Source organism: Leptosomus discolor, chromosome 1, assembly GCF_034619465.1.
Source record: "Leptosomus discolor isolate bLepDis1 chromosome 1, bLepDis1.hap2, whole genome shotgun sequence".
In the NCBI taxonomy this organism is placed as follows: domain Eukaryota; kingdom Metazoa; phylum Chordata; class Aves; order Leptosomiformes; family Leptosomidae; genus Leptosomus; species Leptosomus discolor.
The window spans coordinates 17,643,107-17,767,293 of record NC_141391.1 but is presented as its reverse complement, the minus strand read 5'-3'; the positions used below and the strand labels follow the sequence as shown (position 1 = coordinate 17,767,293).

General features: G+C 40.1%; 1 protein-coding gene across 2 annotated transcripts; it reads left to right on the top strand.

The window, feature by feature from the left end:
• Positions 1–33,775: 33,775 nt before the first annotated feature.
• Positions 33,776–100,560, top strand: CWF19L2 (CWF19 like cell cycle control factor 2). Of its 2 annotated transcripts, none has more exons than XM_086481778.1 (17): positions 33,776–33,852; positions 34,584–34,688; positions 36,096–36,203; positions 37,966–38,085; positions 39,258–39,351; positions 40,486–40,601; positions 42,148–42,866; positions 48,031–48,127; positions 51,057–51,146; positions 71,721–71,846; positions 73,116–73,253; positions 89,203–89,415; positions 90,504–90,620; positions 94,797–94,952; positions 96,298–96,378; positions 99,010–99,111; positions 99,981–100,560. In XM_086481778.1, the coding sequence occupies exons 1-17, from the start codon at positions 33,811–33,813 to the stop codon at positions 100,119–100,121; spliced, it is 2,565 nt and encodes an 854-aa protein (XP_086337904.1). In that variant the 5' UTR covers positions 33,776–33,810; the 3' UTR covers positions 100,122–100,560. The 2 variants fall into 2 exon arrangements, with proteins under 2 accessions (XP_086337904.1, XP_009955586.1); XM_009957284.2 differs by having other exon boundaries at positions 34,569–34,688.
• Positions 100,561–124,187: the final 23,627 nt, after the last annotated feature.

The following is a 124,187-nucleotide window of genomic DNA, read 5'->3' as shown; positions in this document are numbered from 1 at the left end:
TGGAGATGCTTTGCTTTGATGTTTTCTGATCAAGCACCGATGAGGGGCATGACCTGCAGGAACGTTTGTGGAGAGCTGTGCTCCTCAGAGCTCGCTGGGGAGCTGCCTGGTCTGTGTGGTGCCGTGGGGGAGATCACTGTGCTGGTGTGTGCACAGAGATGCAGAAACATAGTCGTTACTCTTGTGGTGCTTCTGTCTCTGCTCAGAGTCAGGTGGTTGAGAGGGGTGTTTGCGTGCTTTCTAGGTGTGCTGGGATGCAATGTGAGAGAAAAGGCAGGACTGGTGGGATGCCCTGAGAATGGAACAGCTTGTAGAGAGGGTCTCAGCAGGGTGTGTTAGCTCAGTGGTCTGAGAGTGGCTCTGATACAGGAGGACTTGCCTACAGGACTGCATCTTTGATTTTCCTGGAATATTTTAAAGGCTGAGCTTGCAACCCTAGCTGTCCAAGAAAGATGGTCAGGGAAGTGGTGTGATGCTATCAGTGGGAATCCTTTTCATATTTTGGGAAGGGGAGGACTTATCTTCAGGCATGGAAGGAAAATTACTTTTAGAGTAGGGGAATTTGGAAAGACGACCCTTGCTGCTGCTAGGTCGCCTGACTTCAGTACTTGAGTTGCTTTGTTCTCTGGTGTTTAAGGGGTCATGAACAGATGTCCCCAACAAGAACTGGTTAAGTTTGGCAAAGACAAATACAAAGCCCAGTTCCTGGGGTAGAACAACCCCATGCGTTGGCACAGATGATGGACTGACTGGCTAAGTGGCATTTCTATAGAAAAGAAGCTGGGTTGCTGGTTGACAACAATCTGGACATGTGTCAGCCCAGGGATGTGGCCCAGAGAGGTTGTGCAATCTCTGTCCTTGGAGATTTTGAAAAATCAGGTGGGCAAAGGCCTGAGCCACTTGATTGGACTTTAAAATTTGTTCCACTTTGAGTGTAGTTGGACTATGTGAGCTCCCGAGGCCCCTTCCAACCCAAATTGTTCTGTGACTGTGACCACAACTAATCTCCAATTTTATCTTGTTATTTTTCCCCTGACTCTTGTCAGCAAATTGCTCGCCTCTGTGGTTCCCTCACTGCTCCCACTGTGTCTCTATTTCCCTTGCCCCAGACTGATGCTCTTCCAGTGTCTGTGCTGCTGGCACGGCCACGCTGGCTGTTTGCTGCAGCAGGGAGGGGACAGTGCAGGGAGCAGCAGAAAGGGGCCATGAGCTTCTTGTGCTGTTCATGGTCTGATTCCCTGCAAAGATCCTTCCCTGCTGCAGGGGATAGGCACTGGCATAGGACCAGGGTTTGAAGGGGATTATTCTGAAGTCAAGAAAGAGAAATATTATGGAGCAATGGGAGGGAAGAGGTGACACCTTCTGTCTACTTCTCTCTCCCGATAGTCACCTGCTGTCACATCCCAAGCCTTTGGAACAGGCAGGCATGGGTGGCACGTACCATGCAAAGCGGCACAGCTTACTGCAATTTCATCCTGCCTCTCATCTTTGCACTTTTCTCATGGGGAAAGATACCCAGGCTTAAGAACTGTAGAAAGAAATGGCCACTTCTAATATTGCTAAATGCATCTTTCTCTGAAATATATTCACAAGGATAAAGCCAGCAACTTCTGGTTTTACCTGGATCTTTCTAATTTCCTATGGGTGTAAACACCTGTCATAGCCCTTGGTGCAGGGAATTTCACACAGTACTCTGTCTAAGTGCTTAGGGTCAGCTTGGATGCCACCAGGCTGGACCTGTGTGCCTCCAAGTTCCTCCTAGGCTGAGGAGATTGATTTGTGGTGGGGCTGTAAGCAAGCCTTCTGCTATCCCTAAAATCACCAAGATGAATCACCAGCTCTATGTTAGCGCAGCCATCATGTACACGAGGTGGACCAGCTTCCTGGGAAAGTGCAGGATCTCCCTCAGCCAGGCAGCTGCCACACTAATCCTTGTGCTAAATCAGGCAGGTAGGTTTGAGACCCAGCCTTGCACCGCCTTTTGCCTGATTTAACCCCAGGAGAGGGAAAATGGCCGAAAATCCTGGAGAGAGATGGCATTAAGTTAGATGTCTGTGTCTTGCAAAAGTCTGAATATAGCCCTCTGATGGCTCTTTAGGAAGCGTGGCCATTTGCCATGGCCACCAGGGTTGTGCTGTGTTTCAGGGGGCAGCTGAAGACCTGGTCTTCACAGTTTGTCTTTCTGCAGGGACATGTGGTAGTTCAGATAAGAGTTACAGGCTTTACAAAGGTTTCTTGATCCCTGTAGTGGGCTTGCGTGGCAAAATTTTGGTGGTGGGGTGTGTGTGTGTGTGTGTGTGACAGGGGTGGCTTCTGTGAGAAGCTGCTAGAAGTTTCACCTGTGTCCAATACAGCCAACGCCAGCCAGCTCCAAGATGGACCCACTGCTGGCCAAGGCTGAGCCCATCAGCGACAGTGGTAGCACCTCTGGGATAGCATGTTTAAGAGAGGGGAAAAAGTTACTGTGGAGGAGCAATTGCAGCCAGAGAGAGGAGTGAGAATATGTGAGAGAAACAACTCTGCAGACACCAAGGTCAGTGAAGAAGCGGGAGGGAGGAGGTGCTCCAGGTACTGGAGCAGCGATTCCCCTGCAACCTGTGGTGAAGACCATGGTGCGGCAGGTAATCTGCCTGCAGCCTGTGGAGGACCCCGCGGCAGAGTAGGTGGATACCTGAAGGAAGCTGTGACCCCGTGGGAAGCCTGCACTGGAGCAGGCTCCTGGCAGGACCTGTGGCCCGTGGAGAGAGAGAAGCCCACGCTGGAGCAGGTTTGCTGCCAGATACCCTGTGAGGGGGGGCTCACGCTGGAGCAGTCGGTTCCTGAAGGACTGCACACCATGGAGGAGACCCACGCTGGAGCAGTTCATGGAGGACTGAACCAGTGGGAAGACTCACGTTGGAGAAGTCATGGAGGACTGTCTGCTGTGAGAGGGACCCCACATTGGAGCAGGGGAAGCGTGTGAAGAGTCCTACCCTTGAGGAGGAAGGAGCAGCAGGGACAATGTGTGATGAATTGACCGCAACCCCCATTCCTTGTCCCCCTGCGCTGCTCTGGGGGAGAAGGTAGAGAAATTGTGAATAAAGTTAAGCCTGGGAAGAAGGGAGGGGTGGGGGAAGGTGTTTTAAGATTTGGTTTTATTTCTCATTACTCGTCTCTGAGTTATTTGATAATAAATTACATTTTTTTTCCCCAAGTCGAGTCTGTTTTGCCCATGACGGTAAATGCTGAGTGATCTCCCTGTCCTTATCTCAACCTATGAGCCTGTTGTTACATTTTTCTCTCCCCTGTCCAGCTGAGGAAGGAAGTGATAGAGTGGCTTTGGTGGGCACCTGGCATCCAGCCAGGGTCAGCCCACCATGATCCCCATATCATATGGAATTATGTGAGAAGCAGAAGGAAAAATACAGTTCTTTTTCTTGCAGCAGATCCTTTCACTGCTACAGCGCATTTTCAGAATTTACAGCGAAGTCCTCCAAAAGGTTCTGCTGGCAGGAAAAGTTTGTATGGCACTTTGCAGACAGACACAAGCCTGCTGTGCTGGACAAACACATCCCTCTCATTCCCTGTTCCTGATCTGAGACTGAATTGTGTTCAAGGCCAGGCTCGATGGGACTTTGAGCAACATGATCTAGTGAAAGATGTAATCCACCCCTGGCAGGGGGTTGAACTAGATCATCTTTGAAGGTCCCTTCCAACCCCAACCTTTCTATGATTATAGATTCTCCCATTACGACTTGATTCTTTGTTTTGCTCACGAGGCAACTGTGGTAGCAGGCAAGCTGGAATAAAATTGCTTTCCCTCTGTTTCATCCTGTTTGGCTGGGTCTGGTCTGTGTGCCAGCTGATGGCCATCACTTACTGCCCTCTTTAAACAGACACAGTGGTGCTGCTTTGCATAAAGAGTAAAGCCACCAGGATGATGGTTAACCATACAACCAGTTTATAAACTGAGATTAGAATCTGTATGGTGGTGTGTTCCCCAGACCCTCCCTGCTATTTACCAGAACAAATGAGGAGACAGCAAAGAACTTGGCATTTACCTCGTCTAATGCAGACTAGGGTTTTACAGACTAAGGTAAGAACAAACTTTCAGTGGGTGTTAGTGTGCATATCTTTTTCTTAAATGGTTAGAGAAAGCATCCCTGGCAACTCTTGCCAGTTATGTTTACAAGATGCTAACGTCGAAAGTTACTGCCATATCTGGATGCTGTAAACTGAAATAAGTTTAGCGCTTTGCTTTGCTGCTGCTTGTTTCAGTGGTGCCCCAGGTCTCACTGCCGTTTCAAGCGGATTCAAAAAATAAATGAAATAGCTCAACTACGTGCTTAGGTTTTGACTTAGGCATGTGGTTGTAGATCCTTTTTAAAAATTCTTCAGGCTGCTGCTGCTCACTTTCATGTACTAATCCCCACTGAGGGGATGTTTTTATTTTTTAAAGACGTCTTTGAGTAGAGACTGGGATAATAAGGAATGGGCAAAAACTCTGCTAGTCTGACTTAGTTTTAGTTTTTGAAATGCAGTAGAGGATTGTGTTGCTGCAACTTGAGGGTGAAAGAGGAAAAAGAACATATTTTTATGCCATATTCGCCCTTTTCGCCCCCCTTTCTTTGTTCTTATAGGGCTATTTTAATCGAATAATCACAAAGTTGCTATAAAGCCATCATCTCCAAATGTCACTGTCTTAGGGGCTGGAAAAATGAGTAAGTAATTTGTTGCAGGCAATACTGTACTTTGCTGCACTGACTCCCTGTCCAGCTTGGACTGCAGCGACCATGGGGTTTTGTGCCTGCCAACTGGTCTGCAGGATCCTGTGGCCAGCCTGTTCTGCCTGCAGAGCCACAGCTGGGGGGAGCTGGTGCTAAATGGTGCTGGTTAGCAGGAGTTCTGGTAATGCAAATATGCAACCTATCCCTCTAAACTCTCCCCCATCCCTGCCCTACAGAAACTGATAGGACCGCCAAGGACTTTCCTTTCCTGCTGATTAGTTCCTCTGGACTATTTATACAGTTAGGTTTTGGGATCTCTCAGTACCAGAACACTTCAATACAGGTTCAGTGGGAGCCAGAGATCTCTGCCACTTAACACAGAAAAGGTTCTTTCTGCCAGTGACATGTCCTGATGCTGTTCAGAACATGGACTAAGAGCGTGTCCACCACCGACACCTCTCCCACATGCCTGGACAGCTGGGTGTAGAGAAATCATGGTTTTTCTGGTCAAAAAAAGAGGGGATTTATTTTCAGCAGTTTGACTATGATAGATGATACAGCAGCATTGCTCACAGCTGACCGTCCCCTTAGATCCTTGGCATGTTGGAAGGCATGCCCAGTTCAGGCTGTTTCCTATATAATACAGTAAGCTTGTAAAAGTTGGGTGTTGCTTGATCAGCTGTCTACAGGGGACCCTAGAGAAATCAAAGAAAGGTGGGGAAGTGGGGCAGGCACTGACTGATAGACCCTATGGAAAAAAATACTTTCGAAGAGGAACCAGTGGAGAAATTGTTTCACATGCTGTTAGTAACGAGGGTCCTGTGCTGGGAGAATATGAAAAAGCCAAACAGGCTCAAGTAGGATGAATGATGACAAGAAGAAGGTTAAGAGTAGGCATGTGTGTTTAAAGAAAGTAGCTGCAGATGCTACATCAAAAATTAATGAGCAATGGACTGCTGAGGTGGGAAGATCTAAAATGTTGTCTGAAGTATAATGGGTACTTTGTGCTTGAAAAGCTGCAAGTCAGAGATTGGAAAGGAGGAAGCTGTTGGTCAGGGCGTGAAGAGCAGTGCCGAACATATGATACCACTCTTTTCTTGCCTGACATGGTGTGACAAAGGAGGGGAGGTAGGGGTCAAAAGGGAGATGGAGACGAAAACTCTGAGTCAGAGGCAGGAATGAAACTTGTGTAGCTGGGAAGGAAGAAATAGCAAAACAATACAAATGGCTGATGGGGGGTGTTACAAAGTGCCTGAGGGTCAGGCATAGGATCATAGAAAGGATCAGGTTGGAAGAGACCTCTGGAGCCGTGTAGTCCAACCTACTGCTCAAAACAGGCTTTAATTTCAAAGTTAGAGCATGATGCTCAGGGCTTTGTCCAAATAACTTGATTTTTTTTTCAAAAGTTGTGATACCATAACTTCTGTGGGCATTTCTCCATTAAGCTTGATGCAGGCCAAGGAGTTCTTTTTGCTAGTGCTGACTATCAGTAAAAAACTTCTTTTTATTACCAGTTCCTGAAGTAATCCATGCAGCTCAGAGGAAGCATGTTCTGTTACATTGCTATGTATCCTAAAGGGTGGCTAGTGTTGGGTGGCATGAAAATGTTCCTGTTCTCTTGTCTGAAGACTAGAATGGAGTGTAATAACTTGACGTTAGATATCTATGTTGAAGTCACCCTAAACTCAAACAGCATTAAGGGAAAAACAGATGTTAAGTGTTTATTTATAAAATCTAAACAATGAAGGTGTTAATGCCAGAAGGCAGAAACTGCATTTGATGTACTTTCACAAATTCAAACCTGAAAGGTTACTGTCCTTTTATCTCAGAAGTGTTTACCTCGCCCACGTGGCCATGGACCACTTGAGTTCTGAGTTTCCCTTTGGAGGAAAGAACCATGAAGAACAGCGCTAACTTTTATGCCTCGAATCTTATTTGGGACTTGCTTTGGTCCTCATTGAAATAATCTCCCTCCCATTACTCACTGGACTTTTACCTTTTTGATTTCCCCGACTTTTAGTATTTGTTCCTCTGTCTTTCTTCATTCCCTGGGAAATGGTGATACCCTGTTCTTATGCCAGGACTAGGCATCTCCTTCTCTTGACAGAACCATTATGAGTATGAAACTTTTCCATGTGCTGCACCTTCTAGTCCATATAAATACAAATACAGATGTGCTTCATATGTACAAGTAAGACTAAAGTGTGCATCTTGCTAGTGGCTTTTGACTGAGAGAGTTGATTTACATCACATCCATGTTGATACTGGATATAAGGTAACAGTTAGACTTGATGATCTTACAGGTCTTTTCCAACCTAAATGATTCTATGATTCTAACTAACTTGCATTTCAGTCTTTAAGAGGTATAAGGCAGTGTAGGAAGACAGGAAGTTGCTTTAACATACTAAGAGATGGAAAAGCAGAGTAACTGTAAGAACAGGTTGTAGAGAAGAGCTTGGTGAATAGAAACTACAACTTAATATCAACAGAGCATAAGAGCAGAGAGTGGAGACTAGGTGATCAGTTAAATGGCATGATCCCAGCGGGAAGAATGAAAGTAAATGTCTATCAGAGATATTAAATATAGGCTAGAAAAACAGCAATCAATCTGAGTAATAGCAAGGTGCTGGTGTGCATACAGGATGAGGAGAACTTCTGAAAACGATACGGAAAGTCAGCTGCGTAGGTCAGCCTCTCCAGAGCAGGGCTCAGTCATGCTCTGTATAAAGTGAACGGCAATGAGCACGTTTGGGGAACCACGTGCCAGAAATTAATGTCGTGCAGCTGTTGCTGCATACAGTAAATGTTCTGAACTGTACAAAGTATTCCCCTGGCAGTATGGGAAATACTGGGTGGATGGAGAGCCATCCCAAACACTTACATTGTGAGAGATTTATAGTGATAACATTTTCCATGCATTACAAGATTTTTCAGATTTACCAGAATCTGGATGAGTTTTAGTCTCAGAATTCCAGTTTGGATATGTTGTATCTGTAAATATCACAGAAACAGTTTCCATTTGTGAAGGGAAAACAGTAAAGATTTGTCTAGAAATACTAAATGTTAATAGTTACTATCTCCAGTGTGCTTTGTTTTGTGTATTCTTCTTGCTGCTACAATTAAGGATTTATTGTCATTATCACTTTCTGTGTGTCACTATGGTTTTGTATAATTTATTGGGGAGAAAAAAGGGACATTTCATTCATCATTGCAAATCTCTTTTGTGTAAGTTAATGTGCTTTATATGCAATGATTACACTGACAAAAGCAGCATTTGGACCCTAATTTATTATGCAAATAACTTGCCCTGCACTAACTAATATGTTTCCTCCTGGGGCAGAATCAGAATTGCATGGCTTTGTCCAAACTGCTCTGAAAGGCCATACCTGACATCTTAAGTGGCCACAAATGAATCATTTTCCTTCTCTTGCCTGCCTCCTGACCGGATATTTGCTCCAGAGATTCTCATTGAATGCAGACAGCTTGTTCCTGTGCCTGATGGTGCTCTCGTCCACGAGCTAGGCATAGATTTATGGGCTGAGCCACCCCACCTAACTTGAAATGACATCGCTGTTGATGCCTACATCTCAGGTCAACAGCAAGACTCTCTGAATACTTGTCAGAGACTAATAGGACTTTATAGTGTTCTTTATCTGACTGACTTAATTTTGTACAAAATATTCAATACGCCTCCTGTCAGATGGTTACAAAATTAAGACTTTTTATTAGCCAAGAATTTGAAGCCTCATCTTCACTGACATTCATTTTACCTTTGAGAATGTCAACTGTTCTTTTGAAACCTTGTTCTCCCCTTGCTCCTGTGATGCTTTTCCTTCCTGAGTTTCCTGCATTTCTAATCACTATGTGCATGTTCTTGAGTGTGCTTGCTTGCTTGCTTGCTTCCTTCTTTCCCTCCCTCCCTCCTTCCTTCCTTCCTTCCTTCCCTCCCTCCTTCCCTTGCTCTGACAAACTCCATAAGGCTCTGCCCTTGTTACTCTCTTTTCCTTATCTTGTTGCAGTCTTACCCACAAATACAAAATGAATTATCACTGGTATGCAGACAAGCTGAAAGTCAAATTCTCCATCCCAGGCTTGTTTCCTTATGACAGATTAAACTCATGGTTCTTTCCCTTGGCTATCTGGCAGACACAACTCACTGTGGCTAAAACAAAGCTTGTTAGCCTTTCTCCAGCTGTAGGTTTTTATGGCTTGCTTGCTGCAATATTTACTTTCCTTTGGCCTTAGCAATATAACCTTACAACATTCATATCTGCTATTTCCAGTGTGCTACTGCAGAGGTTACCTTCCTGGCTTCTCACTTTCACTGTCTTGCCACTTTCTACATGTTCCTCTACTGACCCTCTCTTTGTCACATCCTGTTTTTCCATTGTTTTAAAGGTCTTTGGGATGTATTGTGAACCAATGTTAAGTGAAAGATAAAGTAGGTCACAAAAAGTCCTCGAAGTGAAAAAAAAATAGTGAATGTGATGCAACAGCCATCAATACCAGCTTTCTGCATCTAAGACTTCCAGGGGTGCTCTTGTTCTGGCTCAGTGTGTGTGTCTGAGCATGCAGGACCCTAGATGAGAATGACAGGCTCCTCCAGGCTCATCTGATCCCTGCTTTACTCCAGATCACTTCTTATGTACTTGTCCTTTTTTGGGCACTGAAAGGAACCCTTCAGTACTGCTCTCCTTGAACTTCTTCCTTCACACCTTCTCAGGAGCTGCTCTTACACTGGCAAAATGCTATAGCTCACTTAACTTCCCAGTAAAGGGGGAGAGAGAGCTCTGCTCCTTAGCTTTTAGTGCTCTGATCCACCCACTCATGCAGAAGCAGCTCTCGTGATTTATAGCTGGGAGGGACCCCCCGCTGTTAAGAGCTCCTGTGCAGGGGCAGCATGTGTCAGTTCAGGGTGCTGTGCTCATATGTGCACTATCTGCACTTGGTGCAAGTGGTAAATAAGACTCTGAAAGGTTTTACTGATGGCTTTGAAGCTCTGGTGGAGATGAACCCCACTGTTCTCAAGGTAAGAGCTACCCCTGCATCAGCGTTAGTCCTTTCAGGGCTGAAATCAGAAGGAAAGACAAGCCTAGTTTTGAACTTTGAAATAAGCAGCTTGCCCTGTGATCACCCTCATTCACCAGATTATTCAACGTGCATGTGGGTAGTGTGAACGTATGGGCATAACCATGCCTGACCTATAGTGCAGTAGCAATATAATTTCTGTACACGTCATCTAAGCCCCACTTCTCTTACTCCAGTGAGTTGCACAGATTATAGTCATTCCTGTCAATGCATTTGGTCACTGAAACCTTCTGTTTGCTTTTATTTTAATGGGAAGTTTTTGCATGTGAATGGGTTGCTGTCATTAATAGATAGCTGAGCTAATGTAACCACGGATAAGTCATAAGTAAAATCATGGGATGCAAGGAAAATTAAGGCCTTTCACAAAATATCATTTGGTTTTCATTTGTTCAAAGGAAGAGGGTGTTTAAGCTTGCAGTATCCCTGTTGTACTTCCGTACTTGCAGCAAGCCACTACTGGGGTGTAAATACTGTAAAATTATTAGAAACTTTGCAGTGATTTTAAGCTATTTTAAAGGTAGCCTTGTTTAAATTAGTCTAACCTGTGACTTTGTCATAATATCAGATATCTGGTATTGTGTGTGCTGATGCTCCAAACTAGACATTTTTCTTGTTGACCATAGCTGTGGCTTTGAAAAGCCGAGAATAACACAAGGAGGAAGCTAGAGACAATCCAGTGGGATTCCTAGTCCTGCCTGTTTCTTCTTCCCTTTGCTACCAGTAAATAAAGTGGTCTAAACATTTTATTTTAGGACTTTACCTAAAACCTCCTAGGAACTGATGGAGAGTTCCCTTCTGACTTCTGCGAGCTCTGGATCAGGCTCTGAGAAATGTGGCTTAGCCAGCAGGGCTGGACATGCTGGGTCTGACCTAGCATAAGAGAGGAGTGGAGGTGCTCGTAGGTCTGAGGGCATCAGGACCTCACTGTAGGCAGCCTCTCCATATAGGCAGTTTTGTGGAGGTACATCTGGGCTCTGCCTGGACCAGGGGCACAGAGACAGCTCTCTGACATGAAACTTGCCTCTTCGCCTTAAGCGGGCTGTGCCTGTGCTTTACTATTACAAAACAGCAACCCCGATGACAGCAGTAGTTCTCCCTTTGATTTTACAAAAGCAAAGGCAAGAAATTTCCAATTCACAAGCAAATAAGGTGGAGACGTGTGTCACTGAAATTTTAGTAATTAAATTTCTCCTTCCAATGTGGAAACGCTCTGTGTTATCACTCTAATATAATGGCAAGCGTACCTTTGTTGTAAACCTAATGCCCTTTATCTAAAAAATAAAAAGAAAATCAATCTTCTGTCACAACAATCAATGATACAGATATATTTATTCTTAGCTATGTCTTTGTCTTATACTCCTACTGAAATTTAAATTAAAAGGAAAAGTACTGAACCAAAGCATAAGACAGTAGAATAAATTACTGTGAAATATATATTTTTGTAAATGATTTTGTGCTGCTTCATGCAACGTCTTGTTCAGAATCTAGATCAAAACTGAAACAGTGATTCCAAGGCCTAGACAGAGTTTAGAAATTATTAACATTAAAAATAGCTCATAGTCTGTTGCTGAGCCACCCTGTCTCCTCAGCTAGTTCATCTTTGATGCCTTGTGCAGAGCAGAAGATGGAGAAACACATTTCTCATCACATTCAACTGCTCAAACACATATCAGTTCTTAATGTCAGACTTCTCACACCCTTGGATGAGTTCAAAGTATAAACTTTCAACCAAGGAACTGCTAAAGCATTCATCTCAGGGAGGCAGAGTCCTGTATGCTGCAGCTCTCTTCGGCAATCATTCAAGTTGCAATCTGACAATATCTAAAGCTCTGTTGGAACAATTACAGTGAATCCTGAACTCCTGCTATTGGAAGGCAAATGTCTGCATTTAGTTTTCCATGTCAAAGCTCCCCAGCTTTTCACACTGCCTTATTTGTCTAGTTAAAGATGGCAAGGATGAGAAACAGAAGAGGTTGCTCATTCTATTTTTCCCCTTGCCTCTTGCTTAGTTTCCAAGAGTGATTTACAAATACATATTCTTGATACATCCTTTTGTCCTCTCTAAATCTAGCAATACAAATGTGCTGGTTTTCTTTCCTTTTTTCTGCTTTTTCCAAATCAATCTTCTATGTACAGCATCCCTTTCTGAGGCCTTGTTTGTGTGCTGTCCATTTTTTCACCTTCATTAGTGTACATGTTTCCTCTCTCTGGCCTCATGGCCTCTAAACTCTCATCCACATCAGATTTCCTAATATAGCAATACTGAAATCATTTCTTGGCTCACAAGTAATGCCATGCCTAAGTCCCTTCAAAATCCTTTGTTTCCCATTTAAATACTCTCCTCAGATTATTTGCTTACTGCAGGACATTATGCAATCTTTTGCATATCTGCATTTTTTTGCTTTTAACCACCTCCTTTTATGCCTCTTTCAAGTAAGCACTGGCTTTTGAAAGGATATTTGCCATCCCAGGGAGGGCTCCGTGTGAAGGAATTATGTGAGATGTGAACCCTCGAGGCTCAAAGAACAAGCTCTCTCATCATCAGGTCTGCAGTCCTCCAGGGGTGGATTACTCACAAGCCTTGGCACTGGCCAAATGCTGCTCACTTTTTGGATGAGTCCTTGAACCCTCTCTGTCTTAGGTATCCACAGAGGAGCAAGCATGACCAAAGACCTGACTTCCACAGAGCTTAAAGGAATTACTCTTAGAATTTAATGATTAAGCTTTAAAGACTACATGAATTTTCTGAGATCAGTTTTCGGTTCCCCAAAAATAATCCCTTTTAGGCATCTCAGCCTGGGAAATTTTGAAATAAAGCCCTTTAGTAAATAGCATGTTGGGTAACAGGCCTGATACTAGGTTTAATTTACCATAAGAACTGGGTTTAATTTACCGTAAGAAGTGGTTTCTAGCAGTTTCTAGCACGACCCTTTTCTTGAAGGGTCATGCCCTTCAAGAGAGCATGGTTTCTTTGAGGAATGCTTCCTATCTCTTTTTTTTTTTTTTTTTGTTGATATTGTAATGGATTCTGCTGCGTGTGTTCACTTTACATCTCATTTTCCTCTCTTTGCACCCTATATTCTGAGGAAAGATCAGGGGATGTTTTATTTAGAGTTCATCACTGCCTCTCACCAGGCCACCAGAATGAGAGGATATATTTCACCTGGCCCAACAGTTTGGTTCCCCATCTTCCTTCAGATTTCTTCCTCTCAAATTACCTTGAAGTTAAATTGCTGCAAAGACACTGGAAACTAGCATCCATATTCAGAGCATAAGAAATATTTTTGAGTCCTCCAACCAGTCTATTATCTTTTTTAATCAACAAGAAATGAATTAGACTCTCCTGTAGTATCAGTGCTCTCTACTCTGGCCTTTTTGGACTGGGATTTTCAGAGAGCCTCAGAGGGAGCATTAAAAGGCATCTGGTTCTGGCAGGTGATTTGGTTTAAGACCTTCTGTGGCACTGGCAAGAGAGGACTGTCACCCACAGCTTTTAATGCTGCAATAGGCAGTGCCTATTAAAAGACTCCATGGTGGAGGCCAGAGGAAGCCTGGTCACCGGGTGAGGTTCCTATCCAGCCGGCACTTCTGGCTATACCTAAGACGGGGAGGGATGCAGGAATCCTGCCCCTGGGCTCCACGTAGTTTCACAGTTATGCAGACCGGAGGAAAACTGTTACAGTACTTTCCTCTCTGCTTTATCATAGAGTAACATGGTCTCCTTCTGGGCTAGAATAACTTAAGCCTCAGACAAAGGAACAAAGTTTCTAAGGGAGTCAGAGCATCACATTGTCTATATTCAATTAAAATTAAATGAAAAGAGACTGAAATGCGTACTAAGATATCTCTAGCCCGTATCACCTTATTCTGCATTGCAAACATGTTCAGTAAATGCAGTGATTTACCACCCCATTCATTAAAGCTGAATGTTTCCTTGCATGAATGGTTCTCGTGTCAGTGTATAGGAGGCACATTTTTGAACATGGGCTTGAGCTTTGTTTCCTGTTTTTACCAGAAAATATCTCTAACCCTTTTTTCTCAGGGAGTGCTATTAAGAATACCCTTAAAAACATGCACTTTTTTTATAATGCACTTTTCTTGGGTCTCAGGCGAGGATGTAAATTAGAAGGTGACCTGCAGTGAAACACATTTGAACTGATTCCTTTTAATGAAGCAATGCTAATTATGAAGATTTAGTTTATCTGTATGCTTTGAGTTAGAGGAATTACTGTGATTAATCTGTCTTTCTCTAGATATCTCACAGATTAAATAAACCCAATTCTGTAATCTGTGGCCCTGTTCCTGTTCTCTCCCATTTCTGCTACAAAACCTGAAAGACATGGAGCCAGCTCGCAGGCCACAGTGACACCAGGGTCCCTAGCAGGACCATTGTTATGATGGCCAGAGCTCTTGCCTCACCTCTGCTCTTCCCAAATAATCCTCTCAGTTGAGTCAATCCGCTTGGCCAGGCTGACATGCCAGCTAGTCTCTTGGGGGAACAGGCAGGAGAAAATATAGGAGCAGAAATCAGTTATCACCCATCTACCCTGTCTAATATGTGCTCGGCTTTGTAAGGTGTAAAGGCCTTATAATAAGGCATTAGTCCTGTGTGACCAATCCCTTTCCGAACCCACCATCCAGGAAGGATACCCTGCAGGGTTGTGTGTATCTGCCTGAGCCAGTAGCTCCCTAGCATGCTTCTCACAGGCAGGGTGAGATCTTGAAACCACATCACAGAGAAATATTGAGTGGATCTTGACTAGGAAAGATACTATGTTTGGTCTTTCCCACCCTGAAACTCCCAGGACAGAAGAGACCAAAGCACACACTAAAAGAAATCCAAGGTCCTCCCACTGTATGGTCTCTGTTCTGACTCAATGGTATCCAGCATGGTGACATATGATTGAAGATGTGCTTGCTTGGCGTTGCCTGTGTGTTTGCAGTAACAGGGGCCTGGAGGGGCATTTGTGCTTGAAAATGGGGTGAGTGGCAAGACAAGCTGGTAGTGTTACACTCCTCAGAGGGTTTGCTGTCAAGAACAGTGACAAAGATGGTGGCTTGGGACGTCAGGCACATTACACAGTATTTACAGCTATTTCTGGGGCAAGGGTTGAGACAAGAATTGGATATGAAATTACCCTTCCTTCTTAACACAGTACTATAAAATAAAGCAAAATGAAAAGCAATTTCAGGAATTGTGGGGTGAAAACTGGAGAGAAGTAAATTGTTCAAGTTGCTGCCAAAAGAGACAATTATGGACACTCTCTGTGGCAGTCAAATTCTCTTTACAATTATCTTTAGAGTGCTGTAGTGCTTTGGAACCTTTTCCACAGAGCAAGACCTCACTGGTGTCAACAATTTTTTTCCATAAGTGTTCACCTTTCCATTAGAGCAAGACATGCTGCCATCTCCATGTGTTGTTATTGATTCTCTATCACGATGAAAGGAGGAGACTCTCCTACCCCACATGTGGAGTCCAGCTGGGAATGTTGCAGCAGCTTCCTTTAATTTGCTGGGTGCTGCCCACGTGCATGTGCATTGGACTGAGCAACAGCACTGCAGGAGGAAAGGGCGAAGATAGCCCCAAGGTCTCTGGAGCAGCCAAAGGCTGTGGTTTCTCTGTGCAGAGTGTCTGCAGTGTCAGCTTAAGATACTGCTGCTCTTGTAGCTAATGAGCTGATACAACTGTTTGTGGGACTAGGCTACAGCCTGGCTTCTGGAACTGATCTACCTTTAAAAAGCAAAAATATGCTTTAATCTCACTTTAAAACCAACCCATTGCACTGCATTGAAGCTCTGCCTAAGATTGCTCGAGTTATTATTATCGTGTAGGTCTGATGCATAACGACTGATAAACTAAAGCCCCAGGGTTTTAATTCCTGCCCCAGCCAGGTGATCTGAGACCGTATTCATGTCTCATTTTGAAAGAAGCTGATTTGAAGCTCCTTGACATGTGCAGCTCCGGACATCTCCAAGTTCAGCAGGCACAAGAAAAGACTTACCATTTTCTCTCACATAAATGATTTCTAAAAAAGTGTGTTACTAGACTCAGCAAATCAAGGACAGGATGGGTGTTATCACTGCTGTGAGCTTCCCCTCTGATGAAAGTCTTTGTTTTCAACTTCTCAGAGGAAAGAAAAAAGCATGTAAAACCCCCAGAAGAAATGAACTGAACGAGTTATCATTTCACATGTGTAACAGCTTCCTCACAAAACATTTATTAGCAGTAGTTGTCACCAGAGAATTTCTCAGATGAACAATTCTCTTTATTATAGTCAAGAAGCTGGGGTGGGAAGAGGGAAAATGGATGTTTCTATCCCCCATCCTCCTGGTTTGCTGAACTGCAGCTGAAGAGATCGCTTGTTTTCAAAGTAGCTGAGCAAATTAACAAAATAACTATCGCTCGGGGGCAGACAACACACAATTTGCTATTGAATATGGAACAATGTGAGAATCATTCTTCAGTCCACCACAGTCTCCTCATTTGTTTTCACGGCAAGCTGAGCTTACCTTTCCAAGGCAGGCTGTCAGCATCCTCAATGTCACAGGAGCTGTTTTGTTGCTGCCAGGAGCACTCTTTTTGATGGACAGTAGAAAGTTGTCTGGTTTTTCAATTCAGGTGCTCACTGCACAATTCAGGCACAAGCAACTAATAACCCAGGCACTGATGCTGCATTGATTTTTGGGCAAGGTGGTCTATCATTTTATGGCACTGAGTTTAGTCACGGTTGCTTTAATTTTCTCCTGAGGAAACATAATGAAATTTCTATGAAATAAATACGCTTTTCCCCGTAACTGCGTCATTCTTTGGTTTTGGTTGGGTTTTTTTTTGGTTTGCTTGTTTTTTTTTTTTTCCCCCTGCAATTTCTCTAAGGACTGGAATTTTTATTTCTTAGCCAAGTCATTGAAAATTCTCATTCCAGTCTAAGTAATCCCTCAGAATTGAATGTAAATGATTGCTCAGCAGTACCAGTGGCAACTGAAAACCAGGTGGTTTTAAGACTGAACAGAATGAGAATTAACTGAAACTAAGTACATTTTGACTTGGGCATATCCCCTGTTTGTCCTCTCCCCAGCATCCTAATGGATATTGTGCTTCTTTAGTATGAGGACTTCAGTATGTGTGGTTAAAATTGAAATAAGAAACTCTCTCCAGCAGCACTGCAGAAGAAAAGTTTCATAGGGAACCCCTTTTCCCTAGTGAAACATTGCCTTTTGCTTAAATAACACTGCACAGGATCAACTGAGTGGAGAGGATTTTTTCCAACCTTTTTTAATATAAAAATAAAACATCACACAGAGTGTTGAAGGCAAGCAGTGAAGGTTAGCAGCGTGGAGGTTTATAACACATGTCAGTTGGAGAGTCACCTGCTTCTTTAAGAGTAAGCATAAAATGTGCCATTAAATGGGAAATAATAATTCACTCTGCAAGGTCAGTGCCTCCCTACAGGAGTTCAGCAAAGATCAGTATCTCTGAAGCATTATTGTTTCATTAGCGTGTTTAATTTTGGCACTGAGAATAAGACCACTGAACAGAGGTGCACAGCTGGCCGTTAAAAGTGGTACACCAAGGACTTAACCTCTAGGCTCACTGGAGATTTCTGAGCACGTGAGGAGCTCTCAGACATACTAATGTCTTTAAAGGAATAAGACTAGCTTTCATTTTTGCCTGCTTCCTCTGAGAAAATCCTTCTCTTGGGTGAGGAGAGGACATAAGATTAAATTGTGTCATCCTTTCTCTAACTGCTGACTTCAAAATTAAAGTCAGCTCTCAAATGGAAGAATGATCGTATTCATAAAATAGCTTTCTAGCTCTTCTTATTCTTCAGTTTTTGAGATTCTAGAGTGTATTTGCATCATGGTTTCTCTCCCAAAAACAGGAGTACTGGAAACATGTTTTTAAATGAAAATTTACCCCTCATTAATGATGAGAAGGGTTACAGATATGAAGAATAACACCAAATACTGCAAAAGCTCACACCCTGCTTTGAGTCCTCTTCTTCATCTGTGACTTCCTGTGCACATTCCCTGTTCTCACTCCTGTACTGAGGACAAAATTGTCCACGGCTGTCGCTATGCATGCTCTGCCACACTGTCTAGGCTTTCTGCTCTCCTGAGGCTCTTCCAGTTACTTCCTAAACTGACTCAGTCACAACCAGTCAGGTCAGATCATGGATTACCAATTTGCTGTTTAGGTTTAATATAAACCTATTAAGCCAATATGCCTGGTTGTGGCTGAGCGAGTTAGGGAGCACCCACCTGAGATGCTCCTCTGGCTGCCTGGAGCATGTGGTAACACCAGATGGAAAGAAACCAGTTTGTTGGTAAGAAGACCACATCGTGATGAGAGAAGAGGCTTTTCTTACTGGGCCAAACACATCCCAATGTGGGGGATTAAAATAGTTTACTCGTGGAATATTAGAATTAATTGTGTAATCACTTAAATTTACGCTGAATTGAAACTTGCTTTACTTTGATTAGCATGAGTGACTTCACTTAGCATATGTTAAGGGGGACTAGTCATTTAGCTCAAGTAAGCTTTACATGGAATGAATCACTTTGTGCAATTTGGTATAATATCTAGCATAACTTGTTTAGCATGAGTAGGCAGGTTTACTGAAGCCTTAGGCCACAAGTGGTAAACTTATGCTGGACTTATATTTAGTATATGAAGGGAGGCCTTAAGACAGCTACATCCTGGGAAAAATAAGGCAGCCTCATTCTCAGTGGAAACTGCAACCTGTGGAAAATAAGGTGCCCATATTCTCAACAGAAGCTGCACACTCAAGATAAGGAAAAGCTGGAAACAGAAAAAGCATCTAACAAAGAACAAAAAGACCCCAGACCCAAATATGGCTATTGGACTGAACCGTCGCACGAGGCGAGGGAAACTTAGGTTGTAAGGGTATAACGGCCCAGGGATTTCTTTGTTCAGAGTCCCTCTCGTAGGGTCCCAGCTTGAGCTGAAATAAACTAACTCTGTGGCAGAACCGAGGGTCTGAACTCTCCTTTACAGTCGGGGGCTAGGACTGGATCCAGCCGCACTGAGACTCCTCTCTGAGAGGAGGTTTAGAAAGCAAGGGGCTCCAGTCTGAACCTCATGACTCAGCAAGAGTGTTGTCCTGGACTCTTCTGTAACACTCAACTAGTGTACTTGCTATGGACTGAGCCCAGCATTAGTCGGTCCTGCTGGAACGTTTTTTGTGTCCGTTTGCTTTGTAAATGGCTCCCCAAAGGGCGTTCATGTGCTGCTTTTCCAAAATGGTGCCTGTGAAGCTCTATCAGATATCATTCTCTACCTAGTGGTGATCTACAACAGGTTTGCCTTGAGGTGGTGTTAACTGTCATAGCATAAATTGAGCAAAGATGCAATGAAATTTACACCTTTAATACCACCGTGGAGATGATTAAATTACTGTTATCACTTTGAAAACATACTGTCTCATGCAAAGAGCCAACAAACTACTCAAGCACTTGCCTCCGAATTTACCTAAATAATGTTATTCCTTGGCAGCTGTGAACATATTTGGTGTCAGACACATTAATAACGCTCTGATCTCATCCCAGAGAAATTATGCCTCAGACAAACATTTCCTTCACCGGAGATAAAGCGCTCCTGCCAAACGCTGTGGGCCAACCACAGCTCGCAAGCGCTTGAACGTCCGTGTTTTTTAACTGCCCTCCCCCCAGCCAGGCACACCCCCAGCAGCTAGCGCCCTGCCGGGGCAGAAGCCGCAGGCTGATGCCAACGCGCCGCACCGGCTGCCATCGCCACGGCGGGGCAAAGGGCTGCGGGCGGGTCGTGGCACGGCCGAGCACCCGGTGCCGCATGGCCCTCCAGCGCGCGAGCGTCGGCCGGGCGACGCTGCCCTTGTCCGTTTGACACGGGTGTCGGCCCAGACGAGGGGGCCGGGGCTCACGCACGGCGATTTCGGCCCACGGCAGGGGCGAGCCTGGCGGTCAGCATCCCCGGCCGGCACTTGGGGGTCCTGCCGGTCACGCGGCTCGGCTGCTTGTGCCACCGCACGGCCCTTGCTGCGACCTCGGCCTGCGCAGCCGTGGAAACTTCCACGAGTTGCCTCTAGTTTTGGAGCTGTGGGAGAAGTTGGGGAAACTGCCCTGAGGCCGAGTGCGCTACGGCCGGGCACCGGCGAGAGCAGAGGGGCTGGCGGCTGGCGTCCGGAGCGACCGGGGCTCTCCGGCCCCACCCCGAGCGCGGCAGGCCGGTTGTGCTTCCCTCCGGGGAGGGCGCCGGGGGGGCCTGGAGGACCCCGACCCGGCGGGGAGACCGCTGGTCCCCACGACACCGACGGCACAAGCAGCCTCCGCCCCGCCCCGCTCCGCTCCGCCCCGCCCCGCCCCGCTCGCCGTTGCCGCGGACGCCGTTTACGACAGCCTGCCAGCCTTGCCATACGGCTGCTGCACGGCGGTTGGTTTCCGGCGGGGACCGGCGATGGCGTCCGGGTTCGAGAGCGAGCGGAGCTTGGCGGCGCGCAGGGAGCAGCGGCAGCGGGAGCGGGAGGCGGTGCTGGCGCAGGTGGGGTGCCCGGCCCGGCCCGGCCCGGCCTTCAGCCCCTCCCTCCCTCCCTCCTCCCCAGGCCGGGCGCTGGGGCCGGCTCGTCTTGCGCGGGGTCGGTGCGCTCCTGAGGGCGGCCCTGGCCGCGGCCTCCCGCCCGCAGGGCCGCCAGCGGCAGCCGGGGGAGGGGGACGCGCCGGGGAGAGCCCAGTCTGCTCCCGAGGGGAGCACTCGGTACCGGGAGCGGCAAAAAGCAGCCGGGAACTTAGTTTTGAGTGACAGCCCCCTGAGTTCATGCGTTTCACCACTTGCAGTGGCATCGATCCACTTGGCAGTTCACTTACTGTGCTTACACGTTTAGAAAGAGCCAGGGCCGGTCTTGTCTGCACCCTCTCTCCAGATACTTGTGTACACTGGTGAGACTACACCACCCCCGCTCACCAGCCTTCTCTAGGCTAAACAGCCCCAGCTCTCAGCCTTCCCTTACGTGAGACATAAAAGGCAGCTCCTCCTCCTTGTGTTCCTGGCCTGTCTTTCCTAAAGAGTTGTTCAGCCTGGAGAAGAGGAGGCTCCGGCGACACCTTATAGTGGCCTTCGAGTACCTAAAGGGGGCCTACAGCAAAGGCGGGGAGGGACTCTTTGTCAGGGAGTGCGGTGATAGGACAAGGGGTAATGGTTTCAAACTGAAAGAGGGGAGATTTAGATCAGGTATTAAGAAGAAATTCTTCACTGTGAGGGTGGTGAGGCACTGGAAGAGGTTGCCCAGAGAAGCTGTGGCTGCCCCCTCCCTGGCAGTGTTCCAGGCCAGGCTGGATGGGGCTTTAAGCAACCTGGTCTGGTGGGAGGTGTCCCTGCCCATGGCAGGGGGGTTGGAACTTGATGGTCTCTAAGGTCGCTTCTGACCCAAACCATTCTGTGATTCTATGCTTACAACATTCTGGTCATGGAGAAGTAATAACGTGTAATAACTTGAACAGAAGTGGGGCAGTTTTCATGGAGCCAGGATGTTACTTGCTTGTTTATGTCTTGCTGTAGTGTTAGCTAAGAATTAGGAGGCTCGCACTCACAGATGCTGTGGTAGAGTTGCTGTGAGTTGGAGGCCTGTGCTAATCCTGATGCATTTTGTTCAAAATCTGCCTATATGCTGTGTTTGGTACTTGTGCAATAAGGTGCTGATTCTTGTTGTAACTTGTAGGTAGAGTGAATAATAAAACAGTGAGTGGCACATCAGTTAGATGGCATGACTTGTTTTGAAGTTTAAGGAGTTGGGGGATAACTGTGTGGAAAGAAAAGTGTAAGAGGAGGGCAGGCTATGGAAAAAGTATGAGGTTGTGATGATGGGCTTGTGAGAGGAGGAAGGCCAAAGGACGCAGCAACCAAGTCTTACTGGGCAAAGATATTTTCAGAAAAAAAGTCATGGGAAAATGGCCTGAATAGGCTGAGGCTTACACGGTAGTGGTGTCTTTTCTCAAGGCAAAGTAGGAAAACAGACAGAGGCTTTCAAGTCACATATTGTGGGTGTCTTCCTTGCACAGTTGTGGAATCATTTCTAGGCAGTGGAAGTTCCCTTCCATGACTTCACAAGTGTGGGGTGATCCTGCTGCACTTTTTCACAAGCAGTTGAAGGAAAACTCCTTTAACGTAGTAACAGTGAATCACACTGTCCTGCAAAAGTTTATTGTTGTTGTTAAGATGTCTTTTGCTCTCTTTGAACTGCTGTATGATACATTTAAGTGTGCTGCTTTGCTCAGTTCAACCTCTTGGATGTTCAGAGAATGCTCTTAACTGAAAGTGAAACTTCTGTAGGACACCATTATCCTACTTTATCTTTTCTTCTCAGTTGGTGCCACTGGTACAGCAAGCTGCCTGGGCCAATGCCGCTCTCTTAGAATGATAGAACAGCCCTGGTTGGAAGGACCTCAGAAGGTCACCTGGTTCAACCTTTTGTGGGAGTGGGAGCCCAGATGAGTTTATCTAATGCTCTGTTCAGTTGCATCTTGAAAATCTCCAGTGGTGGGGGCTCTACCCCTTGTCCTCTCCATGTGGCGCTCTCCTTGTGAAGAGAGCCCCTCTGTCCTCTATAGCGCCTTTTAAGTACGGGAATACTGTGATGAGGTCTCCCCTTAGATACCTCCAGGGACAAAAGACCTAACTCCTTCAGCCTTTCCTTCTGGGGCAGGTTCTCCAGCCCTTTGGTCATGGTTGTGGCTCTCCTTTGGATGTTCTCCAGTTTGTCTGCATCTTTCTTGAATAGTGGGGGCCAGCTCTGGACACGGTACGCCAGGCATGGCCTGACAAGCGCTGAGTAGAGTGGGACGATCATGTCTCTATCTCTGCTAGTGACTCCCCTATGGCTGCGGCCCAGCATCTGGTTTGCCTTTGCACTGCTGACCCCTGTGCAGCTCGTTGCCCACCAGGACAAGCAGGTCCCTTCAGCAAGGCTGCTCCCCGGCACACAGATCCTGTACTGGGCTCTTGGGTTGTGTTGTCCCAGGTGCAGGACCTTTCACTTGTCTTTGTTAAACTTCATGCAGTTCTTGCTAAACCACTCCTTCAGCCTCTCCAGGTGTCTCTGTAAGATGTCTCACCCTTCTGACATGTCCACCAATTTGGTGTCATCAGCAAACTGGTGAGGGTGCTTTCAGTCCCATCATTGAGATCGTTTATGAAGATACTGAGCAGTGTGGGGCCCAGTATTGATCCTGGGGAACCCCACTTGTGACAGGCTGCCAGCCTGAGTAAAACCCATTGATAAATGGTTACTTTTTGTAAAAGCTTTTTACAGTGTTGTGTTATTTCAGTAGTTTATTACATAATCATTTTCCTCATTTCGTATTTACTTCTATTTCATCATCAGTTTGACATGAAATAAAAGTGTTCTGTGAGGATGTTGTTAAAAATTTTTGCTATAGCTTCCTCTTTTCGAATATCTGTAGATGGTTTTTACTTTTTTTGTTAATGTCTCTAAAATACTGTTAATTCAAAGTAAGAGATGTAGCGTTAAACACTTTTGTGTAACTGGATTGTGGTATTAAATATTCTGCAGTCTGTGGAAAAAGTTTGTATTTAACCTCTCATGGTGTTTGGCTAAGTCTCAATTCAGGGAGGCAGTAAAGCTGAGAAAGGAGGTTTGGTTGCAGCAGTGTTGGGGAAACGCTACAGCGGTGAGCCAAAGCTACCCTCATGGAGAAAAGGTTGAAGTTGGGGATGACGGCACATGTTGTTACAGGGGATGTGCGAGGAAAAGGGACGAAGGTTGGTTTTGGCAGATCTTGGGTTGGTACTAGAAAACATGGTATCTTGAGTGTAGGGGCTACGCTGCTTACTGTTAGGATGTGTCTCGAGATCTTTGATGGTGATGTAGCTTCATAGGTCCTAACTCTCAGGGTTAATATGTTCTTGTAGGTTTAGTTGCTGCTCATCAGCCTTGGTGAAGAATATTAGAAAAATGATTTGGATGTTTTAGAATGAAACTAAATCTGTTATGTTTTCCTGTCAGTAAGATATCCCGTAGTACAAGGTATGTGTATAGGATCTGTGTTGAATTTTGTGATCTTGTTTTTATCTTTGATTTGAACAAGAAACAGACCATCATTGTGTTGTGCAGCATGTTTTTAAAATGCCGTGAATACAAATTACTCCTAGATGAAAATCTTAAAAAAAAAAAATCTGCAACTTTTGCTTGATACTAAATAAAACCAAGTGCACAACCCTAATTTTCTGGAGAGAGGCAACCCTATTTTTCTGTATACAACAGTGGTCTCAGAGTTGACTTTTACCACTCAAGACTAACAACTGGGGAGTAAATAGCTCTATGAAGATGCTACATCATTGCTCAGACAAAAGCTAATCAAGTGTTAGAAGTTACTGGGAAAGGAACAAAGAACAAAGGAAGTGATTACACAGACATATCGCTGATTTCTGTATAATATCAAATAGCGTATGCTGTCCTGGTCCCAGCATCTCAAGGAGAATGGAATAGCCTTGGAGAAAGTGGGAAGAGGGGTGTCAGAGATGATCTGGGTACAGGTTGTCCAAGGAGATTAAAGGTTTTGAGATGGGGAAAAATATGCTGAAAAAAGATGATGTGAGAGAGTTCTGTGTGTAAGTGATAGGAGAAGGGAATAGAGAATTGCTGTCTGCTGTTTCTTTCAACACAAGAACTAGGTTGTGTTGAGGGGTTTGCAGGTAGCCAGCTTGGAACAGACAGAAAAAATGAACTTTCAGATGATGCACAGAGAACTTGCAGGGCCTCTTGTATAGCATGTTGCAAATACTGACACTTCACTTCTATCCAGGCAAGAATAGCCTAAAAGCAAAAATATGTGTTGAAAGTTATTGATTGAAAAGCTGCTGACCCTCAAATTGCTGGAGGATATGGGAATATTTTGGAGATGTCTCACTGTGGGCTTAACCCTGCGTCCACTTCTGTCAGCTGGACATTACTGGACATTTTTCATTGGAATATTAGCTTAGATTCTTAGTTCTGAGAATGACAGAGCACTGAGAAATTCAATACATGGAAGCAGAATGGACTATAGGAAAGGATCTTGAGACAACGGTATTGTTTTCTACAGGATTTAACCATTAGAGGTGCTTGGTCCCTATATGGCCATTGAAGAACTTTTGCAGTATGACTTTTCAGCTTCTTACTGAAAGTGCTCATTCTGGAGTCTGTGTTACGTTTCCACGGTGTTATCTTTCCAGTTCTGAGCAACCTAAAGCTAATTCAGACTCCCTGACTTTCAGGGATTCTCTTGGGTGCGTTGGGTAGCGCTGAAACATGCATCAATGATGGGATGTTTTTTGTTGCTCTTGCGTGTGGAATTGCTGGGTTCGTCATCATATGTACGTCCTTGAACTGTTTCTTTTCTTTGCAGTAGGAACTAAATATTGAAGTAAGGAGAGGACAGGAAGGTTGGTAGTTCCCCCCCTGCCCCCTTTCTGTACTGGAGTTTTAGAATGTGATAGCAAAAGTGTATAATAAGCATTTTATCTTACTCAAAGTTGATGTGGGACAAAGCAGGCTATAGAGTTTCCTTTATTCTTATATTGGCTGATAGAGAAATTAGGGAATGAAACTTTTTTTTTAGAGACTCATTGCATGTTTCCTCTTACCATTTATGAACCAAATAATCTAACATTAAGCTGTGTAAAATGGCAACATTTTTAAGACTCCTCGGTTAGCTGCTCTGTTATTTCTGTGCAAAATCACTTTAGCATTTTGTGACATGGAAGCATGAGGGTGTTGTAGTTGCCGTGTCAGTACTCTCTGTCTGCTTTTCAGAAACGGAACTGACTTGTTGCCACCTTTTGCCGACAGAATAACATTTCTGTCTTCCTTGAAGTTGAGAGACACTGTAACTTGCAAAGCCTGGAGATGAATATATATATATAGATATATACATATATAGGATATGGATATACATGTAATATGTACTAATACTTCAGACATGTGGTGGCGTAGTACCATTTAAACCAGCATTTGATAAAGCAGTTAAATCTTCTATATTTAGCTTAAGTAATTGATGTTGTCCCCATTAAGTATCACACATCTAGCAATAATCAGTACTTAGCTAAGTTTGAACTCCATTTTTTTTTTAAATGGTTTGAACTCTTCTTAATGAACTTTTCTTTGAATTAAGTTAAAAGCAGGTATTGTCACAAGCAGGCATGAAAATCTTTCTTTTTCTCTGTGCATTCAGAAAGAGAAGAAAGCAGAAGCCAGACAAATGAAAAAAACCTAACCTCCCTTTGGGGGCACTCTGCCTGAAATTTTATGCAGGAAAAAAGTTGCAAATGGCAAAGTAGTTGGTAGGGGGTTTTGCTTTCCTACTCCTTACTGGGGAAGGAAAACCAGTCATCGTTGGACAAAAATGAAGAATTTCTGAAGTTCATGAACTCCTGAAGATGTTCATTAAAATATGTATATAGTTGATAATATCAGTAAGTGAGAATGGATTAATGTCATAAGTGTATTGACTTTCTCTAGGTTACTTTGATTATGGTTAGACTGCCTGCTGCTATAGTGGTGGACCGGAACGGGGAGAAAACTACTGCAAGGCTTTATCTCTGTGCGTTTTGACTGTCTTGCTTGCAAAGGCAGGAAAAGAGATACACAAGGACTTTTCACGTGTGGCTGACATAGTTCCAGATAGTTATTTGGTGGTTGCAGTCTTGGAAGCTCCTGCTTTTTGCTTTGGGAAAGATGCTTGTGAAGCTGCGTAGCTCTTTGCTTCTGATGATCCAAGGAGTCTGAAGAAATAACTGAACTTCAGCAGTTCTGTTTCTGGAAAATGAGGTGTTCCACCAACTCATCTTAAGGAGTTTTTAGTTATAAAATGTTGGAAATGATTAGTCCATCTTCAGTTGTATAGAATATGTCATTGGGGCTAAGATAAAAGGGAGCTGTTTAACTCTGGTTCTTGATAGTTAGGACAGTGAGGAGTCTGAGACAACCTTCACCATCTCTTCAGCTGTAATTCTCCCCAAATCACTGAGCTCAGAAGAAGAATCTGATATTAGCTCACTCTTGCAGATTCCATATCCATAATAATCAAGAGATTAAATATATAGTAGATTTTGAAACAGTTAGAGAAAACAGAATAGATTTCTTTAGTACCTTTTACTTTTAAAGCGAGCTGAACAGAAGAAGTTACTTCTTGTGGATTTTTTAAAATCTATTTACTGGTTCTTGTTTTTTGCCGGTTATGGACTTCCACTTCTTTTGAAGAACCAAAATACCACCCAATTCATTGATTGAGATTTCTCTTTTAAATTTTGGAAACGTATTCTTTTCTTTGTGTAGTCTGTCTTCCCAACTACATTAGTAAAACCCAGCAGCTGGTAATGTTTATGATAATGATCAGTAATCAAATAATTAAGTGTTGACATGCAAATTGTTATTAAGCTCCAGAAATAGTATCTTGTTTTGATGAGTGCGATAGTTCATGACACTACTGTTTTAGTTTGCAAGTTTAGAATGAGAAAATAATATGATGGATGTTTTGGTAAGTGCAGGGATGTGTAATTTTCCTAGACATGAATGCTGTTGTTTTGGGTTTTTTTTTTGCTAAAAACCAGCAGTAATTCAGTTTTGAATTATTCTTGCGTCTGTGCTATGACGTGGTATTTCTGTACTTTAGGGTTGCTCTTCTGTTACTTGTTTTTTTTTTCATGGACTTTGAATCTTTCACTCTTTGGTCTCTGAGAGTGATGTGATTTGACCATTCCTTGTGCAGAAAATTCTGTGTTTTAATTGTTAAGGATTACTGATCGATTACAAGTTACTTTTGATAGCAGTACATACTGTTAAAAAAAAAAAAAGTTGAGCATGGGTAAATAAGACCTCACTCAGTATTTCAATCAAATAAGATATATTCTTGAAATAATGTAAATAAACTGATACCTCGAAACGGGTGCATTGCAGAAATGAGAAATAAGTGTTTAGTTTTACTATTTGAGGTTTCTGAAAAAATTGATTTGAAATGTGCAAGCAATTACTTTTGAAAACATCTTGTTTGATGCTTTTGACTTAGACCTCTACCTTTAATTTTGTTTGACATTTGTGGATTTATTTTCTTTGAAAATACAACCTAAAATTTAAAAAAAGCCCAATGTGTAACAATATCACTGAGTTCACTGTATCTGAGCTCAAAGCAAGCTGTGGAATCAGCAGGTTTCCCTGGTGAAGTACGATCAGGTATTTCCTCATAAAAGCCTAACCATTGGGTTGGTGCAATGATTAGTATTTGCTGAGGTGATGGAATGCTTTGGCAGTATTTTACACTTCAGTTTTCAGTGGAAAATTACAGAAATTTCTCCTTAGACAGAAATTAATAGCAAAACATATCACTGTTAGGGGTTATAGAGCTGTTATTTGTTGGAAGTTGCTTCTGTGCTGTAATACTGAGCACCTCCTTTTTGTTCTTTCCCTTTTTGAATCCTTTATGAAGTGTTACATCCCTGACTCATTCTGTTGGAGGAAGTAAGCCTGTCATTATTACTATACTCACTTAAATCTTTGTGTGATATTAGGAGAGTAACAGCACTGGGAAAGGAATACTTTCACAACAGGTTTTCAGACTTTTGACAAAGCACCTTGATATGCATTTTTGCAAGCAACATCTTTGATTTAACAGACAGGTCATTTTAGAAGGTAAGTGATGAACATGGATGTCTTCGTTGTTATATTCTGTAAGTCCTTCCTCTAGAGCTTGCTCTGCCACAGGAGTGGAGAGGTCCTACATTAACATGAGGTATCTGCATACAGTTTCCTAGCAGTAGTAGCTACTGTAGTGCATCTGTTCATCTGTTGAGTCTGCAGCCGTACCAGCAGAAACAGCTGCTGCCTCCTAGATGTTTCCGACTGAACGTTGACATCTCCTACAGTCTGCTCTTTAAATTGCATGTCTAACCATTCTGTGATGATTATTGATCACGAGAAGCTTAAATGATTTAAGTGATGGTCATTTCAGTGACCTGTCTTCTGTGCCTTTTGGCAGGGGAGAATGACAAAGAGCAGTGACATTTCCAGCTGGCATGGCTGTGTCTGGAGGAACCAGAGGTACAGGCGGCACCCCTGTGATTTGGCAGTTTGGGGTGGAAGCTAAGCCCTTTCTTATGTTTCCACTGCTGTCCTCCTTCGGAAAGCTTTATGGATGTAACAATAATCAGAATATTGAGGGTAGAAAAATAGTCTAAGCATTCACAAAAATAAGTGTGTTATTCAGATAGAGAATTGGTATAATAGCATCAGAACTGCAAGGAAGGGTATGTTCAGGTTCCCTAAAGGTAAGCACTCATGTAACGAGGGCTCTCTGGCCCTGAGCTTTGGGGGGAATGGGAGCTGGGCAGGTAGTAGCACAGCAACCTGTCTGATAGCTGAATATCGGAACTGGTAAATGAGTGGAATGGTGTGTACGATAGGACTGGAGGTGGTCCTGAAATCAGAAAGAGAAGCTCATTGTTTAGATTTTGGGTGCCTTATGTTGATGTCTGAGGGACTGGGCTAGGTGTTAGATCTTTTGAACTTGTCTAACAGAAAGCTGTTGCAGAAAGGAGGTTTTTCCACACTTCTTCCTACCCAAAGCGCACATTATTTACCTTGTTCCTCGTGCTTAAACTGGTAGTCTGGATGACTTTGCAAGAAGGGCAGCTTAGAAGCTTGATCTGCGGGAAGCTGCACTCTGCTGTTGGTGGGATTCATTTTGTGTCAGGGTGGTCCCTGAAGTGGCTTTGCCTGAGGCTGGAGTGCCAGGGCAGGAATGGTGGTGGGAACACATGAGGGGGAGTGCGGAGAGGAGAGATATCGGAATGGGGCCCTGCCCTTCAGTGGCAGGTACCCATTAGAGCAGCTTAGCTGTTGCTGTGTTGGATGTTTTTGTCATGCTGTATTGATCTGGGTTGTGCTGTAGAGTTTCTCCTGATTGCTTCTTGGAGAAAATGAATTTTTCTTCTTTTGGGTGGAGAAGCTAACTATTGAATGGTGGTGATTATTGTCTGAGAACTAGAGGTTGACCACAGTTAAAGATGGGAAATTGCAGGTTCTCTGTAGTGGTACTGAAAATTTTCTCTGGCCTTGGTGAGAGCTGAAATGGTAAACAGAGTTTGGGTCAGGGAAGAGTCTTGGTCAGGGTTTCTGTGAGCTGGGGAGGGAGTGTTTTAGCCTTCCTCCCTAGGCAACATCCCTTCTGGACATCTTTGGGGGACTGTGGAGTAACAACCTCCATTTGTTGTGCGACCTAGACCTTGGCTGTTGGCGGTGTCTTTGATCTTTTCTGCTTCTTCCTGGAGTGGCACAGTATAATTTTTACAGCTTTTGGTGTTTGCCTCTGCAGTCTATTGCAGGCTGTTCTGAGCAAGTTTTATTCTTCATTTAGCAGACACTGTTGTCAGCAACCATGCAGGCTGGCCTTAATGACCTGCCTAATGAAAACCAGAAAGCACTTTCCCTGAACTTGATTTCCTTTCTCATTCAGATGGGACTGTGAAATCCCAGACCCTTTGGCCTGCTTATGGTAAAGACTACAAAGTTTGGCTCTGTTCACCTTGGCAAATGCTGCCGACACAGTGCTGTAGAGTAATTATTGTTTTTATAGCACGTTACCACCAGACCTTTCAGAGTGCTTTGCCAGCATTGTACTTCACCTTGTGCTTGCTGCAAAGGAGACTACGAGCAGCTTTATTAGGGTGTCGCAGAAGTGCGTAATGTAGCACAATGCTTGCCCTTCTTGACAGGTTGTTGCTTGTAATGGTCGTGTGTCTTTGTGTGTAGCATGCACAGTCATTTGTATAATTAATGAATGCATTACTTTGAAATAGAGGTGTTTCAGAAGTAGAGCATCCTATATTTATGGAGAAAAAACTTAAAAATATTGCAGTGGGGACCTAAAATGTACCTAATGTTAAGTACTCATTTGTAAAGGACAAAGGGTAAATTGTTGGATATTTTTATGGCGTCATAAAGCATTAATGAACTTTAATGTGAATTAAATGCTTGAACTCCTGTGGGTTGAGAGATTTGAAACTATTAGAGTTGCCCTTTATAGCATAACATGATAAGTCTGACAGGGGACTTAACTAGTTTTTCTTCCTCATCTGCATTTTGTGAGATGCTAGTAAGCCCTGTGTCATTATAAAAGACAAGTAGACTAGAGAAGTAAGGTTTGAAGATAAAACCATAGACACATTTTCCTCCTATCCCCTAGTTGAAATAATTGTGTGTGTGAGGGGAAAGCATTCACTGACAATAAAAATTAATATTGTAATTTGATGGTAGAGGGAGCTAGATAGTTTTTAGAGATAGAAAGGATCAGAGGGTATCGCTGCCAACTTTCTAGTCTTGTGTTAAAATGATAATTTAGGTGAAAATACAGCTTCTTTCATCTTTTAAAAATCTCTAGACAGCTTTCTCTTGTTTTAGTTTGCACACAAACATTGTTAAGAATCTTCTATATTTTGTGTCTTTGAGAAGAAACAAACTTTCACCTGATGTTTTTGTGTGTGTGTCTCTCTCTCTTTTTAACAGTCTAGTGGTATTGCCACTACAGATTAATCTTGCCCAATCCTGTTTCACTTAGTATTCAGGAGACAACAGTCTGCACCTTGATGATGTTTTCTAGTCATTCTGTGTTCTGAATATGTATTTGTGTGCTTCAGCCAAAATGATGATCCACCTGTTTTATTAGGATCATGTCTCAATTACCTAAATACTTGCCTGTATTTTTTTCTGTTTATTCTTAGATTAATGAAAAGTATAAAAGCTCCTTTTGTACCTTATTTATAATGTTAACTTCATTTTATGCAATGTATATTTGTAACTTTGGTAACGTGAAGGAAATAGTAATTTTATTTAAAATATACTTGTTATTGTAGAGAAGGGTAAGAGGCTAAATATTCCTAGGCAGGCAAAGAGTGTATGAAATGAAGCCATGTTGACAAGCTGATCTTGATTGGCCTTTATTTGAGGTATTTATAGATTTACATGCCGAAGAGCTGCTAAAGGGGTGGAAGGGAACTGTTGACTCCAGCTGCAGGTCTTTCTTAACCAGAAGTGAAATGGAGTATGCAGAAAGCCTGTCCTTTTCCCAGTATAGATCTTGGCAACATGTTTTATGTTTACTTGTGAAGCAAACAAGTTTGGAGTCCGCTTTTGTTGTGTTTTTCCCATGTAGAACTATATTCAAGTTCCCTTTATCTATGCACTTTCATCTCTGTCCACTTAGAAGCTTAAGTTTTGTGTATGTGTGGCTTGCAGATGTTTTGTGAGTTGCATAGTTGAGGTTATTGCCCTTCACATGTCCACGAGTGTGGCATGTGTAGTTACTTTATTTTAGTCAGATGAATATGGTTTTAAGACAGAAGGGCTGTTGTCATCCGTATGGACTAGAACGGACAACATCAGTCAGTGATTTCTGCATGAACTTTTGAGGCTGTTGTCCCAGCTGTCTTGGGGTGGCCAGGGTTAGCCATCTCTGGACCACGGAAAGGTAGCAGGAAACACCTGCATTTTTTAGAGTCCTGGGTGATTTTGGTGACCTTTTGTTATACTTAACAGCTATTGCACTCTCACTGAATTATACTCCTGCTTATTCTTTTGTTGTTTTGTTTATTTATAAAATGGAAACCTGTTTTGATATTGGAATAAATGTCTCAATGTGCTCTTAATTCAAATTTTCTTTCTTTATCCCTGCTATTTGAATTTTCAGATGTAGCATTGACCCTTGTAGGTGGTCAGCTTCATTCTAGAGATGGAAGTCCCAGTGTTGGCCTCTTTATTCAAGCTGACTTAAACTATTTTTTGTTGTTTGTTTTGCAAAGTCTCTTCTTTTAAAATTAAGAAGTCTGGATAGCAGACTTCTTTATTTTTATTTTTTTAAAATATTGGTCTTTTTGAACTTGTATGCGACCTCTTGACTTATGATTGAAAACACCTTCTGGTAAAACTTGTTTTTTCGGGATGAAAACCAAACTCCACCTTTAGTTTTTGCTTTGACTTTAATTATCAAAAAGAAGCAAACCACGAACAAACAAAAAACCGAAAACAAGCTCAAACTTGCAAGACTTATCTCACACAAAATTAGGGTTGTAATAATATAAAATAGCTTTCCTCCTGTTTCATCAGGTATGGTGATATACTGCACTGTGGGATAAAGAGTTTTCTAATGGCAAGTTATATTTAAGTCTACTTGTTTGTGAAAGTCATGTTTCTGCTGAAAATAATAGAGGGAACTTCAAAAGCTGAAAAAGTCATTATTTTATTGATGTGGTTTATAAAAATCTTTTTTAGGAATTGAAACTGTCTTACAGTGATTATTACTTTTTCAGAAGTAGTGGTAAAAGTATTTGTGGTTTTATCTCCATAACCAGAAAGGGAAGAACATTCTGCAGCCCAAAATGCTAATCCTTATATACTCCTTGAGAGCATGGACTTCTGCGGTTCCAAGTTTGGCACCTGGCTGAGCTATTTTCCGTCTTGAATGTGCACAAAGATAGGCTTGCTAGCTTCTCAAATTAACACTGCTCTGGCTTTGCAATGGGGTAATTGCCCAGAGAGTTTTGTGAAATAGAAAATTGGAAGTCCAGTGTATCATGTCATGTATGCTGTTTGTGAAGGTTGTAAGGACAGAGTACTTCTCAGAATGAAGAACAGAAGTTGAATGTCTTGGTGGTGTTCTGGTTTGGGATGAAATCAGTGCTAGAGGAGCTGCAAAGCTGTAGCTTGAGGAGGGAGGGTGCATAATGTGTTTTAGCTGGATTAGCCCTTTAACATGTAATCCAAAAGTATTTTTATTGTAGTCCTCTAAAAGGAAAAGTTCTCAAGCACAGATCTCCGCATTGTGTATGGTGTCGGTGTGACTTAAAAAGGTGTGTCTGTAAGTAACCGCTGCTGAACTCTGCCTCATTATTTTTCTTCTCTGTTTGTCTTAGGCCAAAATTAGTTATGAAAAGGAGCAGAGACACAAGCTGCTAAGGCATCTGCGAGGTGAAGATACATGGATGCTTGCTGATGTGAATGAACGTGTGGAACAACTGGAAAAGGTGACAGAACTGTAAATCATTGAATTGAATTGTTAGCTTTACAGTATGTTTGTATCAGCAGAAAGATTTGAGGGCTTTAAGATGATCTTTAAAAACATCCTGATTTCTGAATTCTTTATGCTTCGATACTAGCTTTTTTTAAGTGGAAAAAATATTTTACTCACAAAGAGGAAAAATTTCCATCATTCAATTCCAGTTTTAATTTCTACCGAATGCAGATGAGCAAGTGCTGCGGGACAAGAATAGTCCCATGGAAAGAAATCTGGAGGATCTGAGGCTTTGTAGCGGTTCCGTTTGTGGTCATTCACAGGAGAAGCCTTAATGGAACCTCTGAATATCACATCCCTTTAGTGTAGAAATCTGTGCAGATATTTCAACGAATGACACGTTTATTGATGATGCAGTGATTCCTGGAAAAGAGATTTGACCGAAATAATTGTAGTGTAGAAGATATTGTATGTATAGTTATAGTGCCTTAGTTACAGTGAAAAAAGATACTGAGAGAGGGAAGAAAAGTTGATTATGGATGTGAGGCATGCCCTCCCCGCCCAACCCCCCAACAGAAGAGAGAGAGTGTAGTAGAAGTAATTTGTAGCTGTGTCCAACTGTGTGCGTTTTACATTTTTCAGTGTGGTTTGGTAAGTAGGTTGTGATTGTTCTTCTTGTATGTGGGTGATTTGGTTTACTGCATCTCATTTACAAACATTTACTTGTAGGAACATTCTGTGCAGAAGAAAAAGAAAAAGGATAAGCATTCAAAAAAAGCTAAGAAAGAAAAGAAGAAAAATAAGAAACAAAAATCTGAAAAGAAGGATGACTTACTTGATAGTTCTTCAGTAAGTAAGAAACTTTAAAGTGCTTCAAGTGACATTTTTAAAACCTGAACCATTTTAGTCTCTGTGGGTACAGACGGTTAGAAAAATTAAGACTCATTCTTGCCATTTTCTGTTCGGGAAAAACTGTAGCAAAGTTTGTCTCTTTAATGTACTGAGTATTTAATCAATTTAAAAGATGTTACGTGAGTGCTTGTGAATTTTATAATATTGGATTCGCTCATTAGGAACTAAGGGATTTATAGTTTTTCAGCAGAGAGAAATTGAAAAAAGTCCTCATTCTAGGATAAAGTGCAAAGATTTAGAGGTTCCCTGTAGCCAGTGGTATATGGTAGAATAACGTGTCTAAAATTGCAAATACTTGACTTTGATTTTAAGTGTGGGTTACTGCTGCCTTTTTCCATGGATATTCAACCGTGGAAACTCCCAACAACATGGGAGATGTACGTGGGTCTGAAGGAAGGCTCAAACTTACGCATTTGAATCTGTAAACAGATGCCTTCACATTGAGGGGCACTCTGGCAAAACAGTAGAGACTGCATTAGAAATCTGGATTCTGCTTTCTGGCCACATTGTGTAGAACATCCTCCCAGCATTTTGGTGCAAGTCAGGTAGCACTATGGGTTTTTTTTTATTTTCAGAGAGTCTCTTTTATTGAGTGAAGGAACATGCAGTATGAAGAGATTTATTGTCCAGGGACTGATGTCAGAGGCGAACTATGCTTTTCAGTGTGGGAACTAACCTAAGGTGCAAATGTCCTCTATTTCCAATGGGAGTAATCAAAACCCCTCAGATCACATCAATGAGTCCTAGGATACGACACAGTCCTGGCTGATACCTTCAATCCAAAGTCTGTTATTCCTATGACAGTGTTATGTAAATAGAAAGAGACTGTTCAATGGAGTCCTATTTGCTTCAAGTGTAAAATCTCAAGTGCAGGAAATTGGGAATGAAAATAGGAGGAGATAGAATGCACAGTGCTTTATATTGTACTGTGTTACTGATTTTACTATTTTTAATGTAAAACATACTTAGTAATGAATTTAGAATTTTTAAATTTTGTTATTTAATGCCATAAACCCAGTTTGGATTGGTTTTGGTTTTATTTTGACAGTTTAAACTTTAGCTGTCTTAATGCTAATAAACTGTGAGTATGAACTAGTGTTACATACTGTGATGTGCTTATGAAGCATGGTGGAATGTTTTGATCATGAAGAAACAATTTCCTGTGGGAATATAAATAATCTATTTTTATTATCAGTATTTTAAAATAATATACAGTATTATATTAGTAATGCTAATCAGGATCAATTTTGATTGTCAATATACTTGGTAAGTATTGCATTTTATCAACATGTAATAATATGTTAAGGTGTTATTATTATTCTTCACATTAAACTCTATTTTTAGGATTCTTCAGTTGAATGGGTTGAGTCAAATGTGTCACAGTCAGATGACACAGAAAAGGCCTGGAAGGTCAACAAGCAATCAGATGCTGTGAAAGAACCCTCCCTGCAGGTGAGCAGTCTGATAAGTACTGCAGAAATAAATTCAGCATGACAGAATGTGAAACGTGCTTAGGTTTCTTGACAAGTCTTTTGCAATGTGTTAAACAAAACCTATTTTACAAACAATGAAATGTAAATCCTTGTGTATGTCATGATAATTTATACTGCAATAACAGTTTTTTCAAAGCACTTGTTGTATAATGTGTGCCCTGGGCATGTCTGGTTTTGGACGAAGAGTGTGTTTTTGAAAGGAATTTCATGGTCATCTCTACTTTTTGTATTTTGGCCCACATTATCAAGAAGTCTTGGAGCATGTAAATCCATTTCCTGTTGGATCAAACTAAATTAGAAGGTATGTTCTCAAAGTGCACCTAAGGTGCTCTGTGGGACCAGCCTCGGACTAGTCCAGAATGATTACGTAAAAAAAGAAGAAAAAAAAAAAAAAACAGACAGAAACAAGAACAAAAAAATCCCCAAACTGTGGATCTGAAGACTGTAGAAGACAGAGCCAGGCTGTTTTCAGTGGTGCCCGGTGACAGGACCAGAGGCAATGGGCACAGACTGAAACACAGGAGTTTCTGTCTGAACGTCAGGAAACAGTAGTGTTTTCCTGTGAGGATGACCAGGCACCGGCACAGGTTACCCAGAGATGTTATGGCATCTCCATCCTTGGATATATTTGCAAATTGTCTGGACGTGGTCCTTGACAACTGGCTCTATGTGCCCCTGCTCGAGCAGGGGTTGGACCAGGTGACCTCCAGTGGTCCCATGCACATCCATTTCTGTTGATCCACGTTGCTTCCTAATGTGGGCATAGATACTATTGAGTCACTTGATAGATTATATTTCAGTTGCTTCTCTTAGAGGACAGCTGAGAAGTGGAATGTTGTGTTTCACCTTTGGAAATATCTGGTGTGTTACCTAATGTAATTTTTAAATAACAGTGAAAGTGTGACATACAGCATCTATTTGGATTGACAACTTAAGACGTGAACCTGCTGAAGGTACAAAGACTCTTCTGCAAGGACATGTTTCAAAATAGGTGTAATCTTGTCATTTTGGTTGCTATACTATCCACAGAAGTGTTCCAAATACTTGTTTTTGTAGAGTAGTTGTTTATAATGTGTATGTCACTTCTTTCTTTTGAGGCTTCAGGTGTTGTGTGTATGAAGGCATTAGGTATATCTAGGCTTTCTATATGCTGCTTTTCTTTAGAGTAGTCTTCATTTTTAAAATGTCCTTGGACCGGCTTAGGTTTTATAAATGCAGTTTTCTACCTGTCATTGTGGGTACAGTTCACAGAATTTAGATGTGTAATTTAATTTGAGGGTGTGGTTGGTGCCTAGATATCCAAGGTATGAACTGTGCTCAGTTATTGATTGCAGATTTTGTATACACTAGAAGAGATGCAAGAAGTCATGAAGTCAGAATTAGCAAGGTGCAAAGGAATTGGTCTAGATGTACAGTGTTCGTTTAAGCAAATAATAAGCAGTCTGTATGGTTTGCATGTTTACTAGTGTCTTAAATACATCGTGAAGATGATTTCAAATTGCAGAAAGTAATTTATAAAATTTGTCTAAGTGAGCATTAAAAAAATTGAAAGTTTGGGGTCCTTAAAATCGTATTTGCTTTCCATTAGAGTGTTTCATATGTGTTTGTAAAACCTATACTGATTATTGTAGCACTTGTCAGTAGTCGAACTGGTTTAATTAGTCCCTAAGCCATGTTTTTGTTGGAAGTATGAACACTGATTCTTTGTGTTTATTTTAAAGAGAGAAGAATGGATGAATTTAGACTTCATGTCATTGAAAACCACGTCAGTAGCAGCTGTCAGAGGTGAAAGACACAAAGAAAAATTACTGGAACGACAGAAAGCTCAAGAACTTGAGCAGGTAGGAGGAATTAATATATCAACTTTTCCCTACATCTTATTAAATTTTGTGTGATGAATGAACCAATGAATTGGTTCAAATATGTAAGTCTTTGTATAGTTTTTAAACTACTGCCTGGTGCATTGTGTGATAGTGATTTTAGTTAAATTGGTCAGTTTTCATATAGTTACTGGCTGCTTCATTCGTTCATTCAGCTCCTTAAATGCATTGCAGTCTGATCTGAAAACGGTTGCTGATCGCTATCTAATATTTGCTTGTCTTCATGTCTCGCAGTAGGCCATTCGTTGCTGTTAGGTTTTCCAGTTCGTTGTGTTGTGGCTAGGAACCAGACTGACCTGGAGTGCTGTTCTTGCGTAGTATGCGGCGCTTTAGTTATTGTCTTTTGAGAAAGGATTAATCTTCTTGTTTTTTCCCTACATAATTTTTTGCTGAACATTTTTTCTGAACTGTTGAAGGACCATTTAATGTGGAGATCTTAAATCACCAGAATGTCAGCATGTATTATATGCTTAATGACAATTTGTGTCTTGATTTTTGATCCCATCATTATGTCTTGATATTCTTGATCCTAGAAGAGCATGATTTTTATAGACTCTCCCACCCAACCACTTGCTCTCTGTGCAGGTTTATACTTTTGTGTTTTCTACACCAGGAAGTCTCTCCTTTCTTTGATACCCAAAACAATATGTACAACAGATGCATACAGCACGCCAGTGGTGGTGATGAGTTGACGATATAATATAGACAAATTCAAAATTTAGTCAGTGCTGCAATGCCTAATGAACCTTTTTCTCCTGTGGACTTCCTTGCCTGCTTCCAGAGAAGTCAGTTGACCGAATCACAATAAGTGATCTAGTTTGAAGGTGAAAAGCAGTAGCTTGAGGTAAAACTCAGAGCCCCCATAACCGCCGTGCTTCAGACGCAAGTGCACGTTACTGCTGCACTGGCAATGCAGTCAAACAAACTGCTTCAGTGTAACAAGGGTGCCAACTAAGCACGCGTTTGAGAGCTTTGAGTCAGGATGGAGCATTATGTTTATTTCTACCTGTCTTTAGATAGCACAAGTTACGAGCAAGCTGTTCTATTCCCACACAAGTATCTCAAAATTTACCAGATATTCTAGAAAATATAACCCAAATGCTATGCATGCATTAAAATTATTTCTATTTTAGGCCATGCTGTCAGAGAGAGAACTCAATCCCTATTGGAAAGATGGTGGTACAGGTTTGCCACCAGAGAAGGACGAAGCAGGTTCAGTTAAGAAAGGTAAACCAGCAACTTTTAGGAATAATCTTAACTTTCCGTCTCCAGTCTCTGGTCTCTGTGTTGATAACAAGTTACTACTAATGTTGATGTAAAGGGATATTATGAATAAATAACATGTTATAAAGTAAAAATTGGATGAAAATTCAGTAGTGAATATTGGGTTAATATCATAGTATGTTGTTTTGCAGAATTTCTTTTCACTGTTTTTTGATCCTGAGTAGTTTGACCTTCAGTATCTTTACAGAAATCCTCCATTTTGAACTAATTAAAGGAGAGCATGATTTAACCAAGACAAGATAAATTATTGTCATCTCATTTGGTTCCTTTCATTCCATTACACAAATTATGGTTTTAAAATATTCAACCACAGAAGTCTGAGTCACATTAAAATGAAGTACATTACAGATGCAGTTTGTGAAAAATATTATTTCGGTAACCTTTTCACTTCTTTCCTTACCCTAGGGTTATCCTGCCTATTCCCAGCAAGAGCAGTTAGAAAAACGTTTTTCATAATGTCATGAAGCATTTATTATGTGATAAGAAGGGTCCTTGTATTCTGTCAGCAGGGAACAGTAGGGTCCCTGGCTTTTCTCTTTGGGTGCCTTTCACTGTGGACAGTCTGTCCTGCAAACCATTAGTGTTATGCCCACTTTTAGGAGTCCCAGAGATGAGTGATCTGTAAGAGGTGACAGGCATCAGTGAGTATGTGTCCTGAATGTTAAGACCTCTGCTAGCTTCCCAAATGGAAAGCAATGGGTTACTTATTAATTTTCTGAGGAGGGGAGCATAAGGGGTATGCCAAAGAATGGACACAGAAAGTGGAAACAATAAGAGGTTCTTTAATTTCATAAAAAACCCCACAACTTCTCATATGCCACTTCTCTCTTGGAAACTGCTTGTTGTGTTCTGTGATGAAATGGATGAGCTGAAATTAAATCAGTGGTATTACTGAGGTATATCAGCATTAACTTATAAAACCATGTAATTGTATTACATTCTTTCTATTTTTCTTTTGCACCCCTTCAATTTTTACATTAAGTTTAAGTGAAGGTTTAATGTCACGTACAGAGTAAGGTTAAATAGGAATAGCTACTGAGATATAAAACTCTGACCTCTCATTGTTTTCTACTTTAGTTACAGTGGTAGAAGATGCTGGATTAAGTTGGTTACGAAAATCATATCAAAGGATGAAGGAGCAGGCTGAGAGAGAGAAACGAAATTTTGAGGAAATTGTAGCTGAGAGATACGGGGTAAGGATCTTTGATTATACTTTTTTCCATACTAATAATATATGCTTGGAAAAGGTTACTTTCATGTAAAGGCACGAATACTTGATGTGTAGTGTAAGACAGAAGGAGAGAAGCAGGAAAAAACAGCCTCTGATGCTTCTCTCAAGTGATGAAAGATTTAAAGCTAGCCAGCCTTTTGTACCATTTTTGTTAAATATTTTTTGATACAAGGGATCTTATAGCAAATTTAAAATACTAACCTTCTACATCAGGAGGTTCAGATGATCCCAGTTACAAAGTACCTGAGTGCTTCCAAAATTATGGTGTATACTAGAAAACATATTTTGTTCCGCACATAGCGGATAATAATGCATGTTGTGGATAATAATGCCAAGATAAATTGGAGAGCTGTGCCAAATTTTACCAAATACGAATCTTCTGGCTACTTGTGATCTGCTCAGTCCAGATAGATTGAGAGAGCTGCTTGCATCTGAAGGGGTTTAAAAATCTTCAAAATATATTTTTAATAAAAGTCTTCCATAACAATATTAACTCTTTAAAGCCTGCCCCACCCAACTTATTATATTATTGCCTTTAAAAGCATTGGTCAAAGGTGTGGGGTATTAAGTCTTGGCCGTAGTGTTACATTTGAGTTTTTGGTGTGTTTTTTTTTGATTAGGCTGGCTTGGTTGTGGAAATCTTGGATAAGACAGTATGACTTCATACTGTTGTCTCTGAAACTGATTTGTAGTCACTCCTGAGTGAGGAAACCAACATGGTCAGCACTGATAGAAATTATTCAGTGCTAGTGATTGTAAAGGATACTATTTTTAAGAATCTTTCTCAAGAAGCTGGAGTTCAAACAGCATGAAGCACTCTGGCTGCTGAAGTACAGCATAGCAATTGAAAGAGATCCCTGCGTGATTTGCTTCAGTATGTAGTGTTTTGAGGGAAAAAACCGAACAAGTAATTGGTGGCTTTTAATTCAGTCAAAAGAGGGAAGAAGAGCAGTCCACATTTTGCATGCCTAATGGATAGAGTATTTGTTCAGAAAGCCAGAGACAGGGATTCAAAGCCTGTTTCAAGCTGAAGATTTTGAACCCACTCTCCTGTGTTTTTAAGAGTTTAACTAGATTGTGAAATGGTTTAATGCAAATATCCATTGGTTCTATAGAAGCTGAGCATCTGGTGAGCATAAATGCGAAGTTCATGAGTAAGAAAGAGGAAGCCTTTCTCCCTAGCTCAAGGAGAGCTCCCAATCTCCTATGTTGCCAGGAGGAGACAGTTCTGAGGCTCTGGTCCCTTTTCCCAGAGCCATGGGATGAAATTTGGAAATAGTCCAAGAGAAGGGATCAGAAAGCCTTCCCAACAGACCATCATAGACACGAGGCTATAAGTTCCTTTTTTTATACTGTTGTCCTTTCTACTCCGTGGCTTGTGCCTTGCCCTTTGCACAGTAACTCATTTTCACACAATGGTGCCTTTCTTGTAATACTTTGTAGGGAGCCTCACAATCCCCCATGATCTTATGAAAGCAGTATGACTTTTTTTTTATTCTTTCTCATAGTCAATGGAGGTATTTCAGACACGATTAGAAGAAGCTGAAAAAGTTGCATCCAAAAAGGAAAACTGTTATAGAAGTGGAAGATGGATGAAAACTGACTATTCAGAAAGTGAGAAAGAAAAGAAGGAACAGCGTACAAAAAAGGAGACACGAGATGAAGATGATGGAAACAGAAGCGTGTTTGGGGGCTATACTAGGGAGAAGTATGGCAAGGGATGGGCGCAAGAAGACAAAGGTTACAAAAGAGATATGTCAAGAGAAGACCAAGAATGTGGACACAGTAGCACGGACTCGGTATTGAGAGGCTACATCTCCAAAGCAGAAAAACACTCTGATGAAAAACAGAGTCAGGAAAAGAGTTCATCTCTAAGCAACATGAAACACAAATTTCTGAAACCCTCTGAAGATGATTTATCTTCTTACAGTGCACCTAGAGACTACAAGTCACAGCAGTCCTCTTCCAAACTGCCAGTTCATAGCTCTTTGAGCAGCCGTTTCCAAAAACCTGGTGAGGATCCTGCACTGTGGAGCAGAACACGCAGAGAAGATGGCAATGAAAAACTAATATCTGATCAAAAATCATCAGGTACTAGGGAACAAATTGGTGACAATAGTTGGGAAAGAACTCCAAGTGATGAGAAACAGAAGTCGTGGCAGGAGTACCCAAGCGATATCCCTGAGAAGAAACAAACGTTATCTGACAATAAAACATCGTGTTCTAGGTATTTTACAAACATCTTCACTTGTCTTTTGTTTGCTGTATTTTTCACAGCAAAGTGTACTGGAAACTCTGTCTTCTTTATAATGGTATTGGATCTGATCATATCAGATCTCTTTAGTTAAGAGGAGGTTAGCCTTCCAGCTAGGCACAGCTAAAACAGACCACTGTGGAAGTAATTAACATTCTCGTCAGCATATTTGAGAATTGCTAATGATAGGTTATTTTCTGCTTCTTTCTAATGTTAGTTCACACTGCAGTAAAATTGGCCTCTTAAGCAAAAAACCTGCAAAACAATAACTGTTGTTGAATATATAAAAGACAAACTTGAAATATTAGAAAATGCTGACTAAAAACTGAAATAATTAGTACAGCAGGGATAGGTTTGCCGCCTATGGGATGAACTCATATGCTGAAGTAATAACACATGAGAAATAGTAGGTGGTATTGGTTAGAAAAGTACATTTTCTGTGGAGAAGAGGAAAGATTGGGAAGGGAAACGCAAACTAACATGCGATAGGAATTTCAGTTTGCCGGGCTTGCTTACTGAAAGACAATGGACAGTAGTAAGGAGAGGTGGTCCGAAAAGTAAGTTGTAGACAACTGAGCTTTTGCTCTACTCGAGGCCACCTGTTCTCCAGTATTACCAGCTTGCTGGTTCTTCCAGTGATAGTAGTAGTGTGGTTATTGCTGTGAATGCGTTCCTTTGGATCTTCCCAATAATAGGTAGGCACTGCAAAAGTATTTTAGAGTCAGGATGGTGTTATTTGATTTCTTGGGAAAGCTGGACAAGTAAATGTTCTTGGTCAGAGTATGTAAGAAGGATCACAGAATCACAGACTGTTAGGGGTTGGAAGGGACCTTGAAAGATCATCTAGTCCAACCCCCCTGCCAAAAGATGATAGGATTTAGTTGGAAACAGCATTTGATGAAATATGATCAAGTGTAATTCCTTGTTTCTTGTATACTCATGTCAGTTATTTGCAGAAAATCTTTATAGTAGGGTTATGAATTTAATTTTGATGTTTAATTGTTGGATTCTAACAACGAGACAATACCTTAAAAGTATTTATTTTATTTACGACTGTTCCTGTGTGTAGTACTTGCAGATATGTCCCTGTGTGTTTGCAAAGAAAAATCGTACATTAAATGAGTACTGCATGACTAACCAGAAGCAGGGAACTTAGTCTACACAGTTCTTTATATTGTATAGGTTGGGTATTATTTCCAGATTTTATTTGCTATACTTTCTACTTTGATAGGAACCAATGAAATTTACATTTTCTTTAATAGCAGGAAGATAAATTGTTTACATGATGTTCACTTAATCTAATCTATTTATTTATTTGTTTTTAAAAAGCGTGAGTTTGAATATACATCATGGCAGGAGTAGTTCCCGATTCTGGCACAAATAGTTTGTGTACACTATGGGAAGTCCCACTCATAAGTGTCATGTCTTGTTTTATTGTTTATTTTAGTATTTTCCTAGGTGTTATTTTGCTGGAAAATGAGAAATATATCTCTACAGTTGTTTGAGTTACTCTGAATCTTCTAGCATTAAACCTGTGATGCATGAGACATTGTTAGACTTTTGAATTTAGTGATCCTCTTTATTTTTCTAGATATTGCCCAAATAGTTATTGCCCTGAAGTGCCTGGGATTTACCACTTAAATGCACTTTGTAAACTTCTGATTAGAATGATTCATGATGTGTCTGAGCTGGAGCTTATTAGACTTCCTCAGCTTTTGAGTCCTGGTTTGTTCATGACTCTATTCGGGTACCAGGTCTGCACAATCCACAGTTGTTTTCTGCTTGCCTTGGGTAGTGCATTGGTTTCCATAAGGAAATGTAGGTATTCATGTAAGGAGGGATGCTGTGGTGAGCTGGGAGAGTGCATCTGCATTGCAGTTCAGGCACAGACTCCATGAAAATGAAAATATACACTTGGAACTGCATGTCTGGAAAACCCCCAACCTGTTAAGAAGATTCTTTTTTGTGTACATAAAAAGGCACGATTATGTGTGATTAGAGTCTTATCCTTCATTTTAAATATCATGCACTTTTTTAGAAAAATCAAATACTTCACTGATTAGCAGCAAATAATCTGTCTAAATGACATATAATCCTTTACTAAGTCTACCTTCATTCTTGGTTTTGTTTCCTCCGTGACTTCCAGGAGAAAGCAAGATCTAATAGCTGTGTTGTACAGCTGAATGGCAAATAGGAGTTCTGACATCCAGTATACTTTATTTAACTGCAGTGAACTACTTGTTTGGACTAGTGATTGTCCAAAATGCAGAAACTGAGTGAGAGAGACTGTGTGAAGACCCTGGTCCTTGTTCTTTTTTCTTTTTTTTCTTTTTAGGGGGGTGTGGGGTGTGTGGAGCTGGGTGTTGCTTTGCGCTAAATGTGTACACAGCTGCTTGCTCATTCTCCCTCCTGCAGAGGGAATCAGAACAGCAAAAAGGAGAAAAAATCGTGTCAAATATAGTTTAACAAGTGAAGGAAGGGGCAAAGACAAGTGATGCAAAGGCAGTCAGTCACTTGACACCTCTCATGAGCAAACTAATGCCCAACCAGCCTCTGAGCAGCAGCTGCTTTGGAAAGGCTGCACTTCCCAGCTTTTATTGCTGAGCATGATGTTAACATGGCGTGGAAGAGCCCTTTGGCCAGTTCGAGTTGTCTGTCCTGGCTGTGTCCCCTCCCAGCCTCTTGCCTGCCCCAGCCTACTTGCTGGGGATGCAGAGTAAGAAACAGAGAAGGCTCAAGGCTGTGTAAGTGCTGTTCAGTAACAGCCAGAACACCGGTGTGTTACCAAAACTGTCGCCAGTTAAGTTCAAAGCATGGCACCGTACGGGCTGCTGTGAAGAACATAAACTCCATCCCAGCCAGACCTAGTAGAGCATGTAGTTGTTGAGTAGAAGGTAGTGACACCATTGCCTCATTTTTGTTATCTTAAAAGAAGCAACTATTCCTTTACAGTCTTTTTTTTTTTTTTTTTTTTTTTTTTTGGTGTGTGTGTGAGTGTTAAATAATGGTGATTCACTTTTTTAATTGCAAGTACAAAAACTGTACCTTTTAGATTTTGGTTACCACATAGAGTAAGTGCAATGCTAATTGTGACTGGATAGAGCTGCAAATTTGGGGAAACTAGATTGTGTACGGAAGTGCTTTGCTTATTCAAGTTCAAAGAATTCAATTATTATGATAGAAAAGGTAATTCTTTTCTTTTCCTCACAGAAGAGAACTAAACATAGATACTATTTAGCTGATATTTTCTTTTGCATGTGTTTTCTGTTTTAGTACTGCTAAACCCAATTGTGCATCTTCTTTTGATATTTTAATTATATTTCTTAGCCAATACAATTACTGAGCTGATTTATTAGTAAAATGGAGATTACTTAGGCCTGGAAAACCATATAGCCTCTGCTTATTGACTTACTTATTTCCAAGTCCTGTTAAGCTGACTCTTAACTCCTGAGCTTCTGTGTGTTAGAGATAGCATATGATCTGTCTTCCTGTTTCCTTCAGTGAGAATTGTGGGGGCTTTTTTGTAGAATTTTGTAGAAAATTCTGGCTTTTGGAACATTTCAGGTTTGGATATGTGGGGTAGTCATCTGTTGGGAACAAATCATAAGCTGCTGCTTTGTTTTTCTTCCTAAAGTTTCGAGTCTTGTAATACATGTACTCTTTCACTGGTGGTGTCAGTCACAAAAAGCAAATCTTCATTGATCTGAAGGCTTGGATTAATAGGTGTTGCTGGTTCAGTTCCTCATCTCTCATGCTGACAAGGTACCTTTTAGGTTTTATCCCTTCTAAAACACAGAGAGAGTTTCTTCAGCCTATAAATCAAAGTGTTTTGGACAGTTATGACACAGGTTAATTAAAAGTGCTGATTGGATGTCCAAGGGATCTCTCCAGAGGAAAAGTCCATCCAGCTAGTGTTTGCTGAAAATCACATTTAATAATGAGACTCCTTCAGAGTTTAATTTGAGGCAAGATAAAAAGCAAATCAAAACAATGTCTCTAGTCTCAAAAAGTTCAGATGATGATTCAAGCACTAGCACTGCTTAAAAAAAGCATTCGTGAAGCAATAAACACCTCTTACTGCCTTTACTGAAACAGTCTGCCTTGTTTTGAAAAATACAGGTTAAGGAGAAGTGAGAACTTCATCTTGGAGGGTCCTGTTCCTGGGGAAGTTAATGTAAATATTTCTGCTGAGTTTCAGGGTTTCAGATTGGGCATCTTCAAAACAGATAAAAGTAACTGGTAATTTCTACAGGTCTGGAGAGATCTGGCAATTAAAGATGATATCATCTTCAAAGTTCTCCCATTCTTCAAATCCTACAGGGTTTAACTGTAGTGAGTGAATTCTTTCTCTCTCTTAATAGCAGGAACCAATATCATAACTCTGTTCTTATGTTTCTTTTGTGTTAGGTGTTTTAGAGTTAGTTGGTTTTAGCCTTTCCTAGGGTTAGAGAAGAAGAGCCAAACTTGTTTGATGCCTCTTTGCAATAATTCTTAGAGACCTTATTTGTTATCATGAGAACTCATACACTGACCTTTTAATAGTAAAATTAAGATACTATTTATTACTAGCTTTAGCTTCTCTAGGGAGACGTCATGTTTTAAACACTGTACCAGTTAATTTTCCATGGAAACTCTACCATATCAGCCATAACGTCTTCAGAAGGAAAGGCAAGTATTGGCATATAAGTAGTTTTCAAGAGATGGAAGGCCATTTGGCATACAGAAGAACTGGGAAATAGGTGATTTTGCTGCAGCTGAGAAGTAAAAGCATGACCAAAGCCAGAAAGGAGAATTACAGAGTGGGTTTAAATTACTCTTTCTGCTCCTCTTTTCCTTGCTTTTTGTCTGCTTATACCTGCTGCTGGCTCTTTGCTGTTTTTTCATGCTGAGAAAATGTTCATGGATTGTGCTTTTCATTTTAATTGATCTCAAAAGTAAAAGGAAACATACCTCATAAAAAATTTTATTCAAGCTTTTTGGTTTCAGAGTCCTCTGCAACTTCTGAACTGCAAATATATTATTATAATATGTTGTTATCAATTATTTTGACAATAGGAATATATGTACCAGTACAGTAGGCATATGATACTGAATTACACAGGTCAATACTACATTGTTTTTCTATGGTGTTTTACAGAAATACGTCAAAGGATGAGCCGCCTCGGGTCCTTAGTGAAGAGGAGATGAACAGACTGGGAGCGAGGATTGTTAAAGCAGAACTCATGGGAGACATGGTAATATCTTTGAAAATTTGTCGTGATTTACTGCAGTTTTTCTTTAAAACTCACAGTGATTTAGTTGTTAAGAAAGAAAAAAAGTGATTGATTCAAGCAAATAAAGTCCTGTAAAATTTGATCAGGTTGGATTTGAAGATACTGCTTTTACTGCAACTTCCGCTTTAAATGCAGTGGTTGATAGACTAGAACAGAGGATTCAGGTCCCCAGGTTCTGTAGGCTAGGCAGCATATCCAAAACCAGTTGTTCTCTGCCTTTTTTATAGGATTTAATGTCTTTTTATTAAGCAGGGAGTGGGTGAAAACTACAAAGCTCCCAGTCTGTGTTACGAGGTAGACAGTGTCTGGAGACTTTTTTATTTCATCAGCTTTGTCACAAGTAGATACTTGTGGTCCACGGCTCTGCTGTGAAAGCATACTTATGATACGAAAATATAAAACTGAAAGGAACTGTATAGGCTATTGCATCCAGCTCTGCAGCGAGAACAACTATGTAATGCTTTGTGGTCAGCTCCACAAGATGGCTGCCCTGAATGAGACTGGGCCCATGGAGCTGAGATCAACAGCTACACATTTAACGTTGCTTTAGGAGTCTTGTTTCAGACAGCAACTGGAAAGATCAAGAATTTCACTGTTTTGGAACACTCTAAACTCTGGAAGTAAATTTTTTTATTACTTTAAGTGTGGCTATTGTAAATTAATTGCATTCAGAAGTACTGCCTGGAAGTTTCAATTATAACAAGGTCATAGTCTGTTAGTTTTTAAGGTATGTTTTACAATGCAGCTGCTCTTAAGAAGTATCCCTGAAAATTTTTGAAGGTTATAATAAAATAACATTTTTTGGAAGTTAATCCTATCAACGTGGGCCTTTGTATTCTTTTTAAAGGATTAATTTTTGTGCATGTGTTTACCTTGCTTCTTGTGACAGAATATTTACACCAAAATCTGCATCACTAGGAAGTAATAAATAAGAAATGCTATGACTTCAAGTGTCAAATTAATATTTCCTGAGAGCCATTGATTCTTTGATTTGTGGGAAGTTTTAGAATGTTTGGCACACAAATTTACTGCTGGATGAGGACATGGTGTTGGTCTTTGTCAAAGCCCCTATCAAATAATTTAAATTTTGTCAGGAGAAAGTTTTCATTTTATAAATATTTTCATTTCAAACCTATTTTATATTATGAATTCTTTTTCCACAGACTTTAGACACAGATGTGTGTATGTAGCTTTACAAAATCTGAACAAATACACCTTTTCTAGAAATCCTGTTGTTTGAAATCTTAACAACTTCAAAAGTGAATTAAAAGTAGCTTTCAAGTAGTGTATTTTCTACTAAGATATAGTGAGTGTTAACAATTTAAATAGATGCCTACATGTTTTAGTCTGTAGTTTTGCTAGCTAATATACAAAAAAATACACTAGTGAGGAAAAAATATGTTTATGAATGTAATTATATGATGGGTTTGTGAGGGACTGTTGTTAGTCACTTAAGACAGTAGTTTCAAACATTTTCCTACAGGGGAAAATGATTGAATCTATCTATGCACTAGCTGCTATAAAGTACTGGGGAGGGGAAAGTTTTCCAAAAACTCCCATGGGAGCATCAAAAATTTGTAAGCTTTTTCTTTTTTTTTCTGCTACCCAGCTTCAATAGCAATGCCCAAGTAAAAATTTGGGCACAAATGTGAGTTTTTTTCTTTTCAACCTGACAGCAACTGAATAAGAGTAATTTGAATAAAAATATACAGGTGTTCTGTGGGGAGAGTGTGATTCTTTTACTATTCTACCATTTTGTTTTGTGTAGACCAAAACCATGTAGCAGAAGCCAACATTAAAATTTGACTGTTAATTTTATATATACGTTTTTCTACGTATGCATTCTGAATTAGCCTAGTTAAAAAAAAGGAACAAAAAAACCCAACACAGAACAACCACAATATAGATAATAAAACAACTGATCTTTGCCTTGTTGCTCTTTAAATATTTTTTCATGGACTTTCTCTGATTGGATTGAAAATGCAGCTTGTTGTAACAAGTTCATCCACATACACCAGCACAGATGGTTATGTAACAGCATGTCCTGGTGGACAGAGCTCAAGGTTGACGATGCGGGACAAATGAATTCTGAATCTATTTATGTTACTGACTTGCTGCTGGGTGTTGATTAAATGACTTAATTTTGGGGTGGCAAGTATAGGTATGATTGTTGGAGTCCAATTCATGAAACTGGCAAAGTGGTCAGAGTAGAAGTGGTTGTATTTCTTACATGTTGGTAGGTTGTCACCTGCAAACCAAGATAGCCTAAAATGCTTGTATTTATTTAATAAACAGATGGATGAGAGTGCAGGAGCATCAAAACCAATTTACACAAGACTGTAAACCGTTCTGATTTTCTACCTCTTGTCTGTTTTAATACCCATAGTAAGGTCTTAAGTGCCAAAGTTGGACATGCAGTGTAGAGATGTGAAACTGTATAGCGAAAATGTCTGAGAGATATTTACCTAGACCCATTGTGTGTATGCATATATATATATATATATATATAAAAATAAATAAAAGGTTGTGTAGCATTAGTTCAGGCTTTCTTATTTAGCTTTCAATATATAAAGTAGTATGTATGCTTAGCTACACAAAGCATTTGTTAGTATAACTGGGTAATGTTTAAGCATAATTTTTCTGGTGTTTTTATGACAACTTGTGTTTCAATTCTTTAGATACTTCTGTTCTGAACAATTTTTATTTATTTTATCTCCAGTAAAGAATTGTTTGAATTACATTTACTTGTTTTCTTTAGTCTTTTGTGTTATTAGAGTTTAAAAAAATATATCAAAACAGGAAGAAATGGAATGAATAGTTAATTCTTACATAAAGGTCTCTAAATGTTTAAAGTGGTTTAACTAATGGAGTACTACCATTTTCTTTGAAGGAGTTAGCTTCAAAACTTCAAGCAGAACTTGATGATGCTCGCAAATTGAGAGAGAGTCAAGGACAGATTCCTGCAAAGTCTGGCATAGAGGTAAGGAGAGAATATTCTTTTCTTTGTGCGAACACAATGGTATAGTACAGGCAACAGCCAAATTACAGAGAACATGAAATGTACTTAGGAAAACTACAAGGTGTGACTTTAGGTGAGTTACTGTTCAAATTGAATTGTAATTTTTGGTGGTAAAACTTTCTCCACTGTACTTCAGCAACTCTCATGGGACTTTTTTTTAACTGGTAATATTTTCTCAGCAATGATATGCATTTTCCATTAAAAATAAAACTGATATGTGTTGTGTTGTTGACTGTGATGGCTGTTACATAACTGATGGCTCTTGAAGAAGCTGGCAGGTCAAATGTTGTTCTTTTTAAAGGGTAGTATTCAAGAAATGGATAGTAATCTTCTGTACAAACTTCGACATAGCTACAAGGAAATAGGGTCAGTATCTTCATTTATGAGCTCCGTCCTCATGATGGAGAGGAGATTTTTAGGCAAAAACTAATGTTCAGTTTGACCCCAATTCCACAGTGAAAATTTAGCTGCAGGTCAGCTGAGTTTCAAAATGCACTAGCATTTTTTTTTTTTTTAAAAAGCTTCATCTCAGACCTTGTACATTGGCTATTATTTCTCTAGTCTTTTAAAGACAGACTGAACTGGATGTTAATGTGTGGCCTCTTGCTGACTACATTGTGACACAATATTAAAGAATTCACAATAGTTTAAGATTACAAAAGCTCTGTGTAGGTCTGCTCCGTCCTACGTCCTATCTTTGTGGTAGTTGCTGGGGTAGTCTTACTGGTTTTAGAGCTTCAAACTGATTTTGGACTACTGGGACACAAGCAGAATGTGTTGGATACTCCTGTGTATCAAGGGCCAGCTGTATTGTACTTTGTCTCTGAACAGCCCAGATGTTCAGAAACCATCTCGTAACACAAGAGGGGCTGATTTGTGAAGGTATATTTGATACTGTATGAATCAGTCTTTCTATAACATTGACCACTCAAGTGATAGCCTCAGTCAGTTCAGCCAGGTGTACTGCAAGTAGGATATTTGAAGCAGTTTCCACGGAAGTGGTTTTCCAAATGGATGTCCAACTGACCCCAAAGTTTTTTTGCCTCCGCCTCCAATAATGAATGTGAAGCATTTTGTTTCAGGCAGGTCTGTCTCTGGTTCCTTGGAGCAGCATGGCCAATGTCTTGCTGAAAGGTCCTAAAATGTGATGCCTTATTTTCACTTCTCTTGGGAGAACAGGGGAGATAAATCAGAAAACAGTGAAGGCAATTCTGAATGCATCTCCCTAGGAAGACTTTTTTCTTCTTGGTTAATTGAACGTGGATCAATTTCTCAATTCAGTTCACTGTGCGACTGAATGAAGACTTCGTGGTAGTGTAAGGGGATGTGCATGGGCGACTGGGCTTTGTACAGAGGACAGGATCAATTATTTTGACAGCGGTGCCGGTTTATTCTGCCTTAAAGTGATCAAGAAACTACAGACTGAAGGACTGTAAAGTGGTAGCTTAGATCCTGGGTTGGTTTATTTGATTGTGAGTGAGAATAGAGACAAATCTAGCTTTTATAGTTTCACAGAATCACAGAATGTTGTGGGTTGGAAGGGACCTCGAAAGATCATCTAGTCCAACCCCCCTGCCACAGCAGGACCACCTAGAGTAGGTCACACAGGAACGCATCCAGGTGGGTTTTGAATGTCTTCAGAGAAGGAGACTCCACAACCTCTCTGGGCAGCCTGTTCCAGTGCTCTGTCACCCTCACAGTGAAAAAGTTTTTCCTTATGTTAATGTGGAACCTCCTGTGCTCCAGCTTGCACCCATTGCCCCTTGTCCTGTCATTGGCCATCACCGAGAAGAGCCCGGCTCCATCCTCCTGACACTTGCCCTTTCCGTATTTATAAACATCAATGAGATCACCCCTCAGTCTCCTCTTCTCCAAGCTAAAGAGACCCAGCTCCCTCAGCCTTTCATCATAAGGGAGATGTTCCACCCCCTTAACCATCTTTGTGGCTCTGCGCTGGACTCTTCCAAGCAGTTCCCTGTCCTTCTTGAACTGAGGGGCCCAAAACTGGACACACTGTTCCAGATGGAGTCTTACCAGGGCAGAGGAGAGGGGGAGGAGAACCTCTCTCGACCTACTGACCGCACCCGTTCTAATACACCCCAGGATGCCATTGGCCTTCTTGGCCATGAGGGCACATTGCTGGCTCATGGTCATCCTGCTGTCCACCAGGACCCCCGGGTCCCTTTCCCCTACGCTACTCTCTAACAGCTCAGTCCCCAACCTGTACTGGTCCATGGGGTTGTTCTTTCCCAGATGCAAGACTCTACACTTGCCCTTGTTGTATTTAATTAAATTTCTCTCCACCCAGCTCTCCAGCCTGTTCAGGTCTCTCTGAAGGGCAGCACAGCCTTGTGGTGTGTCAGCCACTCCTCCCAGTTCTGTGTCATTGTTTGATTTAGACAAAAATTTTACCCCAAGCAACCCCAAAAATGTGGTTTTGAAGTAGTTTTCAAATACTGATGCTTGGTGTTTCAAATCCTTATGTTTATCAGTTGAAGTATTTCACCAAGCATGTAGATCCTGGTAAGAGCATTTTGTTGCTAGTTCTTCTTTTGGCCATAGTCATCCATAGGTTTAAGACCTGCTGTTGGTGATGCATTTAAATGTTGCAAGTAGAGATTTCCAGCTGAAAGAAGCTAAAAAGCATGAATATATACATCTTTCTGAACCTAGAATAGCAAGAAAGTTGTAAAAGATACTGAAGCAGAAGGGAAGTCCATAGCTGCATCTTGAGTAAGCCCACTTGGGTAATTTCATAGCAAAAACTTACCTTGAGCTAATCCTCTTGATTGTTCTTGTTTTCTTTTTTTTTTTTTTTTTTTCTTCTTTGTTCTTGGTAGTTGGTGTGATGTTTCCATTAAATGAAGTGAACACCCACAAATAATGATAATGTTAGAGGTTTTCTGTGTAGGAAGGTATCCTGGATTAAAGTTCAGTACAGGCTAAATGATGTTTAGATTCTCTTGATATTGAAAAAAAAATGTAATGCTGTCTTAAACCATTTTTCAGCAGTATTAAAGTGTTTTTTATGCACTACTAGCTCTCATTTTGTCTGTCTAACATGATTTGTTTTCAGCTGCTAGCCTTCCATGTGTCCAAAGTGCAGAAAAGATGAGTAGCTTTATAAATGGAATTCTTTTGCCTGAATTGTTATGAATTTTTCAACAAAATTTGGGTGTTTTTTTTTTTGAAGAGGTGAGCTTTTATATATATTTGAAGAGGTTAGTTTTTATATATTCCTCTTGAAGGCATATGAGTAGCTGTTATCTTGCTTTCTTGGTACTTCATGAAAAATACTAGGGAGTGTTGTTTGGGGATATTGGTTCACTGAAGTTGTTTAATTTTTTTCCACATTATTTTCTTTCCCCCCACATCATCTGAAATATTTAATTTCTCAATTGCACGTTTTCCTGCTTCTTTCCTGTAGCTATTTTTAAAAATATATTATCTGTATCTATAAATAAATACAAATATATATATACATACACACACACATGTATATATGAAACCTAAGAGGAGGATAAGTGGTTTTTAGTAGCCTCTGAACTGGTGTGCTGTTGTAAGTATTTTCCTAGTTAGTTGTGCTAGGAGAGCCAAGAACATTGCTATTATCAGGCTTAGTGCCTGAATATGCAGTTAAGAAGACACAGGTTTTCTACTCTATGGTAAGCAGAAGGACTGTCAGAGGTCACCACCATGTATGAGGGTGCCATAGATGTGGAAAACTCCTCAGGGACAAGGCTTTGTGAAATGGAACACCAGACTAGACAGGAAGATAATTGGAGGTAAAAGGGAGATTTATCAATATTTCTTCTCTTTGCACCTCTAAATATGTCAATATCTGATGTCCTGAAGTGCATCACAAGTTATTTTCTGTATTATTAACATTAAATAAACATTTTGTTCCTAATATTTCTAGTTTGAAATTAGATTGGAACAACAGTTTAAGCACTCTAGACACCAAACAAGCCTGACTTGGGCACATTGGATTAGATAGCTCTCATGGGGTAGAGACTCTGTGTGTGTCTGTTGTGAATGGAAAGTCTGTGACTAAAAGCACTAAGTGCAAAGTGCACAGGTGTCTCGGTGCTCAGCCACAGTGAGAGAGACATCGACTTGTCTGGTTGTAGCATCCTGAAAGCCCATGGAAGGAAGCTGCCTGTGTGGTGTGTCTGTTGCGCACTGCCTGGATGTCTCAGCCTGGGTGTAGCCCCGCCGTCGTGCACTGCGAGTTACCTTAAGCACGTAGTCCTATAAATTTTAGTATAGGATTATGGTTAAACTATCTGTTAAGTGAAATTTGGGGCCTTAATGGCTATTGTACTTAAATGCTTGAGTCACATGTATATAACTACAATGAATGCACGTATAAAGACTATTTTTAAAAGGATGAATTAAACTGTAGCTTGTGCTTGTTTTGTCTTTATGTTTGAGCAGAAAGCAACCTTCAGGGTATGGAAATCAGAAAACTGGGTGCATATGCAGAATAGGCATTTGGGCTGTTTGAAGGGACTAACCCTGAACAAAATATTTCAATTTCATTTGTGATAGAATTAAATGATGCTTATGTTCAGATGCTTATGTCTAATTTGTCGTGGACATTTGGAGAAAAGCAAAGCTGCACTTTGAGCCCTAGTGAAACTGTGTAAGAGAAGGCCGCTGTACCATAGCGTTTCTGAGTTAGGATAGGTGATGAAAATGAGTACTTACTGAATGTGAGGAGACAGCAGAAAATTGTGGGGACTTCAGCATTTAAAAAATAACTTCCATGTGTTCGTTTACCTCTAAGTAGAGTTTGTATTTTTATTATTTGAAAGTGCTACACAACTCTGGATTTCAGTGCATTCGTTAGGAGGATATTACCTCTGCCATTGTCAGTACCAGTCATAACTGATGTAATTTATGCTTTATTCTGTATTTTTACTTAACAAAATGTATCTGGAACATTAGCACTCCTTTGAGGCACGTAATTTGCAGTGGGTTTTGGTGCTACAAATTAGGAGGTAAAGTTTAAATGAGCAAGTGGCAGATTATAGAATATTTCACTTGCAAGGGACCTGCAATGATCATCTAGTCCAACAATGAGCATCTAGTCTGAATTGAGAAGGCAGATTGAAAACAAGTGGAAAAAAGGTGATTCTTCGCAGAATGGTTGCTCCAAGATATTGTGGATGTTGAGGGCTTAAGTAGATTCAAGGAGAGACTGGACAAGTTAATGTAAAATAAATCCCTTGAGGATGGTTCAGAAATGATGTCTGGCTCTTAATTGCTGAGTCACGAATACTTGGAGGCATCCTTTCTTTTTGTACTCCTCACTAGACATTCACTTTTGGCTGCTGCTGGAGAAGGCATGTTGGGCTTTGGTTTGATCCAGTATAGCTGATTTTATGTTTTAGTCTGCATGTAGAAAGTGTTCTTTATAATGGTTCTAAGTAATTTATGATGTGCATAATTTGTGTGCTTTGCCTTTTCAATTTTTTTCAGAATTTTTTCCATCTTTTCTCATGCTTCCTTCAGTATGGTCCCTGCATAAGATTTAGAGTCAAATCTGCTAAATGAAAAGCAGTTTGCTTTTGTGTTGCTACAAACTGACTTAATTATGTTTATTTTTTTAATCAGGAAGTATATTGACATGATAAAAAAATATGTAAATCTAGACTCAGTTCATGGTGGTGGATGAATGAAGTATTAAGTGTATGCATCTTTTAAAACTGTTTTCAATTCCAAATGAAGTATGGCCTATAAGAAAAAAAGCCTCTCAATCCTAAGCCTGTTACTGTGTTCCATAGCACTTAATCAGTATGCAGGAAACAGAAAGTAGTCTCTGCTGAGCAATTGCTAGAGACAGTTCTTAATAATGATGAATTGTGTTTAAAATACAAAATCAATACAAAATTGAATGAAAGGTAGAAGGTGGTACTTTAAGCAAAATAACATGGTAGAGGATATACTGCCATAGAGCATTTGAAAGAAGAGACTGAAGTTCTGAAAAAGTAGAGAGAAACAAATACAGGCTTTTCTGTCATGCATTTGAGAAATTGGAAGGAAAACAGGAATGGTTTCAGCATAGCAAATCTTCATTTGAATAACTGCGCGTCCATCAGCCTTTGGTCTGGTATGATTCATTTAATAAATATATTTAAAACATAAGGAATAAACCAATGATTGAGATAGATATAGATATACACACATATAAAATATATAAATAAATAAATAAATATATATATATATATATATATAATAAATATATATATATTGTCAAATACATGTATATTCCTCAAGATAGAGCACAAAAACTCAGAAAAATCTCTTGAAGTTTTTCTGATGAATGATATGTAGTGCTTCTGTGAAGCCTCTTGGGTATGAAAGGTATCTGCAGAGCAATAGTCTTCAAATTTGGTGGGCACTGTATTTCATTTCACTGTAGGCGTCTGACTAACATGGTGCTGCTTTGAAGGAGAAACCTTTTTCTAGGTTACCTGTTGTGTCTTTTACAAACTACATCTGAATGCTAATTTTGATGTATTGTAGGTCTGATGTTTAAATTGGATCCCCGAGATGCATTAAGAGTCCAGACTGAGAAAGAGTTCTGAGGAACCTAGCTCAGTATAAATGAGTTTATTTTTTTTCTTCTTTTTGAAGAATTAACACTTAACCATTTTTAAGAAAGGAAACTGAATACAACAGCTTGGCTTATACCTCAAATCCTATTTATGATAAAATACCATCCATTTGGTGCCATTATGTATAGTTCTATGTTAAGAGAGACAGGATGGAACGTGCTGGATATTTATTCAGAGGGAATATTTGCAGCACAGTTGTTATCCTGAGACAAGTAAACCGTGTGCCATTAGGAGCAGCTGAGAGGAATCAGTTATGGAACAAACCTGAGATAATACTCTATTGGTTCCAATAACGATAACACGGAAAAATGAGAATGTGTCTTTATTTTTCATGTGTTTTCAAGATTGGCCTTTTCAAAAATAGCTTAAAAATGACAGTGATTCCTTGGAAAAAGAGCCAGTTATCTAAAAGCAATGTGTTGTGTTTGTGTGTGTGTATGTGTGTTTGTGTATATGTGTGTATACCTGTAAAATTTAGATAGTGATTAATACTTCAGAATAGGAAGTGAAAAAAAGAAGAAAAATAATCAGTGCTTCTGATGCGTGTGAAAGCAATATCCAAAAAATAAAATCACCCTGAAAATTAACACTCAAAATTGCAGGTGTTGCCAGTATGTTTAATTTTAGGTTTGGGAATTGAGACTATAAACACAGATATTTTTCTGCAATGAAAATATTTGGTTGTCAAAATTTACCTGTAATATGTCTTAATAACACATGATTGGTGCAATGAAAGGCCACTCATACTCAATGCAGAACTAAAATACCACTGTAGTAACGCTTTTCGACTTATGATATATAAAGAATCATTTAAAAAATTGCTTAAAACTGCTTCTCAGAAAAATAATGCTGAGACACTTTTTATAAAACTAGAATGCTGGGGATTAATGATCCTCCCTAAATGCACAATAAAAATCTGATTTCATTTGGAACTTCAGATGGTGGGGAGATAAGCAACAGATGGCTCTTGGACTGTTGACTCTCAGATGTTTTCATCTCATCATAATTTATAATTCCTGTTGTTCCATCGCACTTGAATCTCATCTGCAGGATGTCTGTGCTATTCTTTCTTCAGCAAAAGTTTGTTTTCAGTACAAAGACTTGAGTAGCTCTAACTGGAAGGGGGAATAATAAAGTGGGCATACTTTTGCAGAACAGCTTTAATATCATTAGTGCATACTTTTTAAAAATAATAGGTTTATGCAGTTTCTGGTGAGTGTATTTCCCGAACACTCTTGTTGATGTCAGTAAGAGAAGATTACACAATTATTTATAAGACAAAAACATATTAAGACAAAGTGGCTTAACTTCCTGAATGTAATTTATAGGAAATGGTTTTTGCAATTAAAAAGTACTGAAGAAATTGTATCAGTAACTAAATGATGTAAAATATCTTACTGTTTTCAGTACATGTAACAAGTATAAAAGGGCAGAGCAGAGAAAACTTTTTAAAGTTCAATCTGATAATACAAAAGCTTTGGAGCAGGCTTTGACACTGGAAGCAAAAGCTGTATCCCAGTGCCATGCAGCACTTGTAGCTGATGGTGCCATTTTTTCTGGCTCTGTTTTTCTCCTAACACTATGTTGAATTTCTGCATATTTTTACTGCTGTATCTACCCTTTCACTGTACTTTCACAGAGTAAATTCTGTTTTTCTTAACAAATTTGGCACCTTCTCAACCCCAAGAGCAAACAAACCCCAAAACGTTCCTGGAAAGTCTTACTGGTGCAGTAGATATTTATAATCTGAACTGGAAAGGTAGAACCTCACTGATGCTTCTCTTGGTCCTCGCAGAGCCGTGGTAAATACGCGATATTAAGCCTTTTTGGACTTAAAAATAATTTACACGTAAAACCATTTATAAAAATGTCAACCATAAATTAACAACGCATTTTGTATGTTTAAGTAATGAAACACAATTACTGTGTTCAAAATAAGGTTTTGAAAGGAGAATTCGATCAACCAATGATTGTTGGGACCACCTGATCTTCAGTGTAATTACATGTTAGGTCTCATTAGCTGTTGCTACCAACATAAAGCAGAAACATTTTATAGAGATAGACTGTTTAAGAGGAGCAATTAGACTATGCAGCCATCCTTCTAAAAGGAATGAAGACATTTGGCTTTGGGCCAGCACATCTGCGTGGTGAGATGCTTTCAGTTAGCAGCACAGCTTACGAGGTCGTGTGCGTGAGATTTTTGCAGAGGTTGTTCGTGGGTGCTGGGCTGATGGCTGTGGAGAGTGGGGCTCTCCACCAGTGTCAGTATTAGCTTTACCATTCTGTTCTGGCTGTCTAGGTAAGAAGATGTTATGGCTCCCTGGTTTTTCAAGTCTTTGGCTTTCTTCTGATGTCTCCCAAAATAACAGTAGTTTACCACTGCTGGCTTGAGGATAGGGGTACACCTGGGCAGAAGCTTAAAAGGATGCAGAGTTGAATCTTTTTCTGCAACGTCTAATTATCCACATACTTCCTCTGCTTTTTTTTTTTTTTTTTTGAAGACCCTCTTCTTCACATAGTCCTTTAATAATAATTTTTCAGAGTGGACTACTTGTCTTTCCAATAATAATGCATTATTAAGCTCTCTCATATGCCTGAATGACATTTTTTTTTGGTTGGGTTATCTGTTGCTTTCAGTTTGAAATTTATTTTGTTTTTCTGATACTACAGTCTCTGAAAGTGCCTCATGTACCAGAGCTAGGGTAAATCTCTTTTCTAAACAGTGAATATTGAGGCCTGAACGTTTTTGAAACTCCTTGCAGTATTTTTACTGGAATTTTTTATTTACTTGTTACTAAATTTTTATATTTACTTAAGTAAATGCTATTTTTATTTACATATGCTGAACTTCTGTATATCACCTTCTCCATTGTGCATTACATTTCTGTCTTTGATAAGATGAAACAGGAATTTGTGGACCTAAGGACCAACATGCTGCAATACTTTTCTTTTTTATGGTCTAGGCATACGTGTTTTGTATCAGATGTTCTTGCCTTAGAAACAAGCCATCTGGTCATTACATTTTTAAAAATTTTCTTACATCCCATATCTACAGTGGCTCATTGATAGTATGGTTAAGTGACTAACCATTTTAAAGTATAGCTAACAATTTAAAATATCAAACTGCATCTTTAGACCTTTTTTTAAAGTTGTGTTTGCAAGGTAATGTGGCTTCCTGACATCCAATATTATTGTTGACTTGTACTTAATGGTTTTAGTTTTCCCCATTGCTAGGCATGTCACTGGACACACTGCGAGCTGCTGTAAGTTACACATTACTAGTTCCGGTCTTACTTCCACAGGCTGGCAGTATGACTCTTACTGAATTTGATTTGAGGTTTGTGTGCGTGCCCGTTCTACTCAAGAGATATTATTCTGATTGCCCTGTCTCTGAGATGCTCTGAGGAAATAAGTACTGAGAGCAAACAGAAAGATTTTTGAATGCAGGGATGATTGGCGGCATTCAGTGTAAAGAGGAGATGAATACGAAGGTCAGGTTACTTATTCTGAGTAATAAATAGTTGAGCTAAAATATCCTTTTTCTAATATAAAAACAATTGTTGAATTTAAAAGGGAATCAATTTCATATCAATAAGATGAAATTAAGTTTTTACATGTTATTAACCTGTGTCACTCACTGGGGGGAAAGAAAGGATAGAGACCAACCAATTAGTAGTAATCTAAGGACCTAATCCTTTTCCAATAATTAATGTTTTCATTTATAAATAGGAGCTATGATTTGGAGGGGGTTTTTTTTGGTGTTTTTTTTTTTTTGTTTTGTTTTCGTCTCATGCTTTATACATAAACCTAGCACTACCTGATGAAGATACTCTTATGTAGACTAGTTAATTTCTGTGTTACAGCCTGCATTAGATTTTCTAATGCTTCTCCTTACTGTTAGGCACAAAATCCTGATTAGAGAAGACCAACTTTCTGATCCTGTAAAACCTTTTTTTAATCCCGTTTCTATATTAGCTTAATACCTTTTGAAGTTGTGATAGTGATACTCATTACTATGTTTACTGAGTTTTTCTTGAAATACTAAACTTTTGACCTATGTAGAAATTTGCTCTTGCTTCCCTTCCTCATGCTGCTCTTTCTTTTAATCTTATTTTTTTTTCTGCTGTAAGAAATCCAAATCAAAGATATAAGTTTTATACAGTGGACTGCTGTTACAGACCTGTGTCTGTTTTAATTTTGTCTTGCTGTGAGATCCAAACCTGGGTCTTGCTATGAAGAATGGTTTGCCTACTGATTTTATAAGCATTACTTCAAAGTTGACAGTTCCTTTATTCACAACAAATGGCAGAGTCTGAAGGGTGGCTTAGATGCTTTGAAACCCATGTTACATGGGGACTCCAGGTAGTGACATTGCTCAGGGATGAGCGGTGCCCTCACAGCCAGCCAGCACTGAAGGAGGCAGGCTGCTCCTGCTGAATGGGATTGACTTGTCCTTCTGATAGCTCTTGGTGATCACGTGTAAACACAGCCTGAGAACCTGAGAGGTGCTAGATGTCTCCTGGACACTTATTTGATATTATAAGGACAGACTTTTCCAACAGAGGAATAAGACAATATTCACAGCATTGCCTTTGGCCATAGACTGTAACAGAGAGGAAGCAGGTTGTGTGCTTAGTCCAGCATCTAATTTGTCCATAGCTAGCACTTGGTTGTAGATCTTAGTTCTTGCTGAAGACAATTGCTGAGCTTTGTTACTCCTTCATGCCACTGTGCTTGTACCACTTTGGTGTAGCTCTCGGTAAACGTTTGCAGACAGCTCTCCACTGACGCAGCATGCAGCTTTTTGTTGGCTCAGTAATTAAAAAACACTTTTGTTTTTCCTAGCTGTAGTTGCTTCCTATCCCACAGTATACTGACTCTTAAAATGCGTTTTATTCTCTTCAGCCATTAACATTGAAAACCAGTTCCAAATGAGTAGATGCTGTCTCAGATGCTTGGCCTGCATACTCCTTTTGTTCAGCTACTCCAGTGTCTGTTCCTCAAATTAAGCCTTGCACCTGGTGGCAGAGCTTTTCCATTTCCTCCTGCTGGATTATGGAACAGGCATCATCTCTGGAGAGTTCAAAAATCTTTTTCAGAACTGCATTTTATTTATTATGTATTTAATTTAAAGCATTTATCTTTCAAAACCAGACTTGCCTGCTTTGTTTTGTTCAGTTGGGTGTTAATCGCTGAATAGTGGTTTGTATGTTTGGTGAGAACAACTGTGTACTTTGCATATTCAGTTGGCCTGAAGTAAAAATTCATGTTCCTTAATTAATGGCAACAAACAGTTGCCCTCTCAGTCTGTAAATACACACTATCTTTGTTCATTTCAGACTGTAAATTATATTGTTTGTGTACCAGTCATCACAAGATTCAGGGATTGTGACTGAGCATCTTCTCCACTTTCAACTTTAACATTTAATAATATGTATCATATTTAAGGTATTTTAATATGTATTTTTTTAAACCTCTATTGTACTTTATATAGAGATATTTATCTGATGATAATGAATAATTATTGTATTACTATCACAATATCTGTTTATAATATCACTTAATAAGTCATCAATTCAGAAACTTGAGAGGTTTAAAGTAAGCTAGGTAATGCCATGCCGCTGCATGAAGAAATAATACACTCTCCAGATCTCAAAAGCAAGTTAAAACAGAAGCAAAAAGCCCGATTCGAGTGAATCTCTACATAAAGCACAAAAATATAATTATATAATTAAAAAATATATTTGTGAAAGATGTTAACAGTTCCTGGGAAGAATCGTAAGGTCTCCTGGAGGATTTCACAGTTTGTTAGTAGGAAAGAAAGTAGTTACGCCATTCTTGCGCTATGCTGAATGGCACATAGCTGTTGCTGAACTCCATGTCAATAGTCGTAGGAATGCAAGTCTATAAATATGTAAAGAAAATAGCAACAGATAAAATGAGAGCTTTAAGTGCACTTTTGCAGTTAGATAGGTATCTAGTACTTCTCCGAGTCATGGCTTTTACCTGCAAAGACTCTTTCCCAGTATGCCACATTTGTTCAAGTGTAGGGCATTCTGTTCTTTATTATACCTGTGTGAGTTTGTCCATTCAAATATTAGATGCATCACCCTGTAATTCCAGAATCAGCCTTTGGCACGTTTTAAAGGTTTGTGTTTTAATTGCCACCCTCCGTTATTTTTGTACTGAGACCTAATTAAGTCATATAATGCATGCTAAAGGATGTGGACATTATGTGTTGGAATTCTTTTGGGGACCTCTAGTGAAAATCTTCTCTTCATGGCAGCTTTTACTCCTTTTACTGATACTTCAATTTAAGGATGATTCCTAAAGTTTATTCTGTTTTTAAAAGAAAAAAAAAAAGTTGTTGAATAGGGAAATCTTATATTTAGAATACAAATAATTAATTTAGTATTCAAATGTCATGTTCTGATACTGCTATAACCATTTGAGCATCTTTTTTTTTTTTCTACCAGAAACCTTTCTGCTTCTGTGTTAGAAATAGCTTTAGTATTTGTTGTTAGTAATATCCTCCTCAAAATCAACTTTTGCCTTGCCTTTTTTATGCTAATACAATTAACTTTCTATATTTATGTTGCGGTTTTAATTCAGTTCTATTTGGACAGGATTTTTACTTCTGAAAGATGTTTTCACCTCTAATAGCATCTTTAATCTTCTGAATAATTATGCCTGGCATATTTGACCCTTTGGATTCGTCTTGGTTCATAGTATGCATTTGCTTTTAGTCTCTAACATGACTTCACATTAGTCTTCATGCTGTCCATAATTATTTTATCCTTTTATCTGCTCCTTTTACTTTCTCTATGATGGATCATTTCTTTTTTTTTTTTTTCTTTTTTTTTTTTTTTTTTTTACATCTAAGGCTAAATATTACTATAGTTTTTTTGCCTTTTCCTTTTCTTTAGAATATTAAATCTAAATATATTATGGTCACTCTCATATGCCTTGTGTCAGGACTCTGGACTCTTTGAAATTAGGGGGAAGAAAGCCCAAATAACTCTCATAAAATCCACAAAAACCTACCAGCTCTAGGGTTCTGACTCAAAGAATTCAGTATGTATTGTATCTCAGTGTTTATTATCTGGATCATGTCATACTGTGTAAATGAGATCCTGCTGAAATCTCTTTTATTGGAACTTGCTAATGCCTTACTATCTTCCTTTCTAGTTTCATAGACACGTTTGTGGTTCTTAGAAGTTTTCTAGCCCTTTTTTTTTTTTTAAAAAAAAAAAGAGAAAACATGATGATGATTCCATATTCTTCTTAGGCAACTGTGCTGTTTTTTTACAGTTCTTAATGTCAGAAGAACCTTTCTAATACCTAACTTTAATTTATTCTGCAATTTAAGCCTTTTTGTTTCCTCTTATACACCACATACTCTGTTGTGAAACCTTTTGAGTTTTTGCAGCCTACCAGCGCGTTCCCTAATTTTGTCTTCCTTCTCTTCCAACTCTTTTTTTTTTTTTTTTAAAAGAACTTTTTCTTGTCTTCTAGTCATTCTTCTTGCTTTTTTCCAGTTTCTCTCCTAAGTTTGCATCTTTTTTGAAGTGTTATACTCCAAATGGGTTGTAAGGCCATCTGAAGTCTTGCTTGTGGAAAACCAGAAGTATTCGTACACAAGTCAGCTTATACTGGTATACATGTTCTGTATATGTTCCAGTATAATGCTTGCTTTTTTCCACAAAACTTAAGTTTACTTAGTTTGTGAGCTGTTCTGCATCTCCATGATCAGAGCGTTCACATGGAGAAAAGATCATGATTTAGAGTGGACTACTGAAAACAGAAGCTTAACAGCAGCTTATTGTTTGGTGGCAGCCACTGAGTTTTGTATCATGCTAAAATAACAAAATGTTCTGGTGCTGTGTGTTCAGTTGTGAATTGCTTATTGCTAGAATAAATAGACAACTTTGAAGGACCTCATGGGACAACATTTATTGGGAAGCTGAGAAAGTGATTTTTGAGGCAGAACTGAAGTGCTTTTAAGCAGTAAAAACGTGGGAAGGAAACATATGCCTATTTATGTAGATGACCATTAAACATGGAAATGAACCACTGATATCTGTATCAGACATGATAATTTTACTTAAAAACATTCCAGAAGCATATCCAAAATCATACTTCACAGGAGTTATCATTTATGGGCAGATTTGGTAGTTTTTCTTCTCTGTCTTTAAAAGGCTTTTTGGGAAAAAAAAAAAAAAAGTTTAGGGGTTTGATTACTGTGTTGTTTTTTTGCTTGATCTTCAGCTGGATGCTTTAAGTTTGGTAGTGAGCTATGGGGAGCGTAATATTTGAAGTGAAATGCTTGACTCTCCTGAGGATGGAAACTTAGTGAAGAATTTGATTACCAGATGCATTACAAAACCAAACAAAACAAAAAACCAAAAAAACCCCAAAACCAAAGTGCAGCTGTTGTTAGGATCTAACGTTCTGGAGCCTGTCTTCAAAGGCCTGTAAAGTCTGTTTTTCTGACACGTAGAACACCTTGTGAATCCATTAATTTTGGGAAAATAATAGGCTGCTCAACAATGGCATCCTTTTTGAAATGTCTGTATTTTAAAAATTTTAGTGAAGACACTTAGATCTTGGGATGGATGTTTTAAAAAGGAATTAGGTGCTTGTAAGTTGACATAAGAATCTGATGTTTACTATTTTGTGCAGCTGCTGCAGCATTGCTGTTGTAGTGTCTATGGTTGTTAGTGATTTATCTTTTTGAAAAGTTGTATATACAATGAGGGAAATCTGTTTGTTTGTTTCCCTTATGGGAAATTTCCATCCCTTTTCCTGTCTCAGCAACACAAAAGTGTGGAGAAGGAGAGACCTGATTCACCTGAAGTCAGCATGTTTTTGGAGACCCCATAGGGGCAGCAGACCCCTTCACAATTTTCAGTGAATAATCTAACAAGTAACCATTTCTGAAGGGTCCTGTTCACGTGAAATCCTCAGTCAGACACTCTTTCCACTCAGTCAGCTCCTGTTACTTGCTGCCCCTTCTGCATGTGGCTTTGACTAGTCCTCTTGGGAGAGCTGCTGTATCCCTGCTTGGCCACATGGGTTTTGTAGGTTTGGGACAAGGTGGCTTTTTCTTTTACAAAGGTCTGTTTCACTTCAGACTAATTAGCAATGCTCTGGATTTTTGAGTTTTCACTGCAACATCTGTGGTTATGTCTTCAGCTTCCAAACTTTTAGAGTTATCCAAGTCTTTAAAGAACTAGGGCATTTGTCGTGTTTCCTATGATCTGTTGGTGTTGACTTCATCGTTGCTTTCCCTATTTGCTGTGTACAAATTTTTTAACTTATTCTGTATTTCCTTTCTACCTTTTCATACTGCTCTTTTTATGCTTTTCCTCTACATGATTATCTTGTGTTAAGTCTGAAATGTTTAGCCTGTGAGTGTATTTGTCTTTTCCACCATTTCAAACAAAATTTTGTGCTCATTTCAACCAAATGTTGCAGGTAGGTGAGTTTCTTGTTGTCAGGTGAAGTACACCTTAGGAAACATTTCCTGCCCACCCCAGCCCCTTATGGTTTTTAAAACTTTGCTTTTTCTTTGACTTTCCTCTTCCTCAGCTCCTTCAACTGTTAAAATTGATTCTGTTGCCTGTCACAGTACTAAGCCTTGCTAAGTCACAGTTTGTTTAAGTATTACAATATTCACAAATGTCTACCTATTTTGTTTGGCTTTTTTTACATGCAGGAAGAAATGACCAATGCCCTAGTGACTTGCATTGGTTACCTCTTTGTTATTATATCCAGAATACTCCATTTGCATTTATGTCCCATTTAAGTGTGGTGTACATCCTGCTGCTTTTCACTCAGCTTGTATTCTTTTTCCACTCTGTTGTCCTTTGTCTTTGCTCATCTAATGTTGGTGGGTTTTTTTCTGTTGTTGTTCTGTTTTCAGATTGATTCTGCTTTTAATGCTGTAGCGATAACTAGGTCTCACACCTGTGAGAATAGCATAGTGATGACATGAAAACACAGTCTTCCCCTCTCTGGTTGTCTCTGTCTCTAGCCAGGTTTGATCTTTAGCACATGGCAAGTGTGGGGTGGAGGCACATGGCCTTTTTCTCATATTGTGATGAATCACTTCTTCCCATCACAATAGAGAGAAAACACCTTATCTTGTAACGAAGTAACAGCTGAGGCACATATCTGGCTGATGCTTGAAATAAGCAGTGTTGTATGTATGTTATCTGAAAATACTGTTATTGGAGCCAGACTGGTGTTGGACATCTTGGTTTGCTTTGCAAAATGAGATTTACCTTTGATGATACAGAAGACAGAAATTTGGCTTATCTAGACAGCTTTTTGGTCCATGTCTTCTACCTTCATGTGACTTTTCTTGGAAAAATATAATTAAGCTGTTGAAGCTAGCATACTTCAGTATCTACAGAATTTTCAGGCTTTATTGGGGTTTCTGGGACAAGCTTTCAGTAGGCAAGGATGGCAGATGTAAAGCAGACATCAGTTGTTTGGTGGAAAATAGCTTCAAATTGAGATTAATAAAGTTGTTTATAAGATTTGACAAAGGCTGTCCTAGTATCACCAAATTTAGTGATGTCCCCGTTATTTGCTGTAATTTAATCAACCGATTTAACTAAGTATCTTTGTAGTATAATCAAGAAGCTCTCAGGCTTTTAAAATATTTTTTTTTATTCTTAATCTTTTAGAAAATTAAATGCTTATTTTTCTGGTGAAGAATTTCTGCCCTTTTAAAAAAGTTTATATGTGTGTATATCTAAGTCTGAGAACACTCTAATGAGGTAGGAATGTACTGTTGTCCCTGTTTTGGAGGGAGATGAGCTGAGCGGACCTGGCTCTTGACAGGACATCCGTCATCTGAATGGATGTCTGTCAGCTGAGAAGGTGGTAACTTCCATTCTAAATGAGAAGGTAGTTGATGGGAAGACTGAGGGCTGGGCGCATAACGGGAGTGATGTGGAACAGCACTTAGCACTCCAGTGCTTTACTTCTAGGCAGCTGGCAACAGTAGTGCAAGCTGCAGCTTTAAGTACCTAGAAATGGAGCTTGCAATAGCTGAGGGGTATCATTTTGGCCTCTAAAATTCTCATTGCTTTGTATAATCTACTAGATGGAAAACGCAGCTCAGGATGTGATTAACTGGCTCACAAACTTGTTTTTTGTCCTGCTGTGGACAAAGGATCCCAAGTCTTTCTTTCTGTGGAGTTGCCCCCTAGTCTGTCTTCAACCTTTGCCGATGCACATGAGTTTGCCCCCAGGTACAAGATTTAGCAATTGTATGAGGTTCCTGTCAGCCTGTTCTTTCAGGTTGTTGAGCTCCCTCTGAATGGCAACCCTACCCTCAAGAGGGTCTGTCAACCGTGTCCCTATCCCACCTATTTGGTGTCTGCCAAGGGCAAATTCTGTTCCATTGTCCAGGGTGTTGAAGTTAAGTTGTGTTGATAGAGATCAACCCCTGATGAATGGCATCTGTAACAATATGCTAGTTAAACTATGTGGAGTACTAGTTAGACTTTGAAGTATTGACAACTATTCTTCGAGCCTGGTAATCCAGACAATTTCCCACCCACCTTGCAGTCTACACATCCCTCCAATTTGGCAACAAAAATACTATGTGACTGCATTGAAAACCTTGCAAACTTCAAGGCAGACAGCATCCCTGGTCCTTCCCTTGTGCACTGAATGAGTCTTCTCAGCACAGAGGGCAGATTTATCAGGCATGATTTGCCATTTGCAAATCCGTATTGGCCGTTCTCCATCACCTTGCTGCTGTTCTTGTTCTTGGAAAGGGCTTCCACAAGGACTTACTCTGTAATTTTTTGGGGACTGAGGTGAGGGTGGTTGTCCTGTTGTTCCCCAGGTGTTTCTTCTTCACCTTTTTGAAGGTGACTGTATACATTGACCTTTTTCCAGGGGCATCCACCGGTCGTGACTACTCTTCAGATATGATAGGGAGAGACTTCTTGTCCAGTGTAGTGTGTGCATCCCATCTAGATCTGTAAGATAGCATATTTACAGTTTGCTTAAGTGGTCCTTAGGTTGATCCTTCTTTCCTGAAGGTAGTACAGAAGTCCTCCAAACTCTACGAGTATGCACTGGGGCCTGAGAAGCCTGAGAGCAGACCTTGCTGGTAAAGACTGGCAAGGTATCGAGTGTCTTACCTCTTTTAGTTTCCTTGGTCACTAGGTCTTTCCTCTCTTTCTGCAGCAGACCTGCATTGTCTTTGCTTGTAAAAGGATATCCAGTACACTTACAGAGTCCCTTCTTTTTGTTCTTTGCACCTCTTGCTAGTTTCAGCTTCAACTGCGTTTTTCCTAATTCTATCCCTGATGCCTGGAAAGTGCTTCTGTGGTCCTCCTGGGTAACTTGTCTCAGGTTCCACCTTCTGTAAGCTTCTTTTTTTTTGTGAACTTCATTAGAAGTTCCCCGTTTAGCCGAATAGTAGATCAAATGGACCCTTCTCATCCTCTCTGGTGGTTATCCTTGAAGATCAACCAGCTGTATTGGGCACCTTTGTCATTCTTGAAGATCTATCATGAGATCCACCCAAGCAGATCCCTGAATAAGCAGAAGTCCATTTTCCTATAATCCAGGGGGTTTTGTTCGTTCTGTTATTTGCCTTCCTCACTTCCCTTACAATCTTAAGCTCCACTATCTCGTGGTTGCTGCAACGAAGGCAGCTGCTGATTTCTAAGTCTCTGATTAAGCTGCTTTTTTAAATTTATGAGTAGAAAATTCAGTAGAGCAACACTCCTAGTCAGTTTGTTCAGCATTTGTGTCAATTCTTGTCCTCAATGCGTTCAAAATCTGGATTGCTTGTGCACTAATGTGTTGCTCTTGCAGCAGATGAACTGGTGGTTCTCTTCCAAGGATAAGTGTGTGAAAGCTTCCCTTGTTGCCCTGTCCTGTGTGTGCCTCTCACCTCACACCTCCAGCACCTCAAGGGCTTGATTTAGTCAGGTTTAGAAGATACCCTCCTCATGATTCCCGAATTTCTTTTGGTATGTAGAAGCAGTGATTAAGTCTAAGTGTAGTTTATGTGAGACTGAATGTGTTTGCCGTCCAAAGGCAAATGACTTTTTGGGCATATATCGGGTAAACACTTGGTTTTGTTTCCATATATTTTGGCAGAAAACCAGATGATTTAAATGTTGTCCTTTCTGCATCAGACTATACTTTAATTTTACCTAAATAATCAATGTACATCTACTCATTTGTTTCTTCTTCACCATACTGAGAGACACCTGTGTTAAGCTGTTTCTGTTTCTTATTCTGTATATCCTAGAGTCCAGATTAAAAAAATTTAAGTATTACATTGTGATAAAAGTGATCTGTACTGGTGGTAGGTGCAGTGTAGGAATCAAAAGTGTGATCCAATGGAACGCATTAAAAAGTAATAGCAAATGTTTCGGCTAGTTTGTTAGCCAAGTTTTGAAAGGGAAAAAAATACACCAAACACACACGCAAAAACCCCCAATGCCCCCAATCCACAAAAAGCCCAGAAATGTTAACGTGCTGAAGTTTTTCAGATGGTTTTCAGGAATACATTGTTATAATGGTGGTGCTGTATATTAATTCAGTATTATCTATTTAAGTCTTCCGACGTATTGTATTTTTTCTGGAGATGAAGCTTTATGAGAAAGAACCAAGAATACAAACTTGGGTCTTTCTGGAAATGATTTGTTAACTCTGCACTTAACTAGCTGAATATATTTTTAATATTCTGTTCTTTTTCAATGTGGAAAAGAATACCTTGTGGAAAGAATACTGTCTGCTTTGAATTATAATGAACACGCAAAATGTAAATAATATTTAGGATTTTAAACATTTATTTAGTGTGGAATAGGTGTTTCTTTTGGTTTTGTCTGTATCATCTTTTAAAAATATGACTTAAAACCTGACACAGGCTTCAAGCCGTCAAGAAGATGAACAAGTGGTCCTTGTCAGAACAGATCAAAGTGGAAGGGTATGGCCTGTGACCGCACCAGCTGAACCACAGGAGCCAAAAGGAGGACGGAGGAAGCGACAGATGGTAAGTTTTACAAATGTGAGTATGAAAGTGTAATTCTGAAATGATTTTGTAGTTTTGCTTTTATGATGCCGTAATTAATATGAGTGTCTTATCAGAATGTCAATAGGTAGTTAAAAAGTTGCTTTCAGCAGATGGTTGTAATTAAGTGTTAGAGTACATATTTATTAAGCATGTATTAAGTTTATTTTCAGACTATGTTTCTCTAGGGATCACTTTAGGGCTTATTTAAATGCACATTCAAGGAAAAGTAAGTTTTCCAAGTTTTCACAGTCTCTTAGCCGAGTAGTTTCTGTTACATAAAGTTATGTAAAGAAAGAAGATTAGCAGAGGTGAATATTTCCAAAATCAGAAAGATTTTACTGAGATACTTGAGTCTCGGGGGCTAATTTTCCTTTTCTCTTCTTCTGTTCAAAAGTACTGCTACTGCTGATAATAAAAATTATGACCTAATCTTTGTAACAAAGTGCTTTGGAGAACAGTGAGAAGCTTGGGAGGCTGGAGCAGTGTTTTATTCTTCGGAGAATTGCTTGCAACATTAATATTTTTATCTTCTTAGGATAAGAGGAGATAGAAGTACTTCATATTTCTAGCAAGCATGTTCTTGATTAGTAGGACAGATCCATTTGTAACACTGCTACAGAGGAGTGAAAGGCACAAGAGGGTGAGGAATTGATTGTCATCCTCCTGCTGTTTCCATTTTGGAAAATTCCATCACACTTTATGTTAGCGACCGTTCCCTGTGCTCCTTCAGGATTTAGTTTAGTCATATCCTAAAGGACAAAGTTTGTTCTCTTGTGCACTGTAAGATGGCAAGAGTTCCCAGCAGAGGTACCACATTTATACAAGTTTTCAGTACTGTCTGTGATTGCTGTGTTTCAGTAGTGTCTGTGACTTGACAATTCAAAAGCTTCTGTAAATAATGACTATTAATTTTTTGAATATTCCTTTTTTTGTGAGATGATTAACTGTTTCAGTGAATTACTGTACGTCTTTCCTGAGTGCTAACGTTTTTAACTCTGATAGCCTAAGGATTTAAAGGATGCAGCGACTGTGGGAAGAGGCTATATTATTATTTAGACATACTGATATAATTGAAGAAAGGGAAAAATGTGCTTTTCCTTAGGTCAGATGAAGCAGCAAGCCCAGTTGTTTCAGAAGTACTTAGCTGGATTCATGATTCTTTAAACTTGTTGAAATTATTAGGATCTGAATTTTGTAGTTGATCTTTCTCACTAGGTTAATATTTAGTTTTAATGTGTTTGTTTCCAGGTTGCTACTCATATAGATAAAGAAAGAGTAAGGTATTTTCAGGATGATGATAATATGAACCTGAAGGATTTGGTCAAAAATGAGAAGATGAGAACAGCAGAAGATCAAAACTCACTGTTTGTGCGTATGGCATCGAAGGTAAGGTGTTGTGCATATGGCTTTTTAATTAAGCATTTTATTCTTAGAAATGTCAAGGAGGACATGGGGTCTCTGTGCTCTGGGTATGTGGCTTTTGGTTGAGAATTCTGATTGTCTTGAATAATAATGAAGTCCGTTCTAAGATGGTCAGGGTAGATGTTATCAAAGTGATGGAAACCTGCATACATGCAGGAGATGTGGTGCGTTCTGTTCCTTCATAGAGGTGACTGTGCTGTTCCTCTGCCTGTAGAGTTTGATGCTTTTGAGGTGAACACTTTTAGAGTATGTTGTACATTAATAGGTTACTTATGCCCAAGAAAGCAGGCTTTCCCCAAATTAGTGATGAGTAAAAGCGGCTTTTTCTTAGTGTTTAGAATGTCTCTTCCATCTAGAAGTTACAAGAATCAATGAGATTTGAAGCAAACTACATGAAATTCCCTCAGGATGTCCTGGATAATGAGATAATTTATGCTCACAGGCCACACAGATTTATTGTGCTTCCATAAGTGATTCCACTTAAAAGAGCAGCCAGCTCACAGACAGATACTGCAGTGCAAATGGAATGGTTAATTTCTGTCATCCAAACTGAGTAATAAACGATACTTTCTGTGCTTGATATGGAAGTGTTTGACAGAGATGGTTTCCAGTAGCTGTCACATAGTTCCTCTAGCATGCTTCAAATTTTACTAGGTTACTGCTCCAGTATTTTGTGCGCCACCGAGCAGGTTTTGAAGAAGCTTGTAGCATGGAATTAGTATTGTCACAGACAAAATTTGTTTCTCCGTTTATCTAGAAGGCAGTCAAGATCCTAGAGAGCAGGTTTTGGTTTGTTTGGGTTTTTATTTCTTTTTAAAATTCTCCTTCTTCAGGTGATACTTAAAAGAATCAGAAAAGCCATGATAGTGCCCAGTAGAAAGTAGGTGACCTGGTGCTATAAACCATCTGTCAGGAAGTTCTTCTGGAGAGATTATCAGAACTTAGTGTGATTTATGTTTCTCATTCAGCTGCTTCTGGTGGAAGTGCTCATTCTCTTCCACTGGCATACTCAAAAAAATGATGCCTTCGGGGTCCAGTTAAACAAACACATCTTTGATTTCCTTCTTTACCCTCCCATCCAAAAAAACATTCCAAATGCATAAAACTTTGTTTCAAAACCTGTGTAACAGTGCAAACTATTAACTGTGATTAACTAGCATCTCTCTCATGCAAACATTTACAAATAAATCGAAATGTAAGGACACAATAAAACTTTGTACTGTCTGCATTATATGATAATAAGCATAACAAAGAGAAATGGTTGCCATTTTCTCAAGGATCTTATTCATCTGTATTGTCTTGTCTCCATTAAGTATTTTCTTTAGAACAAAAATTTGACTTTTGTGGAAAATGGTGGTTTGGGGGTGTGTGTATGAACATCTATATTAAAACACAAGTGGAATGGAAATAAAAAAAAATCTTTAACTGAAATGTGGACGTTGAAGGTGAGTTTGTAAATCTATACTAACATGTCTTTCTGAAATTATTGTTAATGTGCTCAATTTGTTCTGTGTTTAGTCTGGTGTTTTCATATGACTGCTTCCACTGAACAGTTTACAGGATTGTTTTTTGTGCTCTGATTCTTTTCAGAGACATGAAAATAAACCAGGCTACTTTGAGCTTCCTGAATTTGGTAATAGCAAATGTTTGCAGTGCCCCTATGAAGACATAGCGGAGAATGCTCTCAAAAAGCAAAATATTTTTTTATTTGGATTTTTCCAAAGTCAAATGCAAAGCCATTTGGACTTTTCTGAGAAATATGTGTGCATTTCTACAGTAATGTGCTTGGCTTACCCCTGAAAGTTGTAAACTTTGTGAAAAGTATTGTTTGTTTATTCATATATTTATTGATTCCAAGTTTCTTTACTTCAAACTGGAAATAATGTTTGACTCTTAGAGCATGTTCAGTTGTCCTTGGTTTAGTTTTTGCATTCTTGACATTTTATTAATTAATTATTAATGCAAGGAAGACTCGCAAACTTGAAGGGAAGTCAACAATTTCTATGTTATTTAGTTTTGTATGTCTTCAAAGGGAAAATTCTGATAATTTTTCTTTGTAATTTTTTTGTTCTGTTCTTTTTTTCTATTAAATTTTGAAATGCTGTGAATTTGCCAAGTTCTTGATGACTGAGACACTTAATGCAAGAGCAGCTGCATGAATGATTCACTCAGCCCAGCGTTCTGTGCCCAATAGTGACTGCTTAGGAGAAAGAGTATAAGAACAGGTCATATTCCCAATGATGCAGCCTTTATGTACTTTCCTTGCCTTTAGCAATTTGGAAGCTTTTATGGTACCCTCTTACTTGGTATTTCTCTCTGCTTTTGGTTTATGGATAGTTATGTTAATTGGGGATTGGACTGAATATCCCATTTCTTCCTTTCTGTGGCTTCTCATATCCTATTCTATCATCTGTACCTATTGCTAAAAGGCATGAGTTGTGATTATTGAATTTGAAGAAAACAGAAAACCAAATCCTGTATAGAATCATGGAATCAATCATTTAGGTTGGAAAAGACCTTTAAGATCATCAAGTCCAGCTGTAAACCTAACGCTGCCAAGCCTACCACTGAACTGTGTCCCTAAGCACCACATCTACATGTCTTTTAAGTACCTTCAGGGTACTTTTAAGTACCCTTCCCTGGGCAGCCTGTTCCAATGCTTGACAACCCTTTTGGAGAAGAAATTTTTCCTGCATAACGTCTTTGGTTAGCATTCATGTACCTGCAGCCAGTTCCTCAAAGATTTTAGTTACTTGCACTGTAAGGATTTCAGGGGCAATGGTGAAATTTGATCTATTTAGGAATGATGAGGAAATGGCCTGGCTCAGTATGTAGCTGCTTTAAAAATATTGATTCTGTACAGATGAGGGTGAACTTTGGCAACTGAACTTCTGCATCCGTATAGTAGAGGAAAATGCAATATAGTGTTTAACTTCTGCAAAAAGGCAGTTATGAAGAAATGTGGAGTCTATTTAGTGGGAGTTTAAAATGAGTATGTGAAGAGAAAATGCCTGGAGGTTATGAAGGACTCTAGTACTCAGTGCTAGTTGCACATGTATGCGACTTGATGCAAACATTACAAGGGACTGAACATCCTCCCAAAACAGCATAAAACTTTATTCAATTGTTTTTATTTAAAAATAAATCCAAGGGTGAGTGAACAGAAGAATAAAGAGCTTCTGAAGGTTAAAAGAAAAATCAAATCTAGAACCCAACTAATATTAAAAAAGGACTTGTCATGTCCAAGTGAGCAGAATGGATAAGAGTGTGAGGCTAGCAGGCTTGGAAGTAATCTTTGATAAGAAAGATTATCTTGAGGGAATTGCTTTAAGTAGTTATTTTGAATTTGCTAAAAGCATAAAACTAGGAGTTAAATTCATTGGAAGCAAGAAGCCTGCAGGAATGTGGTGTTGAAAAAAAACCTGATCACGATAAAATTAGAGCATTTAGGAAAGATAAATGCATGCCAGAAGAACTAATGAACTATTTGCATTAATATCCTCTATAAATTATGTCAGAGCAATTATTTTGCATTAGCTGTTATTTACAGGGAAGAAGTGAAAAACTTCAAGTTAACAGTATCAGTAAAATGAATTTTAGCTCAAATTTATAGAAGTCCATTATTTTAAAAAGAAATTTGAATTTGAGATGAATAGTAACAAATTACTAAAACCGAATGGTCCTCACTTAAGTGGTCTGGAAGAAGTCAGGTGTGACATGCTGAACGATGAACTGCTGAGTCTATTTATCCTAAGGAACAGAAGATGGCAAGTATAGTGTCAATATTTAAAAAGAAAACGGAGGACAGGACTAAATGGTTATTTTTTTATTATGAAAGGAGGTTACGAGTGAATTCATCAGGAATCTCTTCTGTTCAACACATACATAAACCATCTGGAGGAAGGGATGGATACTTTATGACCTGACCAGTTGTTATTGTTACATAATTATTCAGGACTGTCAAAAATAGAGGTCACTGTAAATTGTGGAATTTCAAAATACAAAGCAGGGATTTTTCTAACATTGTGAAAGTTATATCTGAACTGATTTGTAAGATTCACTTTAGAGAGTCACTGGAGAGATGTATGTTTTTTAGTGGTGTGTGTCATCTGCCCTATTTTGAATACTGTCTGAAAGACATTATGGGTGTAAAAGGAATTAAGATGTCTAGCTCAGGCACAGGAGATTATGCTATAGACCTCTCAAATAAGGAGAAAGAGATCCCACCATAGGTACTGAGGCAATAATTTCAAGTGAAAGTGAGGGCTGATGAATGCAAAATGATGGTAATCGTAAAGCTGAGTGATTAATTGTGCATATGCCACAAGAGGCTGTTACTGCTTGATTTGAGAGTCATTGCAAGTTTGCAAACATTGTCTCAGAGCTGGTGTGATTAAAAAGAGAAACAGAATTTTGGAGATTGTGGACAAAAAGGAATTTAGGACCAACTTGAAACATGTAAGGCTACTATAGTGCACCCATGGTGCCCCCATAGCTGGAGTGCTACCCAAGCTTGTGAAGCATACCGTGTGGTCAAAGGCACAGAATGGTGATCATTTGAAGAAAACCTAGGTAAGGAAAAATTCTTCAGCCTGGGGAGGGGAAAGGCAGCTCATAGGCTACAACACGCAATCAACGCAGAAGTTTAATAGAAAACAACTATTTTTGTTTCTCATATGTGAAGTGGTCACAGAGCAGTTTAACGTGAATGAAGGTTTTGGGTTGTTGGTGGGTTTTTTGTTTTTGTTTGTGGTTTTTTTCAGTGAAGAAGGAAATTGTAGATCTCACACTGTAAAGCATGAGATGCTGCAGAGGCCTTAATCGTGAGTGGGAGTAAGAAGATACAGTGACTTTGTGAAGTACGGTTTCATTGGTAAATATTAAACAGAGAGATCTAGAGAGGCTTTTGGCTTGAGATTTCCACAGTGAAGTACTGAGAGCTGCAAGTGTGTAGCAGAAGTGTCAGTTCTAAATGCTTTGTTTATGCTTTTCCCCATACGTTTTAGCTGTTGCTGGAGATTGGTTTTGCAATGTAAAATGATCACACTGGGTTAGAGCGAGCAGCTGAGTTTAGTGTGTTTCATTCTAAAGGCTTCTTTCTTTTTTTTTTTTTTTTTTGTTTAAGAATAAAATTTCTTAATAATGTTACAGGAATATATTGTGTTTCGTGGCTTATGCAACTGCTTTATTTTAGTTTGGGAAGGCTCTGAAGTTCCTACCAACTTCAATAAGCTTTGGTTCAGATGCTAGGTACTGTGTTTCTTTTCTGTTATTAAGCAGAGATGTACCACATCACGTTATTTTATTAGAACAAGCTTCTTGAATGAATAGCTAGCTCTTGACTAATCTTTTAAGATTGAGCCATATTATTTATGTACTAGCTAAGTGTGCTGGAGCCTGTGCTCAAAGTAGATGTTTTAATTAATTACTGTTGCAATTAATTTTTAGTTCTCCAAATTTTAATTCATGGTACTGAAGTCCTCCAGTCCCATGCAATGTCACATTTAGGTTTTGAAGGTATTTTTGTTTGGCTTTCATAAAAAGAAGCATCATAAATGCCAGTAGTTCTTCTGTGTTAAAATCTGAAATGCTTTTGGTAGTTTGTGTACAGGTGATTCCCAGCTCTTGTCACCACAAAGTGTGATGGTCTTCCCCAGATGGTGATTATTTCTTGATCCTAAATGAAGAAACTGCCTCCTACACATCCTGAGTTTTCCATGTCTTTCCATGTCTGTAGAATGCATTCTTGTTCACAGCATTACAAGATCAGCGTTGGTGCTGAAGCATTGGCAGCAATCTGAAAAATTTGGGCTTGATCATAGGTATTCTGGATGGTTTCTTTATGTACTTTATAAAACTACTCAGAGTATCTGTGTTATGATCTAGAGCTCAGTGAGACAATCTTCAAAAATGTTGCGTCCCTCCTAAGTGGATTCAGCAAGGTGTTTTATGTCCAGCAGGAAGTCTAGCAACCAAGCTTCTTTTGGCAGTTTTTGTTTAGAGCTTCTACTTTATGGTCAGATTATATTTTTCCATATTGTCTATATCTTGTTCAGTGCAGTAAATGCTCAGTGCCTGGCAGCAAGGTGGCTCTCCAGTCCTTACAACTCTTTGGTTATGCAGCATGATCACCCTTATTGCCACCTTTAATCCAATGTGAATTTAGCAGTGTGAACAGAGGAGCCTAAACCCTCCCTGGCTTTGTCACCTCAGTCTTGTGCAGCCTGTTTGCTCCTACTCCCGTGATGAGTTGGACCAGCCAGCAGTGTAATTCCCCGTGCAGTTGTGGCTGTGGCCAGCTGTGGTTACCACTAAGCATATAGACTACAGCACTGTTATTTACTTAATGGATTTTCCCAGGGCTTTTATGCTTTTATCACTTTCCCAGACTATGCCAAAAAGAAACTTCCGACCACAAGGCTGTTGAGGATGAAGGAAATGAGCCCTGGTCTCACGAATGGGAATGGAATGAGACAGACAGACCAGCGTATTTTCCAGCTTTTACACAGCTGAGTGCTCTGCTCCACATGAATGTTACTTTCCTGATATTTAGTGTTTTAATGGTATTCCAAATTATACACAGGCTAGTTGTTACAAAACTCTCAAGATAATGACATAATTGCAGTTTTGTAAAGAGAGATCGGGAAGCTATAGAAAGATACAGTTCATAAAAGGATTTACTTAAATGGAACTTGGAAGAAATGTCAGTACATAGACCCAAAATCTCTATCCATGAAACCTCCCTCTAATCCCATTGGCAAATGAAGGTCTGTATAACATTATCTCGCGCCTGACTCCCACTTAGATTCATAGACTAAACTTCTGTTGTGGTCAAGCCATGCTTGTCCTTATAAGTCTTTTTCCCACCTGTAAAGTTTCCTTTTCTCAAGAGTTTCACGAGATCAGATGGGAGGGAATATGCCATCTTCTTGTGATTTGTTTACCTGTTGAGCCTGTTTTAAATTTAGATGAAAAGCAAATCCTAATTCTGATCATTCCCATCTTGCCCATTCTTCTTTTTCTAGGCATCATTCTGATACAACCCTGTCGTACTTGAAGCTTATCTCCTGTTACTTTTTGACTTCTGTTCAAAGCAGGTTGATGTGGACGTTGGTTCTCTCAGACAGTTTAAAATACTCCCACAGCCATCCCATGCACGCTGTTATGTCAAATTTATGAATATCGTGAAAAAGCCCCAAATCTTTAATTTTCAGTGCTGAAAAAGCTTTTTTTTTTTTTTTTTAAATACAAAAATTAAAACCCCAACACTAATCTTTTTGGTATATGGAGAAAAGCAGGCCTTAAAGTCCGATTCTTTCATATTTCACTGTTATGCCTAAAGAAAAAAAAACTGTTGGAAGTTACTGTGTTTGTACTTTTTACTTTCTTCAGTTTGGAAAGCATATTGGGTTCTCACTGCTACAGAAGCATGACTATAAGGTACAAAAAAGTCAACAAAATATTTGAAAACTGATTTTTTTTTTTCCTGCCAGTTTGAGAGTACAAAATATGCGTGAAGTCTTAGGTTTTCACTACTGATAGCTTTAAGTACCCTGTCTGTAGTTCCTTCTGCCCTTGACTGTTGTAAGTAGTGCAATTTTCCCAAATTCATACTGTTAAGACTTATGTAATCCTTTCACTTATGTCAATAGATGCTTGTGGGTGTATAGAGACTGATCTCTAGAACATTACCTCAATAGAAATTACCTTCTATTTGTATGCAGAAATTCTACTAAGGCATTTTTTTTTCTCTTTTTGATTATGTTTTGCTAAAAGAAAGCAAGAAAGATTAATCTGTGTTGTTCATCAGACCATTTAAATTCTGACCATAAACTCATCTTATTTAAAAATCTCTGCAGTAATCCATAGCATGAGTTTAAGCAGTAAAAAATACAGAACCATGTTAGTAATGCTGACCTTCATTTCTGGATTAAGTAAAGAGTGTTACAGGTTTGCAAAAAGGGAATTTACATGTTGCCTTTCCTTGGTTCTGAACTCTGTAAAATGGAAAATTGCTTTCAGCCTTATCGTTTTCGCTTGCTATGCAAACCTACCTGTTGCCCATCTTTACATTTCCATCATCATAAACCAAAATAATAGTCTAGAAACATGTTAAAAGCTAAAGTGAAAAAGAGCAGAATGTTGCTACTGCCACTATTATGTAATAAATCTTTTTCTTCTCTTTCTTCACATGGTGTAGCCATTCTAGCACAGTATTTAATAGACATGATAAAACTAACAAAGCTCTGGTGCACTGTTGCTTTTTACATTTACTTAAAGATCTATGCATGTGCATGGTTTGCTGTAAAAAAAAAAAAAATATGAAAAACTAAGAGGAAATAATTTCAAACATCTTGTTCTGTGTTATGCTACATTTCAGTTCAATGCATTAAACTTTCTGTGTATATCGTGTGGACACAAAGTTAAAGCTGTTCCTGCATCTAAAAAAAATTCAACAGCAGTGACAGCTGGATTAGGAAAGAAAACCTGGGAACAGGAGGAGCTGCGTAGATGCAGCCTATATTAAGTGGCTGCATAAGAATTTGGCATTCTTCTTGAATTCTGTCAAAATTACAAGATGTGTTGCAAATGACGACTTGTGCAGGACAGCCTTTTCTAGGCATTAAAGTTATGGTCAGAGATAACTGTAAAGTGAAACGCTAATTCCAGTTTTAATAGCAGAATTCTGTAGCTGAAGGTATTTTGTTTGTCTTACGTTTCGTTTCACTGACTTGTATATATTTCACTGACTTGTATATACAGTTTTATCTGTCCTAATAACTGATTATAGGAAAATCTACAGTTTTCATTTCAAATAACTGAAGCAAAAAGGAGCATGGTCCGTAGCTGTTGAGCAGTACTCTGCTGTCTGTTTATTGTTTGACTTCTGCTGCTCAAAGATAATCCTGAACTACCTGGCTCATCAACATGATTCATAATATTTTCCTGTCAGTGTCATAGGCCTTAAAAACACTCCGTGCGTTGATATGTTAAAATCCTTTCAAACTATGTGTCTAACATATTAGTTATTTCACTGGGATGATCAGTTTGGGAAATGCCTATATGTTTAATTATATGAATTAAACCTGCAAATTCAGATGTCTGTGGTTGTAGGGAGTTTGGCGTTGCAATAAAATTAACATGGTAAAATTCTGCCTTGATTTGGCTTAAGCAAATGCTATTTGAGATCAGAAAGACTGTTTTCTGGGGTGATTTTGTTATAAACAATAAGTGCTAAGTGCTGAATAAATTTAAATGTTATGAGAAGTATTCATATATCTCAGGTTCATATTCTAAAATAATAGTTTATTCTTCTTTATTGCAGCTTCCAAAAATATATTATGAATACAACATTCCACAAATATTAACTCTGTCATTTAAAGTCGAAGACGTCAGCGTTGCCATGACAATTTAAAACCTAACTGATATGTTTTATACAATCTATAGACTTTTTTTCACAAATTTTCCAAGCAGATGCATTTTTATTAGCATATATGGAAGTAACTTTAACTACGGTTGCGTTAGTGAGAAAACAGGAAAAGCAGAATTTCAATAGTTGCATACAAAATAGAACAAGAAAATAAGCAGGAAAGTACGTGTGCTTTTCTCAAAAATGCTGAAAATAACCCGCACTAGAAAGATACAGGTATATTTTGTCACCGTTGCAACTGCATTTAATGTAATTTCCTGTTTCATCCCTAGATTTCAGAGGAAATTTGAAGAGGGGAAAAAAGTGTTCATGGTATCATATAGGAATAATCCCTGATGATAAGGACTTCTGTCTCTTGAGGTTTGCCTTCAGTATCACAATGATATTAAATTCTCTAGTAGGGCTTTCTTTCCAAGGGGCGCACACAAAGAGCAAGGAGTAGCAGCAAAGGGAGAGATAAGAGACCCAACACGCAGCACACTTCAGGTGGAGTGCGTAGGCAGCCAGCAGCATGTAAGACTCCAGGGGTTTTACTGTAGCAATAAGAAAAAGAGAATCAGTTTAAAATTAAGATACAGTTCCAGCAATCTGGACACGTGTTGGCAGAAAAATGAGGCTGACCCTGGAGCATACTTCGCACAGATCTACAAGTTACTTTAGGAGGTAGCCCTGTGCCAAGGTGCCTGATGGCTTCAGTATCATAAAAGATGAAAAAAGACATCAATTATTTTATGAAAAGAATGTTATATAATGAAATTATTAATGCAATATATTCATATTATGCATGCTAATTATAATGTTAAGGATTTAATCAGCAATTCCAACATTGCCATTTTTCCCCCTCTCAAATCATTCTCATTTATACATAGTCAGATGCTGATCTTTTACTGAATTCCTGCACTGAATGGTTAGAGATCTCTCTGCTCGGTTAGGGTTTCAGCCACAGTTGCACTGTACTAGAGCTGTCCAAATGAGAGCCCAAAGGATGATTTTTATCTGCTCCTGAAAGCAGTTTGGGTGCCTTCCCTGACTGCTGTTTAAATGTTTGTGTGTTACAGGCCTTTCTTGGCCAAGGCAAGCAAAACTGTGATGCCGTCTCTGTTGGTTAAAGCAAAGCTGCATCCTGGTTGTGGAAAATGGATTCCTCGTCAGATGAATGGTAGAAGTGTCACAGTTGCACTATTACACGCTGAGGTGTAGAGGCCTATGTAATTTTGCCTGGTGCTAAGAGTACTAAAGCCACCTCTGTATTCTCTGGTTAACCAGTGCTTGCCAAAAGAGAAAGAAAAGTTGGAAAATAGAGGGTGCATATGAAGGATGTGGCAGATGAGCCCAGAACAAAAAAGTGAGGTGGAGAAGAAAAGACAAGGGACTGTGGAGAAGATCTGTCTTACGAGCACATCAGTTTAGATCAGCTTTTGGTTTTGGCCAGTGTCTGGTGGAAACAAGGGCTTCAGGTGCATTGCCTTTATGGATATCCGAGTTTCATATATTAACTTTAGGCAGTTCAGTGATGTTTTGTAGGACATCCCAACTTAACACTGATACGTCAGAGTGACTTGCTGCTTCTTTCTGGTCTGCACAGCACCTGAAATATAGCGAGGGCCATACCAAGCAGTATCAAACACAGCAAAGGAACTAAATACACAACTTCCCGAATGTGTTGACTTTCACATCTACCAGGTGTGATGCTTCAGCTGATGCAGAAGAGCAGCTTTCCAGCAACTCTAATACATCAGCATAGTTCCTTCTTTGGATTTGTACTAGCTCTGCCTTTTGTATGGAAGAAGATATGTACGAATACAATCAGCTTTTAAATGATTACTTGCTTTCCTTGCGGCATTTTGAAGAACACTTTCTTCTTGCTCTTTCAATTCCCCTTTAACTTTCTTGGAGAGTTTTCATTATAGCCAAATACTGCAATTGGCAGAACTTGCTGGGCACCTTATTGTAAAAGTATAATTTTTTTAAAAGAGAATTTCCATTTTCTTCCTGAATAACTTTTCAAAGAGGCCAATATTTAGAGTAGCAGTTGAAGAGTACTCTTTAATCTGCCATGGTAGCAGCTACATTTTCTTTTATTTCACTTCTGATGTGTCGATGTTTGGTATTTGTAGGATTCGAAGGATAATCATATTTAAGGAATTATGTCCTTAAATATATATGTATTTTTTTTTTCATTGCTACTAGCAAGGAATGTGTTAGTGATGTTTATTGCTATTATTCCATTATTGCAGACTAAATGTCATTAGTGGTTTTTGGTTTGTTTTTAAGGCAGAAAACATTGCTGAATGGATTTTCCCACTTACATTCATATTCTATGTTATTCCAGTAGGAGTACACAATTCTTGCTGGATGATATTTTTGCCTCTTTTTAGGTTTCTGTAATTCCTGAACTGCTTTGAGTTATGTTGGAAGGACACTGTGGTAATAAGGGAATTGCAAATAAATTCTTACTCCTTTCATGGCAGTTGTTTTTAGAGGTGAAAATATATCCCGTTTTGACTGTCTTTTAAAGTCACCTAGAGGATGTGATAAAGCATGGGAAGAAATGAAGATTCAGGTGACCATCTGTAACTGGGTCTCTTTGTCTCAGAACTGCAATATAATGTCAATGTGCAGTGATGTGCTAGACTTATGACTTGAATAAAGGTCTCGTAAACTTCTCCGTAAAGGTAGGAAAAAGAGGAAAAAAAAAATCACCTCTAATTTTTCCACCTTGTCCTTGTCTCTTTCTTCAGCAAGGTAAGCGTATAGTGCTTGAAGAGGATCTGATTTGGCATGAATTATTGACTAGGCTTTTTTTATTGCACAAGCAGGTTGAAATGTTTAAAATAACTTTCTTCTTAGACCCTGCTTATTTCATGCACTTATTTAATGTCTTTGAAGCTGGGGTGTTGGTTTCTTGAACTACCTTGCATTCTTTATTATCTTGTGTTATTTGTTAGTATTGCAATGGGCTCTATAATTTTGGTGCTGGTAGAGACTCTGTGGCAGAGGTAATCTGAAAATGATCAGTGAATACTCCTTCTCTAAATATCCCTTTGCTATGGCTTATCTCTCCAAAATGCTGCATTGCTGTCTACCTTTTCTTATTCTTTTACTTCTCCAAAGTAATTACCTTTTTTTACTTACTTCCCCAATGCGCTTCATGTAATTCTGTTGACTAACATATATTACACCTTCTACCAGGAGTGCAGTGTTGTCTGACTCCCATGGCCTCTAGCTGTATGAAAAATTCTTCTACACATCTCTTTATTTCCAGGAAAAATAAAAATTTTTGTTTAAGACTCTCCATTGACGTACTCTAGCCTGGTGCACATACCTTGGGTGGGATCCAGGCCACACTAGGAGCTTACAGCTAGGGGGTGATGTATGCACATGATTCCGCCTATGTATATAGCCTGTTTAGCAGTATTAGAAGTGAAGGTATTATGTAATCTTTTCCGCTGTTTCCCTTCACTTTGAGGACTTTTAAATTTTGAATCCTGACATTGTATTTTCAGCAAGTTCTAGGAGAACTCCCTGGTGCAACTGGGGAATCTTTCTCACCATTCTTTTGGTTGACTCCAACTCTTGCCAATGGCTGGTTGATTGGTTTGGTTTTTTCCTTTTTTTGTTTCATTTGTAGCTTATTTTTTAAAGTCTCGTGAATTATGCTTGTTTTCTTTGACTCCACTCAAGGTCATATATTGGACTTTATATTGCTTCAGACCTACTCTTGGGTTTGAGTCATTGAATGAGGAATAATTTTTCATATTGTGTCAAACGTGAGGCAGAAAAGATTCCTGAAGAATAGCAACATAATTTCTTTTGGGTCTTACTGAATTACCATTTGAAGTGTAGTGATCTTCTGTTGATTATGACTATAACAGGAGAAACCAAATCTGGTCTTTAGACAGATTTAATAAAATTTATTAAAGCTTGCTGCTTTTTAGGTGAGCATTCTGTTCTGAGTCCCGGGTGTGTTATAGTATATGGCACTGTATCCACTGTTGAAGCAAGGCATCATCCAGCTTGTTTAGTAAGGTGAATATTTCATCACAAGAGAATCTGTAGAGTATTTTTAAGGTGTTTTGGAAAGTACTGTTATTTAAAAGAGGTCACGCATAACAAAACAGGAATTTCCATGACTCCTCCTAAGTGCAAGCAGATCAAAATAGCGATGGTAGTCTGTGCTGCATGTGTTACTACCGATAGCCAAGGTGTTTTTGATTTCCACTGTTTTAGTCTTCCAGCTCTCTTGTTTCATGTGTATTTGCATTCTAATGGCAGACTTTTTTATTTTAAAAAATCCTAAAGAAAATAGTAAACCTTTACTTTTGGTAATAAGAAAGTGATGCCATTCTGTGGGTAGTGCATATTGGTGTTTCTTCTACTGAAGCTGTAATTTTGTCTTTCTTATGCTTATATAACAAGAACAGAGACTTGATTTTTTGACACCCAAACTACTACGTATTTTTTTTAAAGCTCAGGAATCTCCTGTTTATTTTCAATATAGAATTAGAGCATTGCAGTAAAAGAACAAGAAAGGAGTTGAACTATCAAACTGTTCGTTTTAGCCTGCAGTTGTTTCCAATAGGAAATGCAAATAAGCAATTAAATGTATTATAGCTAAATAAATATTAAGGAGGCTGCTCCTCAGTTGTTTGGTAATGAAAGTACTGAGCATATTCAAAATAAGCTGTTGGTCTGTTTTAGAGAATTGCAGTATTCAGGAAAAGCAAGAGCTGTTGTCTGTGGCTTTTTTGGGGGGAAGTTACTTATCCACCCTACAAAATAAAAGTCTTAATGTTTTTAATATCAGATTACCTACACAAACTACGCATGGGATGTTTGGAAGATTTTCTTTTATTTGGAGACTGTGCTTCAAGTATGATAGTATGCCTTCCAAATACCTTCAGCTAACATTAGTCCTTTGCTAGAGCTACCGCAGTCAGTGTTCTGAAATATATTAGGATTTGTTGTGAAGACACTTCTACCATTTCCTTACCAATTCTTGGAGCAAAACTACTCATACCTCAATCTGCCAAGACTCTGAAGGATCAGCACCTCCAATATCAAGAAGTCTGCATAGTGTACTGTTTTTTTTTTCTTCCTGTCATTTTGATAAGGAGTTAACTGAAACTATTCAAGGTAAAATTACAGTCAAGTATAGCATAAAAGTATTGCAGCACTGGGATTTCATTTGAAGAGAAAAACTTGAAAAAATCTTTTGAATGCTTTTTACGTTTGCTTTAGCTTAATGTGTTGAATGTTTAGTGTATTAATGGCACCTATTTTTAAAGTCACGTAGAGTGGCCAAAGCAGAAAATGGAGAAATACTTTCCTAAGTCCTTCACAAAGTTAATTGCTGCAATCAAGACTTGCTAAGTCTTGATTTAGACAAGATGTCATGGGATTTGTCATTAAAATAAAATAAGATTGATGAAGCCTAATTCTCTGTGTGTGTGTGTGTGTATATGTGTGTATATATATGTGTTCTGTGAGTTATGAAGCTTAGTGAAAACTGCTGTCATTTGAGTTTGAGTCCCATTATCCCATACTTTATTGCTTTCCTTTCCATTCGTTGTCTCTTGCTGCTATTGCCATAAGCCCACCTTCTTACCATGTCCTCTGTCACCTTGCGTCACTTTCCGTTCCTCCAGTTCCTGTGTACAGACTCCACCCCTCCTAAATATTGTGTAGGTGAGACATACCCAGTTTGTCTGGGTTTCCACTATTAGGATCCTGTAAGTTTACCACTGACCCTCAAGCACATCTTCATAGCAAATATAGTATTTTCAGAGTTTCCTTTAAAATGTGGCACATTTAACTGAAGTGTAGCGATTAATGAGCAAAAAAACCCACCTGTGGATCATTCACCCTTGTTTCTGGTAATTTGCTAGTTGTGTTTGTTACCCATATCTAGCAACAGATGCACTCAAGAAAGACTAGATATTGAAGACAAAGATCGTTTTCTTCACAAAATGGCTTAGTACTGTTCACTTGGTAAGAATAACTGATGGCATGTTTTCACAGAATATGAATATGAGGTGCAGAGACGTGGTCTAGTTATTTCACAAGAGATGATTTAATGGATAGTGATAGTCATAATAGGAGAGGAGGAGGAGGAGGAGGAGAAAGACCAAAATAAAATATATTATAATATATGATTTCAAAAATTGTGCATCTATTTAAAGCTGAAGTTATGTCAAGATCATATTGAAATACCTAGCCTCTAACTTGGGATGGAATATGGTAATATAATCTTCTCACTGCTGTCACGCACCTATATTGCAATACCTGTGCTGTCTGGGATTGTGTATGGCTGCTCTCAGGAGATGTACCTGATGATTGCGTGTGCTACAGATGCCATGTGGAAGGAAGCATTGCTACTGCTTACGCACTTTATGCTTTTCTCAATAAAGGATACTACAAAGAGCTACGTATATTTTCTTGCTTATTTATATATACATGCAATTTTTCTGTGTGTCTTTTCAGCTCATGGAAAAAACTGACAGAGATTACTACACTCTGGATGACATGTTTGTTTCCAAAGCAGCCAAAAGAGCACGCAGTGGGGAAGAGGAAGAAATACAAAGAAGAAAAGCAATACATGAGCACCAGCAGCTTGCTGCACGCATGGAAAAGTGCCCATACTGCTTTGATAGCAATGAACTTTCTAAACATCTTATTATTGCAATTGGCACCAAGGTAAGAAAATGGCGATTTAACACAAATGTAAAAATAAAAAAGAAATTAAGGAAGGCAGTATTGATGTTAGAGTGCCTAAGATTAAGAATGAAATTGCTTCTATGAAATGATTTATTGTTCTGCATCTTATTTTCCTTGCCCTTCCAATTGACTTCACAAATTCCTCAAGGGTGAGGGGAAAAAAGATAAAAACCTGTCATTAGTTTTAAAGCTAATCTTTGATATTAGAACTTCACATTTGTGGAAGACAGGAGCAATAATGAAAGATCTGCATGCAGAGATTAGACTGTAGGTGGATTTGTGGAAGACTAAATCGCACTGCACTGGAGGAAATATGAACTGATGGAGAACTGTGTCTCGATGATATCAAAGAAAATTAAGCATAGAATTCCATTTTTAAGCCTAAAATCCTTTGAAACAGAAATTTGGTTTGGGGAACCTTCCTGTCTTTGGTAATGCTTTTAAAAGTTGCATAAATATTTGGATTTATAACATTTGAAATGCTTCAGTATAGGCTTTTTTGTCATTCTTTCTCCAAAGTTTTCATCTATTATTGATGAGTTTCATTTGATTTGAAACTTTTTATAGGCCAAGGAGTTAAATGTACATTGTATATATTTTTTTATATAGATAGATTATATATATATATAAAAGTGCATACAGATGTACATCTGTGTATATATATAATCTGTGTATGTCTAATAGATATATATACAGAGATATATCTATATCTGTATGCGTTTTATAATATATATTTTTTGACTAAAAATGCATACAGACATATATCCATATAAAAATTTATTGTAACGGGCTAAACAATGTGATTTCATAATAGTTAGGATACCGGTTGGTCTATAAGGCTGATATTACTGCCTTGTCAGTGGAGCTGCTCTCTGGATACTATTAGCTCATTGGAGCTACTGATGCATAATGAGACCTTTTTAAAAACACTAGAATTACTAATACCTTGCTGTAGTTAGAAGGTAATGGCTTCTCTTGCTTTGGATTTAGCAGAGAATGTACTTAATAATGGCAAGGTATTTAATGCTAGAAAAATGGGCACTTCAGTTTTTATTTGCTTTTTATAGGTATACTTGTCTTTACCAAGCACCCAGTCCCTTACTGAAGGTCACTGCCTAATAGCCCCTCTACAGCACCATACTGCAGCCACTCTTTTGGATGAAGACATCTGGGAGGAAATCCAGGTCAGCTGAGAAACCGTCTCATGTTCTAATGGTTTTGCAACATAATACGCTTGTCATAAGTTCCTATTTTCATAATTTCCAGCCTGGCAGCTCTTTTCTGATTCTGCCAAGGGGCAGAACATTCTCGCATTGTAGATGAAAATTAGTTGTCAAATATTGAAAAAGGGAAATGCAGGGTAAACACTGAAGAAAACTTCCCATTTATAAGCACTAGAAAAAGTTGCCAGGAATGCTGCAGAACCTATGTTGTTGGAGGTCTTTGAAACTAGGTTAGAGGAACGTCTATTGGGGATGACGTAGGTACAGCTGATCCCTTAAAGAAGGTGGAATAACTGGCTTCACGGTTAGGATTTCCTTGGGAGTGCCAAGGAAAAGAAAAGAATTGTCAGGGCAGAAAGATCACTTATAATGAAACAAGCTGAAGATATGTTGTTTACATGTCTTCGGGTTTTTAAGCTAATCTAGGGTGTGGGTGGATGTCAACTGGGAGAGAGAACTATCTCATTCTTCTTCAAATCAGTGAGGTCCCTGTTAGAATCCAGTTTCCTACTTTTTGAAAAGAATTAATAAAGAGCCAAGCATGATAGGTCATGCTTTCTAACTCTCTTATGAAGACATTTTGGAGGGTTTGAGTTCTGTTTTCTTTGGAAAAGGAAAATCAAGGGAGGAATGTAACAAGCCCTTGCCTAAGAGATTGACTGTGATTTTAAATCCCCCCTATGCCATCAGGATTATTACAAGGGGAAAACAACTTGCAACCTCTTATATCAAAATATCGGAGGCTATTTCAGACTAGAGAAAGGCTTCATTGCTTGCAGTTGCTTAGATTTAAAAACAGGTTAATTTGTGAGTTTGAAATAGTTTAAGTAACATCAGTCTTGCCTCCAGCCTGGTAGATGGATTCTCTGATTTTCCAGATTTACTCCCCACATTGATTCTTGTGGCTGATATATTTTTTTATATGGTCTTTGTTGAGCAGGAAGGGAAAGGAGTTCTTTTGTATATGATGGAGATACTTAGGAAAGTTGGATAAGAAGCAATTAAGTGCAACAAGTAGGATCAGGAGGAACAACAGAGCACAGGGAAAAGTGATAAATATGTTTATTTTATGTCTTCTATTTATCCTAATCTCTTTTAACTAAACAGATGATAATTTTTCTACATTTGTATGAGAAGGAAAATAGGATAAAGAAAAGATAAGCAAATGCAGTTCCTGTACTCAATGCTAGTCTTTTCCTTGCTAGAAAATGCAACTAGTTGGTAAAACCATTATCCATTGACCCTGTGAATATATTCATAGACAGTTTAAATGTTTCTTTGCAACAAAGTACTTTGGGAGGTGATAGACGCAGATTTTATTTTTTTCCACTTCTATGTAGTTCGGTAGAAGGAGTCTGGAAAGCTTCAGCAGGAATATGAATGTACACTTACTTAGTGACTAAACTAACTTTCTGATGCCAGAGCCGTATTTTATATTGCTGTTGAGGGGAAAAAAATTATCACACTTTAAATATTCATGAAATGTTGTACTGAGCACATGTTTTAGCTAACTATTTTTGCTGGGATTTTTTTTTTTTTTGTAAGATATGTTGGAATAAAGCAAAAAAGGTTCTTTTATGGTGTATGCCTTCAAGCACTTGAGTTTAACATATTACGTGTTTTAGACTGATGTGCTTGCTTGCCAAAGTAAACATGCATGTAATTTTTTTTAATATGAAAAGATATAAATCTTTACATGTTCTGTATTGATTGAACTGTGACATATATCAATGTCGTGTGCATCCGAGTGTAAGCCAAGCCTACTTAGTTGCTCCTATGAATGGTTTTATCCTTTCCAGTGCTAATTATCCTTGATGTTTTCGGCTGCTCAGAATTTGGAGGAAAAGTGCAACGAGTTTAGAAACAAGAAAATGCAGTCTGGGAAACACTAGCTAGCGTCTGCAGGTATTCTAGGCTTTTCAGTGGATTTGTATTTCAGTTGATGTTGCAGGGTAGCAACTGTAAGTAAGAGTCTTTCCCAACCTTTGGTTTCATGTTTCTCTTACCTTACCGCAGTTGCTTGCTTTGGTGTATTTCAGAAGTAGAGGTGTGGGGGCTGCGATGAGGGGGAGAAGACAACAAGCTATTAATTCAGAGTTGCCTGTCGCTGTGCACAATAAAGTCCTGTATCAGTCACGGTACAGTGATCTATTCACCGGGCAATATCTTCTAGCTGCGTTTCATCGGTTGTGTGAGGGGGGTGGAGGTAGCATTTTCTCGTCACTGCATGGAGCTGCTTGTTTGTGAGAAAAAATTCAGGGCACAAGGGCATGCTTAGGAGAGCTTAAGTATCTGGTTAAGATACATATTTGGCCAAGTTTCTTGGACTTTCAGTTTAATTCATACAAGATGGCAAAGGGGTGGGGAGAAGAGAGCTCAATTTCTAGTCCTGTTGCGTTGAAAACTTGGTAGTGATTTGTTTTCCATCTGTTTTACTTCAGTACTTGATGTTTATGAATATGTGCATTTGCTTATGCTTGTTTGATTCATCAACTCTCCATTTTCATTAAGATAGGGAATCTTAAACCTTTAGGTGGGACCAGCCTTTTAATTGTGGTGTCTGTACTTCTAAGCGTTGACAATTAAAAAAAAAAAATCAATGCAAAAAGGACAACCTATGAGTTATGTGAGTTATGGAACTGTGGTACCTGTGGTCTGTGAGGCCTGTTTAGGTCCTGCTGTTAAAACCATGTTGTTTTATGAGATTTTCTTGGCTTACACTGTGGAAATGGTATAGGGAGCATGTATAATATAAAGATCTTGATTTTTAAAAGCAGTTTTCAAGATCTTGAGACCCTTTCAGAAACATTCAGAGTGACAAAGTCAGATCTTTTGTGCATTTTTGAATGAGTCTCGGAAAGCATCCCTCTGCTTGGTAATGTAGTTCAGTGGCTACATTGTAAGATATAGAGTGATGCTCCTGTGTATCTTGGCTGCAAATACCAACTGCCAAGAGTCAGGGAGCAGCAAGAACGGGCTGCTCCACAGGAGGGCAAGTCAAGGGTGGAGTGCAATGCGCAAGGCAGGTGGAGGAAGTCACTTCACTACCAAAGTGCAGTCCTGTGGTACCTAAGCCAGCAGAAAAGAGCAGATCCTATGACGGTAGACAGGGTCAGCCATGGCCCAGTGATGGCCAGACAGGTCTGCAGTGATGGCTTAGATTCAAGATGAAGTCAGCATGTCGGGGCCAAGATTTGCTGGGTAAATGGCTGGGCACAGGCATCCCTGAAACTTAACTCAGACAAGGACCAAAGGTGAGGGCCTGAGCTTAACTGCAGCCTCCTGAGTGATGGGGGCCAGGCCCCTGCTTCTCACAGCTCTTTTCTCCCCAGCTCTTTCTGCTGCTTCTGATCCCAGCTTACAGCTGCAGCATGTCAGAGCTGCCCATCTGCGTGGGCAGCCGCAGCCCCAGCAGGCAGGAGAGGCTGCAGAGCCTGTTGAGCTTGTGCAGGGCCCTGACACTGGAGCTAGCAAAATTATGAATTGAAATACCCTTTGTATAGGTGCAGCACCTAATCCCTAGAAGGAGATCTGGTAAGTGTACGTTGAGGCCAGACTTACTAAGTATTATATCTGGTTGGCTTCCAAACAGTGAAGATGGTGGTTATAGCCATGGCTTTCTTTATTCTTTGGAGGTAATGTTAATATTTGCCTTAAAGCTACTGGAAATGTCTTTTTTTTTTTTTTTTCCTGCAAACTGTGTACTTGGAGGGAGTAGTGAAAGGATAATAGTATCTATAGTCAGTACAAGCCAAGACATTACGTTCTTAGAAATTGCAAACTTGGGACCTGCTGTTAAAGCTATGTTGTTTTATGGAGCATCACAGTTACAAAGTTCAAGGTAGTTTTAATTTCAACTGTAAAAATGTGTGCAGTATTTATTAAAAACGAGTTTGTAGTGTCAATTATAATGCATATTTCACCATAGTTTTTTAGACTTCCTATGTTTGTATCATAGGAAGTAAAGTTCATATTAAATTGTTGAATAATTCAGAATTTTCCTAGTATGATTGCTGCTGTTAGCTGTCGAATTATGAGTTTGTTATGAATATAATATGTTAGTGAAATAATATAAAATATAATATCTGAAAGCTTTGAAAAGTTAATTAAAATTATACTCTTTTTTTCTTTAAACAGGTGTTCCGAAATGCATTGGTGAAAATGTTTGAAGCTAAAGACTTGGACTGTGTGTTCCTAGAAACGAACATGAGTATGAAGAAACGGTATCATATGGTATATGAATGCATTCCTCTTCCAAAAGAATTAGGAGATATGGCTCCAATCTACTTTAAGGTAAATTAAAATGTTTTTTCTTAGGTCATTTGAATGTATTTATCATAATTCATCTGTTTCTGGAAAACTTTTTTTGATATGCAAATGCAATTTTTGAAAAGATGGATTCTTTGATCCTATTTCTTGATCCTTTCTTTGATCATATTCCTTGATCTTAAGTCAAGCCCTGTGAGGTAATTCTGTTTTTCAGGTAGGGGAAGACCTGTGTGTCACTGTGCAGTGGCCTCGAGTCTGACTGCACTGACAAGTATTGGAAGAAGATGAGAGTATTGTAGTTTCTTGAGTGCTGTAAGGATTGCAGTACTTCTCAACTAAGTCCTGTAGTATAAACTTAAACCCATACATGTGCCTTGGCAATCATAAAGTGAGAAAATAATGTCAACTGTTTTAAGAAATACCGATATATAATGTTTCATCCCCATTTTATTTAAGTAAGCCCAAATTTAACATGTGTCTTAGGCCTCTGATGAACATTAGACAGCATGATAGATACTTCCTCTGTAGCATTTCTGGTCTCTTCCTCTGACTCTGTTAGGAAGGGCTCATTGAAGCTTTTGTCTGGAACCGAGGCCTTTCGGCTTTCAGCAACTGGATCGTGATTTGCCTTTTATAAGTAAATTATTTGTTCTTTGCAAATTTATTTTTGTTTTCTGGAAATAACATGATTGGCTTTTGATGAAGTGGAGCAGTCGGTAGGATGAACAGCAATGCAGTAACTTTTACCACATTAGAAACTCTCCACCTGACTGATTTCATGGCTATGCTTCAAGTGCTGGTAAAACTTGTGTTTTGGTTGAATACTAAAGGAAATGTCATTTGCATGAAACTTTTTTTCAGAAGTTTCCACCATTAAAATATAGAGCAAATGAAATTTAAAAGGTACCTACACTACACTATACCTACTTCCATACTGTAGAGCGTACAGAGGCAGCTTTCAAGGTTTTTAAGCGCAATCAGCCTTCAAAGCTGGATTCTTCTGTTGGTGTTTAAAAAAGAAAAAAGGCTAATATAGTGTAATGAATTCCTAAGAGGTTTTATATGAGCTTAGTACAAAGAGATTGTGACCTTTTAGTTGAAACTTGTTAGAGATAATTTGTCTCAGGCAAAAGTTAAATTTAAAAAAAAAAAAAAAAAGAGGAATAGAATTAAGTGAGTTTAAAGATATTATCCGATGCCTTTATGAAGTGTGTAAATTGTGGAAATCAGAAAGGTTGCCAAATGTAAAGTTACTTTGTTAAGAAATAATTGGTACTTCCAGTGCAATGTACTTCACTACATTGAAAAGTTAGTTCTTTGCTTGCTGTATGAACGACTGTTTTCACATTGAGATAAAATGATCTTACAGAAAGCTATAATGGAGTCTGATGAAGAGTGGTCTGTGAACAAGAAGTTAATTGATCTTTCTTCAAAAGATGTTCGGAAATCTGTAAGTAATAAAATGTATTGAACACTGAATTTCTCAGCAAATTCTTCTCATCTTTTTTCGTTATTAACTGTTTCAAAGAGAGAAGAAAGGGAACACAATTAGATTAGTACATCAGGAGATGGCATAGGTATGATGAGAATTAAGAGTCTGACAACTCTTAACTGACATTAGGGAAAAGATACCCATTTATTTCAAAAATTGGTGGACTGAGCTGCAAGGATTGGTTGAGAACAAAGCTGGCACTTTGAGGACATGCACCAGCATAATTTTCTTGATTAACTTTCAGAATTAAGATAGATCAAAGATCTGCAAATGACTTTCTTGGAAAAAAATATGATGTGTCTTTTTCATTGACTTAGAACAGCCTTTTGTGTTGCTAAGTTTATGAAGCGAAAATATAAATAGCATTGTGTGTCTTTTTTTTCTAAAACCAGAAAGAACAGTACTCTGTCTCCTGGATACTAAACTGAAACATCTTTGTCTATACAAATCTTAAAGGAATAATGCTGAAACTGTTAGTTTGGAAAACATTGTTCCATCTTTTTAATACTAAAGCGAAAGATGTGTGAGATATAGACTTTACCACAAGTAGTTTACTACTATGTAGTAATAATACTTACTTTCTGAAAGTGTCTTTTAGTAAATATAGCACCTTTACACTAAAAAAAATCCTAGTTTAGGAGGAAAAGGAGGTGGGTTTTAATGACGAGACATGAAGCCTGATGTGACAAAGAGGGAGATTAAACGCAGAAGAGTAAGGGATTGGATGGCTGTTTAGTAGGAGAGATTTTGTATATTGTGATGACTCTTGAACTAAACCAACAGTGGTAGCAAATGTAGCAAAAAGACAAAATTTATTCTGCGACATAAGCTGAACTGTCATGTAAATGTAAGGGAAGTCATTTATGGGTCACTTTATTCAAAGTGGTGAGGCTTCACCTGGAAAATTTGGGTCTGGTTTTGAGCACAACATTTTAAGACAGTTAAAGAAGAGGAGAGCATAGGTTAGAAAACTTAACTAAAGAAACTGGTTTAGGGGTTGTGCAGTCTTGGAAAGAAAGACTGAAATGGGATGCGATCGTAGTTTTCTGTATATAGGAGATTGTTTTAAGGAGGATGGTACTTACTTGTTCGCCAGCAGTATTGTGTGCAGACAAGAAGGAATTCAATTAATTTGTAGCAAGGACTTAGGGAAGACTTTAAACTTAAGGTGGGTGTGAACCAAAATCAAAATAGGCATGTTTTGTGTATCTTCTGCTTGTTGGTGTTTCAGAACAGGGAAAGCCAACATCTGTCACAAATAAATGAAGTATAATTTTCTTGACACATGGTAGGGCATCAGGGCATTTGGTTTCTTTAAGAATCTTCTTAGCCATACATTTTTGTGACTATTATATACCCATTTGAAGGTGGGCCAGATTAAGTCATGACACTTATTTAAACTGATACAATGCACCTGAATTTAAATTGTTACACAGTTGTGTGATTTTAACATCATTTTAGGGTAAGTGAAGGGTTTCCTGTGGCCTTCAGGAAGATATGAGAGTATAGCTTAGAGACTGAGCTGAGGTTTGGGCAGTTGGAACGTTGTATTAGGAGATGGTGGTGCCTGGAAGGAGGGTCAGACATGGCTGAGACATCAGCTAAAGGGCGGATTGTGTGCAGAAATTGGGACTATGGTGTCCAGAGGCAGAGCCTAAGCATCCAGCCCTTGCACAGCATCAAGGCCCTCACTGCTGCTTTCTCTGTTCCCTCCAGCAAGGGAGAGGACATGGCCAAGAGAACTGACCCGGCAGCCAGCACTGTTCGGCAATAGCCAAAACACTGGCGTATTATCAACACTGGTTTAGTCACCAGTCCAAAACTCAGCACCATATGGGCTGCTGTGATGAAAATGAATTCCATCCCAGCCAGACCCAATACATTGCCAGACAGAAATAAGATAAAGCTGACATTTTCCTTAAGGTGTCACCTGCTGACCCAATTTTTCCTGATTTAATGATTTTCTTTTTAGTTAATTTCAAATGTTTTATGTTTTTTGCTATGCTCCATTGACCCTCTGGAATAAATCTTAATGATTTTTAGTGAATTTTCAAGCAATGTATGGAACATGCCTTGTGAAAATTGCACAGTTATTTGGACTGTAGCAGAGGAAATACTTGTGAATGTGAGGCTTTGTAAATCTTATCTGTACAGAACATCCTCAACAATTAAGAGTGGAAAATAATTTATTGTAGTGAAACAGCAGAAATTACTTGCAATACTGTAGCAATAAATGAATCCATTTCTCACTCTCTCAGACTGAAGGATCTTTCCTTGTGGCAGGATAACCAGTGTCTCCTCTGTAGGCTGACTGAATTATTAAATTATCCGATTTCACACGTTAATAACTTCCAGTCAGGTAGTGTGTTTTCTGGTGGTATATTCTCCATAGATGTGTTTCCCCTTCCCCTCATTTGTGTTGCTGTTTCTCTGTTGCAATTTTATGCTACACATACTAGGTTTGAGAGGTGGTTTAAAATAAGATATGATACTATCAACTGTAAAACCACTTTCAAATTCATTAAGTTGTGAGGAGGTTAAATGCCTACAGTCTGGTAAACATCTAAAAATGTGGTTTTGTTTGTATAGGTTCCTAAAGGATTACCATACTTTTCTGTGGACTTTGGCCTTCAAGGGGGATTTGCTCATGTCATTGAAGATCAACACAAGTTCCCTCATTACTTTGGAAAGGTATTGTCATGTAAAAGATCAATTTACTAATTATACTCTGTTTTGTAAAATTTAAATAAAATAGATGCTGCAAGAACAGTCAGTTTGATGTCCTTTATCCCAGTTTATTAGCTGGCTTTTCTTCGTGAGTCATCATAACTTGACTTGTTGAATAAAGGAGTAGTTGATTTCTTCACTGGCTGATACTCCGAATGTGATTCTAGATCCACGTTTCTTTTGAATTAATGGGAACTCTAGATATAGTCTAATAGATGGAAAATACTTGTATCTATTTAAGTTTTCATGGCCATAGTGTTCTCATATAGGTGCAGTGACTCCTGGTTGTATAAATTGGGGTGCATACACACACAGGCTCACAGACAGCTCCTAGTAAAATACCTGTGTGGTTCAATTACTCCGTGTGGTGTAGAGAGTATAGTATATATAGGAAGAGCTGCAATAAATTCTTCCTTTCTTTATTATGTCACAGCAATCATTTATGAAAGAGTCAATATTGCAAAAACATTAAGACTGATTGGGAAGAAATATAACTTCAGAAGGAGTTAAGAGCAAAGAGCTTTCTTTTTTTCTGGACTTTTCTTAGTGGCAGATGTACTAATATGTTAACAATCTTGCAATGTTAGGGTATTTATGCGGTGCATTGCTATGCTGTACTTAAAAGAATTTTGCTGAGGCAACCATCTAACAACTACAGTTCTAATTTTTTAATTGGTATACTTTTCAGAATTTCAAGTTTTAGTAACTAGCACTCGAAGACAATGGTGATGAATAATGTCATCATTTGAAAAGATATATTTCTTTATGGTAAAACAGTAAGCAATAAGGTAATTTTGCATTTATCGTTATCTATCCTTCTTCTACTTACAAAGGAAATTATTGGTGGCATGCTGGACTTGGAACCGCGGCTCTGGAGAAAAGGAATCAGACAGAACTTTGAGGAGCAGAGGAAGAAGGTGCTGCAGTTTGCACAGTGGTGGAAACCGTATGACTTTACCAAAAAGAAAGAATGAGCACCTTCCTGCAGTCAAGGACTATATAAGCTGTAAATTATATTAAAGGATATTTCATATGTTAAGAATAACACTAGTGTGTTACGCATTGCTAAAATATTTTTCAAACCAAGGATATTACTTGCCAATTACCTTTTTCTGTTTGGACACTGTGGATCATAGGCGCCTGCAAGCCTGACAAACCAGAAGTTTACAATGGTCTTAGTTTTTCATTTACCTGAGCCGAAACAATAATAATGACGTGGCCATTGGAGTTCTTAAATATGTAGCTTCTGCTTTTGGAGTTTTTATAATCTTTGAGGCAAATGATTTTTTTATATTGTATCTAGTATAGAGCCAGTGCTTAATTATCGTGGTGACTTTTTTGTAGAAAATGGTGTACATTTTAAGAACATTTTGATTAATACAAATACATTATTGCAGAAGGAAGCTCTGCAGAAAATAATTTTCTGACCTTGAGTCCTTGTGTTCTTTAAATTGAGGTCATTGCAGTAATACAAACATTCACATAGGATGTGATTGATAAACCTGCTGCTGCCCCCCTGCACAAGAATTAATGCAATTTTTTGTACTCTCTTTCAATACAAAGTGGTATTTTTCAAGCTGACCTGTTGCACAAGGGTTGATGAGACAGTCCGTAGCTGGTGGCAAATGGAGCCAGGCAGCCCAGAGAGGTTGTGGAGTCTCCTTCTCTGGAGACATTCAAAACCTGCCTGGACATGTTCCTGTGTGACTTGCTGTAGGTGGTCCTGCTCTGGCAGGGGTGCTGGACTAGATGATCTTTCGAGGTCCCTTCCAAGCCCTAACATTCTGTGATTCTGTGGTGGTAAACGACAGCTTTAATGATAACAGTTACTTTTGATGACAATAAAAAACAAGAAAGAGAGGATGGTGGAAGAACCTTAAGGAAAAACACTCTCTAATGGGCAGCAAAGGAGAAAATCTTCACAGGGATCTCCCCAGGTGACTCCTCTCCCCTGGGCATCCCCTCTAGTGCTGCAGGTGGTCCACCATAATACTTTTCTGATAGTAACTATATAGTTTTCATCAGAACCTGCTCAAACTCCCTGCTGGTTGTTCCTGCTTATGATGCTGTTAGTGCTGATTGGAGCGCACTCTGATCAGAGGCAAGAGTTGCACCATAATTGTTAGGCTTTTGCATGGACGTCACTGCGAAATGCCTGTCTGCTATTTAAAGGACTACTGTCTACCGTGTTACTCACTAGGTTTTGTTTTCTCTTTTGTGTAAAAGCTACAAAATGAGGGTAGGAAAGCGTGAGGGAGGGAAAAGGATGATTCTCGCGTCAGTGTCAATCACTTTCTGTGGGAAACCTGACATAGCAGGCTTGGGCTTCACAGGTGCTGAGCTGGGAGAACAGGACAAGGACAGAAGGACATGGATGAACACATTGCCATAGCATCCTCTCACTGCATAAGGGAAAGGGTGCAGACTTGCAAACAAGATTGCAGAGCAACAGGGAAAGGCTCCAAACGGCAAGTGGAAGACCCTTAGCATAGGAGAGGTTAAGGCATTGTGTAAGTATGTCAACATGCTGTTGCTTCTTTCCTGCTGAACCATTGCTCTGTACAGCTCTGTTAACCATTGTGAAGCGCTCAGATTAAGAAACGGATAGGTAAATATTACAGGGTTGAATAAGTGTTCATTTCTAGTTGCTTGGTGGTCTTCTGCAACTTTCCTGAAGAGCTGGTTGTTCCCCCCCCTCCCCCATTTTGGCAAAAACTGCTAGAGGTAGAAATCTACTGTGTTCTGAATTATTTTCTGTAGGATCCTTGTAAATTTGTGTCACTGCAAGAGAAATAACTTAAAAATAAGCTGTCATAATTTTAGTGATTTAATGTCTGATTTATACTATTTTTCACCAGCAAACCATTGATAAAAGGGCCCGTTCTACTGTTCTCCAGTAAGTTTTGGTCTTCCTCAGGCTGCTGGGTGGATTACAGAGCAAATAGGACATGAAATAGTATCTGCTTAGAATGTGGTAACGCTGAAGCAAATTTAGATAAAGTGCAGTCTTTGGTGGTGTAAAGCATAACTAAAAATTATTTTCTTTGAAAGCTCATGTTACTCTGGTCTCAACTGCCCCCTTGGAGGGTAGCCAGGAACCAGCAGAGGTGACTGTCTTTTAAGGCCACAGAAAAGTCTTGAGGCTGGAGATGCAATTTTTCTAAATAATATCACTTCACTCAAAATTTGTGTTCCTCAAGGGAAGCACTGTGTTTCGCAAAGGTTATCTAACTTGTACGCAGAAAAGTCTTTCTCTCTGACTCATGGTCTGTGCATATTTTATTATCATGGTTTCAGCAAAACTACTGATATTCTTTGGACCGGAAAGGACTGTGAAATATGGAGTAAGGGTAACAATCTCACGCTAGTGATACAAGAACATGTGTCTTATCCTACTAGAAGTTTTCAGAGTGGGATACTGAGCTTACTACATACACTGAGAATAGTATCTTGTTGTAGCTGGTCACAAACCAGACATGCATATCTTCAGGTTAATCTATTCCTCTTTATAAGTGTCTTTAAATATTCATGAGGTCATGAGAGTGAGCACAGCTTGTAAGGGGACTTGTGTGGAAGGCATGGTATGCTTAGACTTCAGTCCTTACTCTTATAAATATTAAAATATTTTAAATAGACCTCCTTCATCTGGAAGAATACCCAATACCTAAATTCTTTGGCACTAAGAGGTGGAAAATGTAAATTCAGGTGTCTTTAGGAAGAGCAGGGATCGGAAGCTGGATTTCTTAACATTGCTATAAATGTGCTTCTATGTATGCTTTGGTGTAACGAGGGAGGCAAAGGGACTTCTCTCTTCAAGTGAATCTATGTGTGTGATTTAACAGGTGTTAGAATATATCCATGTCCTGCCCTGTCAGACAGGAAGATTCTTATGTGTAATATGTGCTGCTACTCTTCTGCTCAGTACCTGGCATAAAATGCAATGTCTTCCTGCTATCAAGTCATCCTTTTCCAACTCCGAGTGCTCCCCTCCTTTGTATTTCCGTGCTATGCTGAAGGAATGCTCTCACCAGCATTCCAGGTCTTTTAGTGGTTTCAGGGAAGGTGTGCTGCACTAGCACAGCACCATTGCCTGCTGCTCCATCAAGCTTTGGGTGGGATCTGAGCAGGAACTCAGACTCCAGAGCTTTTTATTCAATTATGTTTGCCACTAAGCTCTCTAGGGAGAACTAGCATGGCTGCTATAGTCAAGCAGATCATCTGCCTCAGGCCTTGATACTTGATTCCTTACCTGGGTCTGTCTTGGGGAAAATGAGCTGAACAGGCTCCTGTGAGATGTCCACTTTCTTCTTTGCTTTTTCTCAGGCTGCACTATTCAACCTGGTATTCCCTAGGCCCACACGGTTGCTGTAGAAAGCTGCCTGAAGCATGAGGCAGTTGCCTTCATATTAAGGACCCATATTTTGAGGTTAAGTTGAAGGAATGCACCATCAATTTGTACCACACGGTTAGCTACAAAATGAAGTGCAAAAGTTGCCATGGTTTCATTATTCTCATCCATAACCGGTGGTTGGCTGATGTCAAGGTGATTGCCTGAAGTCATCTGTTGATGTAAACCGAGGTAATGTAAAATGAGGTTGATGTAAGCTGAGGTAAACTCAGCTAAAACGGAAAGCAAGGCTTTCTGCTAGTTACTGATGTTCTTCCACATAGGTAGTTCTCATATATGTCCATAGTCTATTTGCTTTTCCCTTCTCCTTTTATGTTTTCCTTTGGAGTAACGCTCTGAGATGCTGCATTTAGTGCAATTTTGGTGTCACAGTGGTGGATTGTTGCTTTGTACTTGTTATAATACCTGGAAGAGAACAATGTGGATTTTTGTTGCTTTCTTAGAAAATCAATATAGCAACATTAAATCTTAGGTCTATTTGGGCTGATTTTTTTTTTTCGATTTGTTCATGAATCCAAACAATGAGTTATTCCCAGAGTCATCCTCAAATGGGTTTTTACATATTGAGTTCAACCAACTTGTTTTACATTTCATACAAATTCTGATTAGAAAATAACATGTTAAAATAAATAGTAACTTTCATGGCAAGAGATCACAAATCTCTTGCAATCTACAAAAGAAGAAACATTTTGATGGGTCCCTTAAGGGTTCTGTCTTTGGTCGAAATTTCTTCCGCATTTCCTGTCTTCTGCATCTGTGTTTTTATCATTAAAGCATGTTTTCTCTTTCTAATTCCAGCTGGACTGCTGGATGAAAAGATGTGGAGACACAGGCTGCTATGCTCTTATTTTAAGTGTAGCTGTTTTGGAAACAAGATCCTTAATATTGTAAAGTGCCATTTTTAGCCCTCACAAATCAAGACAATCTAATCCAGTATGAAGGAACAGGCTTTAGAAATACAAGCTTGCTAACATCATAATTCTTGTGTTCATATTGATGTAGCTATGTGCTAACATTACCTTTCTAGATGTTGCATTTTTTTATGTCACTGAAAGTGAGAAGGAAGGGTAACATGCTTCCTTCAAGAAAGTCATGCTGCTACACCCTTTACAGGGCAGTTGGTGTAAATTTTACCCACCAAGTTAAGAACCACTGGAAGACATTTAGAGAACTCCTGTGACTTAATGCGATTTCACTTGAGTTACACTGGGCTTTACACAATTAACAATACCAGAATATGTTCCTTATCATGAGGAGGAGATAGTTTTAAGTACATGAAAGGAATTGTAAATTTACTTGTTCGTGTACTTAATCTGCTAACACTGGATTTATGAAATGTATTAAGTAAACCTTAGGCCTTTCATAAGCAGCTTGTGGCATCCATAGAAGAGGAGGAGGAGGACAGGAGATAATGTTATCTAGTTGAATCCGAGACAACATCAGGTACATTTGTGACATCCCTAGATCTGTTTTCTCTATGAAGACCTCTGAGGAGGGAAAATCCACAGCCTTCCTGGACAACCTATTCCAGTATTCACTCTTTTCATCATGAAATGTTTGTCTTCCCACTCTTTAGTCTGAATTGTCCATGATTCAAGTCCAGTATTTATTGTCTTGTCTCTTATGAATGTGTGAAACATTATTTCATTCTTTGGAGCTTCCTTTTATATGTTTGAAGACTGCAATTAAGTTGTCTTTCCAAATTCTAGTCTTCAGGTTAAACTGTGCATACTCTTCCAATGTTTTCTTGTACATTGTTTTTTCTATTCTTCTTATTGTTCTTTTATTGCTCTGGAGACTTGTGGGTTTATAAAGATGCGATGGAAGTCTCGAGAGTGGATATATCTCAGTGAGATGTTACTGGCATGTCTGATATGAAAAGGTTACTGCCATTCTTGGTGGAGTATTCTCCTATTCATTCCCCCTTTAGTGCAGTGTGCCTGTTTCACAAGAGTATGACATAGTGAAGCCCATGACTCCCTGCAATCTTCAGATCCTCTTCTGCTCCCAAGTCAACAGTTTGCTATTATTGCTGGATATTTTTTGCCCAAGTCTACGCTCTTGCTCTTTGTTGACTTTGTTTCCTTTTCATAGACGATTTTTTTCCATTTTGCTGAGATAATTTTGAATTCTATTTTACGTTTTTAATTTTTTTTTACAGCCACTTGAGTAATCTACAAAACTAAGCATCAATGTTGTACTGTGGCAACTAGAAATCGATGCCACATCCATGTGTACCCTGCTATATTTGTGTACACTGGCTAAACTGTTTCCCTGCTATCACTTCTATTGTTGCTGATGGACGTGCTGCAACTTCTGATACCGTTACTCTTGCTATGGATGTGGGTGCTGGGGGCATCACAAGTAGCAAAAGCAATAGGAAGTGTAGCTTTAGACAAGTCAAAAGCTGGTATCATCTGGGAAATGTGAGGTGGAAATGAACTCCAGGATTATATTCTGTGTTTCCATGAGGAAAAAATGGTCTGAAAATCAGACATTCCTGCCTGGCTGTGTCCCTTCTCAATGTCTTGCACACCCTCAGTCTTTTCACTGGGGGGCAGGGAGGGAAACAGAGAAGACCTTGACACTGTGCAAACACTGCTCAGCAGCAGCTGAAACATTAGTGTGCTATTGCTGTTTTGGTCACAAATCTAAAACACAGCACCCTATGAGCTGCTATGAAGAAAATTGGCTCCATCCCAGCCAAAACCAACACAGACACAGGAGAAGAACATCAGGTTCTACTCAGACTTATATGTAGTTTGACTATCTGGTAATTGTATAGGATCAGAATGTAAGATGCCAAATCTCTAATTTCTGAGCTGTTTTTCTCCCTTTAAAGACTGTCACTGCATATCACAGAATCACAGAATGTTAGGGACCTCGGAATACCATCTAGTCCAACCCCCCTGCCACAGCAGGACCACCTAGAGTAGGTCACACAGGAACGCGTCCAGGTGGGTTTTGAATGTCTCCAGAGAAGGAGACTCCACAACCTCTCTGGGCAGCCTGTTCCAGTGCTCTGTCACCCTCACAGTGAAAAAGTTTTTCCTTATGTTAATGTGGAACCTCCTGTGCTCCAGCTTGCACCCGTTGCCCCTTGTCCTGTCATTGGCCATCACCGAGAAGAGCCCGGCTCCATCCTCCTGACACTCGCCCTTTCCATATTTATAAACATTAATGAGGTCACCCCTCAGTCTCCTCCAAGCTAAAGAGACCCAGCTCCCTCAGCCTTTCATCATAAGGGAGATGTTCCACCCCTTCACCATCTTTGTGGCTCTCCACTGGACTCTTCTAAGCAGTTCCCTGTCCTTCTTGAACCGAGGGGTCCAGAACTGGACACACTATTCCAGATGGGGTCTCACCAGGGCCGAGGAGAGGGGGAGGAGAACCTCTCTCAACCTACTGACTGCACCCCTTCTAATACACCCCAGGATGCCATTGGCCTTCTTGGCCACGAGGGCACATTGCTGGCTCATGGCCATCCTGCTGTCCACCAGGACCCCCAGGTCCCTTTCCCCTACGCTACTCTCTAACAGCTCAGTCCCCAACCTGTACTGGTCCATGGGGTTGTTCTTTCCCAGATGCAAGACTCTACACTTGCCCTTGTGTATTTCATTACATTTCTCCCCGCCCAGCTCTCCAGCCTGTCCAGGTCTCACTGAATGGCAGCACAGCCTTGTGGTGTGTCAGCCACTCCTCCCAGTTCTGTGTCATCAGCAAACTTGCTGACAGTGCACTCTGTTCCCTCATCCAGGTCATTGATGAATATATTGAATAGTACTGGTCCCAGTACCAACCCCTGAGGGACTCCACTAGATACAGGCCTCCAATTAGACTCTGTCCCATTGACCACAGCTCTCTGACTTCTTTCCTTCAGCCAATGCACAATCCACCTCACTACCCGATCATCCAGACCGCACTTCCCCAGTTTAGCCGCGAGGATGCTGTGGGAGACGGTGTCAAATGCTTTACTGAAATCAAGATAAACCACATCCACTGCACTACCAACATCTATCCACCTGGTTATGTCTTCATAAAAGGCTATCAGGTTGGTCAAACACGACTTCCCCTTGGTGAAGCCATGTTGACTGCTCCTAATGACCCTCTTATCCTTGATATGCTTAGAGACAGCGCTAAGGATAAGTTGTTCCCTCACTTTTCCAGGGATGGAGTTGAGGCTGACCAGTCTGTAGTTACTCGGGTCCACCTTCTTGCCCTTTTTGAAGTCTGGAGTGACACTTGCTTTCCTCCAATCCTCAGGCACCTCCCCTGTTCCCCACGACTTACCCAAGATGATGGAGAGTGGTCTAGCAATGACTTCCGCCAGGTCCCTCAGCACCTGCGGGTGCTTCCCATCAGGGCCCATGGATTTATGTATGTCCAGCTTGCTTAATTGATCCCTAACCCAGACCTCATCAACCAAGGCAAACTCCTCCTTTATCCTGACTTCGTCTGGGGCCTCAGGGGTCTGGGGCTCCTGAGGACAGTCTCCAGCAGTATAGACAGAGGCAAAGAAGGCATTCAGTAGCTCCGACATCTTTGTATTCTCTGTCACCGGGGCACCCGCCTCATTCAACAGCAGGGCCTACACCGCCTCTAGTGTTAATTTTGTCTGCAGTGTGTTTGAAGAAGCCCTTTCTGGTGTCTTTGACCTCCCTTGCAAGGCTTAACTCCAAGGAGGCCTTAGCTTTCCTAGTTGCCTCCCTACATCCTCTGACAACAGTCTTATAGTCCTCCCAAGTGGCCATCCCCTCCTTCCAAGATCTATAGACTCTTCTTCCACTTGAGTTTGCCCATCAGTTCCCTGTTTAAGCATGTGGGTCTCCTGGCTCCCTTTCTTGATTTCCTACCCACTGGGATGCTCTGATCTTGAGCTTGGAAAAAGTGGTCCTTGAATAGAAACCAACTGTCTTGGGCCCCTTTACCTTCTAGTACCCTGGCCCATGGGATTTCCCCTAGCAATTGCTTGAAAAGGCCAAAGTTGGCCCTGCTGAAGTCCAGGGTTGTGATCCTGCTTGGTATTCTGTTCCTACCGCACATGATCCTGAACTCCACCATCTCATGATCACTGCAGCCAAAGCTGCCCTCAACCTTCACCGCTTCAACCAGACCCTGCTTGTTAGCGAGTCTAAGATCTAGCAGTGCTCCTCTCCCAGTTGGCTCATCCACCATTTGCATCAAGCAGTTACCACTGATGCACTGGAGGAACCTCCTGGACTGTGAATGGCTGTACAGGCCTTCCAGCAAATACCTGGGCAGTTCAAATCCCCCATGAGTACCAGGGCCTGTGATTGTGAGGCTGCTGTCAGCTGCCTGTAGAAGGCCTCATCAACCTCCTCATCCTGATCAGGTGGCCTGTAATAGACACCCACAACATATCTCCCCTGCGAGTCTGCCCCTTGATTCTCACCCGCAAACTCTCAACCTGCTCCTCGTCCACCCCTGGCCAGAACTCAATACTTTCTAGTTGCTCTCTCACGTAACTCCACCTCCTCACCTTGTTGGCCTGTCTTTCCTAAAAAGGACACAGCCATCCATGACCACATTCCATCATGTGAGCTGTCCCACCATGTCTCTGTAATTGCCACACAGATTTCTAACTCCTCCTGTTTGTTCCCCATGCTGTGTGCATCGGTATACAGGCATTTTGGGGAGCGAGCTGAGCAGACTGACTTCACCCTAGGGGGTTGGGAGTCCTTCTGGTCCTCATTAATACTGGAACACTGCCTCACCGGTGCAAACCCAGCTACAACCCCATCCCCCTTTGAATCTAGTTTAAAGCTCTATTTATGAGCCCTGCTAATTGTTGCCCTAAAATTGTTGAAAATTAATGTGGCATTCCCATATTTACTATTTGTAGGCAACTGCGTTTAGAGTGAGTGGAAAGCAGGTCTGGAAAGCTTCAATTTGGGACCTACTTCAGCCCATACTGCTCTCAGGGCAAATTACCTACTTTCTTTGCCCTTTGCTATTGGCAGATAGCAAGAGGACCACCACCCAGTGGAAGTTTTGAGAGACTTGGTCGAAATTATGCACCGTGAGTACTTGTAGTGATTTCCAAACAGGTTGGTTGAATTTAAAAGTGTATACTGCTGGCCATTCCTGAGAACTGTGGGGAAAATGTTATCTGTAATTACGACATAGATTCGGGATTTTAAAAGCCCTAAACAACTTAATATGCTTTTGAAGACAGAGAGTGGGTGGAGAATTTGGTTATTATATCTTTTCACAAACAGCACATGCTTCTTGAGAGATTTCTGTAAACTAGCTCTCCACTTTTCCTGTAGTCTTTTGTGGGAAGCTTTTGGGTTATTTTCTCTTTAGAGCAAAAATATTTTGGCCAGTATCAGAACAGAGACAGATGATACAGAATTCACCTCACATCTGTGTGAGTAGTTATTGTCTTTGTGTATACTTGTCTGGAAGACGGTGTGGACAAATAGCATTTTATTTTTCCTACCGAATACAAAACCTTTTTAAAAATTTATTTGAAATTGAAAAAAAAGTGTGAAGCCTTCCAAGGAAATCCTAATCCTCAGGACTTTTATCTTCACAGCTCTTTAGAAACAATAACTTCATATGTCTGAAGGCTTTCATCGGCGTAGCGCCCTCTGTCAGTTGTCCCCTTGGACTGAGTGAATTTGCCACCACGCCTCTGCACATCCCCTGCCCCACTCCAGCACTTGGGCTTTGGGTTGCTGAGAGCACTCAGAAGGTCCTCTTGAATCCTAGCTCCTTGCGCACCGTTGAGATCCCATTGACTTCAGTTGATCACATCCTCCTTGAAGTGCTCCTTTTCCACAAACACTGTTTTAAATGATTTATGACTGCACAGTCTTATTTTTAGCTTCTGTGCAAAGCTTCCAAATCAAATCTTGGTGGGAACTGCTGCCTGTGATAATTTTGTTGTCTTCCTCTCCACTAATGAAAACAAGTTCAGTCTTGCAGTTACATGGTGTGGTTGTCTTCCTTGGTACGTTTTTATACAAATCAAACAGGAGTACAGGTAAATGAGAGCAGTAATATGATTCTGGTGTATTAAATAATTAACTTTAAAAAGGTCAATGAGTCCCTGCCTAACAAAACAGCAGTGCTAGAAAGCCTGGCTTGTCTTAATGATGAGAAGAGGACATGCAAGTGGGTTGTGAGGACTGCGATTCACTGCTTGCTCTTGATTCACAGAAGAGCTGCGCAGCATTCATAGCAAGTGAATTCGCTGTGCAGGGAGGACACTTGCTTCTCCCGCCCATCTTCAAGCCTCTTCATCATATTCGGTTTCTGTGAATTAAACATTAATACTTACTTTTAAGGTATCAGAGATGTGCAGATATAAGATGATGAGAAGGTTTTCTTCTAAAGTAGAAGGAAGGGCTAGTTTGTGAGGTGTTTGGCCATCTGGTGGAAGAATCCTGGCTTTATTTGCGTTGGAGACCAGGCATCAGTGACAGCATTGACTTCCCACTGGTAACTGCAGCCTTGGTCTGCAAGGGCTCTATGGGAGAAGCGCAAAAGGCGGAAATGGAATGGAATTAGTATGGGACATGTTTGCATTCAGGGAGACTCAGAACTCTAAAAAAGAGATTCTTTTTTTTTTGAATAAACTCAAAGGCTGGAAGCAAGATGCTGAAAGGAGTAAAACCCATCCGTGCTGAAAATACATGGCCTGTTGTCACCCAGACAGGTAACACTGACAGGAGTTGCAGCTTCGTTCGTTTGCTCAGCGTGTGTTATACTAGCACATATGAGTGCATGTGATGGGTCTTCTCCGGCCAGTGTGGGCAGCGCCTGAGCTGGAGTAGCATCCCCTGCTCTGGGCTCCACAGCTGTGGGATCTGGAGGTTTGGAGGAAAGGCTGAAGAGCATTTTTTGGGAATGGCACAGGTGGGATGACCCTGTTTTGGAGTGGTGGAGTGCACTAAATCACCCTCAGAGTCCCTCGGTGCCCGTGGCCTGTGATTTCTAGGGAATTTACACACCTCCTTTGCTTCACAGGTCAGTTATTTTGTCACAGGATTAGGAAAGGGCTATTTTGGTTGCTGATTCCAGGGGACCGATCCACAAGTGTTGGTCTTGACTGCCCTTGTTACAAGCCACTTACACAGATTTGTAAGTCTAAGTAAGAAGTGATTAGCAGAGATCCAGAAAGGCTATAAACAATTGCAGTTTTATGGGAAACAAGCAAGAGAAAATAAAAGTGGCATTTTTTTTTAATTTTTTTTTTTAGTAGCAGGAACTGATGCTGATCAGGAATAGATTATGACTCGTGATACAAAAGAGGCAAGAAGTCAGGCAACAGCTAGCCGTGACTGTGGGGGCAAAAAAGCATAGTTAAGGGTTTCCATTGTCGCTTACAGATACAGAACATCCCGTCTCTTCCTGTAGCCTTGTTCTGGTGTTTCACAGGAAAGTGAAGAAATAATTCAGGGATCAGTTTTATACCAAAAGAGGCCAAATGCAGTATGATTACTTTGAGGAAAAATTGTCAGCAACCTTAAACATCCAGCAATGAATTTCTTTTAACTGGAAAACTCTAGCTTAAGGTCCCCCACATGAAAGACCATTCCATTAACAAGTATTTTGCTAATAGCAATACATCTTTTCTTAACAAATGGTTTTGTTAAAGGAAATCTTTGTTTCTCCACTGCTGAGTTTCCTTTGCTTTTATAATCAGGTGATTCCTCAGTTCTGTCGCTCCCAGTCCTGTGGTGTTTGGCACATATGGCTGCATTATTTAGGGCAATAAAATGGTGATGTTTCATTTTCTTAAATTAGCCTATATGCTTTACTTGAGTAACACAGTTGTCTTTGTACAACTTCTGGTTAACGTGTTTTAGACTCACAGAAGATTTCTGGCTATGCAGTTTTCATTGTGTGGGTTTTTTCCCTGTAACATGTTGCCTGCAGTACATCTGCTAATTCGGGGGTGCCAGCAAGAATGCTTCTCCTGGGTGGTATCGTGTGTGGCATCTCTGTATGTGAATTCCTCTTAGATACGTAGACTGGCACTGCCTGATCCTGGGGAGTGCTCGGAGCCCTGTGCTGTTCCCTTTCCTGATAGGTGGGGGGCCTTGGGGATGGGGTCTTGGGGACAGGGTCTGTTTATTGGAGATGGGGTGTGTGGTTATTGATCGTCTCCTTCTTCTGAAGGAGGAGCATTATGCAAAGGAACAGGTCTTGGGGAATAATCTAAATGTGATCACTCTCACCTTCTCAGGGACCGTGTTCCACATCTGGATCAGCTTATTAAGGATATTTACTAATGAAGCCCTAGTGTGGTGACACAGCAGCCAATTATTTTTTGCACTGAGTTCCTGCTTGTGTGATGACAGACAGCAGGACCTTTTAAAACCACAGGCCTGACAACTTTGTGTTAAATCTGTTATTTCAGTTTAGTCTTTAACAGCATGTCTAAACCCCAACCTGAATCCCCAAATATAATCACGTTACAGACCAATTATTTTTGCTTGCTGAGTCACTTGTCAGTTTGACAGCATGCCTGGCAGAAAATTTTGATTCCTTTCAATTCTTTGATTAAAAAAATTAATTAATTCAGAGTTTTATTTTGTTTGACGGTATCAAGGTCTGACTTTTCCACTGATTCATAGTCCCTACTGATAGTCACTGGTGGGATTCATTCTCTCTTCAGCCCTTTGAAGCCGGAGAGATCTCTTGTGGTAGAAAGGTAATGAGCAGTCACGCTTCTGGGCAAAATCCTTCTTACTGCCATGCTAGGGCACAGATCCCTGGTCTCCCTGTATTTGAAGACCTAATCCCAGTTTATGGCTTGTATTGACCAGGGGTTGGCTGTATTTCTTTCCAGCATCCATGATTGGCCAATGCAACAAGTATTTATAAAGAGGGCGTTGATGCTTATGAAGGATGTCTTCCTGATGGATTATTGTTTAAAACAGGGAATACAAAGATGTGTAGACAGAGTTTGGAAATGGGAAAGAATCTTTTAGATTTGAACAAGGTGGTCTTGAAGTTTTAAGTTAGCAAATTATTCATAGTATTTGAGCTTTGGAATATTCAGTTGCTTAGAAAAGTTCAGTTATCTGCAGCCTGTAGTGAAGACTGAGAACTGTTAATAGAAAAATACTGTCATAGGTCTCTGTTTGATGTGTTTTTCTACTCATTATAATGGGAAAGGCATAATATTAGCATTGGCATTTTGAAACTGTTTCTCAAATACAAGAAACACGTTTAGAATTTATGAATATTGCATTGCTATCAGCATGCTGCAGACCAAATTGGCTGTTGTGCTGGCTATTGCCCAGTCACATAACTTGGCCACCCATGTGATAGAGTTCAAGCTCTAGCCAAAAGAAAACTCAGATCAGAGGAAAATTCATACTTTTCACTCCCATTTTGCTAACGAGGAATGACCTACAGAAAGACTAGTTTCTGGGGGTTTCCACCTGACGCTGTGCAGTCCCTTCTGCTCAGATGTGGTTAGCACAGGGCAGCCTTTAATGGGAGGGATGACAACCCACTTCTAAATTATGGAAAGGAGAATTATTATAGATCTATGTAAGGACATAATAGGAATGTGTAGGGATAAAATCAGAAGGGCTAAGATGTGAAGTGAATCTAGTGACTTGTAGGATCATAAAAGGCAAGGAGAGAAGCTTCTACGCCTACGATAAAAGGAAGGCAATGAAACCCTGGCATCATTGCTGAGTTACGAAGAACAGCAAATAACTGATGGTGCCAAAGATAGATGAAGTAATTTTGGCTTCTAACTTTGTAAAAAAGGTTAATTTTGACCAGATGCTAAACACAATTAAGTTTTCAAAGGAGAAAATAGTCGTCAGAAATAAGGAAAGAAGAGGTAGAACAAAATGTTAGGTAACATGCATGCATGCCAATCTCTGAAAAATCACCAAGAAACTATCTGGATGGTTTGAGTATTTGGGGGAGATGTGAAAATAGTATTACCGCAGACTAACAAATATTTACAGAGACTTTCAAGTATAATATAATATTACAGTGTGTGTAAAATTGCCTAGACCTGTGGCCTGTAGCTGTGTTCCTTTTGTCAAGGACCTTCTTTTAAAAAAAGAAATTAATCAAACTTTCAAAAAGAAATATTTTTGCATTCTCTCCATGGGAATCTTCATATTTCCTTAAAAAGTTATCTTTCCCTCTGAGAAAATCTTGCAGTATTTCTACTTTGAATTTTCTGTCATTACATGGTCCGAATAAAATTAATCTAAAAAAGTTCTTTCAGATGGAACTTTACTGTCAAGAAAAAAAGTGTGATTTTCACTATCCTCTTGGTGATTTGTGCAGCAGAAAAGTTGTTCTGAAATGCACAAAACCTACTCTTTGTGCTGGGTAATTTTGTACCCTCTCATGGCCATGAGGCTCCTTTTTAGTCCCAAATTCCCTGAAGCAGATAAAAAACATTGCTGCAAGAAGCAAAACGTTCAGATCCTGAAAGTCATCTGTGTGCCCTCTCCCTATAATCAAGTGTTTTTATGAGTTTTTTTCTCTTTCCTTCCACAGTTCTCTACCTCTGCTGGAAAAAAAAAATCTCACCTCTGACAGTTTATGCTTAACAGCTACTGTAAGCATACAGGAGTCCTATCGTACTTTCTTATCACCTTTGACGAGTTTTGTAGTATCACAGAAAAATCGCCCTTGGGAATTAAAAAAATGAGCTGCAGTTCTGTATCTGCATCTTCAAACATCTTTCTTCCTTCTGTTGGGACGAGCCCTCTGAGAGGAGAAATTGCTTCAGTAATGAAACAATTCATGTGTTATTTCCAAGGCAGGCATCAATGAGAGGTAGTGAAGGTCTGAATCTCAGTAGTTGTCTGTTCCCAACTAAATCACAGAACTGCTTGAAAGTTTGTACATGTGCTGACTACATGTGGAAAGAAACTTCTTTCAAATGTCCATCAGCATCATCTGGAAGAGAACCTGATAGGCAATTGTGGATTGTAGGTGCATTTCAACCAAGACCCCTAATATCTCTCGAGTCCAGATTTATGTTGAACAATTTACCTTTCTTTCTGTGAGAAGAGGAAGACAGTGTTACCCATGCTGGCAAGTAACCCTCAGCCTTTGTTTCTTGTATAACCTTCAGAATTTGCTTGGAAATAATAGAATCATATGGATGCAAGAGACCTTTAAAGGCGATCTAATCCAACCCCCCTGCAATGAACAGGGACATCTTTACCTAGATCAGGTTGCTCAGAGCCCTGTCCAACCTGACCTTGAATGTTGCCAGGGATGAGGCTTCTACCACCTCTCTGGGCAGCCTGTGCCAGTGTTTCACCATCCTTATGGTAAAAAATGTCATCCTTATATCTAGTCTGAATCTAGCCTCTTTTAGTTTAAAACCGTTGCTTCTTGTCCTGTTGCTACAGGACCTGCTACAAAGATTGCCCCCACCTTTCCTGCAGGCCCCCTTTAAGTACTGAAAGGCCGCTATAAGGTCTCCAGGAGCCTTCTCTTCTCCAGGCTGAACAAGCCCAGCTCTCTCAGCCTGTCCTCACAGGGGAGGGCATGCAGCCTTCTGATCATCTTTGTGTCCCTTCTCTGGACCCGCTTCAGCAGGTCTATGTGTTTCTTGTGCTGGGGGCCCCAGAGCTGGATGCAGTACTGCAGGTGGGGTCTTACCAGGGTGGAGTAGAGGGGCAGAATCACCTCCCTCAAGCTGCTGGCCACACTGCTTTTGATGCAGCCCAGGATATGGTTGGCCTTCTCTTACAGTGGGAAGGCTTTGCTCCCCCAGTCCCCACCTTGTGGTCAATCCGCTTGAGAGGTGCAGGAAGAGAGGTTGCTAGTGAAGACTGAGACAAAAAAGTTGTCGAGTACCTCAGCCTCCTCATCCATTGTTACCAGCTTGCCAGTCTTGCTCATCACAGGGGGTACACTTTCCTTAAACTTCTTTTTCTGGCTGTCATACCTGTAGAAGCCCTTCTTACTATTCTTTGCATCCCTTGCCAAGTTCAGCTCCAGCCACACCTTGGCCTTCCTGACCCCATCCCTACACATCTGGGCAGCATCCCTACACTCTTCCCAGGATACCTGTCCCCACTTCCAATGCCTGTGCATTTCCTTCTTGCCCTTTAGTTTGACCAGCAGGTCTCAACTCAGCCATGCTGGTCTCTTGCCTTCCCCGATTTCTTACACCTGGGGATCAAGAGCTCTTGCGCTCTGTGGAAAGCATCCTTAAAGATCTGCCAGCTCTGTTCTGTGCCCTTGTCCCTGAGGGCAGTTTCCCAGGGGGTCCTGTTGACTAACTCCTTGGAGAGCTGAAGTTTGCTTTACTAAAACTCAGGGTCCTGACTTTACTCTTTGCCTCACTCATGTCCCTCAGGACTGAGAACTCCACCAGTGCGTGATCACTGCAGCTCAGGCTGCCTCCAATCTTGATGTCACCAATTAGCTCACTTCCACTGGTGATCATCGGGTCCAGTACGGCATCCCCTCTGGTAGGGCAGTCTATTACCTGGCTTAAGAAGTTACTGCCCACGCGTTCCAGGAGTCTCCTAGATTGCCTACAGCTCCCTACGCTGCTTTTCCAGCAGATGTTGGAGTAGTTGATGTCCCACACCAGGACAAGAGCCTGTAGGTGCGAAGCGTCCTCTAGGTGCAGTAAGAAGGTTTCGTCCACAGGCTTCCCTTGATGGGGTGGCCTGTAGCAGACCCCAACCACAAGGTTCCCTTTGTTGCCTTGGTGTCTAGTTCTTACCCACAAGCTTTCAACCTGCTCCTGGCTATTCTGCAGAGTGAGCTCTTCACACTCTGTTTCTTCATGTAGAGAGCCATGCCCCTGCCCCTCCTTCCTTGCCTGTCACTTCTGAACAGCCTGTAGCCACCGACAGCTGCACTCCAGTCATGGGTCTTGTCCCACCAAGTTTGAGTAACAGCAACCTGGTCATAGCTTTCTAGCAGCATAGTGGCTACCAACTCCTCCTGTTTGTTACCCATGCTGCATTGCACTGGTGTAGAGGCACTTCAGCTGGGCTGTCAGCCATGTCACCTTCTTAGAGGAACACCCCTTAATTCCTTCGATGGATTTCACTGGTGTTTGTCTGTTGGCTCCTATTACCTCGGGAGCCCCTGGCTCATCTCCATAAGACTTCAAGTGCACTGCAGTGTACCCAGCACGCCTCAGAGCAACAGGCTGAGGGCCGTCGCCATCTCCCCGTCCCTCTAACCATGGAGTGTCATCCCACAGCTTGTCACAGGCCAGCCTGAATTGATCTCCCTCCCCCTTCATGTCTAGTTTAAAGCTCTGTCAATGAGCCCTGCAAGCTCCTGAGCAAAGACCCTCTTCCCCCTTTGAGAAAGGTATATCCCGCCTGACACCAGCAAGCCTGGTGCTGTGTAGGCCATCCCATTATCGAAAAACCCAAAACTGTGGTGGTGGCACCAGCCATGGAGCCATGCATTAATAGACTGGATCCGTCTGTTTCTTCTAATGTCACTGGCCATGACTGGAAGGAGAGTAAAATTAACCTGTGCTCCAGATTCCCTCACAAACCGTCCCAAGTCTCTTTTGATTGCTCTTGGACTATGTGTTGTGGCTTCATCACCACTCACATGGAAAAGCAGTAGTAATAGTAGGAAGCTTCCTAGCAATGTCCTTAACCCAGGCCCTAGGGAGGCAGCAGACTTCCCTAAGAAGGGGGTGTCTGGCATATTGGACCCTCTGTTCCCCTCAGAAGAGAGTCTCCTACAACTATAACCCATTTTTTCTTCCTCATGAAGGTGGTCATGATACTCTCTCATCACTATCAACGAGCCAGTAAAGAAAATACTCAGGCACAGCCTTGAAGATATCAGCCTCAGCTTTGTCACTGATAAAGAAGGAAAACATGACTATTGTGAGTGTTGCTGGATATTTGAGGGGGCTTGTGGGCCTATGGAAAGCTTATTATGGGATATCAGAAGGGGTTTGGAGATTATGTAAAATTTATTACAGGAAGTTTAGGAGAGGGGGACAGATCAGGGCAGATGAGGGAGGAACAAGCATGAGGCAACAGAGGGAAGGAGGAATAAAAGGGGCCGGCTGGACTGAGCCCTGTGCCCGACCACCACATCTATCTTATCTTCTTATTAAAGCCTTTCCTGAACCATTCTTTCTTTGTAATCTCATGCTGTGTATGGCATCTTTGTAATCATCATGCTGTGTACAGCAGCTGCGAGGTCTAAGCGCCAGCAGCTGGAGAAGAGGCTGTGGGTCCCAGGGCCTGGGGATCTAGCTGCCAGCAACTGGAGAGACCAGCTTGTATGTGAAAGACCTAAATGACAACAACTGGAAAAACCTGAGTGTATTAATATTTCTGCGGTGAATTTAATCCTGTGTGCATATGTATATATGTTTGCCACCAAACTTTGAACTGGACTAGCTGGAGGAAACCTGCCTCTGGAAAAACTCGAGGTCTGAGTTCATGGCTGGGTAAGGTTCCTGGGGTCTGGGCATGGTGGACTGAGAGCCTGTGCTGATATTTGAGGGGTTGGTGGGTGTGCCGTGTCTGTGAGGTGAGTGTGTGAGTGTGTGCATCTGTTTCACTAGTGAGCATCAAGCTCGGCAAGCTTGTGGGTAGGAAGAGACCTGCCTATGGGATAAGGAGGCCATGTTCAGTCATGGACATTAGGTGGACTCAGGGACTGTGCTGACATCTGAGGGATCTGTAAATATGGACATGATTTTGAACCTGAAGAGTGAAGGCATGTGTGTTCTCACTAGCAGGCTTCAATCCTGACCAGCTGGAGAAGAGGGGTGGGACTGAGAAGTCAGTGCCTGTATATGAGCACTTTTGGTGTTTGTGGGGATGCTGGCAAAGGCCGTGCTGTCCGTGGCAGTCTGTGTGGCAGCCCATGTCCTGTGTGTGTGTGTGTGTGTGTGTCTGGCATGCGCTCTCAGCCACACTACTGGTCGAAACTGCAAGCATCTGAGATATCTGAAGACTACTTTGTAGTTGACTGGCATGCCTGAAGGCTCTAAGTAAATATATTATCAAAGGCATGGACTTAATTAAATGACTCTCTTAAAACAGTGGCCATATGGTATCCTGCTTCCCTTGACTGCAATGACATCTGCTAACAATAAAAGAAAAAAAAAAAAAAGCCATGTCAAAGGTCCTGTGTTATTTCCATGAGTTACAGAAAACATGCTTTCCCAAAACTCCCACAGCACCAAATGTGATGACTCATTGCCTTTGTTTATTCCTTAATTGCAAAGTTCCTATGTGGGGGTCTCAATTTTATGACCACAGATCTCACGGGCATCACTTTCATGACTCTGCTCCATGGCATGTTTGGGCCCAAGCATGGGATTAGGCTGAGGGTGAAACGTACCTTGGGTTTCCAGAGAAGGAAACCTCCAGCATCCACAGCTCCAGCAGCTACTGACTCATAGCTGAGGAGAAAATGGATGGAAAATTCTGGGGAAACTGCTGCACATGCTATGTAGGAGAAGCAATAAAACTGTAAGGTTTAAGACAGAACTAGGTGATGTATGCTGTGGTACAGCCAGAACCATATAAAGCAAAAGACCACTTCCAGGTACATATTCCATCACTGCGTGCTTCTCACAGTGCTGCTGGACACAGCCTCTTGAAAATAATGTTGTTTTACTCTGTGTAATTTGGAAGCCAGAAGGAATTGTTGTAATTATCCAGTTGAGTGATGTCCAACCTTTAGCTGAAACTTTCCAATAAAATAACCTTGTTTTTCTGAATGTGTGCTCTGTTTCTTACAGCCTCATGTGTGCTCCTACCTGTGGCAGAGTCATGATTAATAGTTTTGGTGGTGATATTGCTTCTGTGATAGGAGGTCCTGCCAACGCAAGGAGAAGCTAATCCCAAAGGAGAGGCATGGCACAAAAGCTGAAGCTGCTCTAGGAGTGCTGGGAAAGTTGATCAGAAGGGATGAAGGAGCAGCTCTGATGGCCCTGAAAATATGCTGGGTGAGGTCGCTGAGGCTGCTCAGAGAAAGTACAAAAATTGTGTTTGAAAATAAGAGGAAAACCAAAAATTGGAAGAGCAACTGAGAGAAGAGGCAAGAGTGAACTCTTTCCATCTTAGTTTCATCCCTGATCAGTATGAAGATTAGGAGAGACAACACAGTTTTGAACAGGTCTGAGTCATCTCTTCTAATTTGAGGGTCAGATATTCTTCTGCATAGTCGTCTCTCGTCTTCAGGGTATACTTCTGGGAACAACTCTGCCTAACTGAGGTGGCTTTAGGCCTTGCAGAGAAAATTGCAATTGCATTAAGTCTACTTGCTGCCTTAATACAGGCAGAAGGAAATATGTCCGGGGTAGCTACTGAGCTTGCAAACACCCACTTTTGATGATTTTGGTTTCAAAGGTGGCATGCATCACCATTGAGTAATTAAAGTGTTATCCTAATTAATCTTGACCTACAGATCGTAGTATCTCTGAAATACTTTTTCTCCACTAATTAGTGATTTTCAGTGTGGTTAGGTACAACAAAGTCTGCCTTTCCCTGGCACGGGAAGTGCTCTAGCTTCTTTTAATGTGATTTTCCAAAAGCAAATGAATTCTCATTTTATTTTTTTTAAATTGTCATTTGAACAATATTTCTTTGTGAAAGTGTAGCAAGAGGAGTTTCTTTAGACACTTAAGTACAGACTGCAGAAAGAAATAACTGACATATATTCAACCTGAGGAGCTGGAGATGCCTCTTTTCTATCAGCCTTTTAACCAAGCCAGTGTGGGTCACCCAACACAGAAGCTGCAGCCCAGCAATAAAGATTTCCTGGCAAGTCCCTAGACAATACTAGCTCTCAATATGCTTTTTCTGTGTTGTTCAGGGCAGCATCACCTAACAAGGACTTGTGGGAATCTATCAGTTACATTTTTATATTAAGAAGCCTTAGCACATTTTGATCCCTGACATAATTTATTCCTCCTGTGCAAAGGAATGACTCAGGTTCTTGTAGCTGTTGTGGTTGACTTAAAATATATTACTCACGTTGTACGAAAAATAATGCTGGAGGCATATGACTCCATAATGGCTGCTCTGCAGCCATTTTGTGGTCTTTGGCTCACTCCCATTATAAATCTTGTATTTTTGATGTATTTCCAACATACTCATTGAAAATTACATCAATCTAACATTCAACACTCAGGATGTTGGTTAGAAAAATTATCCAGGAGTTTAAAAAGGAGGATGCCTTAGTCAAAGGTAAGCTCTCCTGAGACATAACATTTCTTCTTCTCAGAGCTATTGGAGTTCACATGAAAGGCCTTGGGAAGGGAGGGAAGAAGAGAAACCCCACAGCTATTCGATGTAGTTTGAGGCTCTAGGTAACCTCCTACACTAGACATCCTATATATAACATAGTAAGATTGTGCCTGGCCTGAACAGCTTACAACCCAAAGAAAGAGGGTCACAAACTGATAAAAGAGGTTGGGGAAAATTGGGTTTTGTGGGTACCAGACCAAACCCTCCCTGCCCAACTGCAGATCATTCTTGACAACCTGGAGCAATTCCAGGTGCTTATATCTTTTTGCTATTGTTCTGTCGGTGTACAAATAGTGAACTAATGGTCCTTAATCCCCATTACAAGAAAGGCTTGGTATAAGTTGGCCTAACAGGCTTAAGCAGGACTAGCACAGTTTGAGGTAAGTGAATAATAAACAGGTGTGGGTTTGTTTGGTTTTTTTTTTTTTTGGGGGGGGGGTGGGGGGGTGCGTGTTGTTTATTTTGGTTTGGTTTTGTTTTGTTTTGTTTTTAAGCTGAGTTTATCCATAGGAAATATGCTCAGTAATTTGGTGTTTCATGCTTACTGGACAGCAAAATCAATCTGCATTCTGGATCTTTTAGGATGTATGTAAAACTGACTTAAGTAAGTCAAAGTCCGTTTACACAAAACCAGCCTGGCAGAACAGTGTAAGTTGGAACAGATGATAAGCGCATTGGGATTAGGAACCTCACAGTTTGCTGGGAAGTTGCTCTAGAAAAGGAAAAGGAAATATCTCCAGAGATATTATATTCAAATGCATATGAGCAGAGAAGTGCTGGAGGAAAAGAGTGTGAGAGGCATGCCAGCACTGGGCAGCTGAGAGAGGACGCTGGCTGGCCCCACCGGAGCAGCACAGGGTACCTTGCCTGTCTTGGTCAGGGCAATGGGTTGCATCAGTAACACAGATACTGATAATTCATCTTGCTTTTCTTTCCTGTCAGGCCGTGGTTTTACCGGTTTTTTCATTTAGCTTCAGCACACAGGCTATTAATGAATGTATCATGCCAGCAGGGCTGCTTCATTATCTGGGCTCCGGGCAAGCCAGCCTGGACACCAGCTCCTGCCACACTGCATTGTGTGGAATTTTTATGGGTTGTTCAATTAGAACAGCAAATAAACCCAGCAAATTAGGCAGAGATATTGAACCTGAACTTTGCATGGGGATTTTTCATCCCAAGAAAGTAACAATAACATCAGAACGGTTTTATGCTCTTTCTGCCTGTTGCAGTTATTGTGAGATGGTATCTGAAAGTGCTACAAGTAGCAGAAAGAAAGAAGTGTAATAAAGGCATCAATTTAGGTTTAAAGCATCTTCTGTACCCAAGTGGAAGATGCAAGATGACACTAAGTGATTTTTTAGGCCTATTACCTTATTACAGATGACAGAGGTGCATTTAGACAAATCTATATGAGCAGACAAGCAATATTTAGAGAAGAAGGGGAATCAGGTGCTTAGATAGTAGTTGTTTTTTGACAGACCTTTGCAATGAACTGGAAAAAAAGCGCTGCATAATAAGACTTGGAAATATGTGCTACAACTGCAATCAAGACACAGATTTTAGCAAGATGAAATTGTAGCACTTTCTTGGCATCTTGTTTTTGTAAACCCAGATGTTACTTCCACAAATTTGAGGCTTGGAAGCACAGAAAGAACAGCAAATGGTGCTGTCTGCTTTCTTGATACACTCAGTTTTCTATGTGGTTTTATTGGGTGGTTTTGTTTGTTTGTTTTGGTTTTTTTTTTTTTTTTTGTTTTTTTTTTAATGTACTTCAAAATCATGCCAGAGAGCAGAAGAATCAGATGTTATGTTTCTCTTTCTGTTAAGACTCTCCCCCAACAGTACCACCATTGCAGTTTGGTGCTGGGAAGCTTTCAAAAGATATCCTTACTCCCTGAAATGGGAAGAGGAAAACCCATCCTCCCCCAACGAAACCAGGGGCATGGTCATCATAGCTTAGACAGAAAAACTCTAACCTCCTTTGCCAAAACGTTCCAGTTAAAGTGTGTTACTGAAACAGTTATGAAAGCTCCAGGTGCCTGTGAAGAGCAGCAGTGCTGGAGCTGGTCCCTCTACAGGCCATCAAATAGGTATCCTCCCTAGAAATGTGTCCTTTCCTCTTCTTCAGCAAGGCCACCTCCAGACCTTGGCAAGGGATCATCTCCTTCACAGACATACAAAGGCACCTGCTCCAGGTACTGGCAAAGTGGCGTGGGTGGTGTGATGCCCCTCCACTCTCATTTCCTAGAGACAGCAGCATTTGAAAGCCATGTAAGAGACTGATTATTCACAGAATCACAGAATGGTAGGGGTTGGAAAGGCCCTCTGGAAATCATCTAGTCCAACCCCAAATAGGCTTCTGAATTCTGCTTAGAGAAGGCAGTCAATCCTAAATC

Coding starts and splice junctions, on each gene's coding strand:
- CWF19L2 (XM_009957284.2), top strand. CDS start 33,811: ATGCTTGCTGATGTGAATGAACGTGTGGAACAACTGGAAAAG. Junction 51,147..71,720: donor CTGCAAAGTCTGGCATAGAG/GTAAGGAGAGAA, acceptor AACCTGACACAG/GCTTCAAGCCGTCAAGAAGA. Junction 94,953..96,297: donor TGGCTCCAATCTACTTTAAG/GTAAATTAAAAT, acceptor ATGATCTTACAG/AAAGCTATAATGGAGTCTGA.